Genomic DNA, 144,179 nt, shown 5'->3' on the forward strand with positions numbered 1-144,179 from the left:
CAAAAAAATGCTTCAGGTGTCATTGTGGGAGTCTACCACAGACCTTCGAGCCAGGGCAACGATAGTGATTAGTTATTCTTTGAGGAACCAAGGGACACTTCCATGGTTACTTCCCTTTTTCTTATGGAAAACTTCAACTTGCCAGAAATTGTGAGCATCAAACAGCTCGTATAGTCCGGGCCAGAAGATTCTTAAAAAGGTTGAGTGACAATTTTATGGAACAGGTCCTAAGGGAGGCGACTTTGAAAGATGCCTTTCCTGATCCACTGTTTGTCAATAGAGAGGTTCTCGTGAGCAAAGTGGGGATTGGCATCCATCTTGGCCACAGCAATATTGAAGTGATATAGTTTAAAATCTCTTTTGACAGGAGGAAAAGTGCCAGCAAAACCTCAGCTCTAGATATAGGGAGAGCAGACTTAAGTCTGCATGGGGAATTAGTAAGTAAGGTTCCCTGGGAACACAGAACAGACAGTAAAAAGAGTTTTTCCAAATCCATGAATGGCAAAAGGCAGTGTACAAATAATATTGGCCCATTATAGGATGAGGATGGCCGCCTCATAGACACAAGGAAGAGGTGTCTAATGCCTCTGTCTTCAACATGAATTATTGACCAAGGGAGTGTCAGTGCCCTGAGGTGGAGGACCATGACTGCAAGAATAATCAACTCCCAGGTGACCCTGAAGTTGTACAGGATGTGCTGGTCCAGCTGGATCCCTAAAAATATGTGGGACCTGATGGGATTCATCTAAGAATTCTTAAATGATAGATGATGTCATGACAAAATATTTCACCATCAGTTTTGAGCGCTCCTGGAATTGAGAGTGGTCCCAACTGACTGTAAACTGGTGAATGTTGTCCTAATTTTCAGGATTGGCAAGAAGGACCGCCCTGGGTACTACAGACCTGTCAGTCTCACTTCAGTGCCTGATAAAGTTATAGTGAAGATTATTCTGGGACATGTTGAAAAGCACTAGAATGACAACATAGTCACTGGTCACAGCCAGCAAAGCTTCATGAGGGTAAAGTCCTGCTTATCAAACCTGATGTCCTTTTATGACAAGATAGCCCACCTAGCTGATCAAGGAAAGCCAGTTGATGTAATCTGTTGGAATTTCAATAGAGCTTTTGATATTGTCTCACAGGGGCATTCAGAACAAAACATCCAGCATTCAGGTGGATAAACACATAATGTGTGGGGTGAGCAACTGGCTCGTGAGCTGGGCATGATGACCTCAGAGGACTTTACCAAATGAGTTAACTTTGTGATTCCTTAAAAAAAGAAGTTTTCCTTTTGATTCTTTAGTATTTGTTCTGATTTTCTTGTTATTTTCATTGTTTTCTTTTTAGTCAGATGTCCAGTGTGATTGATTTGCTGTAAGGGTGCTTAGTTGGCAGAGAGAAGCAATTACAAAGAACAGTTATTTAGAAGTACATTTTGTATGAATGATGCAAGCTAATGTCTAATATTTCAAGCTTTCCTATTACTCATTTGCTAGCTAATTTTCCATATGTCACAGTATTTTGAAAAACACGTTCAAAACATTTTTGCTTTATTCTATCTATTCTGATTTTCTGCAGGAGATGTGGACTATTTTGAAAATTGAAATATTGGTAGGTCATGAAAAATGTTTTCTATAATTGTTTGTATCTGTGAGGACACCTGACAATACAGGTTGCACTGACTCACAGTTTTAGCATGTGTGTTTCAGCATAAATTTGTTGAGGTCATAGAAATAATGCTACCTTGAAAGCATGTTTGCAAAAGGGGAAAGGATGCCACAAAGCAGTGAAAAATGGAGAAAAGATGTGAGAAACCACAGTTTGAACAGCAATGCAAGAGAAGAAAGAGGGAGATACTCTGATACAAAAGCGGATACTCCCTTGCAGCCCACGGAAGACACCAGTGCAGAGCAGTTGTTTTCCTCCATCCTGTGACAGATTTTGCACTGGACAGAGTTTTTTCCCTCCAGAACAGGAAAAAGAACACTGTACATCCACTGTTCATGTAACTTCTTCCTGAGGAAGGGACTAATGGATTCTGGGGAAGAAAAGTCTCTTACAGGACAGTGTAGAGAAGGACGATCCTGTTACTCTCACTGGGCCAACAGTGGTCAGTGCAGACAAACTGGACCTTGATGCCAATGTTGTAGTAAAGATAATGGTAGAGTTCACAAAAATAATGAACCTAATACTAGTAATATTTTGCTTACCCACCCCTAACTCAGATGATAATTCCAATCTTTGTACACAGATGTCAGCATTACTCAAAAGTATGCTACGTAATTTAGCAGACAATAATGAATTGGGTGGAGCTGTTGCCTTGCTTGAAGGCAGAGACGACCTGCAGAGAGTCGTGGACAAATTAGAGGGCTGGGCAATCACATATGAAGTTAGTTTGACAAGGGAAAGTGCCAGATTCTGCACCTGGGACAGCAACTCTGGATATGTGTGCAAACTGGAAATGAGATGCTGGAAAGCAGTGCCTGCCATGGAAAGGGATCTAGGGTCAATGCTCTCAGGCACAAGATGTGATTCTTGGGCCTGCCCTGTGAAGGGTTGGGAGTAGGACTTCAATGATCCTAGTGGGTCTCTTCCAAGTCATCATATTCTATGATGTTATGTAATTATCCCTTGGGTTAACATGGGCACAATATAATAATCAGAGCCAGAATTTTTTAAAAAGCCATGGAGGATGTAGACTACATACACTGCTAACTGTCGGCCGCTGGGCAAAATAAATACCAGCTCAGTATGGGATGCCAAGTATAACTATATTGTCCAGACAGTTCACAAGGTCACGGGGTGGAACCCCACTGGCACTACACCCTGCTCTGAGGTCCCAGTGAGCACAAGCACTCTGTGGAAGTGAGGATATTTACACCCTGGTATACACCCTGATAGCCACTATGTGCCTCTGGTGTATCAAGCATTCTGACCAATATACTAATGAGTGCCCCAATGCATGAAATAGCAACTCATTCAATTGTCCACTAAACTGCGCATCTAGTTGGCACAGGGGTAAGGGTAAAACATCATCACCCTGGAACTGCTAGAGAGTGGATGAAAAGATGTAGCTAAGATGCCCCTGTAAGATGCTCCTGCTGTGGCTATATCCACCAGCTCAAGAAGTGCTTTGTGCAAAGCTGCTTATGTAACAACACCAGTTATTTACAATACTCTGTCTTAAACCGCCATTAGAAAGTTTACTGTTGCCCTCTCACAACTCCCCCAGGCTTGGGTCTATTTTTCTTCTGGTTATCTTTGAGCGATCCTTTAACCCTTTTGGATAAAGTGCACCTGCCTTCTGAGTACCTTTGAGGGAGAGGCCTCCCATGAGAGTATAAGATTATGCATGCTTTGGATCATCATCCTTATTCATGTGGTAACTACATCCCTGACTGCTACACTGTACATGTAACCTGTAAAATGTCAAAGGAGTGTCATTGTGGTTACCCTCTTTGTTTATTAGTTTTTCCCCTTGTTTTTTCTTTTTTTTTGTTTTGTTTTGTTTTTACTAAATTTTGTCTGAGTTCATTGTGTTTGGGAAGTTGTCTTGTGCACTTCTGTGACATACTAACCCAAAGTTTAAATAAACAAAAAAGATAACATTCGTTTAAAAAAACTTTTCACCCCAAATGATTTACTTGTGTTTTTCAAACACTAAAATTACATGCATGTTTAAGCTTTTCAAATTCTACAAAACTGTTTTGTTTTGTTTTTCATTATAATTTAGTCTCCATCTGAACACTTCTTGCTTCTACTTTATTAAACAAGACAAAGACACTATGAAGATCTGCTGTCAATAACCAAATAACCAGTCCTGTTAAAAAGTATCTGCAACCTTCAAAGGCTAAGAAGGTTGTGGAACTTGGCTCATGGGAGAACAAGTTAATAAGCAGAAATGCAAGCTTGCCAGGCTGTTGAATCCAAAACCCTTAATACTTTTTGCATGCTTCTTTCCTTCTACCCTCCTTTCCACCCAAATAAAAAAACAGCTGTCCAATTAGATTAGTCCATCTTTCTTTTTCTCTTCATCTGTCCTCATGCAGAATTTCTAGAATATAAAATAGAAAGAAGATCATCATATTCTACATAGGGTACTTAAAAAATGTTTATTTCTTAAATCAATGTAGAGAATTTCACTAGAAGAATACTGTCACATTTTAGATACTATGTTCTCTTACAGACGAAAACCTTCACACCCCTTATATATAAAGACAAATATTTTACTTCTAAGTCAGTTCATTACAATTACCATTACTTACCTACAAAAGATATTAACGAATATTTTATAAGTTATTACAGAAAACCTTCATTAATGATACCTTTGTGAGTGTTAAAGAAAAGATGTGACAAAATCCAACCACTCATCTCTGGTGTTATGTGTTGTTGCCCGTATCTCTGGGGCTCCCTGGCTGACTGCAATAGGCATCCTCAACAAGGGCTCGTGGATGTTGTACTGGGGGTGAGTGCACTGCAGCACCTTGACCCATGGCTCCTCTCAGCATTTGTTTCTTCACACACATTTTCTGCCCAGCAGCTACCTTTCTTTTCTTTTCTCCAGCAGCAGCCCAATCATTACAAAAATATCTTGCCACAAATTCATAAAGTGAGAGCAGTTTGGGGAGTGAAACCTAGTATATTGTTCATGGTTTGTGTAATTTTTAATTTAAACCCATTTTTAGGTCCTAAATGTGATGATTTAATCTGCTACTTACTCCTAAGGGAACATAGTTCCACATATCCTGTGATACTTCCACTGAGACCACTGAATCTTCTGGTAGACTATCCATATCATTCATCATTTTTGTGTATTTTCACCACTTTTTTAAATACTCTAACCACATTTCAGATTGTTGTGAAACATTAATAATTTTGGGGAGAGGTGGGTTTTTGGGGTTTGTTTCTTTTTGGTAATATTTTTGTTTGAGGGATTTTTGTTGTTTGTTGCTTTGTTTAGTGTTTTTTTGTTTTGTTTTGTTATTGGTTTGTGGTCATTTTGGTATTTGTTTGTTTGTTTGTTTGGTCGGTTGGTTAGTTTTTTTGCCTTGGTTTGGGTTTTTTGTGGACTATATAATCTCCAGAAATTTCTTCCAATGTAAAATTTATTTTTTTGCTGCCTGTTTCAGAAAAGTCATTTACATACTTTATCTCTCTGGTTTTGTAGTCCTGACAGTTATCTGAAACTTCTAATCCCATTCATCTTTAGTCCTACTTATTTCTGTCACATTTCTGAGATGAGGATCATACCATAGGATAGGTGTGATCCTACAGGGAAAGCCATTTAAGTTATCTTTTCTTTTTTTAAATGACATTACATCTTAGGAAAAATAATTTGCTAATACATATCTTTCCCTTCTTCCCTTTCCTTTCCACTATTTTTGGGAATCCTTCTTCCCTTTAGGAAGTTCAACAAGATGGCAAACCATTTTCATTTTAGATGCTTGAAGGAGAAATCTAGTGCAATCTGCCAGTTTTTCACCCTGGAAGATTTCAGATGCTAAATATGCAGCTTTGAGTTGAACAATGGTTAAAAACAACAACAGCAGGCTGTTGTTTGTATGTCACACCAGTGGATTACTAAGCAGGATTTTGGGGATAAAGATGTCTCTGCTGGGAAAGCCAAGGGAATTGATAGGTCCAAGCTGAAAATTGCATGCCCTGGTACTAAATAATCTGTTTTGTAGCTATGTGAAAATGCAGCAGAGAAGATAATTATTTAGGAAGGCAAAGTAAAAAGAAGGAATCTGTTTCAAATGTCTTAGAAAGATCAATCTGTAAGTATATATTTGTTATGTAGTTTCTTGTGATACCAAAGATGCAACCGGTGTCTAAATCCTATCTTTTATCCCCTTTGAAACACTTGTGAATACCAGTTGTAACAAGAAAAAACAGTAGGACATAATATCTTCAACCTCTCTATTTTCTATTTTTTTAATTATAAAATTCCATATTAATACTTTCAATTGGGAAGTGTTCATTCCAATTATTAATTTACTAAAACATTCTAATAAAAAATAGTTAAATTTTCATTATATATAAAATTCCAAAGTACGCTGAAATATGTAACATACAGTTTTATATTACAGTGCCACAAATAATTGTAATAAAATGCTTTGAAAAATGTAATTTCTAGTTGTTTATTAATCAAATCATGAGAAAAATTAATAAAGCTTGTGCTTAGTTTTGATAGTGCTCTTTTTACTAACTATAATAGGCTAAAGGGCTTGCTTTGTAATTTTATTGTGTTGTAAAGAAGGGTTAAAGAAAATTTACTACCTTCTGTACACAGAGAGAAGAAGTAATTTTCTGCCATGATTACCCTGGCAGGAGACAAATAAGAAAAAGAAAACCATAAACTGGATGCTTTCCAATTTCACTGTTCTCAAAATCTGGCTAGGTGATTTAAACATGGTGGGATTTTAGATTTTTGCTCTTCAGGTTTTCCAACCTTCTCCTCATTTGACCTTGCTAAATATAGGGATGTAATCTCTTTGGCTCTTCCTTAGCAGCAGTTTTCTGTATGTACCTATTCTAATGTCAAAATGTTTTTCATTTTACAAACATACAGTGACAAATGGCTTAGTTTATGCTCCCTGCCAGCATTTAAGCAGGTAACTTGCAAACAGTCAGCTCAGCAGATGGTAAGGCAGGTAAACATATCTGCTAATCTATGGAAAATGCAATTAGAATAGATGGTAACAGGGGGACTGCTAACAAAAATGTGAAGTATTGATTTCTCCATACAAATACTGTCTACCCTAATTTCAAGTATTAGTCTGCTCTAATTTCATTTAATTTTAAATCAATTCTCTGTGAAGTAAACTTTAAAATCTACATTACCTGAAGACTTAATTCATGGTAAGAATTAGCATGTATAAACACTGGTCATTTCAGACAGAATTAAGTAAAGCTTTGCAAAAGGTAAATCCTTTGGTATACAGAAAATATACAGAAAAAAAGCTTTAGGTGAATATTTTTTGACAGAGTCATAACATTTTATTTGTAAATCAAAGCAGTCAATGTTTGCTTGCCTTTGGACTTTCTTTTTCCTACTGGTAGTTTAGAAATTAAAAATTATAATCCTCCTCCTCATTATCAACCTCTATTTTAACTCATGTGTAAAAGAGTGCCACATTTCTGTTGAGTACAAGGTACCTTACATCTGCTCTCTTCTTCAGTAACAGGTGGAAAATATTTTGATTTTAAATGGAGGAAAAAACCAAACACCACCTACTTTAAATTCCTTTAAAGAGCTTGTACTGAATAAGTAAGGTCAGAAATGGAACACCTGTTTATTGGTAGAAAACAGTGATTATATACTTCTGTATGAAATGTTTATACAAATTCCTTTTGAACTGTGCCTGCCATCATCCATTCAAACCCATAAAATACTACAGATATAAAATTCAGGTGTATCAGAGAAGAAAGTGGAGAGAATGTATGATTCTCTTTTCCTTTGTAAATGCCCATCAGTATCAATTTTAGTAAAATTAGTGTAGATACAATAGTATAAAATTTATGTGGGTTCATCAGGTCTTTCATGTATTATTCCATCTAAATCACCTCCTGTTTTTAAGCAATAGGTGGTGCTACTCTTGAAGATTATCATTAGTCTGCACACTGCTTCATTTCCCTTTTTGAAAGACTTAAAGCATTTCTAAATGCCTCATTATGAATCAGCGAAAGGTCAATTGCAAATGAAACTTTGAAAATAATGAGGGAGACATAACTGAACTCTGTTTTATCTACACTCCTTCAAGACAGGTAAGCACAGTGAAAAACATGGGAACATTTTTGTAGCATTCAGTTTCTTGCAAATATGACATTTTAGCTGAATAAAGAAAATCTCATTGTAGAATAGCTGCACTTTCTCTTGGGAATTTGTTAACAATACAGTTTCTGTTTTATTTAGTTTGTATAAAGGATTATACAGTTTACTTCATGGTAATACACTGCATAATATGATAAAGTGAGATTCAATTTACAAATTATCAAAATAAGCCACTATTAGTAATAAATTAAAGTAAGTACAGTAATTTCACGAATACAAGCCGCACCAATTTGACTAAGATTTTGCTCCTAAACTGGAAATGCGGCTAATAATCAGGAGCGGCTAATACAACCTCAGAAGTGCCTGCCAGAGTGCTGAGCCGAGCAGCTGCAAAGTCGGCATTTTGCGATTGTTACAAATCGCTACTTTGTTGCACCGCGGGTGGAGCCTGGCTCCCTGTAGGCAGCACGGGGGGCGGGGAGAGAGGCGGGAGAGCTCTCTTTCCTCCTCTGCCACAGCCCCGGGGAGAGACGAGGGGGGCCCGGTGCCGCCATTGCCGCGGTCCGGGGAGGAGGGGGGGGACCCGGGCCGCCCCTACCGCGGCCCGGGGAGGGGGGGGGAAGCCCACGCTGCCATTGTTGCGGCCTGGGGAGGGGGGGGGAAGCGCGCGCCGCCATTGCTGTGGCCCGGGGAGCTGACGGGAGCCCCGCGCAGCCATTGTCGCGGCTCGGGGAGCCGACGGGGTGCTTTGTCCCCGCCCGCCGCCGCCGCGGCAGGAGCGGGGAAACTCCGTCCCTGCCCGCCGCCGGCGCCACGGGCGCGGGAAAGCTCCCTCCCCGCCCGCCGCCGCTGCCGTAGGAGCAGGGGAAGCTCCGTCCCTGCCTGCCACCGCAGGGCAGCGCCGACCCGGGGTGACCGAGCCCAGTGGCAGCGCCGGCCGGCCCCGAGCGGCAGCACCGGGCTGGGCCACCTGGCCCCGTCAGCGGCCCCTAGCGGGCCGAGCCTGCACAGCCTTAGCTCAGCCAGTAAACCCCGCCCTCCCGCGGTTCTGTTACTAATTGCACGCGGGTCCTCGCTGCGAATGACAAAGCGGCTTATATTCGGGTGCGGCTTATCTATGGACAAAAACCGAAATATTTGCCAACACCCAGAGATGCGGCTTATAGTCAGTGCGGCTTGTATTCGTGAATTTACTGTGTGTAAAAAATCTTCTATGTATAGTTTGGTTGCCTAAACATAAGGTTTTAAAATAGGTTATTTTCCTCAAAAATGTAAGAAAGTCAGGGTTGATGTGGCTTGGGGTTTTGCTTGTTTGTTTGCTTGAAGATTTCTCTAGTCAAGAAAGGCAAAGCAAATAAATTCTTTTTTTAGACAAATTTACCCTAATATATGTACAACAGGGAAAAAAAATTAGGAGCATGGAAAGTAAAGTACATAAAAAGGCTCAATTTGATTTTTACATTACCAGGGATTTTAATTTTAATGAGTAAAGTAATACTTCTGAAATTAGTACCTTAGAATATGCATTCACATAAGTGAGTAAGGAAAAATTACATACTTGAACCTTGTATTAATGGAGAAAAAAAAATTGAGCAATATGACATGGGAAGAATGTAGAATTTATGATACTAGATTGTTTGACTTCCAGTTAAATTTTCCCACAGTATTTCATAGGTGTGAAATTTTTTAAAAGTAAGAAGCTCTTCAAATCTATATTCATTCCAGTCACCTGACCCTCCATGCACCCCCAATTCCTAAAAAAGGGGAGAATTATGGTTTTATTTTTTGAGAAAAAGATTAAGGGTTAAGCTTTCTGCTTCCAGGGGTAATATTTTCATTGTTGAAATTTTAAGGTCTTTCTGTGCTGGAAGAGTCAGGTGCATTATAAGCTGCATTAAAAGTGCAAAGATCATTTTGCTTTCCTGTATTTCTTTGCTTTACCCTAAATTTTTAGGTTGCGGGTTTTTTCTAATTAATTGGAGGTCACTATTCACCGAAATTTATTGTTGATGACCTGTAAGAATGAATTTAATTGACACAGGATACTTCCCAAGGGGTAATTATGCTCATGCCCTAAACAGTCATTATATTTTGTGCTAGTTTCCAGTCTCATTGGCAGTGTCATCAGAGGTCATGAATTGAAATGGTGTGAGTAGAATCTAAGTTACACTTGGGGTTTTTTATGCATGAAAACTTTTGTCAGATTTTATTTTACTATGGATTCATTCTTAGGTCTGCATTTGGGGCACCATTTGTCTTCTGTGTGGTCCACACGACCTCCCCATGTAGCTCCTGCCGGATAGAAAGTCTCATATTTTAGAACTGTTGTAAGATAAAGAGATAGGAAAGAATGTTGAGAGTATATATACATATTTTGAAGAAGAACAGCTGTTGGTAAATGACATCTTTCCCTCTTTAAATTGCTTGTGTAGCAGAAACACACGGATACTTGCAAATCCTTTGGAGCCTTTAAAAAGAGCTTGTGCATACTCATATACCAGACCAATTGTTCATGTTTGATGCCAAAGCATGGTCACAAGAAACCACACCTTGGTTAATCTCTAAAAATACTGTGCTGAACGCATTTCTGTGCCAGAACATCAGCTCATGCTTCCCACTCTAGAGTGGCTTTTACATTCTGGCATCCTTCTCTGTTTATAAGCAGGCACTAGAAGCTCTTGAAATAAAGGATGGTAGAGATGGAGATAGAAAGGCAAGGCATGCAGTTTGCAGCTCAGATGGAGAATGGTCTAAGGAACAGTATCTCTGTCAGATCCTAATTATGTATAAACAAATATCTCCAGGGGTCTGGAAATTGTACTCAGTCTTTACTGCCAATTCCATATTGAGAAGTTCAACCAAAAGTTCAACCATTTTATAGAAAAGTGGTTCTGGAAATGGCCTTTTTTTATTGCTTTTACTCAGGTAAGGTCAAAGGAACATCTACTTGTAATACCTTTGTTCCTGAGACTATCATGACAAAGCATGTAATAATCACAAGAATAAACATCAACATTGAAAAAAAAAAAAAAAAATCATAAATGTTGTACGTGTCCATGTATTGCCCCAGTGTGATTGCTGAAGAAACAGATACACAGATGCAAAAGCTTCATGGTAGAGTAGTAGTCCATGGAATACATTTTTTACATTTGTTTTTTTAACTCGGTCTACCTTTGAATGCAGAACAATACTGCAAAAGAAGACTAAAGTCAGAGCAACATTTTGTCCTTCAGTTGCTTCAATTTCTCCATCTGTACACTTGTGAAATGATAGCTGCTTTAAAGGCTTTGAGGTATAAAAAAGCATGATTCTTTCTGTAGCACATTAGCATCACTAAAGAGGCCGTGCCCTCTTTAGAAGACATCAATATGCAATAGTAAAATATTCAAACAAAAGTATGTTTAAAAGTAAAATCCCTTTTGCTAAGTTAGAAGAAACAATATGGCATTTCAAAGTAGCAACAGTACATCATGCCGCCTCAACTTCTATTACTAAACTTTGAAACACTTGGACACTTTAAAACATCAACTCTGGATATAGCAGCACAGAGGGGTCTGATTCCACAGAGTTAGACAGGGAACGTGAGAGTTCTCTGTTTTCTTGGCTCAGCAGCTTTGCTGCTGCAGGTATAAAATGAGAGAGAGGCAAACTGCAAATTGTAAGAATAGAAAACGGGTAAATGTGATCTGAATTTATTCATTAATATTTGCTGTGAATGCACCTAAATACTGTGCTTCATATTTGTAGCAGTCCTTTGAGTCTCTAACTAAAGCATCAACTTAATTTCAAAGAAATTTTTTCAGAGTTCCCAATGTTGCTATTATAATACAGACACAAACTTAGAAATACTGTCATACGAGAAATAAAAACTAAAATTTGTAAACTTCAGTATTTTAAATTAAATTTAAGGAGTTTTATTAATAAGACAGAATCCTGACAGTTAATGGAAATGAGTGAACATGCTAAGCTTAAATTAAAATATTAGATCAAAAATTTGGATATTAATTTTCCTTCGGGAAGTTGCAGAACAAGAGGAAAGAACTAACCGTACTTGTATGCATGTACATGTGCTCCTAATAAAATTCTTTATCTCAAACTTTAGAAATATAGTTGCACTATGACAATAAAATTTTGGTTAAGAGGTTTACTTCCTCATCTCTCCAAAAATTAAAAGAAAATAGCATTTAGACAAATTGTGAACCTCATTATTTTTCCTTTTTTTTTTTCTTTTTCATCCTGTTGTTTGAAGTGGGATTTTGAGAAACAGAAAATCTCCAAAGGTCAAGAGATGAATTGGTGTTTGATGAAACTTTAAAGAACTGAAAGTCTTTACAAATTTCATGTGAAGTAAGTGCAAATTAAAGACCACCAACAGACAAGGTAATGTTCCTTTAACCTATTGGAGGAAAAACCCTAAGTCCTTCTGAACTAAAGATTAGCATGAAAAGGAGGTATCTAAAGCAATGACGACAGTTAGAAAAGTTATGTTGGTCTGTGAGTTATGCACAAGGAAGATAGATATACAATCAATGAGAAAGAAAAAAGACAAATGTAGTACCAAGTATCTTATACATAATTTACATAGAGTATGATGGGATTTTGCATTTATATTCATGGGAAACGTAGCTCAAAGGTCTTTCAAAGTTATATTGGAATACCAAGAATTTTGAGAAATGTAAGTGGATAATACTTCATCATGCATTCTCTTGAGTAATTTCCTTTCTTGCTGACAGTTTACCTCATAGTCTCTTAAAGAGAATTTTTGGTTTAGAATATTTGAAGTGTTTTGTTTTTTTTAATTTATCAGGCATTTGGGAGTAGGAAAATAGAGATTACATGCTCTTAAACATTGATTTGCACTGTTTGTTTAAGCAGATGAACACTGACAATTTTAATACTAACTGTTGAAGTAAGAAAATATTAGTCTTTCAGAGAAGTCTTTATAAAATAACAGAGATGGATGGATTTGATTGGATAACATGTCATCAGCAATGAAATCATAGATTCATAGAATAATTTGGATAGAAAGGGCCCTTCAAAGATCATCAGTGGTGCCTTCGAGTACTGCAGCAGGTACAAAAATGTATCCATTACTAAATTCTGTGTAGGTATGTACCGGAACAACAGCAGGTCAACAAATCCATCTGCAAAGTGTTCCAGAACCTTGTGCTCTGGAAGCAGAACCCTACTGAACTTACTGTTTGAGTTTATTACTGACCAGTATGGTCATCTGTCTGAATAAGTTTATCTCTGTTTACGCCCTCATTAGCTAAACCACAAGCCTATTTGTTTTTCTTCACATTCTGTTTTTCTTACATGACATGAACTCTATCAGAGCATTGATCTTAATAATCTGCAGATTTTACTAGCTAGATTTAAGTGTCTTTAATCCTGACTGATGAACATTCAGTGGATAATTCCAGAACAGGTTTACAGAATAGAGGACTGTGTTATTGCAACAGTCAAAGCCTGATGTTTTGATAAACTTCAGAGGAAATATCTAATATGCATTTTTTGCTCTTTGGGCTCCACAGTGAAAATATATGGCCTTATATAGCTTTTTGATACTGATTTCCAGATATTTTGGTAAAATTCTCTATTAATATTACAAGAATTATAGTGTTTACCAAAGACTGAATCAACATGTGTACAGATATAAAATGCTACATGGTAAGTTATCTGTGTGGTAAGTAACAGATAATTTCTCAAGTATGGCTGTCTGGAAATTTTGGACAAATATCTGTATTTTACTGGCAGCTATAGCAAAAAAGATGATCAAATTGTGGTTTTTATTTTGTGAAAGAAAAAGAAGACAGCTACCTATTCTGTTGTTGACTGTTACTGATGAGAATCTTCTCTGTTCTTGAGGCATAATTGCAAGAAGCAGTAGATTTTTTTTTCCCCCAAGCAGATACTTCATCACTTATATGGATGAAAGAGTAAAGATCTCTTGTAAAGCAGTTGATAAGAAAAATTCTATGAACAAGCAGCAATATCTTTTCAATTGCAAATGCTTGAGGCAAATAAAACTCTAAAAGACATCGTTTCACATCCTTTGGTTTGAAAGAAAATTATGAATGAGTGGCTATAGTATCATTTCTGAGAAGTCATCAGCCTTAAGGAAAGAGTTAAGAGTTGGCTTGTTAGTGTTTATTTTTACAGTTAAGAGCTTCATGTCCTTCAGGAACTTCTCTTAGTGCTTTTTATTTTCACAACCACCGTAACATTTCTCCAACCATTATTAAAAACTGGCATTATCATAAGATGCAGCTCTTCCCAAATGGAGGAAATGTACAGCTCATGTATCAGTAGCATGTCAATTCTTTCGCCTATCAAGATGAAAATAAAGGAAGTAAAACTGACTTGTTCTCCTCCAAAATCCTTGGTGGGATACTGTGCAAAATAAAGAAGTGCATGTTGAATCTAAGACTGCTTCTAATCTTAAAATTAAAAAAAAAAAAACAAAACCAAAAAAAAACCCCTAAAAATCAGTTTTTCATTTTGAAATCACTTTATATGCAGAACAGTTTTGACTTCAGTCTCATCCCCAGTAAAACCTGAACAAATAGGAAAAAAGTAGATGTTTTTCAAGATCTTAGATCTGTGTTATTTCTATCCTATTGCAAGTTTATCAGCAGTGTAGGTGTAGAAGAAATTATAGGTGACCTTGCCTCTGATAAGTCACATTTACTAATGTTACACATTTACTAATTACTAAGTCACAGTACTAATTACCAAAGTATAGCCTGGCCCTTAATGGGTCTCAGCTGTGACTAACAAAGAAAAGTGTGATAAAAGGGGTAGGTTGTCTGCCCAATGGAAGTTGAAGGCAGAGGACCTGAAGGAGGAAGAGGAGCCCTGAGGAAGTGCTGTGAGGTCAGTGGGGATGTGCAATCAGAGTTGAGTGAGGTGAAAATCTGTGGTCAGAGGCAGCAAGGAAAGTACTTGCAGTCGGATTCCAGAAAGAAATAACCTGTCCTTAAGAGTCTGCTAAGGAAACCTGTGGTGGGAGTTTGCTGCAAAGTCTGAGTCAAAGTCTGTGATTAGTTGGAGTCAGAATGGATAATCTGTAATAGAATCATCTGGGACTCTTTTCCTCTTGGAAAATGAGAGTCTGTTTCTTGGCTTATTTCTACCCCCAATGAGGTGTCTGCTGCAACACGGCGCCATTGTGCATCTATTACCATGCTGGTAGATTGAAAAAAAGGAGTTGTTAGAAATATAAAAATTCTTCATACATACACATGAGTTTTGTGCTAGCAAAATTTGCCTATTGGTAAATTAATTATAAAATGTTCCACATCTTTAAGTATAGACAAAAAGCAGAAAGAGAAATAAATTCCTTGCTCCAATAATTCTCTCTCTACTAACTATTAAGGAAGTCTTTGCAGCTGACATAGCTCCCAAGTTCTGAATATCTGAAATGGACATCATTTTCCCTCACAATTAAATCTCTTTAGCCTAAATATAATATACTATATACAAAATAATATATTATATATATAAAATTGTATACCAATATACAGTTATTTCACGATTATAAGATGCACCTGATTATAAGCCACACATTACAATACAGAGTGTGATAAAAGGTATCTATTCTATCACCATCTGTTGAGGGTGGGGGCAGTAATCCATACCTCCGCAGGAGATGTTCTGCTAATGGGCCATCCATTGAAACCAGGCAGGGCATTGTTCTTTATCTTTTCACAACCCATCCTTCCTCCAGCCAGTCATTTTCTGCTAATGGCCCATTGAGTCCCACTGTGTGACTGATAAAATTACTTCATCCCATTGGAAGTTGCTCCAGCCAGGGGGAAGAGCCCAACATTTCTTACCAAGATAAAAACAAAGGTTTTGGGACACTAAGGGAGCCCCTTTCTCCACTGGACTCCAGAGGAAAACCAAATTTCTCCACATCACCACTGGACCTCCGGAGGGAAACTGCACCTTCTACAGGAGCACTGCTCCAACTGAATCACATCTGTCACTGCAAAAGGACTGCAGCCACCATTTAATGGGACTGCTACCAACACCCTGCCTGATGGGGTGTCAGGCTGTACTCTGACTTTGTCAGGGTTTGGAGTTTGTTTCTTTGTAGTACTGTATTTCTATTTTAATTTCCCTAGAAAAGAACTGTTATTCCTAATTCCTGTATCTTTGCCTGAAAGCCCCTTGATTTCAAAATTATAATAATTTGGAGGGAGGAGGTTTACATTCTCCATTTCAAAGAGAATCTCCTGCCTTTCTCAGCAGACACCTCCAAACTAAACCAGCAACTTTTCGTTCTTTGTCCATATATAAGCCGTACTTTGGGTTCGGACCAAAACTGTAGTCAAAATGGTGCAGCTTATAATCGTGAAATTACTGTATAATATTTCCAGATTTTTTTTAACTCCTCAGGCTCCTAACTACTGGTAGATAAAGATATAGCTGGATCTAGTCCTAGGATTTCCTTCTTTTAATATATATCTCTGTGTTTCTAGAAATCCCTTTTTCAACCTTCATTTTTACTATATTCTATCAGTTCTTCAGTTATTCAGAAACAATGCCTTTTTTTCCCTACATGAATCTTACCTTAAAACATGACCTTTTGGTGCGGAAATTCACATTTTTCATGTTGGATGAAGGGCATGAATGGCCTCAAAAGATTTGGCTATTATTACAGCAAATTGAATGTCAGCTCTCTCCTGGCAAGTATATGTATTGCATTAGACATGCTGAAGGAACTTAAAAGGAAAATTGCTTACCTGCTACGTAACAACTCAAAATTGCTTGCCTGTCCCTCCTAACGACTTCCCTTTGGAAGGTACAGAATCCTATGGATATGAAACAATCTGAATTATTCAAAAACTTCAGAATGATTTGGGGATACGCATTCTGTTAATGTTTAAGGTAGTTCTGAAGTGTTCTTATTGTAAGGTCTGCAGTGACAAAACAAAAGCAGCATTTCCCAAGACTGAGAAGATTAGAAAGTGAGTTATATGTGTAGAAATAGTGCGCAGATATTAGTAGTAGGATTTTCGGGCAGAAAAAGAAATTCTGTCCTCAAAAGCAAAGGAAGTGAGAAACTGAAAACCAAAAACTATCACCAGACAAATCCAGGGGTATGACTGTTTCTAGCAGTTTTGGATTAGGTTTTCTGCAGTCATAGCTCCAAAGCACTTTTTATCTGATTTGTGCAGTGATCGGGATTTTTTTAAGAAGTGTGAAAATTAACAGGACTGATTAAAGTTTCTTAGAGGAAGTTTCTTATAATTGATATGATCTTCTGGACTCAAAATGTTACCTAACAGCATACATCCAAAAGAAACATATTCTCATGCTGTTAACAAATCATCATGACAATTCACCTTGGATTTCCCATCTAGGTTATTTTGAAGACATGAAGTATGCAATATTATATTCCATGTCAAGTAATCTGACATGCTACTGACTTCAAATGGATAGTTAAGCTCCCTATGGCAGATTTTATGCAGCACAGGAGAAAACAAAGTTAAGAAAGAAGATAAATTTCTTACTACAAGATTGCCAACTCACACAATGTAAATAATGGATCAGGTTAGTCCCAGAAACTAAGGGCATGAGAAGAAAAATTTGCATTACTTATAATTATTTTGAATATTACAAGTTGGAACATCAGGTTTCTTTAACAAGGACTGATAGAACTCATTGCTTTCTTCAGGCTTTTTTCTTTTCCTATGACAGCAACCTTTATAATAGCATCAGTTTTACAAATTATGAAGAATTTATAGTCTTGTGACACTGTAAATATCCTTGACTCAAATATCTTGTTAGTTTTAAACACAGGAATATCACAAATTATGAAAAAAGCAACCATTTTATTTCCAGATGTTCTTCACTAGGATTAAGGTCTTTGAAAACAGATTGTTTCCTCCTTTCCATACCTGTTCTTGAATGCCAATTTAAATATTGGTCTGGAAAGAAGGGAACAGCAAGCTGCAAAGGAAGTAACTACTGTCTTTACAGTTTTTTAAATATATTTGTATGCATTTTTTGTCTAAACTATCATACAAATTAGGACAAGTGTTGACTAGTAAAAAATCAAAACAAACGAAAACAACATAAGAAAGATGAGTTCTTATTACTTGCCAAGTGTTATTGAAAAACATTCATTTTGCTCCAGAAGAGGAACAGAATTCAAATAATACCATGCTCAAGTAATCATCACGCAAAACTGTTCTGAGGATATTTTCTGGAAGGGGTGCAGTGGGGAGGACAGGGACTGTGAGGAAACATATAACCTGTGATTGTTCTGTAACAGAAGGCTTCTACTAAAAATCAGGGTATACAGTGCATACTTGACCCAGATATGTACTATATTCATTGGAAGGGCTGGAAAACCTAAATAAAAGATTCAGGACTGGAAAGTCTAGCAGCTTCTAATGCAACTAGGATTTGATGAAGACACATGAGAATGTTCTGCTTACTTTTTAAGAAGATTTGTGGTCAAATATGAAAAAATAGAACAAAAACACAAATTAAATTTCAGCATAATTCAAAAATTATCTTTGGAAACTTTGGTTCAAGATATTAGCTTCAAGTTCAAGAGACAATCCACAAGCCCATTCAGAAATGTTCCATAGAACACAAACAATCCATTGAAGAAGATGGAGGGAAAATCCTCATTTTTCCCTTAATTTAACCTAGTATCCTAACTTCTCCTTTTTCTTCTGTCTAAAGCCTTATGTGAGAAAGTATTTCTGCCAAGTACAGTAATTTCACGATTATAAGATGCATCATTTTGACTAAAGTTTTGGTCCGAACCCGAAGTGTGGCTTATAATCAGGTGCGGCTTATATATGGACAAAGAACGAAAAGTTGCTGGTTTAGTTTGAAGGACAGGTGTCTGCTGAGAAAGGCAGGAACTTCTCTTTGAAATGGAGAATGTAAACCTCCTCCCTCCAAATTATTATAAGTTTGAAATCAAGGGGCTTTCAGGCAAAAATATGGGAATTAGGAATAACAGTTCTTTTCTAGGGAAATTAAAATAGAAATACAGTACTACAAAGAAACAAACCCCAAACCCTGACAAAGTCAGAGTACAACCTGACACCCCGTCAGGCAGAGTGTTGGTAGCAGTCCCATTAAATGGTGGCTGCAGTCCTTTTGCAGTGACAGATGTGATTCAGTTGGAGCAGTGCTCCTGTAGAAGGTGCAGTTTCCCTCCGGAGGTCCAGTGGTGATGTGGAGAAATTTGGTTTTCCTCTGGAGTCCAGTGGAGAAAGGGGCTCCCTTAGTGTCCCAAAACCTTTGTTTTTATCTTGGTAAGAAATGTTGGGCTCTTCCCCCTGGCTGGAGCAACTTCCAATGGGATGAAGTAATTTTATCAGTCACACAGTGGGACTCAATGGGCCATTAGCAGAAAATGACTCACTGGAGGAAGGATGGGTTGTGAAAAGATAAAGAACAATGCCCTGCCTGGTTTCAATGGATGGCCCGTTAGCAGAACATCTCCTGCGGAGATAAGGATCACTGTCCCCACCCTCAACAGATGGTGATAGAATAGATACCTTTTATCACACTCTGTATTGTAACACAAGGCAGTTGCTGACACCTGGATGTGCGGCTTATAATCAGGTGCAGCTTGTATATGGACAAAGAATGAAAAGTTGCCGACACCCAGAAGTGCAGCTTATAATCAGGTTCAGTTTATAATTGTGAAATTACTGTAATTATTTTTCACTTAAAATGCCTCTGAAATATCTTTTTAATATTTCTTATCTTGATGTGCTTCTATCTCAAAAGCAATGAGAATTTTGGAAGGAAAAATAGTCAAGGAATAAAGACTTGTAGCCAAACTGCAAAGAATTCTATCGTTTCAGGGTGCTTCATAATTCATTAAACAATTCATAATATGGATGAAAATTAAAGAGAACACAACAGGGACAGAAGTTTCATTGGGTAAAAATAAAACAATACGTTAGTTGGACATTAAATAATTTGTAGAGCTGGATATCAGCATGGTAATCCCAAACTCTTGTCAGTGTAATAATCAATATTCATTTCTATATGGAAAACCATATAGCATATTTGTAGAACTCCATTTGCTATGTTATCTCCCACTTCATTCACTAGACAATGAAGGAAAAAAAGTTTTAAAACCAAGAAAGTTTTCAAGCTGTTTTTGAGGGAAGTGTGAGGTACTCAATTCTTACCACACAGGATTCTTCACTCACAAAAAAAATTGCCTGCAGCGCTACAGATGCTTTTAGAATAAACACTCAATGACAAGCAAGAACAGAAACATTTGCCAAAGGTCCCAGCTGTTTCCTCAATTCCAGTAAATTGTATGATTTTCTTCTGAATCTACACATTTGTTATTCCAAAAGTATTATTCTGCTATTAAGAAATGCAAGGCAATCCTGGTGGTGCCATCCCATTCCCAGCAGGTGAGGCTCATACCATCCGATCTGTTAATCTGTATGGGCAGGAATCCATCCATTATGCAACTGCATATAAATATGGCAGAAATTAATGTGGTTTCAGACTGTGTTTGAGATTTTTTTTAACAATGGGAAGAGAAACCATGAAATAGAAAAAAAAACCTTGATGAAGTTCAAAGCTGAATATTAAATCTTGTTTTAGTTGAAAATTTAGCAGCATATTATATAAGAATAGTAATGTTCAGCTGTCTACTGAGGGCATAATAGTTAAGGTCTTATCGTAAATTTTTTGTCAAGTTCATTGTAAGTGATTGGCAGCACTGGGAGACTATCTTAATTCTGTTTTGTTGTAAATAATTGTACATTTAGTTTTAATATAGAAGTGTATGTAATGTATGTGTGTAAAGTATATTAACGACTGTAAGCAGCCTTAAATAAAACACAGTTCCAATTATTTATAACACAGTTATATTAGACTCAGTCTGTAGAAGCTTTTTCCATTAGTAGAGAAATGAATTAAAATTTAATTTTTTTATTTTATAGGCTATATTGTTAGTAAATAAATTTGTCTTAAAATAGTCTTCTATTAAATAAACTCAGTAGTACAATTGATGACTGGAAATAAATTAGAAAGCAATAAAGCAGATTTTTTTATTATAAGTTTATTTATATTAGCAGTAACAATATATTGTACCTTATCCTCCCAAAATATTTTATGCAGTGTGATTACAAACTGTGTATCAGGATGACTGTAAATAAGGCAAAGGTGAATGGAAGACTGTATTGAGATGCTGAAGGAAATTGGAGTTATGGTGAAATCCTCAATAAAAAGCATATGATGACTAAACAGTCATATTATATGTTTCTTCTTTGTTAGGGGGAACAGTGAATATGTATCAGCAAAACAATGTCTTTACTTGGTTTTTATTTTTCATGAAATGCATGTACATGGTATATACATAGATTTCCTTTAACTATCTGGAATAATTACAGAATTATCCAGTGTATTTCGTGGAGTGCAGGAACGACTAATTTGAGAAAGCATGTATTTAAAAGAGACATTTTATAATATTCCTTTAAAACAGTTTCAGAAGAATTTAATGTGTAATTATATTTAGCTTTATTATATAGTATTAATTGGAGAACGTGAATTCTGTACATGGAAGCTGATGGATATTATTCAGGACCTTCATAGTTACAGAATTGCTCCAAAAATACATTTGTGTAAGGTGTAAAAGGCAGACAAGAAAATAAAGTTTTGAAATTATTACCTATGATTTCAGCTTCCAGTACAACAGACAGTTTTTACATTCTTAGTCAGTGACAAAATCTTTTTGTAGGGAGTTCTTTTAATAGAAAAAAAAAAAAAAAAAGCTAGAAAAAGCTAGTGTTTGTTTTGCTTGGGGTTTTGATCTTTTTAATTAAGCATTGTAGTGAGATTTCAATTGAGGTTGAAAATTCTGCCAAGGAATTTTCTGCACCTGACTTCCTGAATTAGCTACTACAATAACTACTAACAATTGCAAAAATGTATCTGTTTGCTTTTTCCTTCTGTACTATAAACTAAACCTGATGCTACCTGGGTGATTTGGGCCCTCGTAGCTGTCTCGATTCTTCTGAAAACTCCAATAATTGTGGATGCCTCTACATATATTCCTTCTGTTTTTTCGAAATAAAACCAGCTACATAGATAGCATACAGGGAACCCAAAAAGGGAAACCAACACATTTTTACATATCATGGGAATTTAATATAAATTAATATGGAGGTCACAGTAATGCTCTAGAACATGGCAATTAGGGCTATGAATGACCTTTTTTTTCATTGAATTCTTGAAATAATAATGTAGTCTTCTTTGAATATTTTCCAGTATGAAATAATTTTTTGGGGGGGGTTGTTTGGTGGGAGGTTTTTTGGGTTGGGGTTTTTTGTTTGGTTTGGTTTTTTGGGTTGTTTTTTATTCCCTGTGGAAGAGTGATGTCAGTAAAACCAATAAACAAGAAGCAGACATATAATGAAAGTTGGGTTCCTCTTGTGTGTTGTGAAGAGTAGTAGTCTTAGATGAGATCTGCTTAGAATACTGAAGTGTCTTTTGCAATCCTTACAGTAATGCAAATATACATTATTTTTAAAAAATATTTAAAATATAAAAGATCTGAATATTAATGTCTGAATTTTTCATATGATTGCAGTTTTTTGGGTTTTGGATTGAAGGCTGCTGAAAACTATGAAATTATATATATAGTCATAAATTAATTCCATTAGTTTAACTCAGCACAGAGGCAAGCTAAAATTTTGGTAAAGAAGTTTCTAATAGTCAATAAAAAGCTAATGAAACCAATTTAATAGTATGATATTATGCGAGAGCAAGCAAATGCAATTATAGATACAACCCCATTAACTGTTGATGATGTTGTTAAACTATGCGTGTTTATCTGGTTTACACAGAAGTAGTTTTTTGCATTCTTTGCTTTTACAGACCAGTTTTCAGTAGCTGCAAATATGTGGTTCTCCAAAATAAAAATTTAATTTATTTTTTGGTTGTTTTAAAATGCAGCTGATGAATCATTGTACTCCAAAACATACTGGCCAAAATACGGGAAAATAAAAGAGGTTTAAGGTAATTGTTAATCGTCAATAATCATATTCATGAATGTGACTGCATTTCTTGATATATTTAGTTAATCAAGGGCTATTGATGAACAAAGAAAAAATCCATGGAGAAGAAATGGATAAAATACTGTGAGTAAAATATTTTAGAAAAATCTTGTTGGTGGACTGGGTGACAATAGGAATTCAAACAAATGCTGCTGCTAATATGTTTGATCAGAAAATGTGTTCTTCAAGAAAATCCAGATTTCTAGAAAGAATTAGGTTGTTTCTTTGAGCTAAATATGTCTCTCTTTTCCTTTCCATTGTCTGCACAGAAGTGTGAACATGAACTTGGATGTGACTACCACATCTCTTGTATGCTTTGATCATGGGAAAGGTATTGTCTGACAAAAAGGCTTGATGTTGAAAGGCTGGTCCCAGGCTTTCTGCAGTAAGATGAGCTGTATTCTCTTCTGTCAAGCAAACAACAAAGGGAGTTTTGTCTAAGACCACATAAGCATAAAAATGGCAGATGTCTTTACTTTCAGCAGCTTCAAATGATCAGCCTGAAAACGCATTCATCAGCAAACACACAATAGCAACTGCTAGATATCAAAACGAGGTGGTCAGAATGATCAGTGTTCCCTGTGTTTCATCAAGCAGTGGCACTATCTCCTCCTCTGTCTGTGTAGTCTGGCCTTTCACAGTGCACTGATACTTATCTCACTACTTTCAACAATTAAAAAAAGCCAAACCTTTTGATCCTAATAAATATTTTAGAATCATTGATCAAGAGATGTTAAATAAAATGTAAAAAGTAATAAGTACAGAGGTAATCTCTTGAATTTATTAACACTCTGACCTGAAGTTTAGGTGCTGCAATTTCTATGTGATTTGTTTGGGGTGTTTTAAGGCGAGTTTTAAATAAAGCAGCATCTATACTTTACAGGCTTTCATTGCAATTCTTTCAAATTGTTAGACATCCCAGAGTAAATTTTAGTGACATTAGCTAACACAAAGAAGATTTAAACTAGTTATTCAATGAGACTCCATATTCTGAGTGCTGGAAAGAAAAGATTGTATAAAGACAGAGACAGATTTGTCTCTACAGCACAGCACTGACAACTAAGGATGATTTTTGTACTTTATAAACCTGGTGTGATCCTTACCATAGCAATGTATGACTTGAATTGATTGGACAATACATGTAAGTGAACAAAATCCCAATATCACAACAAAGACCTTAGCTAAAACAAGAAGTGTAAGGTAAAATAGAAATATTTCTTTCAGATAGTTTATTTGCCTTTAAGTTACAAGATGATTTAACTTAGTTTATTTTACCATTACACTCACTTCACAGTGGTGAGGCACTGAAACAGGTTGCCCAGAAAAGCTGTGAATGCCCCATCCCTAGAAGTTTCAAGGCTAGGTTGGATGGGGTTTTAAACAACCTGGTCTAGTGAAAAGTGTCTCTCCCCATGGCAGAGGGCTGGGAATCTTTAAGGTCTCTTCCAACTCAAGCCCTCCTATGATTCTATGGTTCTTTGCACTGCCTTCTTCTTAGTGCTTGAATCAGATTCCCAAGCTACACGTAGGCTACAGTACCCTGCTCTGCCTCTGTTTCTCTGTTTCTGTTCAAACTGTGGAGGTGTTTTTGTTTTGTTGTTGTTGTTACTTTAATTTACAGCACTAGAATTCCTTAACCTCCTACTTGCGAATTGAGACCATTCCTCCAGGATGTCCTTTTCCAAGTTTTAACAACACTTTTATACATATGCCCCTCAGCTGCTCACAATATTGACCAATGTTTTCTTCCCTACATACTGCTTTAGCTTCAGATGGAGCCTGTTTTCTGTTCTTCTTCAGAATTAATAGGTTTTGCTGGATTTTTGCTGAGTGTCCTGTTTCTGGCTCATGACATTTCCTTTCTTAATCATAATCTCATTCAGCTTAGTCCATAGAATTCATTTTTATCCTTAACACCTACAGGAAGTGAATACAAGAAATCAGGTGTTTTATAGGTCAGTAAGAAAGATTTCAAGAAAGTATTAACTTCCTATTGTACAAAATCCTTCTAAAAAATAGGTGATCAACATATTAAAATCTTTGTGCAGACAAAGACACACTTGCAACACACTACAAAGAACAGGTGAAAATAATTCACAGACAATATCTCTACAAGTCACAAGTTGCTGTATCAGGGAGATGGAATATTTATACAAGCAGCTTTTTGGGTGACCTAAAAATGTAGACTTTTTTTCAGTCCCTCACAGAGAATGTGATTAGGGATTCAGATCAGCTGTTTGTCTGATGCAACTGCAGGAATGATATTGCTGTAGGCATCATTCCACATCATGTGTAATTAAAATAAATATGTAAAAAAATCTTCCATGTAAGAATCTCAGAAGGTCTACACAAAGAAAATTTGTGTGAGTGAAAATTAAATTAAATAGAGCAAGAATTTAAAACCATTAGCAAGACAAATTCAACATCCTACTCCATACACACTTAATGCGATATGCTGTGCAATTTATAAATAACACTATTTTTTTCCAATACCCACACTGATATTATACTTCAGAATCTACAGACTTCTTTATGTGAATTACACACAGTGGCAATTAAGTGCTTTGGAAGAATATTAATTCACTCTATGCATAAATACTTGACTTGAATCTATGATATACTTGGAGCTCTCTTCTCCTTTCCCCTTCTGAACTTGCTCTCACTAGATGAATCCATTATATTTCTTAGTGATCTTTAAAGAAATTTCAAATAAGAAAATCAGAAGAATTTATAAATATTAAAGCTATGCTGTTCCTACCAATTTCAAAACTAACTAGTGTTGATACAGCAGGGAAATTATTCAATGCACAGCCTTAAGTCAGAATGACAGTTCTGCTAGTTGTAATTCCAAGTTGAGTCCAACATTTAACCATTCACAGCAAGAATTTACTTCTTCCAAGAGGATGGAGTAAAAGATGAATAGAGTGATGCCTATAAAGGGAAGCCTCCAGGCCAGAACACAAATGTTCCTGCAAGACTTCACATTTGGCATTCTTGAGCCTGGCTTTAGGGACACTTGGATTGCGGATTTCTGGGATGGTCTCTCCTGGACCTATAGCACTCTCCAAGAATGCTACAAGTTTAAAATCTTTAAAGTTTTCTGACAATGATCTGATGTTACTTGAGGCAACAGTGAATGGGATTTGTGGTCAGACAGCTCAGGATGTATGGCAGCAGGGAATCAGGGGTTTCAGAAATGTTTTAGCAATTACAGAAGAGATAGAATTCAACAAACTGTAGAATTCAACAGATCTCTGTATCCACTGAGCTAGGACAAGGGGATTCCCTTTCTTTGAGCCCTTCACATCAAATCACCATGGAAAAGTAGAAGTATTATGCTGCAAACAGAGTGAAATAACTTTCTAACTCCTTTTCTGTGTTCTAAAATCCCATGCAAGATCAAAAGCATTAAGGAGTCAAGCACAGCAGGGAAGAGACTGGAGGCATAGCTTTATAAGCTTTCAGCAACATGAGCTATTTGAGAATGGAGAATCTGCACTTATTTGAATGTAAAAAATGAGTCAATCTGTAATCAACAGCGTTAATGTAAAATGGAATAATTTCATTGAAAAAGAATTATCCTAGGCTTACTTCAACACTTGCATATGAATTGTTAGCCTCAGTGCTGAGGCACCGAGAATGTGACTTCAGCAAAATCTAGTATGAACTATGGTTACCAATAAAATGTATTCCATTCTTCCTTCTACAGATGGAATATTTCACCCCTAGTGGGGCTAAAGCTCTTCTCTATGTACATTACTGAAAACAAAATCTTTTCAGCATAGCTACATCACTGACAGGACTTTATTTACTATCAGTAACCATTTTCAGCCCCAGATTAAAGAAATAGTACATAATACTCCAAATGTCCTGACTAGAACTCAGTATTAAAAAAACTGCAGAAAAGTGTCCTGAATAAAGAAGGGCATTTGTATTTAAAAACAGTAGGTGATAGCAGAGATATTTGCTCCCATCTTAATATCAATTAGTTAAATTATCATTCACATTAAAAACCCAGGGAGACAAAAAAGATGGCTACAGTTAAGAGATCACAGTTATAGCAGTAGAAAAAAAATTGCTAACAGAAAAAGTATAAATTTTGCTTTTTGAACAGCAAAAATTTTTTTTTTTGTTGCAGGATCATGAGCAAGGAATGATGTGACTATTAATATTGGATACTTGTTCTGACCTCTGCTGGAAGATCCTTCTCCGCTTTAAGAAACTTGACTTCACATCCAGAAACTATTATTTATTTTTACTGAAGGTGATAAATTCAGGTGCAAAAGTCTCAAGAGTCTGGAGAAGGTTCCCAACATCCTGTCTGTTATGAGATTTGTGGTTCTTTCAGTCAAAGAATTCTACTGATACAGATATACCTAATAAGAAGACAACATAGCTAAGAATAATAAGATATTATAGCTAAGATAATATATAATCTTAAAAACAACAAGAAGACAATAAGAAGTCAGCTAATATAGTTTGCATCTTACTTATTTAGAATAGCTAGAATAGAATAGATATTGCTAAAGCTTTAGAGCTAATGAGGAAGTGTTGTCAGGATGGGTTAGGCAACCTCAGTCTCTTCCATTTCTAGACAGCTCTGTATCTCTCTTTCAAACTTCTACCCCAGTTGTATTAAAGTTATGTGCTAAACGTTGAACTGTACTTCTTTCTTTTTTCTGTCAAGCAGTTTAAAATCCACAAGCACCCTAACTTTTCCTTTTAATTAGGAATACAGAACATTTGGGTACAGAAAAGTGAGTTACAGCATGTATATGAACTCTGGCAAGTTCAGTAGTTTGAATGACCTGAGTTTAAATGGAGTGCTGAGGCTGTTAGTGAGACTGATTGAGGCAGATAAGGCCTATTAGTATGCTCACAGCCTAGAGAAGAACACTGTTAAAACCAGAAAATTTTATATGCAGATAAGAGAATTGAAAGCTACACTCGTGCAATGTGTTGTTGATTCACCTCTGCATGAGAATAAAGAATTTTAAAGTGTGCTGGAGGCTTGAACTTAATTTCTTAATTTCTGTACTTAATTTCTGATATTAATTAGAATGTTTCTGTATCTGGAAACTGTTGACATATTTCTTGTTTCATACGTACAAGGAAAAATTTTGCTTAGTTTTCACTGACATCCTAAGACCAAATTGGCCATGCATTAGATAAAGATGGCATTAAAACAGCTTATTGCTTTTATGCACAGCTGTGCTACCATTCCATGAATTCCTTTTTCACATGCATGTCTTAAATGTATTAGTGTCTATCTGGTTTGAGTGTTATACACTACACAATGCCAAATAGACATGAATTTACATATACCAAAGAGTAGATGTGTGTTTTGACATGCTTGACAAGCTTCTATAAAAAAATGGGATCTTTATGTTACTCATGGCAGAGGGATTATGCAAGGAAATCATGAAAACACTATCCTCTGCTGTGCATAATTTTCCACTTTATTGTAGAATTCAGGAAAGGAAACAGGAAAATTATAATTATTTGGACACTGTAAATGATAAACCTTTACTTTCAGAAATTTTGACATTGGGAGAAAAAAATAAAAATTCTGCCTTTAACTTGAAATTGCTTTTGTTCTGCAAAATTAGAGACTAGATGTTCCAGAAATTCATGCACTGATGAATGCCAGAGTCTGAAGTTATTCCATCCACACAAATGCAACACACGACCTTTTTTATAAACCTTTTTTCAAGATTAGTCATCTTTGATGTTTAATAGTATTGCATGCATCAGCAGCCAAGCACAATTTACAAGATATCCTGATTTCTGAAATTCTGTTTGGTCCTTAGAGGCCTGGAATCTTGCAATTTTCACCACTCATCAAACAAAAAGCAGAACACTGCTGAAGATAACAGCAGGGGAGAGAAACAGGAAGCAAAGATCAAAATGCAGCAGCAGGGAAGCAAGTGAAAACAGCACAGAGAACTAGGTGACTAACCATACTGATCAAGAGGAGGAGAAAGGGGAGCTCAGAAAACCCATTTCAAGCAAGCAACCAGTCTATGCATGTTTGCCCACAGCATTTGGAAGCTTTTTTATCTTAACAGTTTTCAGAGTCTAAAGCGCCCAGATGTGAAAGAATGCTTTTTGAAATTTAAGCAAGTTTAGCATTAAGTCCCTTCCTTCTTCCCTCCTTTCCTCCCTTGTCTGAATGCATATTTGGTTACTGAAAAAAACTGGCTAAAAAATCAGCTATTTTATGATCATCTTGTTAATGATATATAAAAGTATACAAAGCTTGTAGTAGTCACATAAGAGGGTATCTCATTAACAATTATATTTAATTCTACCATTACAAATACTGTTCATTCACCTCATAATTTGAATTAATACAATGGTTTTTGTGCTTTCTGTCATGACTGACCTTCTGGTCAGAGACCCATAAAATAAGATGTCTTTCAACAGACAAAAAGAATTCCAAAGGAGCTCTACTTTGGGCTCACTTTTTATTTTATTTTTTAAATTTATTCTACTCTACAGTATGCTTATAAGTGAAATAATTGATCTTGTCTGAACCAAAATTGCTTTTCATGGCATTCTTAATGCACATGAGAAGAAAGAGTAATTTTTAAGTTTGGGTTTTAAAAATACTATATTCATAAAAGTATCAAGAAATAAAATATTCCAAAACTTTTTCACTCCTTAACTATTCTCACAACCCTGCTGTGCTGTCTCCCAACAGAGAGCAGGACTAGAGCTCATGAACATGAGGCTGCTTCTGTCTGTAAAGGGCCTCATCCACTCTTTTTTATTCCTGATCAGGGGGTCTGTAGCAGACACCCAATAATGTCACCTTTGCCTGTCCTTTCTTTAATTTTAACCGATAACTTCTGTTAGATCATCCATCCCCAGGCAGCGTTTAATGTACTCCAGGTGCCCTCTCACATACAGAACATGAGATTTCAAAGACTGAGACACTTCTGTTGGTCTACTGTGTCCTGATATCCTGCTGAAGTGGAAGAACAGATGCAAAAGTAGTATAGGACAACCTCTCAATACTGAACACAGTTTTTTGACATGAGAAAAGCAAAGAAAAACAAAACAATGAAAAGAAATACTAATAATTCTTTCATTTCATGAATGCATTTTTTCAAACCCAATCACAATCACATTTCTAATTCAGTGGAACGTCAAAGGGAAAAGTCTGGACTTCCTTGTTTGTAAGGAGTAAAAATACAGAATAGGGCAAATTTTCATTACTTCTACTGTATACTTCAAATGAGTTAGTTATTTTTCTGCAAATGATGGGATTTAATGTGCCGGTTAATATAAATGTTCTTTTTACTTAGCTGTTTTGCACAATAGATAAGATTTATGCATTCAGATTAGGTTGTTTTGACATTTTTCTCATCTACCTTCAGACATGAAAATAGTTTAAATATCTACGTTTAGACACCTAATGTGTCTAAATTACCATTGCAGATATACTTATTCTCCTCAAGGAAATCATAACATAATTTACATATTACTATTTTCTGTTTATAACTGTGTTTTTTCTTCCACATTTTGTGAGCTGTTCTGCTAAATGTATTACAGTGTTATTTTGGGGGGGGGTTGTCTTTAGAAACTTAGATTTACTTTATCCTCATAATGACCTGCCATCATGTTTGCCTGCTAAATTTGAAATGAAGATTTATGATGACAAAAATCTTCTATAATTAATCTTCTAAGTACAAGTTGGTAAATAACCACTTGCTTTGAATACAGAGTATTAGATGTATGTGTCATTCCTTCGATAGCATTTTGAGTTAATGCAATAATTGCCATTTCTTATTTTAAGCTGTTCATAGATGACCACCAAATAATGTTTCACCTACATTTTTTTTCTACTCTAGAAGATTTATATGAGTTTCCTGGGTCTTTCTGGGAACTTCTTGCTGCAATCCCTTCAGACAAGCTTTTATTATTTTAATTACTATGGAAACTTGTTGGGGGGGATGTGGGTTGAGGTTTATTCTTAGTTGGTTGGGGGATTTTGTGTGGGTTTTTTTTTTTTTCTTTTGAAAAAATTGACTTTAGTTTTGTTTTTGGAAGGTACAGAACATTAGCTCTGTCAACAATTTTCTCACCATTTTCAATAGCTTATTTGCAGACACTAGTAAGTGTTGTAGGGCTGTATGAACATGTTTCTCTAGGGTTTTTTTTCCTCCTTTTTTTCATCTTCTATGTTATGTAGAATAAATTTGTCATCAATATTTTCTATTCTAGACGTGCGTTTTCTCCGTTAAAGGGTATGGTGCAGTGATCATTTCAATGCATGCCAAAAAACATGAGTGGTTCCATGGGTCAGTAAGTTTTCATGATAGAGTGAGGGAAATTGTTGTTAACTTGGGAAATGTTCTATACTCTGCCATACAATTTCAGCTCTCTGTATTACTTACCAGTATTGAGACATTAGTCAGTATAAGAACGATATTGTTTTGCCGTAGCAAAAAGTTTGGACGCTGAATAGAACAGAGTACTTCCTGTTCTTGAATGAGTTCTAAAAAACTGGCTTCAGTCAGAAATGCCACAGAAATCTGCTGAAGACCAGCTTGTGCTGCTAGTAGTAAGGATAATAGAAGTAATGGTAAACAAAGAAAACAGGATGATAAGTTTGGTTTCACATTATCAGTGTATGAATTCACTATTGCAGTTAAAGTACCAGAAGAATGATCACAAATGCCACATGGATTTCTATTTCTGTCTTCAACATGGATTATTGACCAAGGGAGTGTCAGTGCCCTGAAGTGGAGGACCATGACTGCAAGAATGATCAACTCCCAGGTGACCCTGAAGTTGTACAGGATGTGCTGCTCCAGCCGGATCCCTAAAAATATATGGGACCTGATGGGATTTATTCAAGAATTCTCAAATGATAGATGATGTAATGACAAAATCTTTCTCGATGATTTTTGAGTGCTTCTGGAATTGAGAGTGGTCCCAGCTGACTGGAAGCTGGTGAATGTTGTCCCAATTTTCAAGAAGGACCACCCTGGGTACTACAGACCTGTCAATCTCACTTCAGTGCCTGATAAAGTTATAGTGAAGATTATTCTGGGAGATGTTGAAAAGCAAATGAAAGCACAATTATTGGTCACAACCAAAAAAGCTTCATGAGGGGAAAGTCCTGCTTATCAAACCTGATTTCCTTTTATGACAAGGTGGTCCACCTACCTGATCAAGGAAAGCCAGTTGATGTAATCTGTTGGGATTTCAGCAGAGCTTTTGATACGGTCTCCCATAGTATCCTTCTGAACAAAATGCCCAGAATTCAGGCAGATAAAAATCTCAAGTGATGGGTGAGCAACTGGCTCATGGGTTGGGCACCAACGATTATAGTGAATAGGGGGGCTTTCAGTCTGGTGACAGGAAAACTATTTTTTTGACCCTTCTCTGTCTGACTTCTTAAATAATCAAGAAAAAGAAAAGGACGTAATACTGATCCCACAAATATTCTATTTAATACTGTGAGTTAAAACATCTCTGAGCCACAATATGATTCTTTATTTGACATTTTTTTTAATATGAAGAAGTCAATGATTTTAGACATTTTTCTTGCTTCATTCAACAGAGTCACTAATTAAAAACCAAAAAACGACTTCATACCCTAATTATAAACTCCTTCATAAATAGCAAAGAAAAGTACTAAAAAATTTTGAAATCAATTTTTTCCCTCATTAACTACAAAAAAACCTGGTACCTTAATGTTTTTCCTTTCATAATTTGCCTTTAACCTCTTTCTAGAAAAAAATTTTCACACATGAGCAGTAGATCAGTATTTACAGCAGTGACTTTCCATGAAGCAGCATTGAAAATCCTTGCAAGCAGTAAAGTCAATGGTAATTTTTTCTCTCCCGTTCAAAAATGGAAAAGCAGAAACTATGTCTAATGTTTTCATTATAGCCTTTTATGCTTGCTGTTTAATTGTATATTACATTTCTGCTCAAATAATATTTGTTGATCAATTTTTAGTAACAAAACAGGTAGTATGTTTTTTCTGAAAAGAAAACATTCCTTAGTTTGCTTTTTTTCTTGAAGTGATAAAATACAGTGTTCATTTCAGAAAAACTGTATTTCTTATATATTTCTAGTTATAGTAATCTGCTAAACAAGGAAATATCACTTCTATTGTATTTTTTGCCCTTCCAAACAGTGGGTTAATGGTATACAATAAAACCAGAATTTTTGGGTTAGAAATTTTGGTGCATTTAGATCTCTCACTGAAGCCTCATAGTTTCAGACGTCGTTATTGCCAGGAAACGTCAACATAAATATTTAGCACGAAAATTATACCACTACAAAATATTATTTCTTGCAGTTGCTGTTGGCATGCATGGTGTAAACAAGATGATTCAGTTTTTATTTGGCCACAGAATAAATACAGAATTTCCTAAGGCCAGCACATTTACACCATAAAATTATATTAGTAATTGGTTCCAAGTCTCTCTAGGATTCCATTTATATTTATAAATAATGTGTGTTGCCTCTTAAAAAGCATTGTTAGTCATTTCCAAAATGTCTCTTCTAGTTCATTCAAAAGTAATTATACACTTATTGCTGTGCTCTAAGGATGGCACTACTCACAATTTTCCAAAGAAATGTCATCCTACTATTCAGGGCAATTCTGGATTATTGTGGACTAATAGCTGGCCAGAAGAACTCATCTACTTTCTGTCAAACAAGAAGACAGATTAAAAAATAAAAGCAGAAAAGTCATTAAAAAGTTTGCATATCACTTTCAGCAGAGGTGAAAGCCTGGAAAACATCCAGCTCTTGGTGATGTCAAAGATTGCTAGTACTTTTTCAGCCCCCCTGATATTTAGAAAACTTTGGCAATGAATGAAAATATTCACCAGAGAGGAAGCAGCACTTGAAAAGTCTAAAAATAAAGACAGGCTATGTTTATTTCACTGCAAGTGGTACTTCCATGTAGCTCCAAAATTTTATGAGGAGAATATTTATGGTTTGACAGTTTTATGGTAGTAGAAATAATAAAATGTTTTTGCAACATTATTTTAAGCTATTCTGAATATTTCACGAGGGTAATGATCTTTGCAGTACCAAAAAAACCCCAAACAAACAAACCTTTAAAAATCTGAATAACAAGACCTTAGGCGTTCATTTGCTTCCTTCTCCTACCTGAAGGCAAAAATCACAGTACACGTACTTGTCTAGATAGTTTCTAGAGATTTCCTGTGACAGAAATTTGACAGTTTCTCAAATAATCTAACCCATTACTACCTTATTATTTCCTGAAAAACTCGTCTCCTTAAGTTATTATATTCTTTGTCGGTCTACCACTGCTTTGAAGAACAGACTATTGTCTCCATCTGTGCTTCAGGTATTTTACTTTCTAGCATTTTTCTTTCTTCAAACCAAATATTCCTGTTTCTCTAATCTGTTTTGTACATAATATTTTCTAGATTTCTGATAATTTTCTTTGTCTTGCTGGGTTCTGGCCAAGTGGTCTATATTCTCTCTAGGTATCCTAAAATTAAATACGTTTTTGGAGTGGATGACTTACCAGTTTCCATGTGAGAGAGAAAAATCAAATAATTTTGTTTCAGACAATACATCTATTGTACATGTTGCACACACAAGAGTGTGAAAAACATTTGACTTATTAATTTTAACTTGTGGTTCCCTTGCTTCTTTCTATTGTTTACTCACTAATGCTGCTTCTTCCATTTCTTCACCCAGTTATTGATAAGTATAAAAATATGGGATTTTTCCTTATGAAATATAATCTCTTGAATATCAGACTGAATTGTTGATACCTGTTTCACCTATTACCTGAACTGCTTTCAATTCTTCCTCTGCAAGTCAGCATCAAAATTGATAAGTTGTTTTTTTTTTTAATACAAGTTGCTAATTAAGTATTATAACATGATAAGGAATAATCTTGCAGTTTGACAGTAAGTAAAAAATACTTAATTACAGAATATAGCTTTCCTATCAGTTAGATGTTCACCTAATGGTGGCTTATTTTCCATGAAACAAAACATTTATTTTTGTGGTGGGTAAGCTTGAGCTAAAGTAGATCTGACTGGGGGAAAATTAATTTGATTTGGTCCCCCTTAAAATAGATTCCAGTAGTAAGAACAAAAAAAAAACATTAAACCAACATTGTTTCTCCCCATCTCCTCTTTTTCATGACCAAATTGTCTCCTTTCTCTTTTTTCCTTCCTTCCCTTTCATTCCTGACTCTTAGCCACACAAATGAGCACAGGTGAAGTATGCTTGAAAGGAAATTATGTTTGTAGTTTGCCCTCTCACACCTTTCTCTGTAGGACTCTTTGAGTTGATTTGAGTTTTTCAGGTAAAAATTTTCCTCCATTGTGGGTGCTCCATTAACTGCCTGAGTATCTGATTTGGTGCAATGCTGTAGGCTTGGGGCTGGCTGGCTGGAAAGCTGCTGCTGGGAAAAGAACCTGGAGGTGCAGGTCCACAGCCATCTGAATATGAGCTGTCAGTGCTGTATTTGCAGTTGGACTCAATGATCTTAGAGGTCTTTTCCAAACTAAATGATTCTATGATTCTCTGAAGGGATTATAGGTACAAAATTTTAAACAAAGGTTTTAAATATAATGTAAATATATTTGAATTGGTTTGCTGGTAGTTATTAAAGAAGTCCTTTTAGAGTATAATTAAGAGGACCTTGGTTTTGACATGTACAGTAAATTCACGAATACAAGCCGCACTGAGTATAAGCCGCATCTCTGAGTGTTGGCAAACATTTCGGTTTTTGTCCATAGATAAGCTGCACCCAAATATAAGCCGCTTTGTCGTTCGCAGCGAGGACCCGCGTGCAATTAGTAACAGAACCGCGGGAGGGCGGGATTTACTGGCTGAGCTAAGGCTGTGCAGGCTCGGCCCGCTAGGGGCTGCTGACGGGGCCAGGTGGCCCAGCACGGTGCTGCAGCTCGGGGCCAGCCGCCGCTGCCACTGGGCTCAGTCACCCCGGGTCGGCGCTGCCCCGTGGTGGCAGGCAGGGACGGAGCTTCCCCCGCTCCTACGGCAGCGGCGGTAGGTGGGGACGGAGCTTTCCCGCGCCCGTGGCGCCGGCGGCGGGCAGGGACGGAGTTTCCCCGCTCCTGCCGCGGCGGCGGCAGGCGGGGACAAAGCACCCCGTCGGCTCCCCGAGCCGCGGCAATGGCTGCGCGGGGCTCCCGTCGGCTCCCCGAGCCGCAGCAATGGCGGCGCGGGCTTCCCCCCCCCTCCCCGGGCCGCAGCAATGGCGGCGCGGGCTTCCACCCCCCTCCCCGGGCCGCAGCAATGGCGGCGCGGGCTTCCCCGCCTCTCCCCGGGCCGTGGTAGGGGCGGCCCGGGTCCCCCCTCTCCTCCCCGGGCCGCGGCAATGGCGGCGCCGGGTCCCCCCCGTCTCTCCCCTGGGCTGTGGCAGAGGAGGAAAGAGACCTCTCCCGCCTCTCTCCCCGCCCCCCGTGCTGCCTGCAGGGAGCCAGGCTCCACCCGCGGTGCAACAGAGTAGCGATTTGTAACAATCGCAAAATGCCGACTTTGCAGCTGCTCGGCTCAGCACTCTGGCTGGCACTTCTGAGGTTGTATTAGCCGCTCCTGATTATTAGCTGCATTTCCGGTTTAGGAGCAAAATCTTAGTCAAATTGGTGCGGCTTGTATTCGTGAAATTACTGTACTCTGTATTGAGAAGACTGAAAAAAAAGCAATATAAAGAATATTTTACCCTGTTCATGCAGAAATAAGGAAAAATGTAGGTTCTCTGAAGTTTTCAGAGTAATGTTTACTGTTTCTCACTTGACTCAATGCTACTGCCCTGTCAACCATCCTTTCAAAGAATTGCCTCAAATCACCTCATACATTAACATTCCCTCACCACAAAGAAACTTGGTCTTGGTGTCTTTTAGGGGCAATATACCAGGCGAGCTTTCCTCAGCAAACACTGATTTCCACACCTCTTGCTGAAAGATTCATGAAAAGTCAGTGAAAACAGATTACACATCCTGGCTTAATGGATGGACATACTTTATCCTGTTTAGCAGCTTTATCGTGGGGACAAGGGGAAGGGTGGCTTTAAAAGAAATAGTCCTGAATAGGTATAAAACTTACACTACCTCAGCATGTTGAAAAATACCGAATTAAGTAATTTCCTCAATATTACTCGTAATTATGCTGCTGAATAAATAAATTTTAAGGATAAAGCCTCTATAATGCAAATTCTAGCCTAATGCTTTACTTAATATCATTAAAATGCAAAGCCCAGTTAATGAATTGCTAACATTTCTCCTTCTGTGCAACTCCATACAGATGAGCCGTACCTTAGAACTACCTTCAAGCAACATAAAGGGGACAGGGTTTTGATCTCAGAGTCATCCAATCTGTAAAATGAACAGAAAATGCCATGTTTGATCAAAGTGAGTATTTCACTAAGCCTAACTCTTTTATATTATTTCTGAACCATAAGCATTACCAGGAAGAATCCCTTAGTATTGGAGTATTGAATTACTGGATTCAGTGTGTTCCTTTGGGAGTCTCTTTATCAATATCCTTTTCTGCTGCAGCATTAACTTGTCAATAAACTATTAGAGACTATTAGATAATAGACTATTATTTAAATGTCTACTTTTCTTTTTTTTCCCCACTGAGGTTTACTACCATCTTGTGAAGCATAGAAGAAATAAATTATATGTTATGGTGTAAAGTTTCTGTTGACATAAATTAGAATGTCTAGAGCTTCTGAGCGGTTCAGGTCAATCCAAATGAGTGCTTTATAGCTTTCCACTAAATATAATAAAGAAATAAATATACTGAAAAGCAACTATTAAAAAAATGCATGTGTGATGCGCAATTTCCATGACAATTTAGTAATGATAGAATTTACAAAAAAAAAAAAAAGCAAATTTCATCAGGCTTACTCATCCCCATTCCTCATCTATAAACTGTTCTCTTTTGAATATTCCTTTTAAAGAACTATAAGAAAACGAAGGTAGAAAAAATTAAATTCTCTCTCATATAGACCAGCAACAAAAGGTCAAGGTCTCTGTGACTGCAAGGTGACACTGTGAGGGCTGTAGGGATGACACAGATTCACAGATTATACCTCAAATTTAGAGACACTTAAATTATAATAAAAAAGACCTTCCCCCAAGCATAGACTATTAATTTAGCAACTAAATAAGTAAGCAGTGAAAACAAGCCTCTAAAATTGCATATCAATGAGCTTCAGATGGGACCCTTTGTTAGATTATTTTATTTGTATGTTGCGATCAATGTTTGCAAACTTCTATTAAAAAAATATGGTTCTTAAAAGTTAATAGGCTTATTTCAGAACTTTGGGAGTACCAAGACAAATGCCAAAGTTTCAGAGAATTTTAAATGAAATATCCATCGTGATTATGAAATTAGAGTTCATTTGAAAATAGATTTATTATATAAAAACTATGAGAAGATAAAGCAAGTTTATACATTTGATGTAGTTTTACAAATGTTGAAGCTTTTAACCTTTTTTACAGCAGTAATAGACAAATTTTAAGACTGCCTAGTTAAGAAACAGAAAGATTCATCTTATGCATGAATTGAGACAGTAAAGATGTCCAGGGAACCTTAGCACTGCAAGAGTAACATAAGTTTTTCTTGAAATCCTTAAGCTGGTATGAGTAATGAAAAGTATTATGTAAGTAAGTTTAACTAACCATCTTCAGTTTTAGCTCACATCTTTGTCTTACTTTTGCTTTCCTTTAATTCTGAACAAATTTTATTCTTTCTTCATATTGAATTCCTAATGCAGGTGAGATTCTCTTTTTCCCTTCTTTTGTTGTGTATTTTTATTCCTGTTTTATATCCCTTTTCCTGCTTTGAAATCTTAGTTATTCTTCTTTCTTTTAATATCTTCTTTCCAGTTTTTTTTTTCTCAAGCTCTAATATTTTTATGTGATTTTTCTGTTGTGGTCATTTCCCTTATTTTAGATTTTTTTCATTTAATTTAATTTTTCAGTTTGCACTAGCCTACCTTTCAAAAGAAACTTTGCTTGTGCACACATCCTACTTTTTCAGCTGTCTGTCTCACATCAGTAACTTCTGAATCTGATGGCTCATTAACCAAAGCTGACAGAACAGTGCAGAGTCTTAGAGATAAGGCATTTCCCAACAGGTTTGGGAGAGTTGGCAGCCGGCCGGAGGGCAGAGATCCAAATCAATGTCCCATCAAATGAGAGGCAGTTCCTGTTTGGCCTCATTCTGAGCAGCAGAAGATGTTGGTGCAGCCCCGCAAGCTGCAGCTTGCCTTGCCATGCAGGTGAGGAATTGGGGTGGGTGGCAGCCACAGATGCCAGCAAGGGAAGAATCTGTGCCAGCAATCTGCAGCTTTTTTAGTTTCCTTGCTCATTAACTTTTCTTTCCCCCTCTTCCTCCTGCACTGCCAAAGTTAAGCTAAGCCAAATGCTTTGACTCTGCAGAAAGCTGTCACAGTGTTCAAGCTGTCTGACATGTTCCTGATATTAGTGACAGCTGACTTTGATGACCAGGCCTATTCCCCTGTGTACAAAGCTGACTTATTTACTACTGCTGGTGAGAAAGCAGATAGAATTATGGTTATCAAGTTGATACTTTTAGGATTAAAGGTCCCAAGTTACTGCATAAGAGAAGCCAACTCAGTAGAACAGCTTCTGAAGGCAGCAACATCTGAATTTCTGCATTTTTATTGTACCGGGAGCAGGAATTTTATGTTGTTCAATTTTTCAACATTTGTCTTTATTTGTAGGGTATTTAATAATCCTATTCATTCCAATTAGTAAGTCATATTTTGAAACCGAGGAGGCACAGTAGCAGGAGGAAATTATGCACAAGGTATACTAAATTGCTCAGGGAAAGAGATGCTTCAGCTAATGATACATGCCTGAATCTTCACCTAAAGCTTATGCAGCACAAGAAGTAAACAAGGAAAGAGCAGGAAACCCAGGTGACAACACAATATATAAATTCAGCTTTTTATAAATTTTAAAAAAATGTACAGTCCCCAACCCCCCCCCCCCCCCCACACACACATTAAGGGAATGCTGCTGGAAAAGGCCAAAACAAGGTTCTCTGCAGAAACCAGCACAAGTAGAAGCCTGCTGTCTTTCAAATTCCCAGTGACTGTGAAACTGCACTTCTTTTTCCATAACTGTAGTTAACTGTAGGTTCCTCTCATATCCTACTTAAATCCAAATTAATAACTTAGATTATATAGACTCTAGTGTAAGGAAGTAATTTTATATTCAATCTGTATGTACCAGACATGGCATATAATTAAAGTTATACTTACCCTTGGCCAAATACCATAGCTGTAAACTCTTTGTAAAAAGTGGGCATAATTTATTCCTTTTCCAGTTACTCTGTTTTAAAAAAGATGCATCGAAGTACTTTTAAGACCACATTTAATTCAATATGCAATCCAATTGATTTAAGTGCATACAGATTATATCTGAAATCAAATGCCACAACACAAGTATGCAATATTTTGTTTACTTTCTGGATCATTTTATGGTTCACCTGAGAGCCAGACAACTTCATCTGATGGGTATGAAAGCACTGGAGAAGTTCCAGATCAAAAGGGAAAAACCTAGTAAGTTTATGAAACTTCAAAAGCTGAAGGATGTCAGTATTTACTGTGTTTTGGAGATATCTGTGGCTTTTAGTCTTACCCATTTTTACCTGAAAAAAAAAATATAGCAAACTAAGTATCATTTAAACAACAATCTCTAGAGCTACAGAAATAAATGAGAATATACCTGGCACACAAAACTGAAAGCAGCCTCTTAAATGAGTTGATCAGGAAGTAAATATTTAACATGCATATATATAACCAGTGCCTTGGAGAAATGATTTTTCAGTTAACTTTCTATTCACACTTACCTCAGTAATTCTAAATCCTCTCTCCCAAATCCTTGGGGTGTGTAGTCTGCTTTCTGCCACAAAAACTGTCATGCATTTTTTTATCAACCTCTTCTTTACCTTTAATCCCACTTTATCAGAAATGTTCGTAAGAATGCATTAATTTAATAGTCTTCTTAACCACTGTTCCTGCAAGCATGACCTACAATTCTGAATCAAAGTAAGATTTTTTCTTTTTTTAAGATTATATTTTTGATATAATATACTTAATTCTAGGTTGATCACTACGAAAATGTTGTTTTTCATAATGAAACTGTTGAGAAAGCCACGGTGAAAACTGTTTTAATATACCTTTAAAAACACTGGAAAGCTTGAAATTCCTCCTCAAATATTTCCTCTATTTGCATTTCGTTTATCTCTCTGAAGTCCAATATATGTACTTTCAGTAGTCATAATTTAATCTAATCTAGAGCATGTCCTTAAAAATTAACTCTTTTAACTTTCATGCATTTTCCAAGCTCTGATGCATTAATTCAGGCAAATTGCACACTTTGGAAGCCAGCCTTTCTAGATTAGAAACATTGGGATGCTCACCTAAGAATCATAGGAAGTAATGTGGAAATGAGTCACAGTGATCACATTTTAAGGTAAAAGAGATGTGAAACCTTATTACAAAATAATTAAAACCACTGAATTTGGATTCTGTATTTAAAGATTAATCTGGATTTAAATTTAAAGCAAATTAACAAAAATAAGATTAAATTGAATTTGGAAAGTGCCAAAAAATCCCCACACCGAACCACCAATACCCCCTAAAACTAAGCAACAACCATAAAACTTTCAAGGGAGCTTATCAATCACTGTGTCTCCAGCTAAACAAAGCTCTCATTTTATCTCCAGCAACAGAGGCAGGAACTACTCCCAGTAATTTACATGCTTGCAGTTTACAGTTGTAAAATGTTCATTCCTATGTTCTTTTAAACATTGGCTCTTTGAAAAGAGATCATTTTCCTCTTTTAGATCAAAAGAGCAGGAAACTGTGTATTGAGTTTCAAAAAAATCTTTTTCTGGAGTTTAAGTAATGACTAAATGAGAAGCCATGAAGTAATGGCTTTATTCAGTTTCTGTTACTGACATCAGCCTGTTTACACCAAACCGAATTATCTCTTGTACAGTATATTTGTGTGACCCCAGCAAAACAGCCATAGCTGAGACTTGCTTCACTACCAAGTCATATTAGCTAAAGTGCCTGGAAATGCTCTTTGCCAACTGTTCTTGATCTGGTGGTAACACATATAGGAAAAAATCACTGCACAGTTTAGCTGTGAAACTCACATGCCACTGGGGCAAGCAGAAGAGGCACTGACAGCTGAGGCATTCCTCTTGTCAGATGTGAAACAACAGGGCAATTGAGAGCAAAGATCATGGTATGATGATCTCACTGTGACCATAATTTAGATTTTTGTTTTGTGTATGCCTGAAAGAGAACACTTATGGCTGAGAAAAAACTTTGTGAGAGAGGAGAAATTATTTTCGAATAAAATAGCTCACGCAAGCTCTGTCTTCTTTTTTTTTCCTTAAAACTGAAGTCAGCCCCAAAACCACAAAGTTAAACTTCTAATGTAGGCTAAGTGACATGAACATTAAGTAATGACTACAGGAACACAGAAATGCCATTGTGTCAGTAAACCAGAAACTTATCTACATTTTAATTAAGTTAGGGAATTTGGTATGCACCTTTTCAATTATGTAATAAGCCTATTTTTAAAAAAATAATTCTATACTATAGAAGTGACTTCCTCTCAGGCAAGAAGTGCACCACAAAATAATCTATCAGAAGCCCCTTTTCTTCAATTATACACATATATAGGGGGAAAACAAAAAAGCAAAACCCACTGAATTGCAATATAATACTTGGTTTGCAGCAGTGCTGGATCTTGCTTCTTCTTTCTCATTGTCAGTCATAAATTGTTGATTTTTTTTTAAACTGTGGAGTTGTATAACATTCTTATGTAAATGTTTCCTATCCTCCAAAGCAGTAGACTTCTGCTGAGAAGACAAGTAATACTGCAGAGCTCTGCAACAAGATTTGAGGCCTTGAGATGTGACCTTTGGGTGAGTACATTTTAACCAGGAAATTTGATTATCATGCATAACACCATTAGGGACTGCTTCTCCTTTGCTTGATGCATAAAGGCATAGAGGAACTCCTCCATAAAGTTCAAGTTATTAGTGCCTATCTTAGAAAACTCTGCTCTGAATTCCTGAAGTTATATAATGCTAGGTTTGTCAGCCTTCACACACAGCCACAGTGGGAAATATGGTTCAGGGCTCCAACAACCTGTTGAGAAGTTCCATCCACATGACTGACTACGCTGAGTCTATAAATCAGTTTTTTATGCAAGGCATCATCCTCAACTGCAAAAGCACAGGCAAACTGCATCTATGTAATTGAAATTACTATGTTGTGATAATTCTTGAAGTGTAAAAGCCACATTTCAGGCAATGTTCAGAAGTTTACTACTTATACAATGAAGAGGAGAAAGGATGTGATAAGAAAGTAGTTTCTCAGTCTTGCCCTCCTCATTATCTGACATTTTTGATTCATCCTTCAGAAGTTGAATGACTTGAGACAAAGCTAAATAATTCTTGGCATCTGATTCAGTTTCAGCCTTCCTCTAGTCCTTATTAGAGCTACAGTTCCTTGCTTGAAAGGGTACAAGCAGCTTAGATTCTCCCTTAATTCAGTCCAAAGCATGTTAACCTTAGAGACATTTATTTGAAGTGAGTTGGGAAAAAGTACTTTTTTCTTTTTTTCAACAAATGCTTTATTTAGCTATGATGTTTATCCTCATGCAGTCTGTACTCTTAGCTGATTTTAGAAGAAGAGAAAATTACATCAAATTTGTCTGGAGGCTTCAGCCAAATCAAATAATTCCCATCTCATAAAATATGCTTTTAGGGTCTGATTTTTAATTTACCATTAGAAAATTTTAAATTGTCCATTAAAATCACTACTGAGGGAAAAGAAAAAGTCAAATGAATTATTTTGTAGAACTTATTGCTGGAGTTATAATTATGTCCTCAGAACATAATTATTTAGAACTTTTGCTTTAGCGGATCTTCTGAATAGACAGAATTATTAAGATTCTGGATTAATTAACATCAAGCTTTTAACAGATTTAATATGGAACTTTGGAGAACAGAGAGGGGTCAAGGTAAGGCCAAGACTTGGTAGCTTAACATGCTCCTTTCTTTCAGGCATCTCAGGTGTCAGTAGTTTTGACAAGTAGCTTTTTAAAATAAAACACAAAAGCTCCCATGTACAAGCCCTAGAATTATTAACATGCATTTGATGAGTAAAAGGTTTTAGAAATTTTTCAAACCAGTATTGATATTAACAACATGCCAAACTATAAAAGTAAGCAGATTTGATCATAAGAAAATGACACAAAGTTCAAATATTCCAGCCAGTGAGACTATTGCCAATAGAGTTGCAGGATCATAAAAAGCTGACATCAGAATATGAAGCTTTCAGTTAGTTTTCCAGTATCTCTTACTAAGTTTCTCAACAAAATTGAGCAATAACAATAAATTAATAGAGGTGTGAATGAGGTCCCAGACTTAGGAGAAATAAGACAGAGATTGTCACTGATGAATACTATAGAAAAGCAGAAAATGAAATTAAATTGTGCACATTGGAAACAAAATAGATTTGTTATCATCTGAAGCACAATAAGCATTATAGATAAAACAGCATGGCCTGGCAAAAACTCTTATGAAAGCTCCAAAATTAGGATTTTACATTTCATATATCAGCTTCAGTACCTCATTCAATGCTTTTACTAGCTAATTATCTAAGGTCTTATTTTGTTTTACTACTTTAAAATACATTGCATTTCTATTGATTTTAGAAGTGGCACTAAACAAATTTCTCTCACAAGTTGATCTTCCATGAGTTGATGCAAATCAGGAATTCCTGTGCTTTATTTCACTTCTTTTGTATGCTTTTAATAACAGAATAAGATACTCCCTGGAAGAGTTTTTTCACTGCCTTCTAAGGGAGCTGATACACCTGTGTCAAAATACTTTCTGTAAATTAAAGTGGAAAGCTGTTGTGTCATGTTCATGAAGTCTTACACACTTTTTTAGAACTGTAATGGGAAGATACTCCTCCATTCCCTTTTCATGATTCCCCTACTATCAAGCTAGGGGATCATCATTCTTGCTACAACCTTTTTATCTATATTCTTTAATGAGCATTTGACTCTTCACAAAGCTGACAACTTTTTTTGGGGGGTTTAAAAAGAAACACTGAAATGAGAGTCAGCCACAGGATCTTCATTAACATATTTTGGTTTTCCAAAGTGGGGAAACTTCCTCCCGGATTGCTGCATATGAAAAGTCAAGGTAGGTGTGGTATGTTAGCCCAAGGATGTTCAGTCCTTGTGCTGTATAGGTGGCTGCAACAGAAAACTGTAAGTAGAGTTAAACCAACTGTGATATGTTCTTTTCAAATATTCAACTATCACCTTCTGATTGGAAGGAAATTGAGAGCAGTTTACAGGCTATTTAATTTTCCTCAAGGATAACAATCCGAGCCCAAAGTTGTGTTTAAAAAAAAAAAGAAAAATCACATCAGAACAAGATGTGACTGAAAATCAAGTCCAAGTAAGGAAACATGACATTATTTAATTATATTTGTGGTATTCTATATACCTCTATAATTTCTTAAAATAATTTAATAAGAAATTAATTTTCCTCTTTATATTTCATGCTTATATTGAAATAAGTTATGCTAGGCAAAAGGTACTGTTTTCTAAAAGTCTTGGTCCCAGAAAATTATAAAGATTATATGCAAAACTTCCTCTGGCTACTTTAGAAATGGTCACTTCTTTTATCCAAAATCTTCCCAAAAGATTTTTCTTTGCTAAGTGCATTTAGAAACATGAAGTGCCATTTAAAAATACCCTAAAATGTATTTCTGAAATTGAAGAACTCCTTCATAGTTCAGAAATTTGTCACTGGAAGATTAGTTCAAAACAACCATATTATCCTTTAACCATTGACCTTTCTTTGGTGATGGAATGATTTCTCTTTATAGCTTATCTACAAATGAGACTGGTACTGACCCTAGTACATCATGTCTGCCTTATTATTGCCAGTTAATAATATTCTGAGAACACCTTTTGTTCTCAGCTCTGCTGTTTATTCATTTTACCCAGGGGTCAGTGCTTGCTCAAACCATCAGAAACTGCTGAAAATGACTTTTTTTTTTTTTTACCAGCTGCTGATTCTGAGACAAAAGGCCTTATATGGAAATAATTAGCAGTGAAGACCTATAAAAGTAGTTTCCAAGAATATGTTAGAGGACTAACATGAGGTTTGACAGAATTACTTCCTAGAATTTATAATAGAATTAGACACTGCACAAAAAAACCAAAGATATTTTAGATAGAAATGAATTAATAATACAAACCAAGGTTGACTGATGTAGTTACAGTGATACCATTCAACGAGTTCTCTAATTTTTCCAAAAGGCAATGTTCAAACAATTTTCTTTAATATTGCACATAAAAGAATGAGTAAAAATAACAGTGTTTTCTAGTATTTTGAACAATTCTGAAGTGTTGAATTTGCCTTTAAAAACTGAAATCAAAGGAAAATGATTGAAGGGTCTCACTTTTCCTACTGAAACCCCATAATTGAATATTTTATTTTGTCAGTTACACAGGTTGTTTGATTTAAAATAGTGAAGGAAAATACGTTTGCAAGAATAAGTTTGTAACAAGGTTATATATATATATATATGCCATGTAAGTGAAGGTTTTTCACGTAAATCAAAGGGAAGAGATTTTAAAACCATTCCTTCAATGCAAAAATAATGCCATTACACTGGATCACATGTGGCCAAATATATTACTTACACCTCATTGAAAGGTCAGAGTAAGTACCAATGGCATAGAACTTCCCAATCCTAAACTCTCTGGGAAGTTGCCTGAGTAAGGACTTGAGTTTTAGTTTTAGGCTAAAGGCATACTTCAGAGATGGATTCAGAAAAATTTTCACGTATATCAAGCGAAACTCATGAAAAACAGGTCCAAGAGCCCACATTCTGATGGGTCTGAGGAGAAGGTTTTCTGCCCTCATGTTTTTTTGAGACCATCACAGCAAAAGTGCCTCTGCCAAGGCAGGGCATGATGATCACTATCTGTCCCCTATGAGTTCTCAGAGGTGGCTACTTGATGTATGTGTAGCACATCAGTTCAATCGGGGCCACTGCAGGAGGTTGCTATATCAGCAGGAGGCCTTACTTTCCACGCTTTTGCTCTAACTAAATTCAGCAGAACAAAAGTTATTTCCCCTGAAGTTTGTTGTCTCATAGGGATTGCCTGCGTTTAAGGATGGGCTCAAGAAATAACCAGAGCGATGTAATTCTCTCCCTAAAACACATCGCTGACACTCTGCTTTTTAGCCCTGAAACATGGTGCTCTGTCTTCTTACATGTTTATTTTGACGGATTTATTATGTGTCCTTAAGGTGAGAGAAAACTGACAGTTCATGGACTGCAAAATATTTTATATGGTTAGAAGTGCTGGTTTATTGAAATCTAAGCAGTTTAAAATGAAATGTATTTTAGCAAGAGGGTCTTGTTTGGTTGATTTATTTTTTTTAAGGCAAAAAAGAATTGCAGAAATTTTGGCATTTTGCTAATATTTTGATTTTAAATGAACCTTAATTTTTTTTTTACTTTGATTTTTTACTTTAAAATATCTCTCAGAGCAACTAGAAAGTTTTTAATTAATCTGGAAACATTTTTTCCCAAATTTTACTTTTTAAATATTTGACATTTAATATTTAAAAAAAAAAACCAAAAAAAAACCCAACAACAACAACAAAACAAAACCACACAGAATTTGGACTGAAGATAAAATGGTTATCTGCCTATATCTATTAAGGGAAAAATAATAAATGTGCGTATTATATATTCATTATACACACATATACTAACACACATACACATATTTCAAAGCAGATATGTGGACAAGGGGGTGCAGTGGATAGATAACTCAGCATCACCCGGAAATGGGCACTTGCATTCTGAAAAGCCAAACATATCTCAGAATGTGTTAAAAGAGATGCAACCAGCAGGCTGAGGGAAGTGATTCTGGCCCTCCACTCTACTCTATTCTACTCTACTCTACTCTACTCTACTCCACTCTACTCTACTCTACTCTACTCTACTCTACTCTACTCTAATCTACTCTACTTTACTCTACTCTACTCCTGTGAGACCCCACCTTGAGTGCTGCATCCAGCTATGGGACCCTTGATAGTGGGGTATGGATCTGTTGGAGCAGATCCAGAGGAGAATCACAAAGATGCCCAAAGAGCTGCACTCCCTCTGTTATGCAGACAGGCTGAGATTTGGGATTGTTCCACCTGGAGAAGAGAATATTCTAAGGAGACTTTATAGCAGCCTTCCAGTACCTAAAATATAACTCACAATAAAGCTGGAGAGGGAATTTTCAGAAGGGCATGTAAGGGTCAACAACAAGGAACAGTTTTCAATTGAAAAAGGATATATTTAGACTAGATATAAGGCTAGTAAAACAGTGGAACAACTTGCCCAGCAAAGTTGTGGGCAATCTATTCCTGGAAGGCCAGGAATATTCCTGCTCAAGGCCAGGTTGGATGAATCTCTGAGAAACTTGGTCTTTGGAAGGTCTTACCATCTCTGGCAAAGCGCAAAGATGATCATTAAGGTCCCTTCCAACCCAAATCATTCTATGATTTCATGATTTATTAAAATGTAAAAGAAAACCTGAAGAAGACCTATTCTTTTCATAGATCAAGTCCTATGTTATGCTTATTGAATACTGCTAGGGCAGCAGTAGTGGTAAAAAAAAAACAAAAACAGGAACAGCAATGGCATTTTCAGTATTGTGTTGTGCAATTCTGTTCAGAAACTTCAATTAATTTACCATGATGATAAAATGTATGAGAAGTGTTTACACCTCCAGTAGTTCTTCCCTTGAGGAGCTGCACAGCAGAATTATAAGCCACATAGAGACAAGTTGTTGGATTCATGACAGACAGAGAGGGAATTGTCTTGTCAGTCTCACAAGTCTGAGGACTGCAAACGGAATCTCATCAACAGTAATTTCTATTCCGCTTTGTACATCAAATGCCTCAACTAAAATTCCACATTCTACTGTGACTGAATGAACGTGCTCCTTCTGGACAGCTGCATTCCCTGAGCCTTCCAGTACCTTGAAAGGATAAAAAAAAACTGTCTGTAAGAATTAAAAGTGAAAGATGAGATAAATAGTGGAAATTTGGTGGTTGTTAGTGCTGCATTTTTGCCTATCTAACTGCAAACAGAGAAAGACGGGTTTCTTCAGCTTGCATTAATCATCCTTTCATCAAGACCGGTGTATTCTTTGGTGAAATGGTGGGAAATAGCTGATATTACAATAAATTTATTTGCAAGCAAATACCAAAAAGAAAGCAGCATTTCTTAGTCCTGTGTGTTTTGCTTCTGTTTCATAAAGGCTTGCGCATTCTTGTATCTCTAGAGAACAGAGCATATTTCTCAGTTCCTTGTAGATGTGAGGTTTGTCTGAAGTGGTCTCAGTTGCTATCAAAGGTGAGAACTATTTTTTAAATCACCAGCAATACCAAATAATGCTGTCTTTACATGTACAGTAATTCCAAAATACAATCTGGAACCGCTGATGGGAGCTAGCAATGTTGAATTTCACCTTCAATCTAATTGAGCAATGGTAACTAACCAGTGTCTAGCAGGTCATGTGAGGTTGGGACCAGCCCATGTATGTTTGTGTTTCATTTATTACAAAATGAAATGGGATTTCCTGGTGATCCTAACTAGATCTGATTCAATAACATCTAGGTTAGTATTTAAATCCATGTTCAGCAGCAAATCTCATGATGGTCTGACAAACCCTTTGAAGCAGGCAGCTTTGCTCTGCAGTGACTTGCCACCAATGGCATCCATGTCATGTAAGGAGAGAAGATGTCACTGCTTAGCTCTCAGTGATTCATATCCTCTCTGGACGCAGTAATTCTGTGCTTCTGATTATTGTTCTTTGGAAGTCTGTGTTTTCAACCACAAACAGACCTAATTCTGATTTTCAGGAACCTTGCACAGATAATTGCTGAATAAATGTACATACATTATATTAAAATCCATATTTATATACAAATATAGTAGTTAAACATGTAAATAATAATGAAATATATGTATTTATCTAAGAAACAAATCACTCTTTACTAATAATGGAGAACACAGCCAAGGGAAAGTAACGGTAAGCTGGAATCAAGATCTAAAGCAGATAATAAAAGTGTAGGGGTTAAAAAATTAGTGTTTTCCTAAAAGACAGATCTTGAGAATTCTGTGGTTATTTAAACCTGAAAATCCATATGTATTAAAGTATGAAGATGTGTTTTCAACAGCTGCAATTTTAGCATTCACATAAGCTTGAATTTCTCTGATGTCACAAACCAATCATTTTGAAAAAGAGTTTAACTAATTTTGCATTTAATCATAACATACAGTTGTTGAGATTTAAGACATTTTTAATTTAAGTTTAGTTTCTACTAGAGTGGAAGTGTGAACAAGATACTCTAAGCATGGTATTTCTTAAAATTACATATTTTAGCATGAAATATGACATTTAAAATGACATTTTTAATTAATTCATAGCATAAATAGCAGTCCTAAATTCTCAGAATCTTTCCTTCTGAAGTTAACAGCTTCAGTTTAGGGAAAATGCAACATATGCTCATTTAAAGTAAAATTACTTATTCAAAGATTGTATTGACATCTTTTGACATTTGACATGCAATATGCATGAGGATAACATTCAGTTTGCTAATTTATGGATGAAAAAGATAGAAGAAGGAAAACTGAAGGTTGCTCCAGCAGTGCTAAATCATATGTGCTATTATTATGGAATGTGTTGGAAAAAAAGTTCAGATGTCTTCCCAAACGCTGGCAACTAGAAAATTATTTTAGTGATCTTTATTTGTCTGAAGAAAGCATATAGTTCCATTGGAGTGTTTTGACTTTTTTTCAGGCACTCAATTCTGCTCCTACCTATTTATAAACAATTATCAGAGCCCTATGAGATTAATCAAAATGAATTTTAAATTATTTCAGTTAATCATATCAAGCAGAAACTTGGCTGAGAGGGTCAAGTGTCTCAATATGCACTCAAAGTGCTCAGCATTCTGGAATAAAATTACTTTGATCTTTGAAAAAATTAATAAAAGAGAAATTAGTATTGCTAGCTGCATAACTATATTTTTCCAATATATGTATTTTTTCTAAAATATTTTAACAGAGGTTTGGAATTCACAAGATAAAATTAAACTATTCTCAAAAAGTTTACTTTCTTGTAATCTAAGCAGAATGCCACAGATCTATAAAGGACCAGTGAAAAAAAAAAAAAAGTTAAAATTGCAAAACATCCTTTCTAGAAAAGACTCATTTATACTATAAATCAGTAGTCTTAGAGCTCAGATTGAAAATATGGAGAGGAAAACAGAGTTGCCAGTTATTTTTCTTTAGTTATTTTTCTTTACTTCCCAGAGAATAAATACACTCAGTCACCTGGAAGGCTTGGGGTTTGCCATTTGTTTGGTTTTACTTGGTGTTCATTTGACAGTACAGAGACTTGGGAAAAAGTTCTCTGCAATCCATATACTCACACCCAACACAGATATGGTCATCACCTGATATATCACCTGTATCATGGCAGAGCAAAAGTATTGGTTCTTCATTAGAGCAATGAGACATATAGATAGAGAAAGAATTGTACACATTTAGTATTTAACCATGCGTAATTATATACATTATTTTTGTAATGTGGACATTTGCTTAAAATGTTTGATGTCTTGTACGAATTATTTCAGATACAAAGAAATGTATGTGGTTTGTTCATTTAATACTAATGAATAACTGACAATGATAAAAATTTATTAATCTGTTTGGATTTATAAAACATCAGTGCACAAAACATATTTTGGCTCTGTTTCCTTAGCTATCTAGGACATTATCAGCTATGCAGAACCATATGTCACCAGAAACAGTTATAAATTATCAGTTCCTTATTCTTTTAGTGCTGAGGAGGAGGGAAAAAAATCTCCAAATCCAAACCTGAAAAATCTCAGGGGGAAAAAAAGTGAAACCTTCTTTATATATATTAAACTGACATCTTAAAATTTTCATTTTAGGTTTCACACCAGTCTTAAGTTGAAATGTTGAGATTTAAATTTCATGCAGCTTAAAAAATTTTTTAATTACTGTCCTTCTTAGAACCACACGCGCTTAGCAACTATGTCAGTATGATTTCTCTTCTACCATATCAGAGACCCTCCAAAGACTGCTTTCCATAGGGGTATACATCACCCTAGGCAAAACTTAAGAACAGTTGCATAATTAAATGGCTCAAAGAGTTGCCCCAACAAGCAGTTTGAACAGCATGTTTACTACACTTTTAAAAGTGGAATTCAAATTCAGACCCCTAAATATAGATGTCTATAAAGGACTTCTCTACTTGTGATTTGGTCAAGTATTCATTACATCCAAGAAAGTTTTGCAGAGATGCCAGGCTCTCTATATGCTTGATCAAGGTTGGTTATGTCACCCCTAGTGATTAGCAGGCATCCACCTGTGGAACATTTTAGATCTTTCTTCACAGGTGCCAAATGTTGTAATTACAAGTGTTGTAAAGTTGTATGGGTGGCAACATTTAAATAAGCAGTTTCTACTCTCAGTGCTATTGTTCAGCAAATGTATTTAGGCAGGACAGTAAGAAATGCTAACCATCCTTCGGCCTTTTATTTTTTTGCTGCCCTCAGACAGACTAATACAAAATATGCTTCTTTGGGGAACAAGAATGATTTCTCCAGCTTGTGCATTATTTGTAGATATTGGTCTTTAAAAATGCTAATTAAAATAACTCTTCTTGAAAAATGTGTTACCAGACTACTTTGCCTAGATAAAAAGTACAAGCAAAGCCTAATCCTGAGGTAATATTGCGATACATTAAAACTAAAAGAAAGAATATGTTTCTCTCTACAGTTCAGAGTTTCAGTACTGAAAAGGATTTATTTTTCTTTCCCCAAAATATCATTTCACTATTTCACTGGAAGGCTCAGATTTGTGATGAAAAAAAGTGATGAAATAAGTAGACTCCAAGATACATTAGTGAAAAGGTTATTGCGTCAGGCTGAGCTGGAATGCCAGTCTTAAAAAGCAGCATTGAATTAACAAGATAAGAAGAGTTTCTTCCATGAGTTCCTGAGACAAAGATTTATCACTTGCTTTTTGAGCTTGATTGACTGTGAAAAGAAACAAGAATTTCACCTCAGAGACAACATATCTTCAGAATTTACTGTGTCACCTTGACTTTCAAATTTTTCAGTCAAGTCCTCACAAAAGAGCCCTATGATTCTGCTTGGCAGAACTCAGGCTCAAAGTTTAAATTAATGCCAGAAGTGAAGTTTCAAATTTTCAGCTGGAACTGGACCAATTAAATTGTTCAGCTTGATTCTGTCTTTAAATTTCATCAGGCTATTTATGTTGCTGTTAGCTTGCTTTACTGGCTTCCTAAGATATACTGCTTAAAGTTAATGGAACATGTTCTGGGGCCTTTTTAGCACTCCTATTGTGTTTCCAGAAATGAAAATAAGTTACTGGGGTGCTTTGATCAAGACAGAAAATTTTCAAGAGAATTTTTTATAGGGCTTTAAAGACAAGTCTGTGCTATATGTGCTGCAGAGCTAGAGAGCTGAGATTTTTATGCATCTGAATTAGAATTAGGCATCATGAGAGCTCAGCCACTGAAGCCTGCAGAAGTTCTCTAGAGAACACTTACAGAAAATTATTTTCCTCAAATCATATGCTTTTTATGGTTGAATACTGAGAGTCTGATTTTATTTCCTATGGAAATTAGGGTCAATATGGGTTTTTTTTATGTTCAGAATATGACAGGTCCTGGAAGGCAGTTTCTCAATGTCCGCTAAATCCCTGCGGGGGACACTGTGGAAGGCAAAGGAAAGGCAAAATCATTGAAATAAAAATGAATTTGCTTTTTCTGCATATTTTTCTGCTTCTTGAAGATAAATCACTCTTTATTTTTCCATTGAATAGCTATAAGGGAGATAGAGAGCATATATTATATTTAATTTCTTACTGACTTTATGGCATTCAGACAAATGGTAGTTTGCTTTCGAATTATTTGAAATTCATTATTTCTCTGCATTATCCCCTAGTCTATGGATCCTAATTCAAAATTATAATTCTGCTGTAACACTAAGAATATTTCAGGTGTGATCATAACCCTTTTGATGAAGTTACCCCGAGCCTTAAGTTGTCATCTGTGCTGCTGTTTGTTGTTGACATTTTGGACAGTGACTTTACTCTGAGGCTCTCTGTCAATCATAAGGATTTCACCATAGTTCCATTGTCTATTCAACAATAAGAAAAATCTTGTTATTATCAGATAATAGGGAAGAGGAAAAAGAAGTAAGAAAAACTGTCAACTATATCAAATGATGGCAAGCAAAAAGAATTGCCTTTGAATCTTTTCGATTAATTATCTTGCTCTAGTATTGTTACAGGACTTGAACCACCTATAATAATTATGACTACCATTTTATATTGCAAAAAATATATAATAATGAATAATGCAGGAAATGTTCTCTCTTTAGGACAATGATGTAGTTTTTATACAAGGTATGAGGCAATCTCATATAGCAAGGGAAGAAGCAGAGATAAGGGGAAAGGTATTCTTCCAAGTAGATGTATGAAATAAAGGAATTGAAGGTTTCTAAAAAAAGAAAAAATACTCAATTCATTTATTCTTTTCTTTTTAGAGGTTACTATCTAAAAATGTCAGCAGAATAATACTTTTAAAGCACTTTTATGGTAATAACCATGTCTCTGGTTAATAAACTGCTATGCTGAAGAACAAGCTCTGGTTTCAGAGCTGAATTTGGTCATAAATCCTGTGTCAAAAATATTATTATAGTATAATAATAAACAACATTTTAATTTTAAATTTTCTCACTAAAACAAAGGTACAGCTTCAACTTCTGAACTGAAATTTAGGTTTGCATTACTCTGGTGCAGAAGTTTCAGCAAAACATATTTTTAACTTACCCATCAGAAGAGTATTGCAATTGGAACCCAGATTTGAGAACTCTGGGTCATTTTTGCATAGTGTTTATGAAAGATTCTTTTAATGGTAATCCTCAGCTCTGACCAAAGGATATTTTTTTGATGCAAATTTTGTGTAATAATATCCACTTCCTTTTTCATGCAAATATTTAATAAATTCCTCAGAAGGTTCATACTTAATTGTATTCATCTTTTATGCATGTAGTTGAATATGTGAGAGGGAAGGAAATGAAGCATGCTGCTCTTAAATGAGAGAACTTCCATGAGATAATCACAGATTATACTGCATAAGATCTTTTCACACCCTCTTTCTACTCATTAATTTTCAAGAAGTAGACTTTAAAAGACATAATATTTTTCTTTGGCATAAGTAAATGATTAAACTTTTATTATAAAATGTAATGTAACGTGCACCATTTGAGCTTCCATAATCAAAATCTGAGACCTAAATGAAGTATTATAAGCACACTTACAAAGTCTGTATTTGACAGTCATTGATCTCTATGTGTTGTACTTGTTTATTTTCACTTTATGTAGATATTTAAACTATTTTTAACATAGATTTTAATATCCCAGGTACTAATTACTCATTTATTTGTTTCTCACACATATACCTTACTTGTAATTATCTTATTAAAATACCGTTTTTTGTGTCCTGTTTCAAGTTCTGCTGGTAATGTTAAGAAGCATTTTTAGAGTACAGATACCTGAGAAAAGCTTGAGCAAAATGAGATTCTAGACTTAAGGAGTAAAATGTTTAATCTACGAGTGAAGGTGTATGTTAGTGCTTTTCTTCAATAAATTCACTTAATACTTCAATCTCCAGCCAAAACAAAAGGTTTATTTAGAGCAGAATTTCAGTATGTACAGACCAATACTTTCCTTGTGTGTTCCTGATGCTTTTGGAACTCATTCATTATTCAGATTTTCAATTAGAAAAATAAAGGGAAACTTTCTTTCAAGGATTTCTTCCATTAAACTAGTGGAAATTTTGGCTAAAAAATGCGAAGTGAGAATTTAGTCAAGCAATGGATACACTTGTTTATACTTTGAATGAGTAACTGGATGGATTTCCAGGTCGCCACTCAAGTGGACTGAAGGTAGAGTTGCCAGCTGGTAATGTTTCCTATCAGTTGGCTCATGGCAGTGCGTGGTATCAAAGTGATGCCTGCAAAAGCAAGCAGCACTGTTGATTTTAAAATAATAGTTTTACAGTTTAAAAAGGGATCATGAAAAGACCTATTCTTTTCTTGACTTCAGTTTAGAGCTCCCTTCAGGCCTCAAGCAGTTTCTCACTCTTTCAAGCCTTTGTCTGAATTAAAATCTTCCTCCTTTTTAATTTGAGAAGTAAAATTAGTTTGAATACCACATCAGAAAGCAAATTCCATTCAGGAGCACAACGAACTGTACTTTCTTTCATGGATGTATTAAAGATAGCTTTAAAAAGGCTAACAGTGATAAAGAAAAGGATGTGAGTTTCTTCCTGTGCAACTGACATCAAAGGGTGATATTAGAAACTAAAATAAAAAATTACAACACTTATAAAGTATTTTTGGGGTGTGTATGAGAAAGTAAGGTTTTTGTTCTACAGTGACACCAATTCAAAAAAAGTCTCAATTGCTTTGTATTTCATTGTTAGCTGGCTAATTCAAAGATGTTCATTATTGACTTCAATACTCAGTGGTACTAAAGATACTTTGTGGTTAGTTCTGAAAGAGTGTTAATGCATATGTCTGCATTTCAGACTAGTAAATATTGATGTTCACCTTAACTGTAGGTACAGTAAAGGCCTGGCCTTTTGATTTACTCTCTTATGAGGTACGTGCAGCTATGTGTAAAAGGTCATGACTTACTGTGGCATGTGATGTGGCAGTTAATGTTATATTCTATTGCATTCTGCTTATGCACTGTAACTCATGTGATTGTATAGATTATTTTTGGTTGACATTGTTTTCTAAATATGGAATGGCAAACCAAAAAGTATAGCCTAACGTGCTCTTTCATCTCAAACACAAAATCAAGCATTTGGGTACAAATTTATAAAATGACCTGTTGGTGTGTGCTTCAGCGTGCTGATCTCCAAAACCAGATATTTAGGCCTCTTGCAACATCTCCACCTTCTACTTGATTTGCTAGATATCCTAACAGTTGCAAAGTTGCTATCTTTTTTTACTTTGATAATACTTTTTAACTTTAAAAGCTCAAATACCTTTTTAGTATGTTTAGTGCTATGATATCGTAGACATAAATGTAGGGATGAATCCATTTCATTTGTTCGATGTGAAGTAGATAATTACATTACATAACCAATTAAATCTGCAAAAATTGATAACTTTATTGAAGAAAACTTCTCATATCATGTAGGTATCTTAATATGAGCAAGTATTAGCACTCATTTGGAACCTGAGGGAAGATTAGCAGGACCCTCTACAGAAGCCAGCTTGGACAGACTTCACAGTAGGATTTGTCACCAAGGCAGCTCATACAGTTGTTGCTGGGATCCTGTGACAGAAAACCTTTGGAAAGCCCAAAATCTTTGACTTTGTCTCCTCCTATACTGGGTAAGTAAATATCAAGCACAAGTCTAATACTGATAAGGAAATATCAGATATAAGTTTCAGGAGAAAAAAAAAAGTACTTAGAAAGGGAAGGCAGATTTTTAAATTATGCTGTATTCTTAAAAGAACTGGATTTTATGCTCACTGAGACAAGTGAGAGAAAAATATAATTTCACTATAAAAATAGTCCAAATCTGTGCAATAGAATTGTAAATTTAGTAGATTTTCCATTAATTATTTATAGCTGTTGGATTAGACAATATGAAGTAAGACTTGAAGCTGCTGTTTAACTCCAGTGTTGAGACTATGCTCCAATATGATTTTGCTGCTTGAAGACTGTTTCCATATAATCTATACATACAAAGAGAAATTTCGCTGAAGATACATAATGAAATTTTGCAATTTATTCATGAAAAGTCTATTTCTGTTCTAAATCAGTCTTGCTGATTATACATGTAGTTTATAAAGTCCAAAATTCTGAAAAGTATTCAAAGAAAAGGAAATAGAACAGCTCAAATACATATGCCTTGAAATTACTTCAGAGGCTTAGCTAACAGGAGTAACAGTTTCCATTATATAAGCACACATTTGCCATCCAAATGAGGGACTCATTAGAAAATAAAAAACACATGTTGGAGCAGTCTGCAGTGCACTTCTTTATATCATAGAGCCTTTGATTATGCCAGCCATGTAATTCTATCTTGATCCTTCCCACAGCAGTTCAGACGTGTTGCTGTACAGACATTCATTTATTTATTTGCTATGACAAAACTACTCTGCAAAAATTTCATCCATTGTGTTTGTGCAAGACCAGATCTGCTGCAGAGGTTAACAGTGAAGATTCAGAGAACAAAACATAAACAGAGAAATTCAGGAGTCACACACTAAGTTATAATAAGTATGAACTAGTGTATGTGATGCTAGCCAGAAAGATTTTAGGAAATGATTGTGACCACTCCAGCTACTTTTTAAAATATGGAAAGACAGGTGGAGTAACAGAAGTAGTTCTCAAACAACCAATCTGAAGATTCAAAGAGTAGCAGAGAAATTTTACACTGACATTTTTAGAAATGACAGAAGCAAAAAGATCATATATATATCTGCTATTGATTCTCAAATTAAGAGAGAGAAGAATAAGCTTAAATGATGCGCATAGGAATGCACAGGAAATCATGATTTCAGTGTTATGCAGAGGAAAAATACCTACTGTAATAAATAAAGACTTTTAAAAGTCATAAAAACCCAAATTCATTAAATTATTTGAAGGGCAGGGTAATCAGACAAATCAGAAAGGAAAGAATTCTGATAAGTTTTGTAAAAAGTGGAAAGAGACAGTAAAATGTGCAATATAAAAAGCAACATAAAAATTATTTCAAATATGATGCTAATTGCTAGAATGTTTGGATTATGTTCCATTATTTGGGTGTTCTAAGAATATATAAAATGTATAAGCATATATAAGAAACAAGGTAAGAATATGAAAAAGAATTTAAATATTTAACTACAGATGATTTATTATTCAAATTTTAGACCATGATATATAAAAACATTTTCTAATGAGAAATTTATGCAGATAATTTACAAATGAATGGAATGGTTCTACCTTTCAAAAATATTGTATATTTTGAAATGTATGGCCATTTCTAAATCTTAGATCCACAGAAGAGATCCTATTAAAAACATTTTAGGTTCTGATTTTATGAATTTTCTGTATTTACCTATCACTTAAAGATTTAAAGTTGGTGAGAATATAATTGTTTAAAACTTTATCACCATGATTCCTAGGAATCAATCTCATATTCAAATTTCTTTAGTTCTTATGACATCTCTGCATCTGGGCCATGTGAAGTGATTTCCTGCCATTCTGATGACAGTGACATCTCCTGCTGTCACTGAATATAAATACTAGAACTAAAGAACTTTATTTTCACCTTTTAAACTTTAAAATGCATTTAATTTTATTTACCAAATATCCATGATTTTCTAGTGCAATTTAAGACTTCAAATTATTTGTTTTAAAGTGGCTTTCTGTTAAATTCAATGATGCTTGAAATGTCACCAATGTAAATAACTTTTTGAAGGCAAACCCAAAGAGACTCATTTTATCTCTAAAAAGCTTAAATGTACATGGAAACCATCTGTGCTTCATCGAAGACATTAAAGTACATTTTCTTGTACTGATTGTTCAATCATCTGCGAGCAATTCTGCTTTGAACTGCTTTGGATAATGGAATGAGGTACTTATAAAATTCATGACAAGAAAATTCTTTGCCATTTTTAGCAGAACCAAATACTAACGCGACTTTTATTCTAAATGTTAGTAAGGTGGGCTATTCTGGGGATCTACTGTTTAACATGTTTTTGCTTTGATTTGTTTGAAAGCAGGTTCCTCATAAAGTATTCAGGAACATTTGGTACATATTTCCTTCCTTCCTTCCTTCCTTCCTTCCTTCCTTCCTTCCTTCCTTCCTTCCTTCCTTCCTTCCTTCCTTCCTTCCTGCCTTCCTGCCTTCCTGCCTCCTTGCCTTCCCACCTGCCTTCCAGCCTTCCTCCTTCCCTCCCTCCTGCCTCCCTATTTGGATTACATCTACTTTGATAAAAGGCCCCACAATCCAGCAGCCAAATTAAGTGCATTACATCTGTTTCTCCCTGAGCCTTCTCCAGGCTGACCAGCCCCAGCTCTTTCAGGTCCTCCTCAGATGTCACATAATCCACTCCCCTAGTCACATTCATCACACTCATGACTTCACTGAACTGCCTCCAGCATGTCCAGATCTCTCCTGCATTGGGAAGCCTTGTCATGGGCCAAGAAATCCAAATGTGTTCTCAGCATGGCTGAGCAGAGGGGAGAATCACCTCCCTTGACCTGCTGAAAATACTTTTCCTAAGGCAATGCAAGAAATCACTGACTTTCATTGTGATGGGGTACATTGCATGCTCATGAAATATTTTCAAACTATTTCTTCAGATGTGATTGCCTCTCATTTCTTCTACCCCAGATGCTGCTGGTGTTTTGGATTTTTTTCTCCTCCTGTACTTATATAAATGACAACTGTTGATAACATATCTTAGTACTGTAACCATTCCCTTTTTTCCTATTAATGCTAACATTTAATTTTTTCCCTGAATATAATCAAAGGAATAACACACAGAAACAAAATATTGCATCAAAGTGAACTGAATTACCACACCGATTGTTTGGCATGTCACTTTGCTTGTGTGTTTCTACTACCTTACTGTTATCAGTGTTTCTATTTCTACCATAAAGTTACAAAATCCATCAGATTCCAAAGACTGCTTTTTTCCTTTATTTTGAATACCATGTAACAAGGGGTTTGGTTTTTTGTGGTTTTTGGTTTTTGGGGGGGTTTTTTTGTGTTTTTTTTTTTTGTTTTGGGGGGGGTTTTTGCCAGCAGTAGAATATACTTTCTCTAAGAAGAAATTATTGGAAATTTTGTTACTCTCTTGTGAAAAATCAAGGGTGTTTCAAGAAATTTTGTGTTTCTTAGGGGTCATATAAAGATTTTTTTCAGACACTTTTAGGTAGTCATTTAAACGTATGTGTAGTTTCTATTCTCGCTCATCTAAAATTCTTACATCAGACTTAATGAGAATAATTTAACCTGTGTACTAAAAAGGAGCAGAATCTGGAAATGAGTGGATAGTTCTTTTTTTCCTTTATAATTTTTACTTTTTTAAAAAAATTATGGCTGCTAAGAAGCTCTTTTTCCATTTGTAAACAACAGTTAATCTGTTACATGTGTGGCAACCAATATATCGTGTCATTTAAGCAAAATTTGCATTCATAATAAAAAATGTGCTCCTTCTCAGGGTTATTTGATCTATAAAGTTGGGTGAGTTATATATTCTGCTAATTTGTTTTACTATCCACTACAGAATATATGCCATTATGTTGTGATATTTACTAGAAAGTTAGTTGAAAAACAAATGAAAAAAGCCCTCTTCTATTAAATCCTTATGCAGAGTTGATGTGGTTTTTTTCATTTTATTATTTTTTTTAGTTGCTATAGAACACAAAATCATCCTGAAGAAGAAAAAAAATAGAAGAAAAGAAAATACAAAGAGGATGATACCTAGCCGTCAGACACAATTAACTCTACATATCACAATTCTTTTACAAAGACTAGTTTTTTGGGGAGAAGATCCTTTTCACATCATACTACTCATTTAAATGGGACCTTAGGAGAAGCACCACGGTCTGTGCTTTTAATAATGCACCACACACTTCTCTGGAGCACTCCTGGGCCCTGAAATAGAGCTCCAAATCCCACTACCCTGTTGTAAAGGCCTCGAGCATATTTTGTCTTACTGCTAATAGCCTTGTCCCTAACAATTTCTGGGCACAATCTGGGAGGTTGAATTTTCCAGGGACTGTTCAACATAGTTGGTTCTCATGCAGTAACCTTATGCCAGAAGCAAAAAGAGAGTCCCACAGCAGATGCAGACTGCTCTGTTTAGCCAGCTTCAATGCTCTTGAATGCTCTTGGGCATATTTAGTTTACTAGTGTAGGCATAGCCAAATATTTTCCACCACAGTTTTCCAGTAAAATATCAGTGATATTTATTAAGATATCTCTGAGAGAAAATAATAATAGTTTATTTTAGGAAAGATTTAATAGTTGCAGCAGACAAATAATTGCAAGTGGTACAGATTTAAGTAAGCTGTTTAGATGTTACTGTTAACGAGAGATTAATTTGAATAGGTTTATGACACATAAACCAAAAACAATGAGAGTTTACTTATGAGCTCAGCAGAAATGTCTGGTAGAAGGACTAAAGCAGTACCTGTAGTGACTACCAAGTAAGTTGTATTAGCACTGTCTTCAGATATTTGTGGATTTTTTTTCTGACAGCTGTGTCAGGGGTGGGTTTTTCCTCCTTGAAACTGTAATAGTGTTCATTCACTTAGAGTTCCATCATGCAGACCATCATGCAGACCAGGTTTACAAATATCAGAATATATTTCAAAAATATCGCATAACTTTGTGTTATTTTCCTGTCACAAAGCACTGGTTCAAAGAACGTTTCAGCTATGTGATCTAGGATTTTGTGCTTGTCTTTCTAAAGCAAAGGAGGCCTGCAATCTAGGTACGCTGATGTTTGATTTACACACCTGCCATTATCTCAAAATATATATGTATACGCATTATATTCTCCATTTCTTTCTGGTTTTAGAACAAATGGAATAAAGCTGGAGTTTTTCTTATTTACTTTTAAAGTTAATTAATTAATTAATGGTCATTTTTCAGGGGAAAGTTAGAGTCTGCTCTAACAACAGAAAGAAGATTCGGAAATGCAGAGTGATGGATAAAAAATTTTACTTTCTAGGCCCACATCTTGTATTAATGTAAATAATTTTTTTGGGGCTTGTTTTCACCACTTCAGATCTTGAATATTGGTTATGATACATCTCCAAAAGTGATACAGACAATTGCTATTACATGCATGACAATATATTGCCTGAAAAATTTCCAAAGTATTCCAGAGATGGGGTGGATGCCCCATTCCCAAAGTGTTCAAGGCCAGGTTGGATGGGACCCTGAACAACCTGATCTAGTAAAAGATATTGCTGGCTATGGCGAGAGGTTGGAGCTGGATGACCCTTTAAAGTCCCTTTCCAGCCCAGGCCATTTTATGATCCTGTGATTAAAAACTGAAAGTGAGTGTGATGGGTCTAAAATTGTTATATCAGAATCTTTAATCTTGCAAGTCAATGTGAAACTACAATGAACCAGTGCTATTCGCAAAGATGTAGAACTTAATTATATTTGGGTTAAAACTGTGAAATAGACATTGAATATGATAACACAGCAATGATATTTAAAAGATAAGTAATCAAAAGTAAATATTTAGAGAGGTTTTTGTTTAAAGTTGTCACATACTATCTAAATTAATTCTGATTAACTATTTTAAATTTATTAATTTAAAATAATATACATATACATATACATATACATATACATATACATATACATATACATATACATATACATATACCATACATATACATATACATATATATTAGTGTTTATCTTGTTTCTTTTTTTTTGCCTTTAGTCAGAGTTGGGATTGAAAGTACGAGAGACTGAGTTCTGTGCTTGGACTCAGTTGTTTATTAATTCTTATCTATAGTACAAGTGAGTGCTACAGCGCTTCTAGCTATAAAGCTAAAAGTAAGAAAATGGAGCTCTATTTCACTTGTTACAAGATCTTTTAAAGACAAATAGTCCAATTAAAAGCTAACTCCTACATTATGTTTACTTTTGGCCCAATGACCAAACACTTGTGACCTGCAGAGCAGCACTTTCTATTCAACAAAAAATATTAACTAAAACCAAGAAGAAGAAGAAGAAGAAGAAGGAACAAGAAGGAAAAAAACCTTCTCCCCAAAACCTCCATCTTGTCCCATACTTGTCATTATATTCTAAAACCCCAAATTCTAAAGCATTCGCCATGGGTTATTACACACTTCTATTCAAACTACACGCCAGTGATTCTAACTCTATCACTTAATTTTGAAAGCCTTCCCCGAGGCCTCAAGTCAAAAGAGTGTTCCCCTGGGGATTAGAGCCAGAAAACAGAGTAAGTCCAAAACTTCTAGGGTTCAGGGTTCCAAAACATACCCATATCCATATCCATATCCATATCCATATCCATATCCATATCCATATCCATATCTATTGTTCTACAGTGCATGCATTCTTATTCAGTTGTAGGACTTGCCACCAATTTGGAGGTTATTTTAAAGTCTTATTGACTGCTGAAACACGTAAATGCAAAATTGCTTGATGTCTTTGGAGACACCTCATTGAGGCTTTTCAGCATGAGAGCATTGATAAGTGCGAGGATTTGTACCAAAGCCCACAATGAGACAAGACGCAGTGGTTTTAAACTGGAAGAGGATAGGCTTAGGTTTGGATAGGAGACAAGAAAGAGTGTTTTTACAGTAACTGTGGTGAAACACTAGAAGATGCTGCCCAGAGAAGATGTGGACGCACCATCTTTGGAAGTAACCAAAAATAGATTTGATGGGGATTTGCTGATGGAAGGTGCCCTTGTACACAGTGAGAGAGTTGAACTAAGTGACCTTTAAAGATCCTTTCCAACCCAAGATTTTATGGTTCTATGAAAGTCTGGCCCAAAACTTATCTGCTCTGTAATCTCTGTAAAGGCGCAGAGAACCTTATCCAGTAGAGAACTTATCTTATGCGGATGAGTACTGGCAATAAGTGTGCAATTATAGCAGAAAGAAATGTTATGAGATTTTTAATCTGTATTTAGGATTTTATCTTTAATGTCTTCTTATGTGTATCATTTCAGCTTTCACAAGTGGAAAGCTGTCATTTCTTTATTTAAATATATTGTTTGTTTTCTGTACAATTCTGTATTTACTGGAAACAGTAGAACTGGTCATTGAGGAAACAAGATATTACCTACCCAAAGGATATCTGCTGCAGATGATTTGTCTTTGGTAACCATATGTCATATGCATTTTGGCAAAAAGGTATATGACTTTCTATTTGCCAGCTATTGTGCAGTAGCCAGATAGTTTTGAAGCAGATCTATAAATAATACATTCCTCCACCTCTTTGTGTCTCTCTGTTGTTCCTTCTCTCTTTGTTTTAAACCTAATAATATCCTTTGTGAAAAAGATGTGGTCTGCAAAATAATGGTAGATGAAGGTCATATAAATTCAAAAGGGAAAAATGCACTTTTTAAAATTCTTAAGGTCTTTCCTTACAAATCCTCCCTGACAGAACTGGAAAGCATTGAAGAGAAACGTCTCAAACCTGGTGACACATGATTTCTTGTAAGCATATAGAAAATGTTTCAACAAGGTCAGAGTATTTTGTTTTGCAAGGTGTCTCTAGCAGGCTGCATGCATACATCTATAAAGACAATTTAAGATACAGACTTTAGTCATGCCATTACGTTATGCCAGGATATAACTTGGATAATGTCATTCCTTTTTAGCTCCTCTGTGGGAGGGAAACTCACCTGTGATTGTAACACTCTGCCATAGATATTCTGAGTAAAGTAAAGCATTAGAAACTAGGTGTAGGAAATACAACTTTGTGACTCAGAGCTGCAATATAACCTTTCCATTTTTTGAGGTGAATAGAGATCATAACCTTGAAATCACTAAAGCAGCACTATGCTTGCCCCTAAGATTGCTTGAGATAGGTATGGGCAATGATTCCATTTCTCTTTTCCTTTCTTGTTTACTTGTATGGAAAATCCTCTTACTTGTACAGTATCTGCTGTGGAAGAGGCCCTTAATGAGAAAGGGTGTTTGTTTTCCAATTGCAAACCTTTGCAATATGCATCAACAAACTTGACTTTGATGTTGATGTCACTCTTTAAGGCCTTTCTTGAAGCAGTTGAAATGAGTCAGAGAATTCACACCCTAAAATTAGAGGGTTTTTTTCCTGCAAAGGTCTTGTGCTTCAGAAGTAAACCACACTATTGGGATGTTAAAGACTTGAACCCCACTGAGAGTGACGATGCCATTTTCAAATCAATTGTATTGAAATATTTTTAACACAATTTTATAACCAAGCGTCTTTGAGCAAATATATTATCTGAGGGTTTTTAAAACTATAATATATTTTCCACTTTAAGGAGGGTAAAAGTTAGAAGGGATGCACCTTTGTGCAGTTACAAGAAGAGAACAGCTGAGTGCAAAAACAGTATTTTGTTTAAAGACTTTTCTTGAAAAAGAAATCAATTTAATCTCTACTTACAAATAGGATTATTTTCAAGGAAGTTTCTGAAAAAATTCAATACATCAAAAAGAAATTTCAGTTTTATATAAAACTTGCATAAAAGATGAACCCTCCTGGAAAGATATCTTTTTAGTATCTTAGTATCTTTTATTTTTCTTTTTTTTTTTTGAATTCTACTTTTTAAACAAAACCCTTGCCATATTTCTCTTCTTATTTCATGGCTTTCCCAGTAGCGTGGATCCAGCACAGAGTAAGATATCTCATTAGTACTGTGCACATTTATCTAGGCAGCACCATAAAGGCTCATATCTTTCTGGACTTTGTACTCATATACCTGTTGTTGGGATGGCAAGGTTAGCTTTTCTTTTCAGGTGCCTGCATCAAGCCAAATATATTAAAGTGGCAAAGCCTTAAATTAAAATGTTAGAAACAGTCATCAGGTTATGCTTCTCTTATGTCAAACTTAAAAAGGTAATCTTAGAAAACCTGGAGAGTAAAATATATATAACTGAATAAGAAACACAAAAATCATCTCCTTTGCCCAGCCCTCATGACAATTGTCAGCTTCACTGCCAACTGGATCCAACTCATGGTTTCCAAAGTTGTATATTCCTAAAACCTCCTAAGGTCTTTCTCAACTTACATATTCAGTTTTTCCTCACTTGCTTTCAGTGATGCATTCTTTGCTCTCAGAGTAGGGAAGAAAACCACCCAGAAGTGAGAAACAGCAGTACACAGATAAAGCTCACCAGCAGGTGCCTTATGGATTGGCAAGGAAGGAAGCATGACAAAGCCAAACCATCTTTATGCTCTCAAATTCTTTCAAGTATTGTACTTGTTACCCTTATGAGATCACTAATGATGGCACTTTGGGATGATCAGACTAGATCAGACCTTTCCTGCTTCCCAGCCTCTGAGGAAAATATCTCAGTGAATGCTCATTTTAAGGCTTTTTCCGTGGAAAATTCACAAATTCATTTGAGTGGAAATGATTGAAGGAGTTTTGAATTTCAGTGGGCAAGACCAGGACATTTTGCAGATGTTATGTGTATTTATGCTTATTTTTCTGAAATAACTGAAAAAGTCTACTGAATGATGAACCCATAAGATAAATCCAGTAGTAATTTGCTAATGTGAAGTAGTTTTTTCAGGTAATTAAAATGTTATAAATTAACTACATTTCAAAGTAAAGTTTTTGTGATTTTTTCTGTTCTGGGAAGAAGGTTAAGCTACTTATAAAAAATTGAACATATGATTGGAATTTTCTAAGTAAAGCTCTGTGAAAAGGTGAATAAAATTTCTCTATTTCCCTTTCACAAAATCGTGTAATACCTCAGGCTTGTTGAAAACCATGATGTGATAATAAGCTGTTAAAATAATTATTTGAAAGAAGAGGTTGATAAATTTCCCATTTTTACCATAAAAATCATGGTTTTTTACACAAAAAAAAGCACAGCTGTAATACTTGTTACTGATAAAAAATACAACTCAGTATGCCTAAAGTCAATAAATGTGTCCTTTAGCTATGGTTACATTTCTCCCCCAAAAGGCTATATAATTTTGTCTTGAAACAAATTGAAGTAGTATCACCAATCCATGTTAAAAGGTTTTAAATAACAAATTGTTTTACCCAAAGGGTTTGGATAATTTCCACATAAAATTGGCCCTTAAAAAATGTCAGAACTATTTAGAGTGATTAATGAAAAAAGCACTTTTAGCCCTCATAATATTTTACGATGCCAATTGCTTCAGCATGTTTCAATAAATCAGTCATGCAAATGCCTGTCTTTTGTAATACAGAATATTACTTTTTTCACTATCCATCTAAACTGTAAGGTAACTTAGAGATAAGGGGTTGTTAAAGAAAGAGAGAAAAATTCTAAAAGAAAGAAAAAATTAAATGTCTAATTTTTTTTTACTTTATGGTACTGCTGGAAATCATTACATGTAGAATGGAAGAATAACTTCTTTAAAAAGTGAAAAACAAGAGCTTTAGCATTTATTTTGTATACATCACAAGATTAAGTTTCAATGTCATTATTTAAATACTAAACTGTTTTTAAAGTATTATACCAAAACAAATTTCTAGCAAGTTGTCTTGAAAACAAAGCAAACCAGAAGTTTTAAAAATTGCATCTTTTATCCATTTACCAGAGAATTCATCACTACCTTGTACAAAGCTATGATCTTAATGGCATCCTTGCAAAACAATGTAATTTAACCAATTTTCATCAGAAGTAGTCATGCTTTGTAAGAAATTAGGTTTTACAGAGTTCTCTGACTTATTTCCTTAAGCATCTGACTGGTCTCTCTCACAGTATCTCACTTGGTGGGGTAGTGTTATGGTGAGCCCAAGTTTCTGTAACAAGAGATCTCAGAAACTGGGTTATTTTATACGGTTTAGACAAATTTTTGATGATGGGAAATCATTCAACAAATTTTCTTCTGTGACCATCCTCCAGCTGCTGAGTAGCTTGCTGCTTTGTCTCCTCTTTGTTTTGTTTCCACACAGATAACATGTGTACATTCTGTAGCACTGATAAAGACAAACAATCCATGTTTGTCCATAGTAAAGGAACTGAAGTGTATGAGACTTATTACTACACAGCAGTGCGTGCTCTTTCAGTCCTACCCCTGAATGCTGACTTCAGGGAGGCCAGTGGGCAGTGGCGAGTGGTGGCCTTAAGAGCTCTCTGTGCAGTGACCTGACAACCCAGGTGAGACAAAAGTGGATGGTCTGCTCACTCCTGCAGGTCTTACAGATCAAACCTTGTGGTCTTGCTGTGTATGGGATTCATTAGATTCCCTGCAGAGTTGTTGATGCAAACAATGAAGGACCTAGGACTCTGAAACATATTTTGATGCATTGTACAAGTTAGGGAGCCTCCCTCTTGAGTAATAGCAGATGAGAAAAGATGCAGAAAACCCAGAAAGGTGAAATGTTCTTAATCCAGTAATATATAACTTACAGGATGTAGAATTGAAATCTTTCCTGACTGTCTAGAGTGATAAAGCTGCTAAACGATAGAACCATATAATCATTTAGCTTGGACTCTCTTTTCCCAGCACTGCTAAGCACAGCACCAAACCATGTCCCTAAGCATCGCATCTACATGTCTTTTTAATTCCTGCAGGAACGATGACTCCACCACTTCCCTATTACCTGGGAGAAGAGATCTATGTTTTATCACTCAAAGTCTCATCTGCTAGTAGTCAGTAATCTCTGGGGGTGTTTATTTGTTTGACTTTAACAGCATTTGCCATGTTGCTGAACTTCCATGCCTGTGAAGCACCCAGAGAGTTCTTGCATGCTCTACTTACGGTAGTACATAAAGTCTGGCAAATTTCAACAAATCTTCTTGTTCATGGTATTACACAGGGTCAAAAAGCAGGGACAAAAGCCAGTTTTCATTGTATTATATTATTTCAAGCAGGGTCTCAATGGCCATTTACTGTCTTTATATCACAGTTTAAAATACTTTCTCTTATCACAGTTTAAAATACTTTCTCTCAGTTAGATTCTATTACTCTGAATAAGTCTGCATAAATTACATGAAGATGCGTGAATTTACACTAATTTATCTGTTTAAAATACACTAAGATGTAGTCTGTAATTAATTATCCTCAAAAAAAAAATACATTTATGCACATGCAAGTCATATGCCTTCTTACATGTTTGTCTCTATGTGTGTATATAAAAATTGAAAATGTTAAATATATCCTCACAGCAACCAGCAAATCTATCACCTATATAGAACCATTTTCATCCAAGTAACACTAAAGTGGCATATTGAAAAATTATGTTAAACAACCCAGAATGAAGGATCAGCGTAAAGACAACAGTAGCTCTGGGAGACCTTTTACTTTATTGTTTTAGTTTTTAGGTACAGTGAAACATGCTCTCAAGCTTTTCTGCACCAAAATATAAGCTAGAAAAATAATTTTATTTTAGGGGAATCCTCATTTATTATATAGATTTGAGCAAGGAGACATTGAGGGGGAAAAAAATGAGGTCTGGCAATATTACAACTTCTGCCTGCAAAGAAAAGAGAGCAAATATTGAAGCATATGTGATCCACCTTCAGGCACATAACAAAGAGATTTTACTATTAAAATGAAATAGACTTTCAATCTACTTGTTTTTTAAATAAATTGTCTCTTCTTTTGAATGATCCATGACATTAATTTCTCAGTCCAGAATAATGCAAATAAGCCATATTGTTGTGGAGATTGATCATGGAGATGATTCAAAAATATTTACATTTGCTGAACAATTCTGAGCACAATTTTTTTACAGTAGCTGCTTCTATATCATGCTTGAAGTTGATTTTTTTCTTAAATGTTTTTATTTTCTTTCATAAAAATCCATATTTTATTAAAGTAAATAAATTAAACTTCACTGATCCTGTAAATTTGCATCTAAGGGCTTGGAATAAATGTTTGTTGATTTGATTTAAATAAAGCATGTCTCTAGAACATTCTTGTAGCTCTTCATTGGGCAAAACCAATGGATATGCTTGAAGTGGGCTACTTTTCCTTTGTCAAGCCAAACCATACCTCTACTGACTTGTGTAGGGTCTTCTTTTTTGTGATATGGGACTGCCAGCGTAAGGATCTGCTGTTAGCCACCCTGTTGTGCCATTTCCCTTCAAATTTTGTACTTTTCACAGAATATCTTCAGTAGAAATACACGATGAAATCTTCAGCAGAAATAAATCCACAGTATGTCATCAACCTGTACAGAAATGTGACTGGATACATCTTGTCTCACTAGTGAAATTAAGAAATTCATTTCCTTTGGTGTCAGTGTGCAGAAAGACGTTTTTTAAATGACATTTTTTAAATGCAACTCAATGCACTGAAGATCTGGAAGAAAAGACAAAATTCCCTCAAAAAAAAAAAAAAAAAAAAAAAACACCAAACCAACCAACCAACCAAAAAAACCCCTGCACTTAATTTAATTCCCCGTATATTGATTCTATGGTACAATAACTGAAAAATATGTCTTTTCTAAGGTCTTTAAAGCTTTACCTGGATTAACTTCAACGGTAACATTCACAGCTGGGAAATATGCCAGTTGTGTCAGTTCCTGTGTCTCCAAATATGAGAGAAATTACAAGTTCCTTTTATAGATGTTTAGGCTTTTCTTTCTATTGAGATGCTTATTTTCAAATATTTATATTTTCATGTGATAACTCTGCTGCCACTTATCAACAAAATTATAAAGTCTCTTCTGCATAAATCCAATAAAGCAATTGAATAATAAAGCTAAATATCTAAGTAAGAATTGTAGTATTGGAATAAATGTATTTTGAGTCATCACTGATGTGAAATAGCTGATTACTAAATTTGGAAAGATAAAAAGCCTCTAAAAATCTTGTTATAAAGAAGAGTTTATATGTTTTATTCAGTGGGTATATAACCAAAAAGATGCAAAATATTCAAGTTTAGAGTAAATATTTCGAGAATTCTGCATAACATTAGAACTAAGTCAGTCATCTGAGGCAGGAAATCAACTCTTGCTTATGGAGATGAAGGATTATCTTAATATACATAATGGATGGAAAAAATTCATATTCTAAAAATGTCCATATAACTTCAAACCTTGTAGTAAGGGCCAACCACAATCAAACCAAAACTCTTGAAAACAAGTCACAGAAAGAGCTCCAGACTTTTTCCAGCTTAACACTTCAGCAACACCTGCACCTTATAGAGTTATCTGTCCAAGAGTACCTCCAGTTTCAAAGACCATTAGAATTACATTTATCGTGAATGTGTTTAGATTAATTTGAAAAGAACAGTAATTTCACGACCATAAAGCGCACTGTACTATAAGGCGCACCCCCCGGGAGTCGGCAAAATTCGCAACTTTGTAGATCATATAAGGCGCACCAAACTATAAGGCGCACTTTTTTTTTGCAGCGAGGCTCTGCCCCCAGCTTCCCCCGCGCAGTTTCTGGCCGAGGCCCCGCCTCAACCTGGCAGCCATTGGTCCCCGGGACTGCCTGGACCCGGGAGGGTTGGTGCCGCGGGCCCCTTGGCCTGCCTCCAGCCAGCTGCCGTGGCACTGCCGGCTCCTCCCACGGCTCACAGCTCACACTTCCGGTTTGGCAAATTTCACAACTTTGTCCATCAGATAAGTTTCACCGGACTATAAGGCGCGCTTCCGGGTTCGAGGGAAAATTTTAGTCAAAAGAGTGCACCTTATAGTCGTGAAATTACTGTACTCCAAACTGTTCACACTATATGTTTTATCACAGATCAATGTTTTACCACAGATCAATGTTTTAAAACTATGAATCTGTGTCAACTTTGTCTTTAGAGGACACTCTAAAGTGCAATTAGGTTTTATTTGTGTTATTTTTTTATGTTTTATTTCACTATTGAATGAAAGCTGCAAGAAATTCTGAACTATCTACCATTGTGACAACAATGTAAGAATGTTAGGAAATATATAAGTCTTTGTTTTTGTTTCCCACTCCTTTCAGGACTTAGTTATCACTGTGTGCAGTTTATCTTTTCCAGGTTTTATAATTTGATAGATTAAATTAAGGACGTATAAACTCAAGACATCTGTCAAGAATAATCTGTCTTTGAATAAATATTTAATGTACCTGTATTCTGTACGGGTCTGTCTGACTCTGACCTGAGTCTGTTCTGTCTGGTACAAAACTCAAAGCACCACTAGAAAAATTATTTATATTGATTCTGTAACAAAATATAGTAGGTACATCTGTCTGAAAATTATATAAATAAATAAGAAATGCAAAATTACCTAATTCATCATCTATTACTTTTCTCAGTTTTACACCTGCCTTATATGCAATTATATTTAAATATTCATTTCCATAGATGAAGAGCGAGGTTTTAATATTAAAAATTCCAAAATGGTTTCCTCCCTTCTTGAGTTTACTGTTTATATCTCTTAACATGTTTTGAGTATCCTTCACAGTTGCAAATGCAGGATATTTGACCCTTCATTTAACAATCTGTTTCTTTTCAAAATTGCTGCAAATCGATACATTTGGAAGAACAGATATATTAAAATAAAACTTCCAGAGCTTTTTAAGAGACACACACATAGAAACCCCTGTACACACACACACAGTGTCACACACTGTCTTATAATGTCTGTGCTCAACATTCATCTGGTATGTGGTTTAACTGACTGGCACAGTAAAATTAAGTGTTAAGAAAAATTCCTTCTTTTTGTAGTTTTAGGAGGTTTTTTTTCCCCTAAACTTGGCAGCTTTTTCTAGATGTTCTATCTCAGGCTTTTCTAACTGAATGCCTAAGAACGTGAGGATGCTTTTTTCTGTGTTATTGGCCTACATCAGTTTAACACTGGGATTTATTTGGTTAAGAATCAAATTTCCTCTAATATTTATGTTGCTAGAATGACCTGCTCCATGAATTCATTGAATATTAGCCAAACTCAGGAAGTTTTCTCCTAGATCTATGTCAGAATTATCTGGTTACAAAGGCGTGATCAGAGAAGATTTTGCCTGCATCTTGCCCTGGGGGCATCAAATGTTTCACCAGAAAGATATCCAAACAATCACAAAAGGCATTTCTTGCACTTTGGATCAAAAACCTTTTTTCAACATTTTCAGCAATACTTCCCTTACAAATTAATCATCCTTTTTAGAAGTGGAAATTGATATTAAACCAAGGAAAAACTTTCCATAAGGTGTTTAGAATTATAGGTCTCTCAAAGATTAGTGAGAAACGTGCTTGTCAAGTTGACCTCTCCTATACACAAGTTTATTGTACTTTAAGATGGAAAGAAACATAACTTCTGTAATCTCCGACTTTCAAAATAATACAGGTTTATTTCTTCTAACTCTTTGTTTCTTCCCACAAAAAAATATTGTCCTCAGAATTACAAATATATAGGCATTGGAGCCTGGTTAATTACAGTGAGAAAGTATTTACATGACTCTTGTTATGACTTGACCAGATTTTTAATAAAGATTAAATAACTTATTTTTTTGCATAATAATATAGAATTTTAATGAAGCAAGTCTGAGGTCACAGCAATGAATCTTTCAAACACCTTTCTTTCAGCCTTCACATTGAAATGCCAAATGATACTCACTGGTAATTTCCTATATCATAAAAGATTGGAGATTTGGAGATTTATCTATTCCTAGTATTTATATAATGAACAGAAGATAACTAAACAGTGAAGATATTACAAATTCTACATTCTGCAAACTCTAAACAGACAAAGGCATCAAAGTCAGTGCTGCAGGCATAAGTAAACTACAAAACAACCACATTTCAAGCCAGTTCTCATGCTTATGGGCTTTTTCATAAAACTAATTATTCTTAAACAATGCTCTGTTTAAATTGCTATTTGGCAACTGGTGCTTAATACCATATGCTTTTCTTGCATACTGTAGAAATAGCCTAAACAACACTTCAGTATTGTATATTTCTCTGCCAGGGGGACTATGCCCATAATTTAAGATTTAGTTACTCTTTACATCCAGACTTTTTGTGCTTTAACTTCTTTTTTGTCAGACAAGGGATTATAACTGGTAATGAGGGGATTAAAAATAAATAAATAAATGTTTTCAAGCACTGAGATTAACACAATGGACAAGGGAAAGAAATATCTAACTGCTGAATTCTGATTTTGTTTTGCCCTCAAACGATCAGTTACCAAACAGGAGTGAAATTCGTGACTTTTTTTCTGCATGAAAGGATGTCTTAATATGTAGGCTTTATTTTCTGTGTAGCCTCATGAAAATGTTTTTTGGTTGACAAAGTACCTCTTTTAGCAGTTTTTCTACAAAAACAGCCTCCCATGGTGAGTTTCAGCTTTTGGCAATACTGTAATGCAGATTCAAACAAAGAGTACATGCAGAGTAAGGATTAGGAAAGGGGGGGAGAGCATAAAAGAGATGGTCCCAGAACTACTTGAAAGCTCTGAAGAGAGTAGTATTGCTGCTTTTAGTCAGAAAAAGGAAAACATCTAACGGAATTAATTGTAGAGAAGGGTAGCAGTCTCCTATTCACAAACTCTGACAGTTCAGAAGAACATTTTATGAGATTTAAATACAGAATACTCCGTCTCTGTGGGTGACTTAACTGGCAAGTATCCTCCTTCTTTAATATTTGTTACTGACTAAACTGGCAATGCCTATTGTTTTAAATTTTTATTGCTCTCTCCAGTCTCATAAAGCAATAATATAGAACTTCTGAGACAGATATGCTAGGAAAAAAACCAGACTTCAATTACTGTTCTTTTTCTCTCAACTTCCCTTGCAGAGGCCTTTGCATAGACTTTGTTTCTATTCTTCCCAAAGTAATGAATTAAATGGAAATGGAAAGACACACTGATCATTAGCCTTCTTTCCCATATCTTATCCTTCAACACCTGATAGATCTTACAGTAGTTTTCTTGGGTTTTATTTTTTTTTCAGTGAAAATACCTGAAGGGTTTCCAAGCAAGTAGCGCTGCAGGTAGATGTGCTGGGGAGAATGACGCAGCTTTCCCACAGCTGTTAAGAGTTATGCCTGTACTTCTGGGCACAGACTGGCTCCCAGGACCTTGGAGTGTAAATTCATCTCTAGCTTGATTTTACTATGGAGAGCAATGCACAGGAGGTATACCGTAATTCATAGTAGGCTTACAGTATATATGCCAACAAAACCAGTTCTGCATATATTTTTCTAGTTTTTCAGCTTTTTGTGGACAGAATAAGTCCTATTCTGGTGCTCCTGTGCAGTTCTGTGTGTAAACTACTAGACTATGTACAGATGCCATCTTAGAGTGTCTTATAGTTATTCAGATTAGATTTTATGCACTGGTTTGGTGGGTTTTGCTAAGGACGTATTGAAATAATGCACAGAGTTAGCAGCTAGCATCCTACAGTTCACTTTCTCATATGCTGATACAGCCCCAAATTACCAGGTAAAAACAAGGGGGACTGTAGTGTGCTCCTCCTTATATGTCAGAGAGAAGATTTCCTAAATTAATACAAATTATAAAAAACTCCTCTGAGTATAGGAGCTTTGAATTGAGAATGTTTTGAAGAGGAATGAAACAATGTAAGGGTGACCTCAGGATTTCACTCTCATATCTTCATTGGCATATGACCTTCTGTTGTAGGCTGGGGGAGTTTTTAGAAATTTTTCCCATTATTATGTTAAGCTAACCGGGGTGGCTCCTCTTTTAGCCGTTAAGTGCTCAAGACAAAGGGATGGCTGGGCTGGCCCGATGGCTCCATTACGGAAGGTGGGGTGTTGCTTTGTTTATCGGCGGGTGGGGGGACACTGGCAGCTCGCCGGCCGGCCTCGGGGAGAGAGGTTGTTTTTCTCCGTGGTGGGATCAGGCTCCCTGCACTCCGACTGCTAAAGCTTCCTGCTTCTGAGAACAGCGCTGAGAACCGGGACACCCACGGTGAGCAAGTTCTTCCCTCACCCTTCTCCCACCTGGGACGGCGCTGCCGCCTCGCTCTCCTGCTCCTGCAGCAACCGCGACTGAGAGGCTGCCCTGCCCTGCTCCATCGGGACTGTGCGGACGAGGAGGGCATCTGTGACTGGAAAAAGGGACTGAGAATGAGTTTCATTCTATTCTGTCACTGTTTTTTTTCTTTCATATAGCTGATGCTGTTTTTGTTTGTCTTGTATATATATCAGTAAAGAACTGTTATTCCAAACCCATACCTTTTTGCCTGAGAGTTCCTGAATTTCCTTTTCCTGGCAATACTGTCCCTTTAAACCAGGACACCTTCTACTAATGCCATTAAATTTCTGAACAGCACATACTTTATGTTGATTACATGAGGAGGTTGCTGACATGTATACTTATACATTTACTTACATGTGTCGAAGATCAGTGTTTAAGCATTGGTCCTAGTTTGTAGTACTGTAATATCCCCCTTAGCAACAGCAATTTTTCACACATGATCAGTTCAGTTTCCTGCAAAAATTAGCTGGGAAAGTGTGTATGTGCTTTGTTCCAAACCTTGTAGTGTTCTTTTCAAACTATCCCTGCATATAAAGCAAAGATAAATAAACACATGAATAAAACATTGAATTAAGAAACAAAAAAATCAAAGAGTTAAGGAGAAGTAGGTTGACGTCTGTAAGCAGGAACTAGATTTTACATTTGAGAATATTGTTCTAAATTTTAAGCATCTACTAAGGCACCACAACTCATTGATCTGAACTAGATAGAAAATTAGGTTTAGGCAGATACACTGACTCAAAAGAATTAACAATTTGTCCAAGGAGATGAATAATTTGACATGTGGAAAAGAAAGTTTATTTCAACAGTCAAATGTCAGTAAAATTTACCTTTTTGCCTATTCATGTAGTCTTCCAGCAAAGAGGGAAGTAGTTCTGGTATGACTACTTCGGCTATGTTAATTTAAGTAAGACCTCTCCTTCCACATGGACACTAGACTACACAGGCAAGTCTACCAACCCATTGACAAAGCAGCAGTATCAAGGCATATTTAAATCTGCTACACGCTCATTCCTATTTTATTCAACAGTTTTCTGGTTAAACTTATTTTTAAGAGGTGCACACCTTCCAAATGCACAGATGGGACTGTGTAGTTGAATTTTAAAGCCAGCAGGTTGCTGTAAGAAAGGAGAATAACCTCTTCCTTCACTTGCTGCTGTGTAGTACTGGCCTTATGTGCTCAGCATTCACCAACACTACCCAGCAAGTAGTGTTCTAAATGTATCTTGAAAAAAATTGGAAGCATTAGCAATATGCTTAGTTTATGAACTTTAAACTGATGCTCATGTTTAATAGTCAGTGCTGTTTTGCTTAAGGGATTTGTTTCCATCCAGAGGCAAGACTATTGACTAGAACTATTTAGACAGATGTAGCTTCTCTACCTTCTCAAAAATTTTTGTTTGGTTATTACCTGTCAGGTAGATGATTATAAAGAGTGTCATGTGAAGTAACCAGAATCCGATTATGACATTTTTTCTGCCACCTGCTCTGACCATGAGTCTATTGGAGAGTGAGCTACATCAAGCCTTGTCTCTCCAGAGAGCCAGGAAATCCATAAGGCAGCCAGAGTTAGAGGGGACATGGCTTTTCAACCTCGCGAAAGGGAAAGGTCCTGCTCATGCTTTGTATTGAATTACTCCCTTTTATTAAATTCTTTATGTTAAGAAGTCTTTGCTTTAAGATTTTGTTAGGCTGAGGCACTGCATTTCCTAACTGCAAGGACACACAGGTAATGAATCCTAATTCACACTACAACCTAGATAAAATGTTTCTTTACCTTCTAAGATGCCAGTAAATCTGGGAGTATGATCTACCAAAGAGTATACCCTAGAGAAAGCAGGTGTCCAGTTGGTTGTCATTTTTGGGCACTTGTGTTATATTTTAATTTTTGGTCCCTTAGTCCCATCCCTCAATTTATAGAATGTAAAATATTAATCAATAATTCATTTCCCAGGAATGTAGTGAATAGATATTTATTGCTTTCTGCTACTACTTAACGCTATGTGTTAAGTCGGCAGCTTGGTAGATGTGAACTATATTTAGTTTTTAGTTTTGTGACAACAATGCAATTTTGAAATTCTTGGCAATTTATCAATTAATTTGGCTGTCAACAGAAGATTCAGCAGAAAATTTGATGTGTTGGGTATTTTTTTTGTTGTGTTATTTTAAGTTCCTGCCAGTTGGTTTGTACTTACAGATAGGCATTAGGTGTGTGGTATGTATCTGCTACTATATAGATAGTAGATGTACTGAAGGTGAAAATATACTTACTTCCAAATACTGAAATTCAATTGTAATAAAAAAAGTTAGGGAAAACAACAAAAAAAAAAAAAAAAACTTTGACTGAAATGTAGATGACTTTGACCTTTTGTATACATTTTTCTCATTGCATTTGTTGGACCACTTTCCACCTGTGACTGAATATAAATGACAGTTCTGGGTTACATAAAAACAGAATTCTCAGCTAAATTCTTGCTGAAAAATTGGTAATATTACAGGAATCTGAAAAAGCTGACTTTGATTTCTAGGCCCCATGGTGAGTTTGCAAGGCTGGTGCTTAGTGATAAAAGATTTTGTTCTTAAACTGAAGAAACATTAAAAATACAACACATAGAACCCTAAGATGACATGTTTAGCCACTTTTCAGAAATATAACAATTGAAGCCTAGTTTCTCTGACAATTTAATCTTCATTTTTAAGTTGTACAGCCTCTATTTTTTCTGTTTATTTAAATAAAGCAACCACCATACCTATAGCTGCTTTCATAGTCCATGTAAGTAGCTCTTTCCATACTTTCACTGGTGATAATTTGATTCTGTAAAGCTATTCTGTTTTCTGATTATGCTTCATTCTGCAGAGCAGTCTAATTATTTTTTCTTTGCCTCACTTTCCTTCAAGCTATCCAAGCTATTTTTCCTGTCTGTCATTCTTAGGTAGTGCATTGATCTTGGATGAAACTATCTCGAGCTGTTTTCCATTGAGGTCATATAGTTAGTCACTTCTAGAAAGTAATTCTTTATATGAATCCTTTTGAAGGATTATTTCTAGCCTCTGTAAGAGCTTATTTCTTAATGGAGCTGCAGCACAAGGAAGACAGGATTATTAGCAGAGAGTCTGATGTCCCCTGTTTTTCATCAAGCAGAAGCAGGGTATTGTCCTACTGCCAGCTGACTTAATGTTTCCATAATTTTTTTTCTTATGTTTTCTCAAGATGAGGTAGTATGAAATAGATAGGGTTTCTTAGATGCTTTTATATCCTAGGGAATACTTTTTCAAAAGGGTCACTGATGCTGATGTTCTGCATCTAAGCAAGCTCTGTCAGTTTTTCTGTTTTCTTGGACAGTTTGCTTCATCTAGTGCAGGGTCCTATGCCTTTGTTAGCACTGGGAGAGCAAAGGCACTTTCATTTTTGCCTGCAGCATCAGACTCCCTCTTGTTTATTCTCTCTGATGATGCCAGTCTTGCATTCTTTTCAGGGCAGACCAGTTCCAGCAAAGGGAATAATGAATGTGTGTTTCTTTATCTTTTTTTTTTTTTTTTTTTTTTTGTCTCCAGTTTAGGGTGTTGTTGAGGGCAAGCTCTGGGAAACGGAAACAGAAATATTAAATACCCAGAGGGCCAGGAGAACCTCACAGAAAATCTCCAGCTCTCTGAGTGGTCTGATCAGTAGGGCCATTCAGACTGCAACTCTCTATCACTGGGCTTCACTTCAAGTTGATGTTGAAGTCCAAATCAAGTGAGATGTCAGCCAGTTTCCTAGTGGCCCAGCCACCCCTTGCATGCTGAAGTTAGTTACCCACATTCTTAGCAGTCACTTTTCAAAGCCTACTGCTCTTCATTCTGAAAATGAGAATTTTAGATTTCTAATATTCTAATACGAATGACAATTTCTGAAGGCATTATCTAAGTCTGACCTCAATATTTTGAGTGATGATGCCTAAAAATTTTCTTTAAATCTAGCCTCTAATACGTGAGGTACAGTGCTTTAATTCAACTCTTGACTTAGATCACAAGAGACAATTAATCTTAGTTTATTTCCTGTTCCTCTAGCATACAACAATTCACATGGTTTAGTGCAGTTTACAAGAGGTCTTTCTCAGAGGTAGTTGGTGTTGGAAAACAGAATTTGTCTTCAGAAGTAGATTTATGTGGAGACAATAAAAAATACTTGATATTTTCTAAAAAAAGTTAAAGTCACACACTCATGGTTTTAACATGGATTACTCATTATTTAGAGCCACTATTTCAACACGTATGTTTTCACTGAGTTTTTGGATGCTGGTGCTTCCAGTTACTTACTGGAAGACACTGACAGGGGAATGAAGGTGCATATTTTAGAAAAGGCAGTGCTAAAAATTGATATTTGCATACTAAACTACTGTTCTAAAACAAATGTAAGCAAAAGAGTGAACTTGAAAAACAAACAATTAAAAATGTGCTGATGCCAGTTTCAAAGAGGCAATTCATATACTGTTCACGTCAGCAGAGTAACTGAGTCTGTCTGCTGTGCCAGGGTTAAGAGTGTGTTGCTGTTTTGGACTGCGCTGTGTGTTTGCCAGAGGGAGAGGATTTTGTGCATAAGAATTGCCATTAGAGATCTCAGGGGTTTAAAGAAGGAAGGAGAAAAAAAAGACTCGTAAATATAGAGGTTTTTGTTTCTCAGCAATTTCATGTTGCCACCTACATGCTCTCCTCATGCTTTCCATCTTGTCGCCTGGCGCTGCCTCTGACAAGTCCTGCCGAGTGATGAGCCATTCTCTGACACTATTAAGCTCTCAGCAGATAGAGAATTTCTTTTTTTTAAAACTTATGTCAATTTTTCTGCATTGTATGCTTTTTCATTCTACTTACCTTTTGATGGTCTCTTCAGGTATGTTCTCTGAAGTGAAAGGAATTTTCACACTGGAAGTATTAGTATGAGTTTATAGGGCAATGACTGATACCAGTAAAAATGTGAAGTCAAATGACAAATTTTTGCAGAACCCAAAGAGGGAGAGCCAAAACTGAGGGAAGAACTTCTGTGGGAGGAGAGAGAGGGAGATTGCAGAGGCACAATATTGAGATCTTTTATCTTACTTTTCCGAAAAAATGTCTCTGGCTTTTACTACAAGAAGATTTGAAAAGAGAAATATCCTCTTTTACTTTTGGTTTTCCTAGAAACCTTTCTCCTCAAGAGTGTTGACATGAATATGAGAACATCGACTACATCTCTTTGAAAATAATGGTCATGTAACAGTGGTAAGGATGTGAATGGCTCTGTGACAACTCATGGTTTATTTTTAACATACTTGTGACTGATTGATTTCATGCAAAGTAATATAAAATTGTCAGAGCATATAGTGGCTCATTTTCTTTGAATGTTCCTTTCGTAGAACTGAAATGATTTATCAGTGAGATGAACATTTTCTTTCTTTAAGTTTTGGGGGTATGTTTTGTTTTGTTTTGTTTTGCTTTGTTTTGCTTTTAGGTTCAAATAGCTGTAAACGAATAAATTGTCATGTCTGGATTTTGCAATAAAAACTGCTATCAGCGTTTTTCTGTGAAAAGAATTGTGCTCTGTATGAAGTCTGGATGGCTAATACTCAATCACTAACAAAAAAAGTTTCGGAGTCACACAAAATAGAAAAATAATTAATCTACTCAGACTCATAATTTTCCTACTTTTAATAAAGATTTTCAGATAGAAGGACTTAAATTCCATGCAAGGTTTTGGACATAATCTGTTAATAGCATACTAAAAAAATATCGTGTGAAATTTCTTGTTGTATCTGCTTCAGTATAAGAGCAGAAACTCTTATCCAGACTAATGCTGTATGTCTGGAAGCTACTTGGAACACAACTGTAAACTAGAGCAAATCTTGATCCATCTTTTGAATCAGACAAGCAGGCTGATAAAAATATGCTTTAAATTTTCATGATGAGAAGAGTGGACTCATGATATGGTATCAAAAACACTAAATGAAATTATGGAAGGGATATTTACTAGAATGAACAAAGATCTTCTCTAGTATAACGTAAAGCAATTAAGTAGAACAGTACAGTTTTAGAGTGTCCATGCTTTTTATCTCTTTCTGTCTGACTCTGAACATTAAACTGAACTTTGCACCACACAAATCCCTTCCATGCTCTGTATCATACTTGTCTTTCTTTATTTCTTACCTTTGTGATGCAGGTAGTAAGTCTGAATTCTCCGCTGGAGTAAATGAGCGGAGCTGCTTGAGCCCATAGATCTTTTAAATGACTGGATGGAACAGAGAAGGAGAACCTTTGTCAAAGATCAATTATTTCTTAATTGTAACTAGTATCACACGTCTATTAAAGACACTTCCTATGGGAAATGAATTATCAGTATAACAGGAATGAGTGCCAAGGTGCCTTATCAGTTCATGCTTATTCAGCTAACTGTGTTCCACTTGACTGTGCCTCAAGTACTCTAGAAAATCCACCCTTTTAAGTTTTAGTATCTCACCACATTTCTGAATTACTATATGTTCTGGCATTTTCATTAATCATTGTTCCTTAGCTAAATCATACGTATTTGACTTAATTTTTTCCTGTGTTTTTCACCTATTTTTCCATTTCTGTACTTACAGGTACTTTCCAAAGTCTTTTGGAATTAAAGTCTGGACATTAGAATTTTCTGATTATGACATAATAAGATGTAATACTTCAAATATGATCACACTAGAGATTTGTAATAAGGACGGTGTCTTTCCTGCATTAGAATAATCTTCATACATGAATACAATCCAGAAAGTATTTTTGCTTTCCTTTTCTAAAAATACTGCTAATATTTTTTTTGCCTCTTTCATTGTAAAAGTCATTCTAAAAAGTATCTATCACTGGAAGGACACTCTTTAAGGAAAGAAACAGAAGTGTAATCACAGTCAGAAATGCTTCAGTGAGCTGGCATGGACTGTGCTGTCACTCTACTAAACAAATGAGAAGTTGAAGGAACAGACTAAGTAGAATATTTTTTGAATTATATTTTTCAATAAAATTTCAAGTGGTACGGTATGTTTGACATTCTCACTGGAAATGGTATGGCTACTGAGAGCATGGCTGCTCGTATAAGGTAATGTTTCTGCTTTCTTCTTCGATATGTTACAATAGAAATTATTTTTTCAGTATAATATTTATATGCTGCATCAGCAACATCTTTCCTATGTCACAACATACTCTAACTCCTTCTACCTTATTTGCTTCATTGCTTTTTCCTATAAATTGGAAAATCTAACAAAAGCACATTCTAGAGGTCTCTAGAGCTGTGACCTTTGTCCCACACTTCCATGTTCTCCCTTCTCTGCTTCCTCTCACACTGCAGGCAATAAATAGTTTAAACAGGGAGAAGCTTTAAAGGTCGGTGTTCTGCAAGTGCCCTAGGCAGGGCTGGAAAATCCCTGACACTGTTGGGATATGACCTTGTCATAAATTCTCAGGTACCACTCTCTGCCTTAGCACAATCTATTTGAGTTATGTCAGAAAATCTGAGATAACTGATTCATGATTAAGGTTGACTTCACAAAGTCAGAGGCTTCTCTAGTTATTGATTTTATTCTATGTCCACACTATCAAAGCATAGTTTAGCTGCTGGCTGACAGCCCCTTAGTACTGAGCAATAAATCAGGAAATGAATAGTTGTTTAATGGAAATATTAGCACTTCAATGGTGTGTGGGAGATTCTGACTTGTGATGTGAACTCTGAGTACAAAAAGAGGTGTAATATGAAGCAATGATCAGTCTACATTTGTAAGTGAAGTTTCAGGAAGACAATACAGGTTAAATGTACTGCTCTCTTTTAACAGTCCTGCTAAGTTTCCTGAAGAAATAATGAATGTAGCTACAATATGGAGCAAGCTGAATTTTATCCCAAATAGTAAGCACAGTAAAAAATTTTATCCCAAATAGTAGGCAGTGACATAGCATTAGCTGAAAGTTACAAGGACCTATTCTTTATATCTGAGAAGCAAAGGCATTCTGAGTATCTAGCTACTAATCTGTGAAAAAAATTTTGAAGCATTATATCAGAACCTATGACACTTTCTGATAAATCTTTTCTTTTTTTTCCATTCTTTTCTTATCAGAAACTCCACAGATTACTAAGTTCTGCTGTGGCTTTTTTTTTTTTCACCAGTACAACAAACCAAAATTATACATAGCCTATTTACCAAAAAATCATCCTTTAGAAACGTTTCAATTTCTTTTCAGTGATATATCTAAATCAACTCAAAGATTTTTGATCAACTCAAAGATGTTTGAGTCAGACCATATACTTAACTGCTCCATCTTATTATCTGTCTCTGGCTTACTGTTCTGGGCAAAGTGCCCATGGCAGACCCAGCAGTCAATAATGATTCAAGCCCTCTAGTTTTTGTCACCTGGATTAACTCCCTTGTCAACATCTGCCCTGAGTTAATTCTGAGTGTGAGCCTACCCTCTTCACAATTTTCTGGGTTTGTTTGTTTCACTGTCTTGAACATTACTGCATCAAATGTGTGGCAAAGAAACTTTCATTGACTTGTTTGTGTAGCCAAGATAACAATGGTCCTATTTTAGGTTTCTAGTTTCATTAGCTATTTTGGTTATTCAACAGAAGAGCAAAGCTAAAGCTCTCTTACACAAGGGAAAAAAAAAAAAAAAAAAAAAAGATATTGACTGTAATAGTTCTGCTAGTGTTTTCGTTTATCGATCTGAAATCATGATTTTTCCATGTCTAAGTCTAGAAGATAGACAGCAGTCCTTGTGCCATAAGTTAGTCAGTATTTTATACCTTTGTTAGGATTATTTTCTGAGATACACTTTTACCATCCATCATTATCTGCATTCTTCCCTCTGGGATGCAGAATAAAATTTTAGACCATAGTAAAATAAATGCTTTCTAATAGTGTATATTTTGCCATGAAAAGCAGACTTTTTTAATATCATTAAACTATTTGATTAATATAATTTTAACAACAGTCATCTGCTAATTTCACCAGTGACTGTTTACAGTCTGTTTAGATAATAAAAAGTTTAAATTTTGAAGGCAGATTAAGTACTGCAGATTGTGCAACATTACTTACAAAAATGTATATTAACAAGTCGTATCTATATAAAGCCTAATGCATAATGCATCCTGCATAATAATATGTATTGTGAAGAACTTATTCATCTACCATCAGATCACTAATATAGATAATTTCCTTAAACTTTTACTTCTAAATATTAGAAATAATAGGTCATTTAATTACCTCTACCAAACAAATTTAAGCCTCAGTAAAAAGAAATATTGTAGAGAGAGAAAACCATTTTTTTTATCAGTTCTGCCATAATTTTGGGATCAATGTCAGAATTGTAATGGCCTAACAGACTTAATTATGAGTTTTTAAGGACATAACCTAGCCTATTCATGGTTTTTAGATATTGGCACCATACTGGTTTTCTCTCAGGCAATTGTAATTTCATTAGTTCCAGACACTTAGTGGAAATTGACCTTTATCTTCCAAAGCTTCCAGCAGCTAGCTCCTTTAAAATTGTCTAAAGCATATTATCTAGATCTGATAGCATTACAATTCTAACATTAATAAATGTCCCTTATTGACCTCTTAATGGTGATTAAATGGAAAAATCCTTATCACATGACATGACGTTTGCTTGGCTTTTTCACCTCAAGCAGTTAATGAGAAATTCATATTTCATGTATGTGAATATATAAAATAGTATATGTTTACTGTTAAATGTACATCCTGACATTTTCACCAATATCTTTGTTACTGCTTAGTAGTTTATTGTGCTTGCTCCCCACATTTTCATTTCCCTTATTAATTTTCTGAAGATATTTCTAGCAGTGATTTAAAATTATCGATTTCTTGTTCTCAATTTGCTATATGCAAGTGTGCATGTATAAGGATGTGTGCATAGCATGCATATGTACGTGTGCCCCTTTATATTACATGTATTTATATATAATGTGCACTTAACACTATCACAAATGTAATATTAGACTACCTAATCAGTTCCTCAAAATGTTCATTGTGGCAACTAAGATGCATTGGAACACAGAAACTCTCTCAGCATATTTTTAATTATGAGTATCTTATAAAATTTATCTGATCCTTTTTGATCAGTGCTTCATTTCTCAGGATGCTCCTGAAGATAAAGATTATTCTGGTTCTGAATGCGTTGTTTTAACTCAAAACATTGTTTAGTATCTGAATGCTTTCAAATCTCTGCTCATAACACAAGAATGGAAGTTCACCAAATTGAAATTTTATTGTACATTATGAAGGATTACAGAGTCTGGTCTTATTGTTCTATTGCATGATTTTGTAGCTTGTGGGGTACACCTTGTGCTTATTCTTAGGCTCCTAATCCATAAGCAATCTAGGTAAATTTTTAGTATTAGTGACTCAGAAAAAGATAAAGTACTTTTCATATATATTATTATTTTTCCTTGTTGACTTATTTTCCTAGTAGTTTTCCTTTTCATAATATTTAAGCTACATTAGTAACACTGCTAGGACATTTATTCTCACAAACATTAGGTCTGTGGTGTATAAATTTAATTTTTTTTTTCCCTTTCTTCCTCATTTGTCCTCGTATATTGATTTTTTTTAGTTCTAAATGTGTGGGCATTTGTTCTCTCCATCTTCCATTTTTCTTGGGTTTTATGAGGAGCTCCTCTGTTTAAAAACAAATGCGTTCAGCAGACAGAGAAGTTGGAGCTTCTACAAGATAAAATATGAGTGATCTAGAAGAAGTCTTTGGTGAATTTTGTGTTTGCAGTCTAGAAATGAAGTGAGAGTACATACACCACATGAAGAGATGAAATATCCCTTATGAGGCAAGGATGGCTCTTCCTGGGCTAGGAAATATGGTGATGCTAGAATCAAGGATGCCAACCTCCGCTGCATCCTCCTCAGAAAAACATGTGCTGCACCTCACATCAGAAGTTTACCTTACTGTGTCTCACTGTGTGAGCAAGAGGGATGAATGAGTTCTCACTAACATGGGATTGAGCTGGCTGAAGAGCAAAGGGGCTTGAATGCACCAGAAGGTTCTGTCTGAGCTTGGCTGAGATGTGCAGATGTGATCTGCCTGCTGGAGATTCAGCTGGCAGCCTCAGGGACACATGAAGGCAGCCTGTCAGCTGTGAAAGAACAGGGACCTAGCTCTGCTGGGGGACTTATTTTGCTATGCACAGTGAATCAAAGCTGCAAAACACCAGGTGAATGAAGAGTGCAAACTCTGCAATGCTTTATCCCGGCCAGCAAAGATCCAGGAGAACTACAAGATATCTGCATGGTAGAGTGAGTGTTTTCCACCGACAGTCACAGTGTACTTCAGACAACTACTCCCAACAAAACTAAGTGGAAAGTTGCTTGTATCCCACTAGTCTCTTCCTTGAATATCAAAATTTGACCTTTTTTTTTTTTTTTTTTTTTTTTTTTTTTGTCATGGCTGTTTCCAGATTAAGTAAATGACATATGAAGAATTTCTGATTTTCTATTTTGATAACAAAGTAATTCTGTAATAATTATATGGGAATTAAATTAAAACTACATAGAATATTTTAACTATCACTTCTATATCCTTAAACACCATAAAAAGTACAGGATCTGGAGTGGGAACAGCCCTCCCTCTGTATCCTCTTGTTACTTAAGGCAGTGAAAAAGAATCCAAGCTTAACTTGATTCTTTCCTTTTCTGGTTTAGAGACTAATTTGAAGGACTATATGTCTTCTTTTATCAGAATCATATGCCTGAAGTTATGAGTTCTAATTGAACACATGTATAAAGTGTTTTGCACTGTGACTGCTGCTACCACAGTGGTCTAGGGGTTAAAATTTGACTCATACATGAAGTTCAAAGGTCCCATCCAGCCAAAATTCCTATGATTCCAACCATAATTGCTGCCAGAACAGTTTTACCTAGATACAATATAGCATTAGCCACCAGGCGGCAGATGCAATTAAGGCCAGATGAGCCTCAGCCAGCATGTAAATCTCCTTTAGTTCAGTTATTAACCTGCAACATGATTTTGGATTGTGGCCCTGTAAGAGTTTAGGTCCCTGCAGGTGTTATGGTACACCTCCGTATGACATATTTTGTGATCAGAGCATAATGTAAAGGTGTCTCAGAACAAAAGAACAGAACTTCATTTGGATGAAGTTTGGTGAACACCAGTTGCAAACAGGCATCAGACTAACTTGTGTGAATTCAGGAAAAAAAAAAAAAAAGAAAAATAAAAGGAAGTAAAAGGAAGTATAAGACTTGAACTTTTTACCTTCTGTCAAGTGAGATTTTTAGCATCAACAATTCCTCGCTACAGATCCACTACTTTTAGTCCCCAGGATATATCGACATTGACATAGCCATGAAGTGTCCTGTTTCGAATATGTGGAACACAGCTTCTCTAAAATTCATGGCCCCTACCCCCACCTCTTATGCATGAGATAGGTTGTTGGTGGTGACTTCTGAACAAGGACCTTTCTAGTAAGGCCTGAGGTGCCTTTTAAAATAAAATTTGAGATGACAATGTCCCCTCAGACTTCCTTCTTTCTTTTGAGATATTGTATTCTCTGGATGGGAATAAAACTGAAAGATATTTCAAATAGATTCATCCCTTCTAGTCTCACCTGAGAATACGGAAAAAACAATCAAGGGATACAAATACTCTTGACACTTTAATCAAAACCTGCATGCATTGATTACATTAATTTCTTCACTATCTTCCTCATGATTATAATACCTTGAACAAGATTTCCTGAGGAGTAAGTAATTGTTCTTTTCATAAATTCAACACATGACCCTATAGAAGGGCAACTGCATGCTTGACTGCAGATTGCCTGTTTACTCTTCATGGTCTGTCTGGCAAGGTTAATTACTGGAAATCAAAGAAAACCTTTTTGTTTTTTCCTACTCAAATGAAGAGAAAATGTACACATGGTCCTCAGATTACAGCCATTGGAGGTCTTTGATCCTTTTCCTAATCATTTATAATATCATCAAATGAACAAACAAGGGCAGAAAAGGCAGAATCTGCACCCATAGCAGAGGGACTAATGGGGCTCTCGTCTACTAAATTAAAAATATCGATCTGCTTTATGAAGCTTACCTCACATCTAAATTCCCTCTTTATGCAGAGGAATTTTAGTAGATAGTAGGTCCTTAGGAGAACAGGAAGGCTACTCATTACATGCAGTCCCTGTGTCAATGTTATGCCATTCAGATTCATAAAATTACAACTCGAGCAACTTAGATTGGTTTCTAGAGAAACTATTACATTAGTAATTTTAAAATTTGACACCCAATTGTTCTCTTTCTCATAAGACTTCTGTGAACCACTGCTTTTAAGGAGGAACTTATTTATTTCTGTTATCAAAGGTAATGATGTTAGGGGAAAAAATATATAAGAAACGTGACTGAAATATCATGAATGGCTGTATGGCACAGACTCTTCTAAATCATATACATTTTTTCTGGCAGAAGTAAAATTACATCCAATGTGAGTTTGAAGATAAAAAAGAGTCCTGAATTTCTAAAAATATTTATATACTATAAACATTTTAAATATACATATTTTGAAGAGAAGCAACAAAAAATATGTTAACTCAGTGGTCTTATTTTTCTGTAATTTTTTTTTTTTTTGAATGACATTTCAAAATGCAAATTCCCTCCATCCCTCCCATTAAGAGGGTAGATAGTATATTATATTTGTCTTCTCATCAAATCTGAATTTATAAAATTCCTGTGAGGTGTGATGCCTGGCATTTTATATTGTTTCTTATGAAAGGAGTCATTTGTAAGAGTGACTTAAAATCTTTCCTTTGTTTAAATTATTTTATTTTCTATTTTCTGAGATGAAAAAAGTTTGCAAATAAACAGTACAGCATAAATGATAATTGAAGTTCTAGGAGTGATAGGCTTCTATTTTAAGGTCATCTCTTTAGCTAAGTTAAATGGAAACTCTGCAGTTTGGGTGAAGGATCTTTGAATCTCCTCAACAAGAAGCACGGTACCAAATGGTTTGTGATGGCCAAGGCTACTGGACCCACGATGGAAGTTGACAACTAGACTTAAAAAAATATTCATCTTTTGCATGTCTAAATTGCAAAGTATTTCAATGATCAATTTTGTGTTATCATTGTGTAAGCACTGACTGCACAAGAAAGTTACTAAGTGAGAAAGTGCAGAGTCTTTGTGATGACCAAGTGGAGTCTGGTTCTGGGGCAATTCTCCAACTTCCTTGCCTAATCGGTGTATTGAAGAGTTTTCGTGTCTTCACCAGACGTAAAAGAGGCAGAAAGGACCCACCCAGATGTAGATACATTTGACAGTGACCAAAGAAAATAAAATAATAATCCTTTCATATTTTTTCCAACACATTTCTGCAGCAGAGCACAATTGCAATCCTTAATCCTACTAAAGGGATGACACCTGTATAATTAAAAGTTACGAAATCTTAATCTGGTGTGACCTCCTGCACGTCATAGGTTGCCAAGTTTCATTAGCAACTCTTGAACTCAGGGACTTGTTTGACTACTGCAAACATTCCAGAACAGAAAAGCAATCTCAAGATGAGTGTTGCGAAGGATAGAGAATTTTATTCACAGACCATCACAAGATTCAGCAACTAATGAAGTCAAGCTCATCCAGACTATGAAAGATAAATCTTTTAAATGACAGATGGTAATTCTGGGAACAAAATAACAAAAGGTGGGGAAAGTACACTGTATTTCAATACTTATAGATTGTTGGTTTTATTTTGTTGGGCTGTTTTTTCTTTCCTTTCAATATTATAGTATTTTTTGAATACTATGACTCTGAGCAAAACATTAATCATGTAAGACAAGGATCCCTAAACTTATGCATAACATTTAATGGCATGTAAGCCACAGGCCTGAACAGAGGTGCTTCTGCTGCTGTCTTCACAGGGCTTAGATCAGTTGTGGCTGCTGTTTTAGATCATCTTTGAGGCCATCATTAATCCCAAACTTCTAACAGAGTCTTGAGAGACCACAATGCCTGAAAATCAGTAAGGCATACTCATGTTTTTCATGATATTGGAACAGTGCAAAGGGGCACATGCTTTCATCTTCTCTTAAGCTTTGTATTTAGACATCACAAATCATAAAGAGAAGATTTGCTTTGATTAAAAAAAAATGTTTTCATGCAAAAAATATAAACAGTGTGAAAGTTCTGGAGAAGGAAATTTCCAGTCAAAATTGGGTGATCATATAAGAAAATAAACTTATTTGCACCTACTGAAAGTTGCAATTTTATTTCTCTAAATTTTGCTTTTAAGATTGAAATGGTAAATTCCATTAAATGTTGTTTTTTATTCTAAATGATGCCAATAACCTAAATTGGCCAAAATTGTGCATGCAAGTGTGGAATACCTTGTGAAACTTTTCCCTGTGGAATCATTGTTATGAAGCAACTTGTCACTTGCACATATTTATCTAGTGGTGCACCAGCTTCGTGTGCATTGTGCAACCTTCAGTCAGGACTGTACCAATCAGAATTGTCTCAGCCAAACAGCCTGTGTGAGTTTAAATCTACACTGTAATCAGAGGCTGTTTGACAAAGAGAAAGGGCGTTGAATTTTGGGGCTCTGGTGTTGATAGTTGCCATATCAGGTATCTTCAGAGACGGCATCTTCACACTTAGGAACAGGAAATGGAGCTTTCTCTTCCTGCCATTACTGCATCTATCTCTTGCCTGTAGAGAAGTTCCTGTCCAAAGGACTATGAAGTTAATGTAGAATTTTATGGGGATAGCCAGACTTAAAGATTGATTAAAAGCTTAAGCATGGGAGACACAATGCTTAATGTGTTGGAAACTTGTGATTGCAGCACACATTAAGAAGGATTAAGCTCTAGCCCTGTTTGCTTAAATCCATTTCTTTTAGTCCTTATTAAAATAATACAAACGCTAAAGATGGGCCTTCAGAATTATTAGCTGTGTACTTTGTGATGGTAACAACTATTTTTTTTACTAAAAAAAGTGGGGGGTGCTAATTCTGTTTGGTAATGAGGACATTTTTCTGTGCATTCCTTTTTTCAGTTCTGCAATGTGTAATTTAATGAGTGTTAATTCAAAAGCTTCAAATAGTAGTGTCTCTAGTAAGACTCCTGACCCCAGCTGTTTGAGTTAAGAGATTCTTCTGATTTTAGTGACCTAAATAACAGTAATAATGTTTCATTTCAAGAATTCAGTATCTTGTGTTATGTAAGACATTCACTTCTCTTTAGAAGTAGAGAATTTATTACAGATTAACATTTGCCCAGTAATACAGCCAAAGCTCTCTACAGAGGGAAATCCTATTCTCCAAACTTTTAAAGCTGAAAGAGTGCTGATATTCATAATCTAAGTAGTTTCTTTTAACTATCATCTTAAACAATGGATTTTCCATGTCATTGATTTTGACATGATTTTGAAAAGAGGGGAGATAAATTGTAAAGAAAGACTGTTTCCTTCTCCTTCATTTTTGTTTTCACTGCAGTGATTCCATGATTTTTCAGTGATTTTCAAATGCTCATTCTCTTCTATTTTGGATGTACCTTGTGTGTTTATGGAAGTGTGCAAAAGCTCCTAATACAGTATAAAAACAATCAAAACAGCAAAGAAAAGCTATAACTGATTTCATGCTTTCATGTCCCCCAATCAAAATAAAGCCCTTGAAAGAAATTAATAGTACACAGAAACAAATACTGTTCCCCATAAATCAGTACTTGGGATTCTATTCTACAGTATTTACTTATGTTGACTACTATTTTATGGTCAGTCTGAAATTAGACTGCATGTGTAAGTACTGTTCAGCCTTAGTTAGATTGTCAAATAATGTCGTCTATACTGATTAGAATTGTGCCAACAATGCTGCCTGGACACCAAAAAGAATTGCTACTTAATTAAATAAATAATCACTCAGCAGTTGACCTGTCAGGGGAAAAAAACCAAACCAAAACAAAAAGCTGATTAACTAACCTTCTGAATTTCAGGAAATGCAAGAAAATCTAAAGAAATTCTCTGAAACAGCACCACCACCATACAACCCCTAAAACAGAAACTTAAATACAAACAGAGTCACTGTAAATGAACTTCAGATGTGAAAGGAAAGCTTTAAAATGTAGCTGTAGTTAATTGAATATAGGCACAAAAATATCTGGAACCGAACTTGAAAATTGGAAAAGTTTGAAGTTTCCCAAAGGGATTAAATTAAAATGGTATTCAGCACAATGTGCATTAAAGTTATTCCTAAATTAACTCACTGAAACATCCACTAATTTTAAAGGGAAGGTTCATATGCATCATTATATGTATTTAATTTCTCTCTGATCCCAAGACTGTGTCTCTGTAATAAATTTAAAACTTTTTATCCTGCCACCCTTTAGCTCTGTGTTTTTTGTTTATGCAAAGTCTGGATATTACTTCACTAACAGAGAGGGAAATTCCTTGTTTTTCAGTTTGTTCTGTGCATTGAAATTTGCATAATATCCAGCTGACCAGCAAAAAGAAAAACTAAAACAAAGCCAAATGCAAATGTACATAATCCCTAAAGATTGCAGCATGTGCCAAGGCAAAACATATGTTTAGAGAAGGTACAATGTTGCTGAAATATTTACATGGCATTTTTATTTAATCTAGAAAAATAACAATTAATATTCAATAGTTTTGCATACCTTGAATTAAATCTAGAAAATTAACAGCTATTACTTCAAGACTAGCAAGCCAACAGCTGTGACTTGTCATTCAGGAAAGTAAACAGTGTTTCCCTTTGAAAAGAAAAATTAAGTCGTAAAAACACCACAACTTTCTGTGCTTCTCAATCTGCATTCTCTTTCTACTGGGTCTTTTCAAAAGCATCACAAGTTTACCTTATCAAAGGCACTAGGGGTCTAATGGACCTATAAAATTAAAAATCCCTGCTAATGCATCTGGCAGGATTTCTGCATTGCGATGAAACTGAGACTGAAGACCTGCAACTGAAGGGAACCAAGCTGGACTTCCAGCAAGTATTTGCCTGGCATCCAAATGTATTACACCTACTTCAAAATGCTACTGAAAGCTAGAGTATCTCCAAATCGGACAATGTTTGAGAGATACTGTATGCATTATATACATAACAAGTGCTGTGTATGTATAAAATATTTTGTAACAAATTACCAAGTTTACAATGTTATGCGTGAAAGTATTTTCTTTCACGGGGAAATACAGCGAAGTGTAGCTTTAGATCATAAAGAAATTAGCAATTATTTTTGTTTCCTGATCAGCATTTCAATATTGTTAGATATGGAGACTAGGAAAAAAAAAAGGCTGCTGGCTGATGGAAAACATGTAACTTAGAAACAACTGTACATAACACAACCTGAAAAAACAAGTTACCAAATAAACAAAATCCTAGGGAAAATAGACCCACCTAACCAGAACTTCAGAGTTTGCACAATACATGCATGCTATCATTTCTTGTGTGGAATGAAGAGGGAGGAGGTGTAGCACTGTAAAGAGTGCTCCATTTTGTCGATAAGAGTGCTGTGGGTTTTAAATCTGTGAGCTACAACAGGAGATTAAAAAGAACTTGTGTGTCTTCATTTCCTCCTCTTTACTTTTGTGACCGCAATTTGCCTGTTCTGGAGGAAGTCTGTTGTTTTAGAAACTGCCATGGGCAGACAGTTTTCTCAATTGCAGAGCTGGTAGGCATATAACATTGCTAAAATAGTAATAAACAAACACATATCAGAGTATGGGCTTAGATTTTAAACTCTTTGTGAACTATGAAGAAAACTGATAGAATCACAGATGAAATAAATAGAAGAGAATGGTCTTTGCAAATAAAGTTTATAGTAAGTGAATAAGTTTATAAAAAAATGCTGTCCATATGACTTTGTTCAGAGGGAAAGATATAAAATATTTCATACAACTTTCAAATAAAGTGTCATGTTTGAATAAGCTAGACTCCTCCAGTGTCTGGGAACAATGCCAAAAAGTACCAACAGCTGACGTCACTGGTGAAGGAACGCATGGTCTTGCCTAACTAGATGGCTGTTCAGATGGTAAAATGAAGAAATTCTACATGGTCAGGAAGGAAATCTTTGTTTAAATCTTCTGGATATCTTACTTATCTTTTTTTCCCCAATGTTGGTTTACAAGAATTTGAAATATTCCTTTAACCTTTACTGCTCTATCTCAGTTTAGGTCAGAAGAAGTAGAGTATCTTGTGGACTTCTAATCTGGGCAAATCTAACACAAAAAAAACACCTGGAAAGACAGATGGTCCTGATGTCAAAAATGTTACCCTATTGTTTTGGTTTAGTTATAAAATCATCCAACCATAGTCATGCTCAAATGACTGATAATGACAAACATGACTTACTTTCCCACCAAGACAGAATCTGTGGAGATACCGGTGTACAGCTAAGATGAAACTATTCGGTTTTGACATCTTACTGTTCATGCTCAGTCTGCTGTGTGATGTATTTTAGTTTAATATACTTCTTTTATAATTGAGGCTGACTTAAAATTTCTTCACTGGCAATTACAGACTTTCAGAACGACTTAACACATGGCAGTACAACTGGTCTCCAGCTTGTACCCTTATTTTCAGACTAATTGCACGAGAGTGAGACAGATAAGGATCTTCATTTCCAAGGACCAGGCCTCTGCTTGGGAAATTGTTTAACAGAATGTTATTGGTATGGGAAACAAACAATCATTCTAACATTAATAACACAAACCCACTGACTCTGATGTAAACTGAGGAAAACATAAAGAAAATCCAGTCATGAAAGAATAAACAAGAAACAAAACATTTTCATTTTGACTTATTACTCTGTTTCAAGTTGAAATCTTTCAGTTTCACATGGAAAGTTGGAGACTAATTTGGATATTTATTTTGCCCTTTTATAATTGAATAATGTTTAGTTCTAAGAGACCTTTTCCTTCTATTTCAAACATTACATTCTTCATGAATAAATATTTATTCATTGCATATGGTCTTTCCATTGCATGCAGACTGTTTAGTTTTCAGACTGAAAAAGGTCAGTTCATCAAAGAATACAGGTGTAATAATGAAACAAAGCAACCTTGTATAATTTAATGGCGGTAAGAAGTCCAGGCTAACTGCCTGACTAATGACTAATTTAATTTCTTTCAAAATTCTTCAGTTAGGAAAACGTGACAACATCAAAAATTTCTTGTAGGAATAGGTTAAAACTGTGTATCTTTTAGTACCTAGAATATGGACTGAAGCCTCATTTATTCACAAAACTGAGCTAAACCCCTGAGGATATATATATATATATATATATATATATATATATATATATGTATAATAGTGCTTTGGAATGTTTTGGGACAATGGAATGAGAATTTATCTTATGTTAAATCGTTTTAACAGTTCTTTACATATTTTTGGGCTGCAGTGGCAATGATTGCCTCAGTCCTTTTTCCAGTTTGATCCTACCACAAGTTGTCACTTTGAAAACACGCTGATATAAAAGGTACATCTTTATTTATAGATAATACCAACATTAAGAAAAATAATCAAGTTAACAGAAGAATCATTCTCTCTCATGAAAAGTATGTTTTTGTTTAAAAAAAACCACATAATTTTGATTTTACAGTGAATATTTCTACCCGGTGAACTGCAACTTGCACCAAAACATACATTTTCTTTTCCCCCTCAAATAAATCAATTCAGCTACTGAGAGTCATAGATACTGGAGAGAAAAAACTCTAAATAAAAAGCAAGCAATAATTATGAATCATGCCATTTTTCAATCACAGTCTAGGCCTATCACTTTATCCTTTTTATGTGAATTAAACCTAGATAAAGGCCTGCCAAAAAAAGGACAAAAAGTTTGTGACTGAAGTATTGTAATACTTCTCTACAAAGTTTGAATAGATTGAAAAAGTTTGAAACAAATTTTCAAATTGATAAATTCTCAGATGTAATTTTTTTTGTTTGCAGTAGCACTAATTAAGAAAAAAAGTTAAATTATTTCATTATTTTTCTATTTTAAAATATTTTCCTTCCTTTTAATTTTGCATTTTAATAAAAGGAATTGAAGGAAATCTATGAAGATAAGGTGTTTATTCTCTGATCCAAAATAATTCTTCAATCAAAAATAATGTCTTTTAATGCTTTAAAGTACCATTAAATTATTAAAGAAAGATGCAGGGCAGATAGAGACAGAGAGGAATATGTTAGAAAAACTTGTCTTGAGTGGCTGCACTACACTGCCTATCTCCCAGAGCATGTTGTACCAATTATCTGAAAACCAGAATATTAATGCACCGACCCATCAACTATATCCATAACTATACCATGCTAAAAATTTGACTTAATTAGCAATCTTTGCACAATGACAAAATGTCTATTTGTTGCAACTTGGGGAAATTAGGAAATTTAAGCAGAAGAAGTGAATTCTAACAGATATTGGTATTATGACTTCCATGGAACCAGAAGGAAGCAGTCATCCAGTTTCAATGGATGGTAGAGCATATAAAAGCTGTTCTATCAAATTTCATTTTTTTCTTTCCCAAACAGGATATCATATAAAACAGAGATGGAAAACTAATATATTATGGCATTGCTTTTTGGTTTGGTTTGTGTTTTCTTTCACTCATGAGGAAACATAGGCATTTAATTTGTTGGTGTTGTTGTTGTTTTGTTTTACAGGTATATGTCCAAAACCAAGACCCATCATCTGGCAATTTTGGTCTAGGAGGTGCCATCACCTAGGAAGGAAAATGCTGGGGTAGCTTCTGTGGGAGAAAAATTTTAAATCGTGTCTGACTTCCTTGGACTTCTAAATGTTTCATGGTCCGTTGCAAATTTTTCACAGCCACCGTCTGCTGACCCTCCTTATTCCACAAGAAGTAGTTCCATCTCCCTCTCTTTCTCTCTTCATCTCAGCATATAGTTTCACAAAACAATGGCTTTTCTTTCAAAGCCAGTTTGCAGTAGCTGTGCCATTTTCTCCCTTTGATCATAGCTCACCTGCACAACAGATTGAGCAGCAGCTGTAAACTGGCTCACTGAAATTACCTGTGCTGGGAATATGACACCATTTTGACCCTCACAATTTCATTCAGTTACATTTGTTGAAGGGCACAAACAGGGACTATATGGGGAACTCATAAATTGTCTTTCCTGGAAAAAAAGCATCATGAAATTACATCTTTTACCTACTTGCTTTATCTTTTACTTCTCTCCTTGCTACCCTGTCAGTCGACTCCAAATGCTAACTACCCCTTTCTGTCAAACTGATCAGTTAACATAACAAACCCCATTTCATGGCAACTGTTCCCAGTGCTGCTATAGTATCAAGTTTTGTTCTTCTTTTCCAGCCCTGAAGCATATTTGAAAAAAAAAAAAAAAAAAAAAAAGCAGCCCATTGCTACTTCCCTTTTTCCCCAAGTGTATCAGTGGAGCAAAAAATAAAAATTATTTTCTGGCATTTTTGGCAGCATATAATAATATAAAATAATGTTAAACAGAAATGAAGAAATTGGGGGAAGAATGTTTTACCTCCAACACAAATCAAATAAAATTTCCTGTGTTCAGGATTTACATTACTTTTGTCCATAATAACTTTGGAGCTATAGCATAAAATTCTAACTGCTCATTTGTAAAGGTATGTTTAATTTTATTTTCTCATTTAACACTCACTCCGTTATAGTCACATTTACAATTAAAATAGCAGTGCATTACCCTGGGATAAAAAAAAGAAACTTGGCCTGCTGAAGCAGTGTCAAAAATTGTCTCTCTCCCTTTTACATTCCCTCTCTCTGTAAAAGCTGTTTAAAAATGTACTGAAAGGAATGACTGACCTAAGTTCATTATGCAACCATATGAAAGTTTTCCTTTTTCATTCAGGTAAAAAATGGTGCTGGTAAAAGATCTGGCATCTTCATTCACATACATGAATAATCATTTGGATTAAAGCTGGGTTGAGCCCTAAGAGAGGACAAATTATGTACAGAGCTTCAATTATTAAACAGACTAATATCTAATGTAATCCAGCAATTTTTGGATTTATTCAAGTGCAGAAAAAATATAACTTAGATTGTTAAAATGTGTCTGGTTTGGGTTGTTTGGCTTTTGGGGGGGGCGGGGGCGGTCGGGGGTGGGTTGTTTTGTTTCTTTCTGTGTCAAAACATCAGGCTTAGTTATTCTCTCAGATATCCATCTGATATTCTGGAAAATTTTGGTTTAATTTCTTTTTCATAACAGGGTGTTTTGTTTAGGGTTTGATCTAGAAAACATTCTGAAAAGCTATAGCATACATGGCAAAGCCCCTACAGTGTAATTCTTTTATTTGTACTAGGGAGGATATTGTGAATAATTTTTCTTCCTTCTGGTTTTGTTTTTAAAGATTTTTTTGTTTGTTTTTGTTTTTCATTTTATCCTGTGATTAACATACAGGCAAGATCTCTACAGTTATTTAAATAAAAAAGCAGAAAACAATTATCTCCATTATTATGTATTATTATATTAACCAACATAGTTATATGAATAAAGGTACTGATGACCTGAAATTCTATATAGGTTCAATTTGGGCTTCAGAGAAGGACTGAAAAAGTAGTAATAAAGTACTTACTTTATGAACTGAACTTTACTTTAAGAATGAATGTTTGACTGCTTTTTCTCCCACTTCTGAAAGCACACAGTCAGAAGAAGATTAATATATTGAGATAGGTAGATAACACTAACCATTTTTAAATAGATGTTTTTCACGGTTTTTAAAGCTTCAAACACCACTTGCATCTTGAACAACTTGTGTAATGCTGTCTGAGTATTGTTTGAAATGCAACAAAACTCTTTCATCAGGATGACAGTCTGGAAAAAAAGTGACAAATAATTCCTCCACACAGATATTTTGAAATACTGTGTTTTGATGGGTAAGATTAAGTGTTTAAGATGCAGGACACTTCTTGCTTAGAGGGACAGTGTCAAATTCAGCATCTTTTTCCATAAATAAAGGCTTTGTTTTGGTGCTAAAAAACACCTTATACTCAGACTTGACTTCTCTTCACCATGTTTTCTCTCCTCTATTTTACACCATGCTGCCTGTTTAAATTTTTCTCATATTTTGAAAGTAAAAGTAGTGTTGTCTTTTCTTCTTTCTATTTAACTACCCCTACAGAATAATAGCATATTAATAAACACTACCAGAGAGCATCCTCTTTTAATGACGAGCCAGACGAAATTTGATATTCTTATAATATCTTCTGGAATTGTGAATGATAATTGGATAAACTGTGTCTTGATTTTTGAAACAAACCAGGTTTTAAATTCAACCCACATTAGCACATCTTTTACATAATGACCTATTCTAAGGTCTTCTTTTCAACTAGAAAAAGTGGTACTCTGGACAACACTTGCATTTTTATATTTAAAAGGCCATAATTACAGTAGTTTCACGAATACAAGCCGCACGGATTATAAGCCGCACCCCCGGTGCCTCGACAATGTTGCTGTCTTTGTCAATAGATAAGCCGCACCCCGAATATTAGCCGCACTTTCGTTCGTAGCGAGAATCCGTGCGCAGCTTTCACAAATTGGCCAATTAGTAACAGGATCACGGCATAGCGGGGTTTACTGGCTCGGGGCGGGGCCAGGAAGGCTCGGCCCGCTCATGGTTGCCGACGGGGCTGGCCGGGTGGTGCTGCAGCCGCCGCCGGGCTCACTGGCCCCCCTCTCCCGTCAGCACCACCTCACTGCCGCATTTGCTCTCCCTGCCAGTGGGCCAGCCGCCGCCGCCGCTGCCAGGCACGCCGGCCGCCCCGCTGCTGCGTTTACTCGCCCTACCGGCGGGCCAGCCGCCGCCGTCACCGCCAGGCTCTGCCAGCGGGGTGGCCGCCGCCAGGCTCACCAGCCGCCCCCTCTCGTCTGCACCGCCGCCGCGTTTGCTCGCCCTGGCCAGCACTGCAGGCCCCCGCACCGCCGGGCTCCCCCACGCTGCTGGCCCCGATTCTGCTGGGCTTCCCCCGCTGCCAGGCAGCCCCACCCGCTGGGTTTCCTGCTTCTGCCATGCTCCCCTGCACTGCTAGCCCCAGATCTCCCAGGCTCCCCCACCCTGCTGGCCCGGGCTCTGCCGCACCCCCTGCCCCACCCTGCTGGCTCAGGCTCTGCTGCCTGCCCCCCGCCCTGCTGGCCCCGCCTCTACCAGGCTTTCCCACCTCAGCTGGGGCCGGCCGGGCTCCAGCTTGCCTTGGGGCTGCCGCGGGCTCTCACTTCCGTGTTGGCAGCTTTTAGAATATTGTTCATGTATTAGCCGCCCTCGAATATTGGCCGCACTTCCGGGTTTCCACCAAAATTTTGGTCAAATTGGTGCGGCTTGTATTCGTGAAATTACTGTAGTTTTTGAATCCTATTACCAGGTTTGTCTCCAGTTGTAACAAATGCACTGTTTTCAGATACCCTAAGAAGTTGAAGGATGGTGCTGTTAACATGACAGAAACTAAAAGGTTCAAGTACATGATTCAAGCACTTTGTTTTACCACAGATGACTTCTGTGATATTAAGCAAGTTGCTTTTCCTCCATTCCACTCAGTTTCATGACAGCAATACAGGACAACAGGATGCTGCTCCTGTTGAGAGGTTATTGAAAGCCTAATCATTGCCCAGTGATGAAATCACTCAGCTGGGAGCAAACGACTGGAAGGCCTGTTATCTCATTTAAATTTGTCTTCATTGAACAATTGTTCAAGAATTAACTAAAGAGAAGGAGCAGGGCCCACCAGCCAGCTGCAGAAGGGCACAGCTGAATCAGATTCTTGCCTGTTCATTGGGCCAAGTGACTCCTGTTGGGAGTTTTCAACATTTCCTATGCAATACCCTAACCAGCAGATTTCTGTGTAGAAGGTCCATCAATAATACCTCTATGTTTTAATTTAACCCACATAGTGCAGGTTGACTGTTGGAACTAAAGTTGTTCATCCTTTTGAACTTCTTCTGTAATTTTGTAAATTACAGTAATTTCACGAATACAAGCCGCACCAATTTGACCAAAATTTTGGTGGAAACCCGGAAGTGCGGCCAATATTCCGGGGCGGCTAATACATTGACAAAATTCTAAAAGCTGCCAACACGGAAGTGAGAGCCCGCGGCAGCCCCAAGCCAAGCTGGAGCCCGGCCGGCCCCGGCTGAGGTGGGAAAGCCTGGCAGAGGCGGGGCCAGCAGTGTGGGGGGCGGGCGGCAGAGCCTGAGCCAGCAGGGCGGGGGAGCCCGGGAGAACTGGGGCTAGCAGTGCAGGGGAGCATGGCAGAAGCAGGAAGGCCGACGGGTGGGGCTGCCTGGCAGCGGGGGAAACCCAGCAGAATCGGGGCCAGCAGCGTGGGGGAGCCTGGCGGTGCGGGGGCCTGCAGTGCCGGCCAGGGCGAGGAAACGCGGCGGTGGTGCAGATGGGAGGGGGCGGCCGGCGAGCCCGGCGGCGGGGCTAGGGAACGCGGCGCGCCGCGGCCGGCGAGCCCGGCGGCGGGGCTAGGGAACGCGGCGGGCCGCGGCTGGCGAGCCCGGCGGCGGGGCTGGGGAACGCGGCGCGCCGCGGCCGGCGAGCCCGGCGGCGGGGCTAGGGAACGCGCCGCGCCGCGGTCGGCGAGCCCGGCGGCGGGGCTAGGGAACGCGGCGCGCCGCGGCCGGCGAGCCCGCCGGCGGGGCTAGCGAACGCGGCAGCGGGGCGGTGCTGACGGGAGAGGGGGGCCAGCGAGCCTGGCGGCGGCGGCAGTACCACCCGGCCAGCCCCGCCGAGCCGTGGCGCTGAGCTGGGCCACCCGGCCCCGTCGGCAACCATGAGCGGGCCGAGCCTTCCTGGCCCCGCCCCGAGCCAGTAAAGCCCGCTATGCCGCGATCCTGTTACTAATTGGCCAATTTGTGAAAGCTGCGCACGGATTCTCGCTACGAACGAAAGTGCGGCTAATATTCGGGGTGCGGCTTATATATTGACAAAGACAGCAATATTGTCGAGGCACCGGGGGTGCGGCTTATAATCCGTGCGGCTTGTATTCGTGAAACTACTGTAATAAAATACTGACTGCTTCTTCAGGCTTTCAAGAGCATAAACTACCTACATGGTTTCCATAATTTTCAGAAAAAATATTTTATCAAAACTTCAGAATATTTCTTTCAGTTGCATATGATTCATGTACACAAAGAAATATCCATGAAGTCATTTCACTTCCTCACTTTAAATATCTATAAGAGAAGTAATATCAAATACTTGTGCACATAAGAACTTCATTTTCAGTCTTCAAATACTTTTCTCAAATGAAAATAAAATTGAACAATCTACACTTTCTACTTTGACTTATTTCTATACACTAAGATATCCATGAGATAGGATTATATATTGAGAATTTTATGAGAACTTCAAGTGCTTCACTTGTGTGTTCTAAGGATGATTATCAAGGAGAGGGGTTTATTACCTTGATACCCTGATTTCAAAATATTTTTGTTTACTATATAAGTATCTTTGCAATAGAATTTAATTCTTTTCAAACACAGTCTGTGAAAAGTTATCTTTGTTACATTAACATTTATTTCTCTAAGCTTTGATTTTTCTTTAGTAATTAATACCTCACACTAACTTGGCACGTGAAAATAGAGATTAGGTCTCGTTAACACTAAACATAGTTTCTTCTTTTAACTTTACCACATGGTGAGTGAAATTATGGTTCCATGAAAATAAATGGAAGAGATCTCATTAAGATTAGTATCATATGAATATCACCCATTTTTCTCTCAGTTGCTACATAAGAGACAGATCTTTTACTTCTTAGATCATGGAAATACGATCAGTGACTATAGGTCCTTGTTGAGCTTATCTTGCAAGCATGCAGGAAGCTCTGAGTGAAATCCTTCCTGTCTATGCAGGAAGCTCTGAGTGAAATCCCTCATGTCTCTTTAGGCTTGTCTGATGCTTTGTTCACATGGGTGACAGCCATACATGGGACTGCCACTTCCTCACCTTTCACTGCTGTAAACAGAAGGGACTAATATCTCAGTTCAAAACACCTGTTTCTCAGGAAACTTGTCTACAACCTTCCCTGTCTGCAAATATTTTGCAAAATAACACCTGAAACCTGCATTTTCGCCTAGGTTTTACTGATTATGCCTAGACTGGAGTAGCCTGGAGCTCTATCCAGCTTAACCTCAAGGTTCACTATGGCTCAATGACTTTCAACCAGAGTGAGACTTAAGCACACAGCAGTTTTCCTTGAGCCTTGATTTCTATTGGATGAAAAAAGATGCTCCCTCTGTGCTGGCAGGAAGCCATAGACTACTTCTGAATGCCTGAATGATTAGGGAAAGAAGGACCCCAGGATGCAACAGGTGTGTTTCAGCAGGAATTACAGGGATTTTCAAATGGGATGATTGCATATAACAGCATGTGGCTGCTTATGTTTTCGGAATGCAAGGACATGTATTTGTCAGAAATTCGACTCATATATAAATCAATATTTTAAAACAAAATATATTTATGCTATATTTTATAGTGCAACCTACACTATATTTATGCAAACCATATTTATCCTTGTTTGTTAGGGTTGGGTTTTTTGGTGGGGTTGGTTGGTTGGTTTGGAAGTTGTTTTTGGTTTTTTTCTCACATTTTAGTGAGCATTCTGGAAGCTGAAACTTTTAGATTTATGTATCAGCTCAGGAATTCCAAACAGTGCAGTAGATATTTTTACTTAAATTTAATAAACTACCAAATCCTTAGAAAACAATTTGTAGGAAAAAGAATGGAGTCGACTTGTCTTGTAGTAGAGGGCAATTGCATTACATCTATTTGGCTCAAATTTTATAAAAAATAGACCAAAAGAAATCTGCTATAACTGTTTTGACAGAAAGGCACAGGACATTGATAAGTTCATTGAATTATCTCTGTCCCTGTGCCTGTCTTCCTCCATGTTGAGAGATCCATATATTTTTGATCCATATTTTTTAAAATAAAAACTTTTTTTAATTACAAATAAATAGTTATCATTATCTTACTCCCTTTCAACACTCCCTGTAGAAATTTGACAATTTCAGTAAACTAGTGTATACAATAACTTAAACCTTGCCAGAATAATTCTACATATATCTTTAATCATTATTCTGAGCTTGATCTTTGCTCACATAGTTCTGCTTAGATTAGAATTACTATTTTAAAGTAGGTTAAAAAGTTTGAGAAAATCCCAGGGGCTATCCTTGATTTTATTCTAACTCCTCAGTTTTTTGGACATTACATTGTTAGAACTAATAGAGTTGAGGTGCACAACCTTTTTATTCAGACTTGCATATCTTCTCCTCATCTCTTATCATAAGCAAATATCAGTGACTAACCTTCTATTTATGGCACTTCTTTTCCAATGTTTTTAGACAGAGCTATTCTCATTATTTTTCTTAAAAGACTTGCTTTGAAAAGCTACTTTTTTAGAATTTTTATTTTCTCACTGTCTCTCTGATCTTCACAGAACAATGAAAAGTGCCTATTTTTTAAGGAAAAAAAAAGGTCTTTTGTTTCCTAATTAAAACACCCCCCAAAACCAAAAGCAAACAAACCACAACAAAAACCTCCCATATGATTTGATTTATTAAAAACAATTTTCATTATAAATTTCCCATATTGAACTTATAGGGATTTTTTTTTTCCAGCCAAAATTCTACCATTCTTCCAATCATTTGCCACTACATTTACAATCATTTACAATTTCCATAAAAAGAAAGCTCTTCTGAGTAGTTCTACATAATCAAATAAAACAGGTCACATTCATAAATTTTGCAAAAGTACTGTCACAGTACTGCACATCAGGAGAGGTGTAAAATATTCTTGGACTGTTAAAGAAAAAATGGGGAAAGTCTCCTTAAATGTGATGTCCTTTGGCAACAAGCATGATATAAAAATTTGTTTAAATATTTTGAAATGTCAGTAAACTCACACTGTATTATTGGGATCTAATTTGAGATTCTTGTTTCTGATGGGTGATGAGCCCATTTCCTCAGAAATGTTGATAAAAAGCCTCTCACTTACATAAAATAACATAAAATTATACAAGCTATAAAAATACTTGGAGATATCTCTACCTTTAAGAGAAGATTCTGGTCCTGAAATGAAGAAATATGGAGAAAACAGGAATGGCACAGAGAGATGAATATAACTTTTTAAACTCTACATAAAATAACAAGGGGAAAAGGATGCTTTTCTCAAATACTTTGGTAGATTAGAAATTATATTTAATATAGATGTATTTTAAGGGCAAGGAATGACTTTGAATAGCAAGTGGGGACAGTTGCTTTTTTTTTTCCTCCTGTAATTACTTTCAAACAAATTAGGTAAAAAGAAATGTTAAACTTGTTAAATCTTCACAGATTTGAATCTGTTTTTATCATTTCTTTGTAATAAGAAAGGAGACCTCTCTAGCTGAAAGGTATAGCTGTAACATATTCACCTCAATACAAGACAGGGATTTTAAAAGAAATGCATATACCAAGACTCATGGAAAATACAGTAAATGTTAGCAGTATTGACATAAATATAATATTTGAACTTTGAGATAAGATTTCTGGCATCTCAGACTACCAGGGAACCTCCTTCCATCTTTATCACTGTCAAGGCCTGAGAGGGAATTCACAGTTTGGTTCTCATCAGCAACACCAACTATTTGTGTGGAGGTCATTGCTGAATGGCAACCAAACGGCAGCAACACTGAACAGCTGCCTCAACAGCTTTGCCAGTGCAGGGGGTGAGAGAAAGTGAGAATTGAAATGTAGGTCTCCTGGATGCTGTGCTACTGAATGCCCCTTCTTCCTCCTTTTTTGTTTCTTTTTTTCTTTAATCAGAGGTTCACTGAAAGTTTGAAAGGCTGCAAGTGTGAGGTCAGTATTGCTAGGTCACTCAGTTGCTTGTCAAACAGTGCTGAGAAAAAAAAATCTGCAGAGGCCCCAGAGTTTACGAATGCATTTTCTAGATGGGCCAACATGTTTTTATCACATGTAACATCTGATTGAGGAACTGCCTTCTACAAATATTTGATGCAAATGAGAGCATGCTCTCACATGAGGAGTCCTGCTGATTTCTGTGAGAAATAATGATTTGCAGCATTGAGACTGTTGTGTGGCCGGTAAGGCTCAGCTGGAAGCTTGTCACAGTCAGTTCTAAATTTGTGCAACATAGAAATCAGTCTGTGCATATTTTCTACAACTTCACATTTGGCTTGAGGACATATTTTTAGCTGGTTATTTAAATTCATTACAAAAACACCCTTCATTTATCAATTTATTTAACCAAAGAAACTCAGTATTGAAAATTAATTTTTGTTGTCTTTTTTATTTTTTTGAAAAATTTGCCTAAATATTTAACCTTTGTGCTTTAAGTATTCTATGCCAAAGCTAATTGAAAATTAAAGTTTAAATGTTTTCATCTTAGAAGTTGAGAGTTTGATCAGTTCATGTGTACTTAGCAGATAATCTCTGAACTGGAAAGATGCTGATGGGACTTACATATGGCAACACCAGAGCATGTCATATGCATTTTAGCATTTTAACCACTCTGATTCAGGCACCCACTGGATAACATATTGAATGAATTTCTTTGTGAAAGCTGCTCTTGGAAAGGAAGGGAATTTAATTGAATGTGTGTGTTGAGGAGGATAAGGGTACCGGACGCTTAAAATTAAGTTTGTCTGTAACCTTCAAGCAGTATGCAAACTAATGAGATGTAGAATTGCCACTACATCTGTTACCATTTGCTCACATTTAAGATGAACACCTAAAAAAAAATATTCCCATTATGGAACCCTATTTGCTGAAAATAATATAATTGTGCATACACATTCATGCTGTGTCTTTAGTGCTTGAGGAAAGCAACTAAATGGGATACTTTCCTTCTCCTTTATATTAATATTTAATTAAAAGCTCAAGATGCTTTCGTTTGACAGATACTCTTTTAGCCACAGGAAAAATATACATGCAGTAACAGCTTTCTTGTTTGATCTCTTTTTTTCTTTTTTTTTTGGGTCAACTTGCTTTCATACACAGACAGGCACAGATACTGCATTCCATGATAAAGACACAATACTGTTAGCAATTTTTATGCTTGAGGCCAGGGAAATTGTATCACACTAGCTTTTGACTCCAGATCAAGAACTGTGGCTGTAGCATGACGAAAATAAAAACAGAGAAAAGGCTTTGAAGGTTTCAAATGCTGAAATTCTTAAGTCTGGCTTGTTAAAGTGGTTACTTGTTCACAGTAGCATTTGCTGCCTTGCTAATGATCTTCTGGTTGGGATGGATCCAGCCAGCATATCTGATACAGAAGTTTGAAATTTCACAATAAACTGTTTCACCAAGATGTTGAGGGGGGGCATGGGGGGAGGGTGAGAGAGGGTGTGGGAGGAGAGGAGAAACAACGAAAAAAATTAGAAACCTACTAGAACTACAGTATCATGAGATACAGAACACTCTTTTAAAATAAGGGATTTCTAAGTCAAAGAATGTTATAAATTTTTTACCCAAGTCCTTCACTGGAAATATTCTTCTTCGTAATCTAACAATCACAGTGGTTGTAGTTTTCCATGTACCTGTTTTTAAAATAAAGTAAAAGAAATGAAAATACCAGGTTTTCCTACCTTATAGCTGTGCAATATAACAGAGCCTTGTGTGCCCGTAAGGCACAGACACCCTAATTAACAGATCCTCAAGCAGACAAAGCTGTTTTCAATTAAATTAAAAACTGCTTAGTGCTTCTCAAAAGTGCCTCAATTCACCATTCTGTTTGCTTCTGACAAATTATTACTCTAGAGGCCAAATCTGTCAGTGATTTACAGGCATTTTGAATAGAATAATTTCTAGAAGGGGCTCTGCCACAGGAAGATGTAGAGACATCTGGAAATAAAACAATTCTTATTGATTACTGATATTAAATATAAATACAATTGTAAGGCTAATGTCTCCTAATATTTATACTAGCACAGATGTACCTTCCATTAATGTAGTTTCACCTCAACTGAGGCTATGATTAAAAGTGGAATACGGTTGTATTCCTCGAAATTTTTGTCTTAATGAATGCAATGGATCACTGAGGAATTGAAATGTTGCCTTAGTAAATCGCCCAATAGCATTAACATTTAGGCAATATAATAATTTTTAATTAGACAACTAATTGTCATGGAGCTTGGAATATACATTTCAAGGTGGAACAAGGTTTAAAAGAGAATTAGTGTGCACTGCTCAGTGTACATCTCCTTTTACTAGACCTTCACAGATTTGGTGTTGGAAGATGACTGAAGAGAAATGTCAGACCCAGCCCTGTGTAAGTTTAACCACATATGCGCATGGGATACAGGCTACCACATCTTTTTCCCTGTAACTCATTTATTTCCAAACTCTGAGCTTCCTGAAATTTCTCATTGTGAAGGTGGCAAGATACTGACACAGGTTGCCCAGAGAAGTTGGGGATTCCCCCATCCCTGGAAGTATTCAAGTCCATGGCACCTGGGTTGTAACTCAGTGACATAAAGGTTCCTTCCAATCCAAACCATTCTGTGGTTTCCCCGTGCAGGACACCAAGAAAAGAATATGTCTTGCAATGCTTGCATTTGCAGTTCTCAGAGAAGGCAAAAAATTTTGTTTTCAGTGGTACAAATACATGACTCCTTTGGTTCATTTTTTTGCTTATTATCACATTTTTTCTGTATGTGGTTAAATAGCCATCCAAATGGCAATGTGGAGGTAAAAAAAGAGTTACTTTTCAAGCCACATTAGAAAAAATTTTCACGAAAGGAGACAGTGAGTTCTGAAAGGGGAAAGAGAGCTCTAAATGCTACTGAAAATTGATCAAAATTTTATGCATAGATTTCAATCTTTAGGGTTTTTTTTAAAGAAATATTCAACCAGCAAAATCCAACACATAATTCTAGAGAGGAATCAAGCTTATGACAACCCAGTTTTTAGAAATCAGGGACTTCTTTTATTAAATGTAGTCCTTGCGATCAGATGGAAGGGAGGTAGAAATTATCTTAGAAATCTTAACTATGAGGATTTAAACTGTGAATTCACCAATAAAAAACAGTCTGAGGTATTCTCTTATTTTTAGAAAACAAAGTCCTCAATTCTTTACCTCTTTTCTAGAGGAAGATTCTGCATGAGTTCCTGTTCCTACTGCTCTTCCATTGCAGACACACAGGACTTCAGTTTCTTGTGAATATTTTGGCAGGTACATACACTAGATAGCAAAACAAGACGGAAGACAGATTACAACATCACTGAATACACCACAAAGTGTGTATCTCTGGCATTTAGTCTAACAAATGCAGCTATAGCCAGCTTGCAAAGCACTTATATCCAGATGGACTTTTCTATCACTCTCTGAGAGAATTGCCGTGCTCCCCTGAAATCTTGTGTGTTATAATCATACTCCTGCTAGAGTAATAGTTTTACAGAGGAAAAGTGAAATAATACATTGCTTGTTCTGGGCACTATGAGAGGAGATGGGGTCTGTGAGGCATAAATCCTGCTGAAACACATACAGAGAAGAAAGAGCCAGGGCTAGTGCAATCTTATCTGCATTGTCTTTCTAGGAGTCATATCCATATCGTCAAACTCCAGCCTGGGTTTTCTTGAAAGGAGTTGGATTATGCAGTCAAAAAGAGAGCAAGTAGAGAAGGTAGGTTTGTGCAATAAATGCACAAGTATCAAGGACTCAAAATGTAAACAAGGAATCAAAATCAGAGGTGAAAAGGGGACTAAATTTCTGGATGGGAAAATGTGCAATTTAAGAACCTGTAGCTAAGAGAGTGCTAATTTTATAGGCATTACCATTTCTATATCCCAGGTAGCCTGGTTAAATAATATTTCATGAAGACCAAAGAGCTGTCTATGCTACTGTTTAAGATTTCATTGCATGCATGAGGTAAATCATGACAGAAAGCCCTAAGGTAGTCTTTGAAATGCAACCTACATGGGTTATGATGAAGGAAGATGAGAATTGCGCTCTTCACGCATTGTTAACCTTTAAGAGATAACAATTAAGGCCAAAATAGGCTGTGACAGTAATCTGGATGAGTGTCTTATTTTAGATAAAATGGAAAGATGCTAATACAGGAATAATTTTATCAATGTGATAAGCTTGGAAAAATAGAACAGAATAGAACAGCTGATTTAGAAGGAACCTACAGGGACCATCTGGTCCAACTCCTTAAATCTAGTCCAACTGCCTTCATCTAGTCTAACTGTCTAGACAAAGAAGAAAAATGCCAAAATATGCATTCAGCCTACTTTTGAATGGAGGTACATTGAAAAATATCAATAATAGATTTTGTTAGATAAACAATATTAGAATGCAGGAAAATAAAAGATCATAATAAAGAAAACATAGTAACATGGATTTAAAAAATATCTTAAATGTGTTACATAAACACTAGGTACTTGAAAGTATATCGATGCACATATTATTGCATGTTATTTAGATGTATTATTTCAGGTATCTCACAGGAAACAAATTGTTCTCATTCTCTAATTCAAAAGAATTTGCAAACATTTTTAAAACCTAAAAGTTTGAACTTTTGCCAAAACAAAAACTGAAGCAAAATGCCTCAACTGGCACAAACAGATTATTCTTGTACCAATTTTATTTGTTTCTGTCTTTGATTTGTTTGATGCAAAACTTTCATACCAGCCCATCCATAGCAAAAAAAAACCCCCAAAAAAACAAAAAACAAAAAACAAACCCAAGAAACAAAATTTAAACAAACAAACAAACAAGTAAAACTACAAAAACAACTCAAGAAAGCTAGTTACTTAGCCTATTTCTGTAATTCGTAACATCACCAAAACTATACCTATGAAATTTTTTTATATATAAATGTATAAGAAACTTTGCTCCCATTTTTTGGATGGGAGAGAAACATTAACTCTCCTTTAGGATGGAGCCTGGCTGAGCTTTAAATACATATCTGCAATCAGGCACAGGTGTCACAAACTGGGGATATCAAAACAACTAACTTATGTAAGGGATTATAAAATTTTTCCCTCCTGGAGATAAATCTGGATATTTATGCACTTTTTTCTTTTTAAGTGGAAAGTAATGTGGATCATTAGTATCAGCTTTCTGTGAGTTAGGAAGAGTTTCTGCTAACAGAAATAGTGTAACATATGAACAAAAAGGCTTTGAGCTGTTATGAAGGAGAAAAATTATGACAATATGGTATACAGATCTTCAAATGGCATCTGAACAGCAGGATCATAAATTTATATAGTTTTACTCCTTCCTTCTTCCAACCATCTTTTCTTAATGGTTATTTAAATGGTTCAAGTTCTTTACTCAGCATCATGTTCAAAGGCAATCAGCATCCTAAAAATAATCTTTCTGTATGCATATGTTAGCTTGTAATCATCTAATGCATTCCTAATTGCAAGACATTTCATGCCTTAGCCATTGTAGAATACATTTTCTCCTGGAATGACCCTTAGGATCTTTTGTGTGTGTGAACACACACACACACACACACACACACACACACACACACACACACACACACACACACACACACACACAATTTATGTACTGAAGAACAGCTCACTGCAGAACACCAGGGATGGCATGGACAGGAGCCCTCTACACTTGCAGCATTTCTGTGATGGAACGAACTAAATTTATAAGGAAAGCATACAAAGTATGAAGTCTTTAAACTATAGCTTAATTCAACCTTTGACTAAGAGGGAAGGATTCTTTTGGGTTTTTTTCTTTAAGATTCAAAATAATTACAGTAGCCACAAATCACAGTTGACCCATACTATTTGAGTTCCTTTAGCATTATCTCTGTAAAAACATCTCTTTTTATTTCAGTGACACAGCAGATAACATTTTAAAGAGGTCTACCAGTACTGAAGGTTTTATATTTATACCTCAGTAAAAATATTTTAAATGGATTATGCAAAATCAGTGGCCAGAATACATGTTTCTTAATTCGCAACTTCTACTTCAGTTAGTTTACTATCTAAAGAAAGCTATAGTGGTGACTCACTATTCTTTGTTAAAGGAAATGGATACATTCTCTCCTGATACAGAATAACTCCCTGAATTGCTAGTACTGAGCCTATACCTCAGAGATTAAGCCTAAACACTTCCAAAAGTGATGAGAGATTACTAGTTTTTCTTCCTTCTCTTTTTTTGGCTGTTTTTTCAACTCCTAGTTTTCTTCACACTAACGGTCTCATGACTGAGGTTTGTAGAGCTGCTATAAGAGATACTTTAGTTGTTTTAGGATACAGCAAATTCAGTTTAAAAAGAAAAGAAAAAAAAATCTACCAGAGGCTCATTACAGATCTGGCTACGTATTTGTAAAGATGTAACACCTTTCTACCGTATGGAGACAAGGGAGATCCAATAGTGCCAGAGGGAGTCTGCAATGTTATTGTAAATCAGCAAATAGATCCATATCTAGATTATGTGGGAAACCACAAACAGATCTGAAAGCCTGTTTCTTTTAAAATTTAACAAAATAACATTGGAGGACAGAATAAAAAATAAAAACCACATCCTGTGTTTAAAAAGACAGGGAAAACAAAGAAACTGAATGTACATTCCTCTTATTGCTTCACATTTCTTTTGCTTTGTTGTGAAGAGCTTCACATGACATTGAAAAGCAGAAAGAGCATAAAAAGCTTTTAAGTTATTATTCTGAAAACAAAGCAAACACCACTGGCATGCATACACATTGTGATGATTATTCAGTTTTGCAAATTCCAGCTGAGTATAAAAAATTAGTACACTGTAACTGTTTATTAAGTTTATAATCTTATAAAATTTTAAAGATTAAATAGAAAAGCCTTTATATATTTTGATATATGAAGGAGGGGGAAATAAAAATTTAATTTGTCTTCAGGTATTTACCATGGCCAGCGTAACTTGTTCCAGGTACTTGATGGCATTGTTTTTTTTCCTTTTTTTCTTTAAAAAAACCAATCCCTTAAAGTTTATTATCTGAGAATAAAAATTCCAGTTTTATTCTTTAAAGTTTCTTATAGCATATATGCTATCAAGAGGCAGAAGTAGCTTGTACATTATTAGATGCAGTTTTCTTTCCAGATAATTGACTTTAATACATTGCTTCTCCCTTGTTGACAATTTATCAGTCAAGATCTGGGGGGAAAAAAATGAGGACTTATGATTAATTTTAATCTATCTATTTAAAGAAAGTTATAATTGTGTTGCATTATTGGCAGTTTGGCAATATTAGGTTATTCCAAGCATTTTTTAATGAATTATTTTTTTTTAAGTGGTTTTAAAATGACAAACTTTTGAAAATTCCATTTGTTTTCCTTTTCACATGCACACAATACACACAAGTGAAGTTAGATGAAAGCTGAAGTTGAAATTAGCAGTGGCCTAAGGGCATTACTGTAATTACTAGGCCATTTAAAATATATAAGCATCATGTCTAATATAATAAAAGTAGAGTCATTGCTGTAGCACAGTTAAGAACAAGAGAGTCTGCAAAAGGCTGTCAGATTCTGTTAGCTGAAATCAGAGCTAAACTAAACGCACTATCTGTGTGATTATGGCCACTGATCTCCCAGAAAATAATTTACAAAAAAAGACACTTTCAGAGGTCTGATTTTTTTTTCCCTTTCTTGTTGTTATTGCTGTTTTTCTTGTATTTTTGATTTTTTGTTTGCTTGTTTGTGGACTTTGATTTTCTTTTTCCTGAAATTAAAACAACCTGATGAGTAACAGGGAAGCAAACAAGAATCAAGATGTTAGGTTGCACAAAAGCTGAAGTTTTATCTGTTAAAGTGTTTCATAGAAGTGGGGTTAGTATTTCATATTATATTTATTAGGAATTTCCAATTTAAAGGGATTTCTTTCTCTGCATTGGGAAGAACCACTGACAGAAAAAGTTAGACAAACTTTAAAATGGAATGAGGAAATAGTGCATCAAGGTTTTTAATGTCCTGAGATTGTGAACTGATTTCCAAGTATTCAGATCTTTTCAGGTGCAGATTAATGCACATGCAAAGTCTGCTGCTGTGGTAAGGAGCAGGAGGCTAGACCCTAAATTAGGTCCATACAGTTCTTTCCAACAGGTGAGAACGTGGTCAGAAACAAGGCCAGGGCAGCAAAAATAGCAGTCTGGAGAAGGCAGGTGTTTTGTAGAAGGGGTGAGAGGTGTAAAATCTGTTAAGCAGAGCAACATCCTGCCAGAAGCCAAAAGCAACAAATAGATTTGCTTTGTAATTAGGGAATAGTGCACACTGTCATTCATTCTTGCAGTGCAGTCCTTCATATCCTGGGGAGCTGAGTGTAGCCAGGTGGCTGTTTCCAGGCTTTGGCTGATTGACAGTATGTGTGGCAGCATTGACAAGCCTCTTTTAAGTTACTTCTATTTTGGTCTTCTGAGCTTGAAATGCCCCAAGCCACAGAATATTTTAACTAGTTAGCTTGGTATTTTTACTGCTTTGGGGGTTCTGGTTTTGTCTTTTTTGTTTGGCTGGTTTGTTTCTGTTGTTTTTTGTTTTGTTTTGTTTTGTGTTAATTATAGAAAAGCATTTTTATACCTAAATAAAGCTGCCTTTGCAAATAGCGTGTAAAAAGGTATCAACATAGAAGTAAAACATTTTCTTCCACAAAAGTATTGCACAAGGGACACATTTAGTTCAGGATGTTGAACAGCTCCAAAGAGAAAAGACATCTGGGTTCAATTCATGAAAGCCTCGGGTAACTAAACAAACCTTCTAAAATGACATTGAAGTAGGAGGAGGAGGTGATGGTTTCTATGACCACAAAGAAAACTCATCCATTATGCTAGGACAAAGAGAAAGATACAGATATTTAAAAGAAAATTAAATAATTAAGGAATATTTAGGCAGGGGAAAAAAATAAGGGAATTAATCTGGTAGGTTGCTCCTGTGAGAGTTGTGGGGTTGTCCCAGTCCTCTTTATTGCATTTATAGGGAGAGAGAAATGTGCTAAAGAGTAGCCCTAGCAAAAGGCCTGGAAACTACAAAGTGTTTTAACTGCATGGCACTGTTACACCTCACCAATTACCCAGACCACCACCTGGTTGAATTCCTTCACTCTACAACAGTCTGCTATTCTCTTTCTTGTAGTGATTTCTGTGGAAGCCCTTCCATATTCATACCAATATTCATATCAATGTTCATATTCATATCAATTTTCATGTTTCATATTTCTTTTCAAACTTTCCAAAGGCATGCTGTGGAATGATGTTTCTTTGACCACAGTGATCAGGGTTGATCAATAGTTTTGTGTTATCAGCAGAAAAAACCAAACAACTTTCACTGTTTCTTAATTCATTTAACTACATCCTTCTTCCTTGATATAAACCCTTTTGCTTGATATTAACTACAATATTTTAAAAACCCAAACCAAAACAAAAAGACAGGATTATGTATAGTCTATTGGTTAAGTATATAATCATTAGGTTAATTTCCCCTCATAGCCATTTTTGATCTTTTACAAGTTTTTAGTGTAACAAAATAACAAAGAATTTAAGAGTATGAAGCAGATCTATACCACATTTAATAATATCTATCCATAATTTATTTCTTTATCATCTGGTTTCCAATCATATGCTGCTTTGTTTTACTGTTTTTGAGGGTATTTTTTGGTTCTAATTCCTACTTGCAGGAAAAATATTTTCTTTTTCTAAAAAATCTGCTTTTTCTCTATCGAATTTATACACACAACTGTCAAATACAATGATGAATGTAAATTATTTAAATGTATTGAAAATGGCTTTTGATACTTGCTCTTAATGAAAACAATGTTGTGAAATGCATACCTTTCACCAAAAAACAAACAAACAAACAAACAAACAAACAACAACAAAAAACAACTAACAAAAAACAACTAACAACTAACAAAAAAAACAAAAAAAAAAATCCTGGGCAAAATTCCCTCCCCCTTCTCCTGCACAGTATGTCCCCATGTGCTCAGGGATACAAGACAGTAGGGTGACTTTCAAAGAAACATTCATTACATGAGATGAACATCTTAATAAAAGCATGAAGGAGGGAAGAATATAAAATTGCTGTGTTAAGCTCTCCAAAGGAATGAGTTAGAGCTTGCATCTAATGTCCTTATTTTGCACTGGGTGAAATACCTGAAGATTACGAAGTTGTAATATGCAGTTATTCTTTCTCTTTGATCTACCAGGTTCAATTCAAGTGAAGAATGTGCCAATCTAACATTTGTAAGCTATACTGCTGAGGCTGTCAGGCACTAAAATGGAATTATCTAGTACAAAACAGATGTTCTATCTCCTTAAGTATTTACTATTTACTTTCATAAACTGCTAAAAACAAAACCTGACAAAAAACGTCTTTAAAATAAAGAGAAAAAACAAAACAGTTCAGAAAAAATACATTGCAACTGTAAGCAAAACTCAGTAAAAACAACTGAGAACCACTAAAAAGCCCAGCTGACAAACATACTAAAAGTATTGATAAATATTTAACAAACTTTATTGGCTATTGTTTAGCTATTTATTGTTATCTCAATGAAAAACTTAAAAATAGAAAGCACACAGGTATGCTTCTCTCACTGGGAAATCAATATGCAAAAGTTGTGTGAGATTAAGGTTAAATTCAAAACATCTAAAGTGCATAAACAGATTGTTCTAAACCCATGTTCCCTAAAGATCTCTAAAATAGGGTTCTCAGTTGATTATACAATTCACTGAGAAATTTAGGTTCCATTGCATTTTAGAATGAAAGGAGCTTCATTTCAGAAGTTTTTTGATACTGGCTTAAGATATTGAAGTTTTGTGGCTTTTATGACACTTAGCAAAATGTCTACTTTAAAAACATAACACAAGAACTTGGTTTTGCTTACTCACTTAGGAAAGTTCAGATCTCAGAAGAGAATAAGGACACTTATTAAGGACAATAGAATCTGTCAGATTGAAAGACACAGATGATTCTTCCCTCCTGTCTCTCTCTAGAAGCAATATTTCTGATTTTCTCTGACCTGGTGAGATTACTTTCCCCAAAAGGCCCCTATGTGCCCCTTGAAGATCAGCCATCTCTCGCATGCTTCCACCTGGACTGACCTGTCAATGTCTCACAGCACTGTCGGTAACTTCTGCCATTTCCTATCCCTGTTTTTGGACATGTTCACTCTTTTCTCATACCACACTCAGTAATTTCTCCTCATCTCTTCTGTCAGGTACAGCTGTGGCTTCTGCCTGCTACCTTAGCAGAACAGTATTGAAATACTGGGGAAATATCTCTAATTACTTTGCCCTTGTACTGTAGCTTAATGTTCACACCTCTCCTCTCAGCCCAGCAAACAAGAAACCCAAACTGAATTTCCAATGAAATTATTGGGTAACAGGACCTGAATTCTCCTGTCTTTCAGGAAAACACCTTAACTGACAGGTGATTCTGGCTACAAGGCAGAGGAAATGTTATTCATGGTTCCTCTCTGGGAGTTTTCATGCTCTCTAGTAAATAGTTACAGATTTACCAGTTCAGATGGGGAACAAGAAAGGACATTAGTCTGTAATTTCACGGATTGAGAAATCTCAGACTTTGATTTAGTTGTTTGGTTTGGGGTTTCTGTTATTGTTTTGTTTGTTTGTCTGTTTGTTTGTGGGGTTTTTTGAGGCGTTGTAAAATAGGTAATTAGGAAGGACAAAAAACATCAGTCTCATCCCCAGTCTGGTGTGGTTTTACTGGAAAACCAAAGACTGTGCTTCCTGCATGCTTTAGTACCAACTGTGTCTGTGTTACTCTTACTCAGCTTTATTACTCCAAACCCTTGCCTTCACTACTGGATAGTAAATAATTTTTCAGTGCACAATGAAGCAACTTCAGAAGACTATGTAGACCACTTCAGATTTTAAGCTTAGGTTTGATTTACTTACCAAAGCATTTTTCGAAATCTGAGTTCAGAATCTCAGATTCTGAATCTCCTCAGTAATTAAAAGCAATAATTTGCCTGACAAATATTTCACCCATTAAGCAGTAATAGAAAGGGAGACTGAGCCCAGCTGTTTAGGAAAGAAATCAACCATGCTGTATGTTGGTGGTGTTCAAACATTTGGGCAGATAGCACGAATTCTTTGAAAATTTTTACAACTATGAGTTCCTCAGACAGGGTGAATAAATTGCAGAGTTTGTTTAGGATTACGCCAGGACATCGATGACAACACACTTATGACTCAAGACTCAGAGCATCTTTTCTGAGCAACTCTAGGAATGCTTGAAAAGTGTTATATTAATAAAATTTGTGAGAGTGGTAAGGATCAGAATACCTGACTTTATGAAATTAGACCTAGTGGTTTCCAATTCACCTAAGCCTTATTTTAGACCTCTAAGTTATTATCTGGAACTTGCCATAAGGCTATTGCAAATTTTTTTTAATTTGTCTAATCTGAAAGTTTTTCTCTTTTAAATGACCCACTGAATTTACTGATGTATAAATTTGAGATATAAATATCAGATCTAATCAATATTGCAAAATAATTTTTTCATATTTGTTTAAAATTTTGTTTCTTTTGTGGCAAAAATAACATCAGAGTTTAATGAATATATTGTGTAAAGTAAACTGTCCTCTGACTGAAGGAATAGAAACAATTTTAAAAAGACTTAAAAAGAAAAACGTAAAAACTAGTTTTTTACAAATCTCTTCTAATTTTATTTTTAAAATTCCAGAACAGCAATAAACAACTTTTTTTTCCTTACTTGACGGAGGGAACTGGAAACAATATGCTCAGAGTTTCTTACATTAATAAAAAAAGGAAAAAACAAAAATGTGACTCTAATAATGAAAGCATGTGCCTCAGTCTCATAGAAATATATATTCTAGATTGTATGAAATATTCTAAAATGCTATATTAATTTTTTTCTTTCCACCTCTCAAGGTAAAGGAAAGCTGAAACATAAACTTTATCAAATTGAATGGAAAGTAGTTTATTTACATAAATATTACCTCATCAGTTTTATGGTTTGTTCTACATTATTTCTTTTTAAATTTCTTTTGACAAATGGAGACTAAATTTCACTATCCCAAATTAGGCTGTCTATGGGTTATCTTCCATGGTTGCTATGAGACACTGCACCCAGAAAGTATCAACTTAAGTTTCTTGTAATTTCCAAGATATGTTGTGAATTAAAGTTTGATACATAAATATATATGTGTGTATATATATATTTCTTCACAAACCCCCCCCAAATAAAACAATTTTCTGATCCAAAGCAAGAACTACTAAGGGAGAAAAACAAATGGAAGATGTGCACAGGGATGGAGGCAGGAGCTACGAGCTTGCATTGATACTAAATTCTTCATAAAATCTATGCACATGCTTAGACTTTTTGCTTTTATGCTCTTTTTGCTTAGACTTCCTTTACAGTGGATAGATAGAAGTAAATTTAGTCTGAAAGTTTGACAGTTTTAGAAACTAAGACTTTTCCCAGTCTTCTGGTAGTTATATGTGATAATATTTCAGGTATTTTAACTGGACATACAAAGCACAGGGACTGCTGCTCTAAAAATAGGTAACTCCTTAGAAACAGAGGGTAGAAACCGAAAAGGAACATGCAGAGATAAGAATGAAGAACTGTTCTGAAGCACAGTGATAGATTTCTTGTGTGCCGCTTTCCTAAGACCAGGTCTTTTTAGCCACAGTTTTGTCAAAAATCAGCAGGAAAATACTGTAGTTTCATCTTCAGAAGTCTGGGGAAAAATCACTGTTCTTGAGCTTGCCCATCAAAAAACACTACTGGTATCAAGAGTCCTCTTTCTCCTGCTTTGCTTCATTCATCACAAATGATTTTCCATGAATATGAACTGTATAGTAAAATACACTTTCATCTGCAACCATAATTCTAGTATCTAAATCATGCGTTCTACACTATGTGGCACAGCTTCATCTTGATTATAGGATCTATAGAATTCATCTTGGTCCTCACACTTTTTCTTCTGTTGTAAAATTGAGCTTTACTTTTTTCTTTTATATTTCAGAATACTTTCTACTTCCCATCATATTTCATTTTGACAGATAGAAAGGAGTTCTTTAACATTTAATGTTATAACATTAATCTTATAACATATAATGTTATAATGTATATAACACACAATGTTATAATGTATAACCTTTATGTTATGGCTGTCAGATGTTTAAGTCATTGTTATACTGGAATGGACACAGGGGAGAGCCATTGGGATGGTGCAGAGCTGGAGCACTGGTCCTCTGAAGAGAGATTGAGACACCAAAGCTTTTTCAACCTGGAGAAAAGGTGGCTGTGGGGGACCTAAGAGCAGCACCCATCCCTGTGGGGAAGTCAGCAAGGACACAGTGGGTGGCTGGAGGATAAGAGAACACACACATGAATTAAACAATGGAAATTCAGAGAAAAGATTTTCTTTGCCTTTGTGGACAGTCAAATAATGGGATAGATTGCCCAGGCAGGATGTACTGTTTAAATCCTCACTTGTTTTGAAGACCTAACTGGATACAACCTTAGGCATCCATTTTTTACTTCAGACTTGGTCATGCTCTGAGCAGCACATTGGACTAAAGATTTCACAAGGTCCTGCTCACCTGAATTATCCTTTATTTCTATGAGCATATGATTACCTTAATACATTGGAAAAATATTCTCTTGCTGTTTCTTCCAATTTGTGCACACAATGACTTGAAAATAACATGGGAACATCCACAATCAGGTAAATTGCTCCTCATGGGTAAAGTATATCTTTTATTTGTTATTATTTTTTCTCGATGCAAATATTAGTACTTCTTTCAAAGTGACAATCAGTATTTTATATTTATTATATATTCATAATAAATTTATAAATATTTTAAAAATAAGTATAGAAACATAAAATGCTTTAGCAAATAACTTGAATTTTAATTACAATCTCTGTATCCTCTTTTTTTTCCTTTCCTCGCTTTTGTTTTAATACATGATGAGTTCTGACCCACTTCTGGCCTTATATACTGACTTTATTTCATGCCACACAATTTCAGTGTTTCATGAAATCAAAGCCATGAGGTCACCCTTGCTCCAAAGAATCTCTTTCTAAATACATCATAGGAGACGTACAGAGAGAAAAAGGTAAAATACAGGGAAACTGCAGTGCTAGTTTCACCAGCAGTGGCCTTTTGCTTTGGTGTCTTTGAGGCTATGTATTTGTGGGTTTTTTTGGAAGTCTGAGTTTTCAGTCTCTAAGGGTTGTCTTGGATTGTCTCTGATTTTTTTTTCCTCGTTTCAGAAAACACATGTTTAGATGGAATTTCCTGTAATTCAATTTGTGTCTATATTCTATTCTGTTGTTCTCTTGCTAGATACCTCTCAGCACAGCCTGTCTCTGTTTCCTTCACACCAGGTATTTCTAGGTATTGCTGAGGGCCTCCTGAGCCTTCTGTTCTCCAGGCTGAACAGATCCCAGCACACTCAGACTCCTAGGCAAGCCCTGCAGACATGAAGCAGGAGGTGGTCCACTGCTGGAGCAGAGATTCCTCAGAGGAGATCATGTGAAGCAGGTTATCCTAGCCCTGCCTAGGAAGAACTGCAGTGGAGTAGATGCCCATCCTGCTGACCAAGAAGGACTTCACACAAATGCAGTGGACCATGAGGAATCCGCACTGGAGCAGACTGTTGGCAGGGATGGACGGACCATGCTGGAACAATCTTTTCCTGCATGACTGCAGTCCATTTAGAGAACTATTGCTAGAGCAATCATTGTAACAAAGTCCTATGGGAAGGACATACACTGGAGTAGCTCTTGGAGGACAGTATCCCACAGGAGAGACTTCATGTTGGAGCAGGGGATGAGTGTAAGAAAAGAGTGGAAGAAACAAAGTTATGAACTGACTCCGACCCTCGTTCCTCATCCTACTATACTGTTTGGGGGACGAGAGGAGGTAGAAGAACTGGGAATAAAGCTTAACATGGGAAGTAGAGAGAGGTGAAATGAAAGTACATTTAGCTTTGTTTTTATTTGTCACTGTCCTGATCTGTTATTAACTAGCAATAAATTAAATTAATTTCCGCAAGTCAAGACTGTTTTGTCCATGATGGTAACTGGATGAGTGAGATCCTTAGCCTTAGCTTTCCCAGAAGATTTTACATTTTATTTTCTCCCCCTATGTTCTTGATAAGGTCAACTCATCACAGAAATCTGCAAGAACTTTAACTTAGCAGAAAGGCTGAGATTTCATTTTGGACAGAAATAAATTCATCTACAGAAGAGACACGCATGATTAACTCCGTGCAATATGAAGCTGAGGCAGAAGAAAACCAGAACCAGAAGGAAAGAATCCCGAGGAGCCCCAGCTGAAAGTTGAAACAAGTGATTAAGATTTTCTAAAGTGAAGGAGAAATTTTATGTGACTGATAGTTGTAGTGTATTTTATCTCCAAAAACAATTAATCCAAATTTTTAAAAAATACTGCAGATAAACACCTGTATGCTGAGGCCCATTTGAGGATTTTGTAATCTGCCAAAATTAACTTTAAAGGCATCAAGGCCTGGAACAAGTGAAAAATGTTCTCCACCATTTTTTATTTAACATTTATAGATTAGTAAGGTGGAGTCTGTAACTTGAGGAAAATGCCTATTTGCTCAAGATCTTCATAAAAAAAACAGTTCCTTTAATGGAACAAAAAGGAACTTGAAGATGTGGTCCAAAGTTGAATTAAGCCTTAGTTTTCTCTTGAAGTATGTATTATAAAAGTCACTTTTCTTTTACTTCAAATTTCCTCTTTCAGAAAGAATAGAACTAGAAATTCCCTATGGATGTATATAATCTACTTAAAAGATTGTGACTAAAAAAATATACTCTGAGCTTAAGATTTCCAACACAGGATTTTATTTAACTGTAAGTATTCATTATCAGTGTCTTGCAAAAATAGTAGTTGCTTTTATAATTGTCTACACAGAAGTTTCAGTCCTAGTAATTTCTCCTTATTTAAATTTGTAGCATCCTATGTCTTAAGTAATGTTTGCAAAGCTAAATAAAATACAAAAAAATTATTAGAGAGAAAATTTTACAAATATTTGGAATAGTTCAATTAATTTTTCCTTGTTCTCCTTTCATTAATATTTCAGTTACTTTTTGGAGAGGAACAATTATTTTCAATGAGCACATTTCTCAGTACTTGTACTAGAAATGCTTGTATGCTTATTCGGAAAGAACTCCTACTGAATGGCTCATGGCAGCAGGAATCTCTAAGCCATAATTACAGTCAAAGTATACCTCCAACTTAAACTCTTTCTTTCAAATATTTTTTTATTTAATATGTATGTTTTAGAATTTTGCACTAATCTTTAATTGTGAGATTGTTGTTATTCATTTTATCTGTGACTTTAGTTGAATTTACAACATGTTAATTTTTTTTTTTTTTTAAATTGGACAGCTTTCCCCTGACTTTTTTTTTTTTTTTAACTAAAGAACAGGGAATTCTACTAGATGACTTTCCATTTAGACAAGGAAGACATGTGGAGGTTAATATTCACATCTCAGCAGGAAGTAGAAATGCTGCCAGTGAAATCAGATGGGGTAATGATCAGCCTAAATACATAAATGGCAGAAGTTTAAGAATAGCGTATTTTATTCAACAATTTGTTTCAGAAATGACACTTAAAGCTTGCACTGAATACCTAGATATTATTATACACACTTTGCTTATTTCTCTTCTGTTCTGTAGACTTATCTTTTTCTTCTATGCATTAATTTGGTGTGGTAAGTTATCTTAAGTCAAAATTAATACAAAAACAGTTTGATTCCAAAACATGGTGTTTATATGATATAACCTTTGCTTCCACTTTTATAAGGGCATAAAAAAGAGGAACTATCTTGTTGTTAAGACTTTTTTTTCAGGAGTTTACATTTTAAAATAGTAACAAAAACATTCACTGCCTTCTTTTCTATTGCAGGATCAGCTCTGTTGCCATTGTACATTGTCTATTTATTCTTCAGAAAGAAAAGATAAAGCATTGATGGGAACTGGCATTAAATTAGAAACTGAACAGATATGGTGAAAATGCTGACAAACACCAGCATACAGAGAATAAATAAATACTTAATGAACCAAATCTGCCATCTCAAATTACTGCCCTTTCTTTCTTGACCCTGTGTCTTCACAAATTCCCATGGGATCAGGCTCTCACATGAAAAGAAACGACAACACCAATTGCCTGATATTAAAATATATTTGAGAGGTTGTTTACTTAACAGACCAGCTTAAAATAACTTAAAACTTTAAAAGTTTCACTATAATAAAGCTGGGCTGTGTTCTGAGATGGTTTACCAAGAACTGCTCAAATTCCACATACATGTAACAGCACTACAGCAGTATGGTCACCTTAAGCTATTGTAAGAAAGGGACATGAAGACTCTCTCCTTGTGGTTAACTAGATGGAGAACTCCTCTGTGGCTACAGTATAGGAGTAAGGTCAAAATTTATGAATGCCCTAAAAGCACACTACTACAAACTTCTTATGACGTATCCATGTCCAGTACATGCTCTGTGGGTGAGTCCAAGCAAGCTGTGAGCTGTTATTACAGAGTTTGGCAGCCTGCATTCAGGAGTTTTCCTCTAATCTGCTCAATGTTTGAGAAGCCCCAGTTACTTTAAATTGCAGACAAAAATCTTTTGAAAGGGACTAAACCATCTACCTAATTGTGCCAAACATGGCTGCTTTGCTGTTTGGACTACAAAAAAGCACAGAAAAGCTGATGAAATGAAATCCCTGCTCCTAAACCTCTTGACAAATGTATCAATGCAAGACCCATATTAGAGAAAATGTCTCACTCAGGTGCCTGACTATATCTCATTACTGAAGCCACAGCACTCTCAAGTTACTAGGAAATAAATAATAGTCACAAAAATGAGTAAAAAAGGAAGTTTTTACACCTCATATTCAGCATTGAGGGGAACATTGAAGACACTGAAGTAATCTGAAGGGCAAAGAGAGTTTGTGCCATTTCTCTAAAACATACAAATATTTCATCAGGAAATAACTCCTCTGGAGTGAAAAAAGCAATACTTATTTAGGTAAACCTTAGGAATGTTTCAGACTTTCAGTCCTGGCTTCAAAAGTGCATGACTGGAGACCTGAAAATGTGGAATTTCAGATCGAGCACTTTCTCCTCTAGCCTTTTAGATTTAAAGGTGTTTAAGCCTCTGTTTCTGTTAACAAGATGTTTGTCCTCATCCCCATTTCTAGGTACCTCATTCATTTCCCTCTCTGCACAAGAAAATGCAGTGGAAGCTGATTTTTATGAAATGTTTGAACCATCTGTTTTTATGCATAAAGACTACTTGAATAAAGTGGAAAATGGACACTCATAAGAGCCATTGACAAGATTTATATTTTAAAAATTAATTTTGAGGTACTGAATGTGGTCTTGCATATTAGTGCATAAATTACACATTTGTGTAAATTCTTTAATTTATGTCCATTTTTTGAGGCTTCATTATGTCTCTGAATCAGCTGAGTCTTGTGCAGGAACCAGCTCTGTCCGCATATTTGCATATGGCTGAATTCACTGTTGACATTCAATAATTATAATGAGCTGTCAGAAACTGTTTAGACTGGAAGGGTATGAATGATTTTCCTCCTTTGCATCTTTTCGTTATAGGCTCTTGGTGAGGAGAAGAAATCTGACTGCTTGCTTGGCTGCCCAACTGATTTGCTCTAGGGTACACTGAGAAACAGCTCAAAGCTTTTTAGTAGTGCAGGAAAAATTTGGGTTCGAAGTGACAGCAAAACGAATTTAAGGAGAAGTTGGGGTCTATTACTATTTTGAAAGGTTTATAGTAGAAGGGAGAGGTTTGCCAAGGTCTAGAGCAGTTTTTTTAAAAAGGTCATGAATAAGAAAGGGAAATTGAAATAGGAGAGTGTCCTGGGAAAGAAAGTGCAATTAGGGGACTTAAAACAATTAACATGGCTTCTGCAGTCCTATAGCTTACTGGAAGAAATCTCTTTTACTCTTCTTCTTTAGACTTTTTAACATCATTTTACTCTCTTCCTTGGGAATATATAGCAGAGCTACTTTACTCTCCTATTCTACCTCCTATTTGGGCAGGTGATCCATCCATGACACAGGCAACCATTTCCCTCATAATTATGTCCCATTAGCCCATGATCATTCCCCCATTTCCCCATGATCTGCCTTCTCTCAGGACCTGCTTTCTTTGCAGCAGCCCCAGCACAGTCATCTGTGGCCATGCAGCCAGAAAGGGAAGAGCACCACAAATGCCACAGTGGAGGCTGGGCTGAGAGAAAGACCTAAGGAAAGCAGAGCTTTGTCTCTCTCCCCAAGGCTTGTAGGGATGGAGGAGGTTCAGTAAGCCACAACACATGCTGTCAATTTTCTCTTAAAGAAAAAAGGAAGTCTCTCAGAGGGCATGTTGGTCATATGGGTAGTCTGAATTTCACAGGGAATAGGAAAAATGAGCATTTTTCAGTTCTGTTTGACTTTTAGAAGTGATCTTTTTTGCAAATGCTCTTATGACATGTAATACTCAGCTTTTATGTTAGACATGCATGGAAAATTATGGTGTAGTGACACAAGGAAATAACTATGTCTTGTTTGAATATATTCAAATATGCTATGCATGTTGAATTTCATTTCTACAATAGTTTAGAGTACTTGCAAAGAAGGGTTGAGCTTTGAAAGTAGTCAGAGCCATTTGAAGCAGATTTCATAGAAGTTAGAGGAGTGAGAATTAGAAAATTGGGATACTAGGTTTCTTAATCGGTAGTTCAGCACTTTTGTCACTGGAGTTATATCAAGTCAAAAAGTATCTGCCTCCATGCCATTATTAACCTACAGGTCATTTGTTTCTTCCTCCATACATTTTTTGTGCTGTGTTTGTACTGAGAAAGCATAATTTAATTTGCAGAATACCTACTTTTTAAAGGGAGTTTTCACTACTAACAATTATCTGTGTATAGAAGCATAAAAGTATTGCTTGTAATTAGTCTTTCCTAATATTTTTCATCATTAATGATACCACCAAATACAAGAGAGAAAATAGAAGCTTAAGGGAGGAGTTTGTGAAAAGAAAAGCAATGAAGGAGCATTCATTACAAAGTTATCACCTTTGTGAGTTGCAAACTCTTGAAAGGCAAGCAAGTATTCCTGCAAAGTACCACTGTTAATTCTTGTAGATTATTATTTCTTTTTATCTGTATTGGCCACCATAAGAGGCAGGAAAATAGTTTAGATAAACCTTCCTCCTAACCCAGGAAGTTTTTATGTTCTGTCTGTATTTTATGGATAATTTTTATGTGTGCACATACTGGCTTTTTTATGAGGCAGGAATAGAACCAGTATTTACAGCAAGCCTCTAAATCTTTGTATCCCCTGGGGTAAAAAGCACTTTTTTCTCTCTCACCTCTGGGTGCAATAAGCTGTGTAAGATACTCTTTAAAATTCCTGGGTTGTTTGTTTTGTTGGGGTTTTTTTGTTAGTTTTGGGGGGGGGGGGGGGGGGTGGTTTTGTCTTTCTTGGACTTATTAATATTTTGGGTTTATGTCCATAAAATAAAGTCATCCAATAGTAGTCTGAGATAGCAGTAAGCTAGGGCATCCCTGAGCTGCTAAATTGTATTCTTATAACTCTTGTCTTTAGTTATATTTTAATGGTTTAGTTACATGATAACTGGTTTTCTAGTCACTTAAGGACATGCCAGTTCTAGGGCCTCAGTACCAAAATATCTGTGTATAGCATAATTTGGGTGATTTGCAGTATTGTGGGCAGTAGGCTACCTTCTGGAAGCTTTCCTCAGTGAGTAATGGAGAGATGGAATCCCCCAGGATGCTCTGCTAAGTCAGAGTCTGGTACATTTAGTAAAGACAACTAAGAAAACTTATTTTACTAATTCCACTTAAACATTTGACCAAGCCATATTTGTTAATTGACATGGCTTCCTTGGTTTTCTTTGCAGTCAGTGATGGTGCAAGACTAAAGTCTTCATACTAAGGATCCTAAAACTAGGCAAGACACTCTTTAGTTTGTATTTGCAGCCGAGTACCTACTGCTAAATTAGCTTATAGAAATCCCTCTTTCCAATTCTTGCCTGACTGTATATTAAAAGCACAGCATATCGTCACCTACTGTTTTGCCCTCCATGGAATCTGTACTGAAATTGCATGTCAAAATAATTAATGAGGTTCATGATGGCAGAAAGAAAACGCCTGGTATGATGTCTTAGAAAAATGTGAAGATTTAGATGCATGAACAATTGCTTCCCACACCTGAAAAGGAGTATTATTGATGCATCAACAGGCAAAGACAAAGAAACTTAAACCAATAGTAAAAGAAGTCTTTCTTAAGAAATTTTGCAAATTCCTTAAGGCATACATTATATACGTGTGTGTGTGTGTGTATATATATATATATATATATATATATATATGTATGTATAAAAACACAGAGTTTGTTATTGGAGACGACCAGTGTGAGGTACATAATTCAGTGTCTGGAGAACAAAAAATATCAGTCAGCCAGAATTCAGACTCTGACATTTTCTTAAGTTCTGGAGATTAGGGAACAGCTAGACCTTTTCATGTTTCATCAGAAAGGATGGACTTAGGTATGACACGTTCCTATTCCCCTGCACATTAATTAGCATTAGCAAACACATTCCCAGCACAAAGCTACAATAAGCACACAGAGCATGAATCATCATTCATGCTCCTTTCCTGTCCCTGAGATTTTCTCCTGTCAGCTGCTCTGTTTAGCCACAGTAATATCCTGCATAATGGTCTGGGTCAGATGGGATGGTGGCATTGTTCCACTAGCTTTAGCTAACGTTATCTCAGCTAATGTTCTTTCCAAGAGTTTAGCTTAGTTTAATCAAATTAACTCAATTAAGTCTAAGCAGGAAACTCAGGGTTTCCAAATGAACTTTATGTAGATGTACATTCTTGTATTGCTCCTTAAATATTAGCTTTCGCTTCACAAAAATGTAATGGTACAGAATAAGGTTATATGACAATATATGAAAAACCTTCAGATATTTCAGAAGAAGTGCTGCAGTAGTGCAAAGCTGTATGACACCACTGAATTTTAGTTCTTAGATTCTCAGACAAATTGAGGTCATCAGGTTCGAATGCTTTGCTCCAGGAGAGCCACCTATAGCCAGCCTCCCAGGATCATATTAAGACAGCTTTTGAATATCTCCAAGGATGGAAATGTCACAGCCTTCTTGGGCATTCTGTTGCAGTGCTTAGTCACCCTCACGGTAAGAAAGGTTCTGATGTTCAGAGCGGCAACCCAGAATGAGACTTAGGGTGTCACCTCACCAGTGCCGGACAGGGAAAAAGGATCACTCCTCCCACTGAACCTGGTGGTGAAATTTCTCCTGATGCAGCACCATTAACCTTCTTCACCATAAAGGCACGTTGCAGGCTTATGGATAATGTTCCAGTCAGCCCCCAGCGTACAGTTATGCAATTGTTGAGTTTTAGCTGCTAAAAATGAATATATATCTTCTGGAATGCTCTACCTTTGTTTACAGAAATGTCTTCAGTGCTATATAATACATTAACTTTTCAAATCCTTCATAAACACATGCTATTGTAACATGCAAGTAATTTAGTAGAGACACTAAAATGAGAAACTTCTTATAAAATTAAATACCTGCCTTAAAATCACAGGTAAACCCCTATACAAAGATCCAGTGGTTTATATTTCCATATACAATATAAAAAAGCAGACAAAAGCAAATACATTTTAATACTTACTATTTGTAGATCTTAATATATGGAAATTCCAACTTCATTTTAAGATAATTATGTTACAGACTTTTGAAGCACTTAGAGAATCTGTTGAAGTTGTGTCCTTTGCTGGAGGCATATACTTTATATACTTTAAAAAGGAATAATTTACACCTTAAATGTTGAAATCAGTTTTATTTGGATGTAGTCCTTACTCTGAAAATTCTTTTCTTTTATTAGTCTCAGAAAGCACATGCTGAACTTATGACAGTAATTTCACGAATACAAGCCGCACGGACGATAAGCCGCATCTCTGGCTATGGGCAAACATTTCGTTCCTTGTCCATACATAAGCCGTACCTGAGTATAAGCCGCTCTGTCGTTCGCAGCGAGGACCCGTGTGCAACAAAGTTGCCAAATAGTAACAGAACCGTGGCATGGCTGGGGTGTTTACTGGTTCAGCTAAGGCTGTGCAGGCTCAGCCCGCTCAGGGCTGCTGTCGGGGCCAGGTGGGCCAGCTCGGTGGCGCCGCTCGGCGGGGCCGCTCGGGGCTGGCCGCCGCCTCTAGGCTCGCTCACCCCGGCCCGGTGCTGCCCCGTGGCGGCAGGCGGGGACGGAGTACCCCCCGCTCCCGCCGTGGCAGCGGAGGGCGGGGGCGGAGCCTGCCTGCTCCTGCCGCGGCAGGCGGGGGCTGGAGCCCCCCGCTTACCCCACGGGCCACGGGGATGGCAGCACGGAGCCCCTGCCTCCTCCCCAAACTGTGGGGATGTCAGCACAGAGCCCCCGCCTCTCCCCCGCCTGAAGTAGGGAACTCCCCCGCCTCCTGCCCTCCCCCTGTGCTGCCAGCGCTGAGCTGGCCCCACCCGCCGCGCAACACAGTAACCAATTTGTAACAATCGCGAAATCCTGGGTTTTACTGGCAGGTGCTCAGCTTGGCACCCTGGCTGGCATTTCTGGGGCTGTAAATGCCAGAAAATTATTCACATATTGGCCGCTCCTGAGTATAAGCCGCATTTCCGATGTGGGAGCAAAATTTTAGTCAAAATGGTGCAGCTTGTATTCGTGAAATTACTGTAACTTAGTCCTGACTAGCAAGCACAGTTTTTCCTGATCCTACCTTGTACCCATTACTGAATCACAGTATTTTTTCTTTTGTGATTCTAGAGAATGGAATTCTGATCTAACTATCTGGGCTCTCTTTGCAGTAGAGAAACAAAGAGATTTCAGTGGTGTGATTCAACTATTTAAAGGTAGATATCAAAAACGTTCCCAAGCTAATCAGAACAGAAGCCTGAAGTAACTACTGGACTTCTAAGTGTTTAGATTACAGACCTTAAAGAGTTAGGTGGTGGGAGTTGCACTCTGAATACAAGCTCTAAAATTTATCTCAGTTCCATCCACTGAAGAATATGACATTCAGCCTTTATTAGCACAAGTATACCTTTAAGTTTTACACTTATGGAACTTCAAAAACATAGCCCTGGACCTTAATTTTTGTCATGTGTTGATATTAGTCTATTGGTTAGTCTACAGCTGGCAGAAAGTTTGAGAAAATGTTCAATAAAATGTAATGCTAAGAAATAGTTAAATCCTTCTAAATAACTGTCTTGGTTTGAAAGACAGGTATTTGCTAAGAAAGGCAGGAGCCTCTCTGAAATGGAGAACGTAAACCCTCCCCCACCAAATTACTATAATTTTGAAATCAAGGGTTTTTTTCAGGAAAAGATATGGGAATTAGGAATAATAGTTCTTTAGTAGGAAAATTAGGAAAAAAATACAGTATTACAAAAAACAAACCCAAAGTACTGACAGAGTCAGAGTACAGCCTGACACCCTGTCAGGCAGGGTGTTGGTAGCAGTCCCATTAAATGGTGGCTGCAGTCGTCTTGTAGTGACAGATGTGGTTCAGTTGAAGCAGTGCTCCTGTAGAAGGTGTAGTTTTCCTCCAAAGGTCCAGTGATGATGTGGAAAGGTCCAGGTTTCCTCTGGAGTCCAGTGGAACAAAGGCTGTTCTGATGTTCCAAATCTCTTATCCAGGTAGGAAAGTCTTGGCTTTTTCTCCTGGCTGGAGCATCTCCCAGTGGGATGATGTAATTTTATCAGTCATACAGTGGGACTCAATGAGCCATTAGCAGACAATATCTTCCTGGAGGAAGGATGGGTTGTGGAAAAGATAAAGATGACTGCCCATCTGGTTTTAACAGATGGTGATAGAATACATACTTTTGGTCACATCTTGTATTGCAACATAAGACAATAACAAAATGGAAAAAAGGAAAGAAGAGCAAAAAGCATTTATTTCATGAGAACAGTCCATTGATGTTTAGTAACAGTTTGCCTACTCAAGAGGGATGGGGCCTTTCTTCATCTTCTTTCACACTTAGACACTGAATTTTAAGAAATTTTAATTAGACTCCTGACATGGCACTTGAAAGCCTCCCTCTGTCCTTCAGTTCTAGGCTCATTGCTGCTCCTACCAGCTGTGCAGCAAAGCGCATAGATTAAAATGTAGAAAGTGCTCATAACAGCAGAGAACAGGCAGCTCTTCCCTCCAGGAGAAGCTTGGCTGTAGAGATGAATGCATCTTCCCAGAAGAGAAAGAATTGTAACCTATGCCAGTCCATGCTTTTGTTGCTTCCCTTGATCACGAAGCAATAACTACAGTCCTAAAAGCTCTGTGCAAGGATTGCAATTGTGTGTATCACAACTCCCATACAACAGTCAGTTAATGAGAATAATTTAGTCTAAGTGGGAGCTTGTGTGTCTGGACTAGGATGAGCTTCGTCATTAATTACATGCCCACATAGCCAATAAAAAAAAAGTGTCTACAAAAAAAAACCGTGCATAAAACGAGGTAGAATTCTGACCTCTGTCTCCCAATGCCTTTCCTGCATTGTGAGGAAAAATGAGGGATCATAGAGCAGATGGAGTTTTTCACAACAGACAGGGATGGTAGGATGATACTGAATTACCATAGACATACCACTCATCAGGAAGAAGCCATAGTACATTCTGTGCATCCCAATACAAAAATACATTTTCTCCTTGATCCACTCATCTGAATTTGCTGTCAGTTCAGCTGGGCTGAAAACCTGGAACCCTCTAAGGTCTATTTTTCTCCGTAATGACAGTAGCATTGTTGTCTGCCTCAGGCCAAATATGTATCTATGTTTACACGTCAACACTGGAATCTATTACAAAAAAAAAAACAAGTGTGAGGGAATGATGTTTATTTTGTTGCTTTTGTTTGTTATTTTTCTAAGAAGTTAAGCCAGAAGTAAAAACATGGGAGAATTTCCATGCTGTAGATTTTTTCTTTAAGCAAAATACCTGAGGTCATCTTCCAAAAAAAATTGTTCTGCAAAATATCATTTTTATATGCTTGGTACTAGAGCCTGACATATTCTGATTGTCCAAACCATTCTTAGCCCCTGAGGAACGTTCATGTGCTACCATAATTACACATGTACCCCTGGTATTTTTCGACTCAGGGTTTCAGAGTTTTAGTCAGGAATTCACTTTTTCTTTTTTGTTTTTTTTCCCCTTCATTTCCTAATCATGTAATAAAAAAGTGGAATTTCCAAGTGGTATGTATTATTGTTTCCCTGTGATTTCTTTCATGAAAATGAATGGTTTATTTCAAGTTTCTTGAAAAAAAAAGAGCAAACTCTCCAACATCACAAAAGTTTTAAGGTGTGATTAGGGGAAGCTATCTCTAGATAGGCAATTATTTTGAAAATTAAGTTTCTTAATAGATTATATATGGATGTAAAAACAAAACAGTCACAAGTTGTTTTATCCCTACACCTGCCAGACTGTTCTTGACATGGAACCTATTTTGATGGGTTTTGCACTAGGCTGCCTCTGTAGATTTCTATTAGAGTCACTGGGCACTCAGATTTGGATAGAAATACATTTGTTCAAATGAAATCTGTTGGAGATATACCTACTCTTGAGGCAAGCATCTCAGGCCACAAGACAAACATTAATTTAAACATCATAACTCTGGCTTCCTTTTCTTGTTTCAAAAAAGCTCACAGAAGCAATTTTAGATTTAAAAAAAAATAAATTAAGATACAGACATACTCAGTGAAATGGCTGCATACCTGCCAGAGAGCAAAAATCAGAGACCACAGCTGTTTGGAAGCAGTGACATATGAAGCAAGGGTGAAAAAAATATACCTTCATTAATCACATGCAATAACTATAACAGTTAAATCGTTATGTTTAGATGAAGATATAAAGTTGCCTGGTGGATCTTTTGACACAGTTACTTGGCAGTTTGTTAAGGACATAAATTTACTCTGTACTTAGCCTCAGGTTTACTGTTCACTGGGCTAACATTAACAGGAGGCATTGCAAGGTGACCTTTTCAGTCTCTTGCAGTTTGCATCATTCTTAAGCAATTAAGAAATAGAAGAGCATTAGCATTGGCCTTAAGAGAGAGAGGAACCAGTTCTACTTCTCTCAGGTGAAGAGGATGTAGCTCATTTTACTCCTTAGTATGATGGGATGAGCTGTTCAACAGCCTGACCTAGGAGATAAAATTTCCTACCACTTTATGAACCATATGTTCCTGATAAGAGATCTGAAAACTTGCAAGGAATCTGGCTGGCTTGTGAAGGGCTTGCTGTTTCCTCTTGAGTGAGGATGTCTGAAGCTAACTCACCATTGATTATGTTCCTGGGGATAGCTGCAAGACTCCCAGAAGTAGGAAAGGAAGCCTTCAAACACCCATGTAAGAGGCATGGAACAGGGAGTTTCAATCTTATTGGATAGAAACCTGGCAAAGGATGCTAATGGAAATAATCCTTGGACAGATTTTATAGGAAAGTAAAGAGATAAGTTATGTGCCAGCACAGTATAAATAGAGGAGCATAATGGTGACATGAATAAATGACATGTAATGAAATGCTAAGCACTGCCATTACCACTTCTTCCCAGCATGTCTTAAACAGCTGCAGCTGCTGCTGAACAACTTGCAATAGAGCTTTTTTTCTGAAGAGTTTAGAAGAAATTGCACAGGGTTTTACAATAAGCTGACAGTTTATAAATTCTATTTCAATTCCCCCATTATACAATATACACACTTCATTTTACTATTTGACAGCACATGTTCACTCAACTAAATCGTGCAGAATAAATCACCCTCTGTGTTCTCATGTCATAGCTCTGTATCAAGGGATAAATCACTGCACTTTGAGGCCGCCCTGAATGAATAGAGAGTACCTGTCTGAAAACTATCTGCACACCAAAATAAGCCCAGAGCTCCTAGAGAACCTAAATTGATATAGCCCCATTTATGTGCAAATGATGGGAGATGAATTCCCACTGATAATACTAGTGTGATGCATTACTGAAGAAAAAAAAAAAAGAAGAAGAGATAAGGTATCAGACTATTATGCAGTATGATAGGAAGAAAGGGCACATTCCCTATGTTCAGCTACTGGACTTTTTTTCTTTTTTTTTTTTTTTAATCTGGAAACAGAAACCAATCCTGCATTCTAACCCACCGTGCTGTGTAGGAAAGACTGGTTATTGTTTTCCAATTAGCTGATACTTAAGTAGAATTAATACACTGTTCACATGTATAAAAGCAATTAATAAAACCCAAGAGAAACAAATATCCATTGTTAAATTCTAAGGTAATGTAGGTAATTTTTAATTATTGTTTATCAATTATGTAGACAAAATGGAGATGGTATCATTCTCTATAAACATCTCCAAACATCTGAGCATTTTAATTAGCTAATGGTTAATGTGATTAGTCCAAAATAGCATAGGAGAGTAAAGATTTTGCAATAATAGATCCAGGAATTAATAAATCAGAGAATTACGCATGTACAAAGACAAAAGATATGACTCTTGTATTTGGAAAAAATAGTTGAGGGTATATATTTATCCATTTCTATAATCTGCTTTCTAATTTACACAATTATAAACTCCCAGTGGCTACAGGCCAACAAATCTGAATTAAGATGCTGGTCTACCATATCTGTGTTTTATTTCTTTACGTTCGAAGTTTTAAGTTTCAAAGCAACCTCATAAATTATCCATTTTTTATGACTTTTAACTGTATAAAGACACTGAACATAACCAGTTAAAAAATTTTCAGAAGGTTTCTAAAATGTGCATTGGGGCTCATATTAAACTTGCAGGACATATGTATATACCATAAAGAGTATTTATTTTGTTTGACTTCAGAGTAAAAGTCTAAACCCTATACACATGAGTTTAAAGGAAAAGAATGGGGATTTTTCAATTTATCAGTGCAATATTATATTTCAGTTCTTGTTAAAAATTATTTAAAAATCAATTTCAATTAAAATAAAATAACAATGGGGCCAAAATTATTTGTTTGGGTTTATTGTGGTTTTTTTGCATAAACAAAAATCATGACATTTCCTGTAAATACAGTAATGTCACGATTATAAGCCTCACTGATTATAAGCCGCACTTCTGGGTTTCATCAACTTTTTGTTCTTTGTCCATACATAAGCCGCACCTGATTATAAGCCGCACATTACAATACAGAGTGTGATAAATGGTATCTATTCTATCACCATCTGTTGAGGGTGGGGACAGTGATCCTTATCTCAACAGCAGATATTCTGCTAATGGGCCATCCATTGAAACCAGGTGGGGCATTGTTCTTTATCTTTTCACAACCCATCCTTCCTCCAGTGAGTCATTTTCTGCTAATGGCCCACTGAGTCCCACTGTGTGGCTGATAAAATTACTGCATCCCATTGGAAGTTGCTCCAGCCAGGGGGAAGAGCCCAACATTTCTTATCAAGATAAAAACAGAGGTTTTGGGACACTAAGGGAGCCCCTTTCTCCACTGGACTCCAGAGGAAAACCAGATTTCTCCACATCACCACTGGACTCCAGAGGGAAACTGCACCTTCTGCAGAACCACTGCTTCAACTGAACCACATCACTGTCTCTGCCGGAGGATGCAGCCACCATTTAATGGGACTGCTACCAACACCCTGCCTGACAGGGTGTCAGGTTGTACTCTGACTTTGTCAGGGTTTGGAGTTTGTTTCTTTGTAGTACTGTATTTATCTTTTAATTTCCCTAGAAAAGAACTGTTATTCCTAATTCCCATATTTTTGCCTGAAAGCCCCTTGATTTCAAAATTATAATAATTTGAAGGGAGGGGGTTTATATTCTCCATTTCAAAGAGAAGTTCCTGCCTTTCTCAGCAGACACCTGTCCTCCAAACTAAAACAGCAACTTTTTGTTCTTTGTCCATATATAAGCCGCACCTGATTATAAGCCGCACTTCTGGGTTCGGACCAAAATTTTAGTCAAAATGGTGCGGCTTATAATCGTGAAATTACTGTAAGTTGCTAATTTTTTTTTTTTTTTTACAACTATTTTTATTCCCATGTACGGAGATATCGCTGCTTAATAAGGAGATGCTTACAGGTTTTGCTACTCTAATCTCTTCAGACTCATAGTCTGAAGATACATGATACATGGTGCATGGAGATTTCCATGTTGATGATACTCAGATAGCTTTTATATTTATGCAGAAGAATTTTAGCCAGGGTGTAAACCTGTCAGTACACTACGCCTGCTTTGGTTTTATGTAAGTTATTGAATTGTGGAAACGGTGCCATGAAATGTACCTTTTATGGGCAAGGATGACTACTGTATGCAATGTGCTGAACTTATTGTTTTAGGATGTTTTTGAAAGTGTACTTCTTAATACATACAGGGATTTCGACTGTTCTAAGTAATGTTGAAAATCCCAGGCAAAGATTTATGTGAAAACTTTTTAGGTAGCATCACTTGCTTGCACCAAAAAAGAAAACCAACAAAGAAATCAATCTACGCAAGGATAGACTTGACAGAGTACTTTGTATTTCTGTGTGCAAGATTAGTAGATTAAGTATCTAATGAGAAGTTCAGGCAACTGCCATGTTTCATTGTAACATGCTTCTATGCTCTAATATGATAGGTTTATAGATGAAAGAACTATATGGATACTCAGAAAAAAATATTTTTAAAATTCATCTTGACATAATGCATATATTTTATCCCTTGTTGATACATTTTTTATCTAGACAAAAATTGATTTTTAGTAGCTCTGTGAATACAAAAGTAGTCTGGTAGTTACAAATTCCTGTATCCTTTTTTTGTAATGTAAACCAGACTTCCTATATTTTTAAGCATTGCCTTCGTGATGGTAAATCAGTATGGACTATCTTACCCTATAGTTACACACAGAGGTGGAATACATTCCCCAAGATGGTCATGCTGAGATTCCAGCTTGTGCATTACAACTACAGTAATGTCTCAAGATCAGAAGCAACAAGGACTTTCTCCCTCTTTCCCTCCCTCTCTCCCCATTCTGCACTGCATTCCTGTTATTCATGCCTTGCTATGATGATGGTACTACTTGCATCTTGCGTACAGCACTGAGGTTCTGTGAAAGACAGGAAATGCTTATTTATTCATAATTACATTTCCCTTGCAACAGACTCTGCTAAATTAGATGAAGAAGATGGGGAGAAGGTAGCTGATCCTCTTGTTTTCTATGCTGCAATGTTGAGTGCTGTCAGCTGGATGCTGCAGTTTAATACGTGTTCTATCAGTGTATCTGTCACTGGGATATGCACGAACGTCCCAGAAACTTTGTTGACATTTCTCATACACTGTATTTTTTCATACTTTGTAGTGAGATGGAAACAGGTGAGCAGAATTCTTTGTTTTGGTATGAGTCTGTCAATATTTGTTTGGAATTTCTATGTTCACGAGTGTTCAGCAGACACATAGTCATGTAGATTTATCACAGGCTACAAAGCCTTTAGAAATGCACTGCATACTTGAAGGGGAAGGTTCTAGGATTTAGTTTATTTAAGAGTACTTTTCACAAGCTTAGCTCACTGTGTGGAAGGAAATGTCCCTTTTATGCAGAGAAGCATTGTGCTGACAAAACATATCCCCCGTGTCAGAGGACCAGCTTAGGTTTTGTGCTCCTAAAAGAGTGTAGCAGGACCAAGTTCTCCAATCTGTTTTCCTTAGGCAGAATCCCATCTTTGCCCATGTGGCAAGCCTGGACTGGCCATACAGAGCTGGTCCTGTAACCAGTGTTTCTGATCAGGACACAGCCTCACCCTTGCTCCTGCCTCACAGCAATGCCCCTCTACCTTGATTCCTGCCTGGTTTGTCTGGTCAGGTTTCAACTATAGTTAGAGCAAGAAGAAAATTTCCCTCAATTACTTTTTTTTCAGGAAATGGAATTTCATCAAAAGAGCAGTGCTGGAGGGGCCTTGAGAGGCTTTCACGGTGAGACTACCATTCCTAGTCAGTGCTGAAGTGTCTCTTCTGGTGCACTGGACTTGTAAGTACCCTGGGATTATGTAGTAGATCTATAACATATAGGGAAAAGAAAAACAGCACACCACATTTCCAATCTCTTATTTGGTTTAATTTTTTAAATTTTTTTTTCAAATTTCAAAATGAAGAAACAAAGATCTTGAATAATTTCTTTTTTTAATGACACCAGATTCTATGACTCCAGTTTACATGAAGTTCTTCTTTTATCTGTTTGACTTCTTCACTCTCTTTTTTTTCTTAAATTTTGGAACCACACCTTGTCTTATAAGTTAAAAAAATACAAGAATAAATAACTTTTAAAATGTAAGATTGTAGTGTTTTCCATCACTCTGTACGTAACAATTTCTTGGGTTTATTTTAAACTTCTGTATTTATCCTCTATCAATTGATAAAGAAAAGAATAACCTTTTCCTTCTATGAACTGCTGACACTTTCTGCAATCAGTAAAATTTACCACCAGCTTAGAAATCTCTTAATGCTGTTAATTTTTAAGAAAATAACATAAAGTTGAGACTAGAAATATCAGTACCCAGAAAATATTCTGAGGCAAAACCCAGAAAGACCAGAAAGGATTCTGTGTACATTTAAGTTTCAACCTTTCTTTGTGAATTTTTTTCCTTTAACCAGATAACTATGCTGTAACTGCTAAGGGTGAGACCTGAGCTTGTCCTCACTGCACCCTGTAGGTTGAGAATGACCAGCAACGCCCAGGAACATGCAAACTGATTTTCTGTGAAAAATTACCTACATAAAAATGAAAAAAACAAAATAAAAACTATGCTTTTGAAGAAGAATGGTTAAATTTAGAATTTAACTATCGCTCAAGAAAATAAAAATAGCTCAAGGAATTCTTATATGAACTCACCTACATACTTACATACTTCTTTGAGGTATAAAACTATTGTCCTGTCCACTGTAGCATATTTCTATTAATTTGAGCTATGAAAGATTTTGCAGAAGATGTGAAGTAAAAACTACTTATGTGTCAGATAATCACATTATATGACACTGGTTTACATTGCTGTTTTTATTGTGAAGTTGCACTGTAGTTCTTATACACCCTTAAAGACTATCCTGTTGCATTATGGTGAGGTAGGTGTACTTACTCTATAAAATCTGTCCATTTAAAGATTAGCTAAATTAGTGTTTCAGCAACTCTGTATTTCTTCTGAGTCTTTCCTTGTTAAAAAGTTTTTTGGGTATGTAGGTATGGCAAATGTGACTTCTAGGTCCCTTTCCTTAAGTGTCTATTTTAAAAAAAAAATCTAAGATACAGGGCCTTTAACTAGCACTTTGAGAGCTTATGTGATACAAAATACTTTCAATAGTGAAATAGCCAAGGAAAGAAAAATATATTTCTACAACACCAAGATACTTATCAAAAAAATCAAATAAAAGAGAAACTGGCTTTTAGGAATTAAATTAGAGTTTATGTACGTCTGTCACAAGCAAAGTCCTGTAAACATTTTTCCTATGAATACAGAAAAAATAAGTCTGTGTTTAAAGTGTGAATACTCTAAATAATTTCCAATCCTTTCTAAACACCACAGAAAGGAAATTAAGACTTTAAGAGTCACTCACTCTTAACAATGTTGAAGGCTTCTGCTTCTCCTGCCTGTATTTTAATCACACTAAGCCCTTTCTTATTTGAAGAAATTTACTGATTTCTATGCAAGTTACCAGAATGCAGAGAATTCCCACCTCACCTTTCATCCTTTGTTAATATCTGTTATTAAAAGAACACTTTTTTTTTTAATACAACCACAGTTGAAGTGTTCCTTTTGAGAAAGTCTTTCTGGTAGAAGTTTTCTATATAGTACCTTGTCCAATAGTGTCCAATACCAGATACTACTGGCTACAGTGGAATAGGCAGAACCCTGAATCCTTCAGGGTTTACCTCAGCTGAATTTATTTCTTTTGAGTAGAATTTTTATTTTTTTTTCATGACCTTGTTTACCACTTTTAGAATCATACTACAAATGTCGTTACTTATGGCAAGCAGCATTATGATATGCATTGTAATTTAATAACCAGATCTTCCCCTTTATTCCAGCACCTGTGTTAATACCTTCTGTGCTATAGATGCATCATTTTACGCCAGGGAAGAAGAGAGAAAAGAGGTATTCTGAGATGCCTAAAACTGCAGTTTGTTTGGAGGCTCCCTCCTGTTCACAGATATTAACTTTTAAAATCTGACAAGATATAACCTTTGAAAAATTGACTTCAAAGTCTCTAGGTGCAATAGCAACTTTTCTTGCTACTGCAGTTTTTAGATTTCCTTCACCATCTCCACTGTGAGTGACACAGCAGGTATCTCTTTTTGGTCTCTGAAACACACATGAATGCCTACCCACTGGCAGACAAAAGGACCTAAAATGATAACTAACACATTTGTGTTCATTTTAAAGAAAATCAAATGATCAGTCACAGGCTTTTCTATAGAAACCTGGGGAAATGAAAGCTCCAAACAGTAATTCAGAGGAAATGCTGGGCATGTTTTCATACACAAAGAAGTATGGTGTACTTTAATCAAACCTATCCAGAATAACATCAGATCATGAGAAAGATAAAATTTTATATGGCTTTCCATGCATTGAACAGACAGAGGTTTCTGGAGAGCCTAAACCTGTGACTGCTTCTGCCGGTCAGCCAATACTTGGAAGTCACAAAGCAATCTGGCTTTAATTGTACTTTTCAGTAATTACTGTAAATGATTTTACAGTGCATTATAGAAATATTCATTCTAGGCATGTGCTTTACATCGGTCAGGTGTGAAACTTTCTTTGGATATTCATTTTCATCTCATAATATAAGAATACTAATGTACTGTCATTTAAGGCTTCTTGAGAACTGTGATTATCTTATTGTGACTACGAATATTGCTTCAGAATTTCTCAGTCTGGCTGTACAATTTCAATATTCTCAGCCAACATCCAGACGAAGAACATGTTTTGGACAACCCTGTTTTTCCCTTCTTGGGTTTCTATAGGTTCCTTGTCCAGTTCCAAAAATGCACTTCTTCCATTTCCTGTTCTTAGTGCTGGCATGTCCTAATTGCCAGTTCCTCCTTTCTTACAAAATACAAGTTTCATCATACACTTCATATTAATTTTCAAAGCTCATTCATGCACTTATAATCAAAGAGGATCATAAAATAAGCTTTGCAAGGGATTTAGATCTGTATTCTGATATTTTAATGCATTAAAACATGGGTTGTCAGTTACTAAGCCCTATGTTTAACAGTGAGCAGATTTAATGTTTCTAATTAGAAAATAAAGCTCACTAGAGCTACTATAATCAGACTTTAATAATACTTGGTAATATATAGAATTTTAGGAATCACTTAGTAATGGAGAAGCTTCAGAAGCAGGACGTGATACTTAAATTACAATAGCATATATACATTACTGATGCACATTACATAGTATATAATAAGTATATAAGCTGTTTTGCCAATATGCAACACCCTGTCA

This window comes from Catharus ustulatus, chromosome 2, assembly GCF_009819885.2.
Source record: "Catharus ustulatus isolate bCatUst1 chromosome 2, bCatUst1.pri.v2, whole genome shotgun sequence".
Classification (NCBI taxonomy): Eukaryota; Metazoa; Chordata; class Aves; order Passeriformes; family Turdidae; genus Catharus; species Catharus ustulatus.